The following is a 138344-nucleotide window of genomic DNA, read 5'->3' on the forward strand; positions in this document are numbered from 1 at the left end:
TTTACCTTTGCAGGGAGTTAGTGAAGCAAATTTGAGGATGAGAGTGTTTCCTTACACCTTGAAAGATAGGGCTAAGAGTTGGTTGATGACTCTAACACCAGGTTCCCTCACTACATGGGATGCCGTGGCTAAGAAGTTCTTGGAGAAGTTCTTTTCCACTCAAAAGACAGCCACATTAAGGGGACAAATCTTCAACTTCAAACAAGATGATGGTGAACCTTTCAATGAGTGTTGGGAGCGTTTTAAAGGCCTCTTGATACAATGTCCACACCATGGGTTACCTTTTCACTTACAAATGCAAATTTTCTATGATGGACTAACCCAAAATTGTCAATCAACTGTTGATAATGCAGCAGGTGGAGCATTGAAGAAAAAGAATGCTCAAGAGTCATATAACATTTATGAGATGTTGGGGTCTAATGCTCAACACAAAGATTTAAGGGGTAAGAAAGTTGGAGTCTATGAAACAAGTTCTAATCATGAGCTTTTGTTGCAGGTAGCTAACCTAGAAAGGAAGCTTGAATCCGTGCTCAACATGGTGCCAAAAGCAAATGAAGTGTGTGCCATTTGCAACATATCAAGCCATCCTACTCACCAATGTCCATCTAGGGAGGCTTACCCCGAGTATGTTCAAGAGCAAGTGAACCTCATGAATTCTTACAATCAAAGGCCAAGGAATGATGTGTATTCCAATACTTATAACCCAAGTTGGAGAGACCATCCCAATCTTTCGTGGAAGAGCAACAATTTCCAAAACTTCCAACCAAAACCTGCCACTAGCCTTGAGGACACGGTTAAATTGTTAGCCCAAAACACCTTGCAATTCCAACATTCCACCAATAGCACACTCCAACAACATTCAGCCGCCCTAACCAAAATGGAGACACAATTGGGGCAGATTGCAGATGCCTTGAACCAAAGAGAGGTTGGGAAGTTTCCAAGCCAACCTGTGATACTCCAAAGGAACCAAGAGCAAGCCAAAGCAATCACTACACTTAGAAGTGGTAAGGTTATTGATAATAGAGTTGGCAATGAAGTTACTAATGAATATGATCATGTGAATGCAGGTGGCACTCAAGGAGACAATGAGAAATCAATTGAGGAACCAAGCCATGCCACTTCCTCACTAGAAGCACCAAATCTTCACAGGGCCGAGAAACCATACACTCCACCAATACCATTCCCTGGAAGACTTGCCAAGAGCAAGCAGGATAAGTCATTTAAGGAGATTTTTGATATACTAAGCAAAGTGAATGTTAATTTACCTTTGCTTGATGTCATTAGGAACATGCCGGCATATGGGAAGTTCTTCAAGGAGTTAAATAGCTACAAAAGGAAGTATGGACCACATGAGAAGGTTGTGGTGTCTGAGAACGTGAGTGCAGTTTTGCAAAGAAAACTTCCACCAAAGCTCAAGGATCCAGGAAGTTTCTCTATCAACATCACCATAGGGGACAAGAAAGTAGAGAAAGCAATGCTTGATTTGGGTGCTAGCATCAACTTAATGCCTTATTCAGTGTACCTTCAACTAGGTTTGGGAGATTTGAAAGCCACCACCATTTCATTACAACTTGCAGACAGATCAGTTAAATATCCAAGAGGTATAGTAGAAGATATTCTAGTTCAAGTTGATAAACTAATCTTGCCTGCAGATTTTGTAGTGTTGGACATGGAAGAAGCTCCTATACATGATCGTGAGTTGCCAATATTGCTTGGGAGACCCTTCATGGCCACGGCCAAGACCATCATTGATGTGCAAAATGGACTCCTCACTATGACAGTGTTAGGAGAGACAGTTCAATTCAAAGTGTTTGAATATCTTGCTCATCCTTCTTCATCTCTTGATTGTTATGCCATTGATGTGCTTGATTCACTTGTATTCTCTAAGTTCTTGCAGGCACAATCGAATGAACCCTTACAAACTGTTTTGAGTCAATCTCAAGATGAGTTTGATGAAGAAGATGCACTAATGGAAGAAGTAGCTGCCTTGGAAGCATTGGCATTGTATCCTTTGAATGTTTCACTTATTGTAGAGCCTTTAGAATCATCAATGTCACATTTAACTCCTTCCACTGTTAAGGCACCAAAACTTGAACTTAAACCACTTCCACCACATCTAAAATATGCATATCTAGCTGAATTTGAAACCCTTCCAGTTATCATAGCTTCTGACCTCACCCCAGTTGAAGAAGATAAACTAATTAGGGTGTTAAAAGAGTTCAAATCAGTTTTTGGTTGGTTTATTGCAGATATCAAGGGAATAAGCCCTACCATGTGCATGCATAGGATCCTTTTGGAGGAAGGAGCAAAAACAAGCCGTGAGCCACAAAGAAGGCTCAATCCACACATGAAGGAAGTTGTTAGGAATGAGGTGTTGAAATTGTTAAATGTGGGGATCATATATCCCATTTCTGATAGCAAATGGGTGAGTGCTATTCAGGTGGTGCCTAAGAAAGTGGGAATCACTGTGATGAGGAATGAAAACAATAAGCTTGTGCCTACAAAGCCCACGACCAGTTGGCGTGTTTGCACCGATTACAGGAAGTTGAATTCTAGCACTAGAAAAGATTACTTTCCTATGCCTTTCATAGATCAAATGCTTGAGAGATTGGCAGGTTACTCACATTATTGTTTTCTGGATGGATACTTAGGTTACAATCAAATTGCAATCGCTCCGGAGGATCAAGAGAAAACAACCTTTACTTGCCCCTTTGGCACATTTGCATACAGGAGAATGCCTTTTGGACTTTGCAATGCTCCAGCAACATTCCAAAGATGCATGTTGGCCATCTTTTCTGACATGGTAGAAAGATTCATTGAGGTATTTATGGATGACTTCTCAGTGTTTGGTTCCTCTTTTGATGAATGTCTTAACCATCTATCGTTAGTACTTCAAAGATGTCAGGAAACAAATTTGGTTCTCAATTGGGAAAAGTGCCAATTTATGGTGAAACAAGGAATTGTGTTAGGACATGTAATCTCTAGCAAAGGAATGGAGGTGGATAAAGCCAAAATCGACGTCATCACCAATATGGTAGCCCCCACCACTGTGAAGGGAGTAAGAAGTTTTTTGGGCCATGCGGGTTTTTATCGTCGTTTCATTAAGAACTTTTCAATGATCACTCGTCCATTATGCAATCTGTTAGCTAAAGATGTTGTATTTCATTTTGATAAGGCTTGTATGGATGCATTCAATGCTTTGAAATATGAACTAACCTCAGCCCCTATTATTATGGCACCAGATTGGTCTTTACCTTTTGAATTGATGTGTGATGCCTCTGACTATGCTATTGGTGCAGTTTTAGGGCAAAGGGTGAACAAGCTTCCACATGTGATCTACTATGCAAGCAGGACTCTGCATGATGCCCAACTTAACTATTCCACAACTGAGAAGGAGTTGCTTGCTGTTGTTTTTGCCTTAGAAAAGTTTAGGTCATATCTTGTGGGATCTAAAGTAATTGTGTTTTCTGATCATGCAGCCCTTAGGTACTTAATGACAAAGAAGGATGCTAAACCACGCTTGATTAGATGGATACTCTTACTACAAGAGTTTGACTTGGAAATTCGAGATAAGAAGGGCAGTGATAATGTTGTGGCTGACCATTTGTCCAGGCTTAATGAAAACCATGGAGTTGGACAACCTTTGCCCCTAAATGAATCATTTCCAGATGAACAACTCCTTGTTGTTCAAGAAAAAGAACCATGGTATGCAGATTTTGTTAATTATCTTGCTTGTGGTATAATGAGAAATGACCTTTCTTTTCAGGAAAGAAAGAAGTTCCTTGCCATGGTAAAGCACTACGTTTGGGATGAACCATATTTGTTTAAATATTGTCCTGATCAAATCATTAGGAGATGTGTCCCAGAGAGTGAGCAACAAAGCATCTTAACATTTAGCCACACATTGGCATGTGGAGGCCATTTTGGTGCCAAAAAGACATCGCTAAAGGTTTTACAATCTAGTTTCTTTTGGCCTACTTTATTCAAAGATGCTTTTGATTTTTGCTCTAAGTGTGATAGGTGCCAGAAAATGGGGAACATTAGCCGAAGAAATGAGATGCCATTGAACAACATTTTGGTGGTGGAACTCTTTGATGTTTGGGGAATCGATTTCATGGGACCATTTCCATCCTCTTTTGGCTACTTATACATATTAGTGGCAGTGGATTACGTATCCAAATGGGTTGAAGCCATTGCTACAAGAACTAATGATCATAAGGTTGTGTTGAATTTTCTTAAAGATGTGATTTTTTGTAGGTTTGGAACCCCAAGAGCTATTATTAGTGATGGTGGCAGCCATTTCTGCAACAAACCTTTTGAATCCTTGATGAAGAAGTACAACATCAACACAAAGTGGCAACCCCGTACCACCCTCAAACCTCAGGACAAGTGGAGATTAGCAATAGGGAGATCAAGAACATTTTGATGAAAACTGTGAGCCCTACAAGGAAGGATTGGTCACTAAGGTTAAATGATGCACTATGGGCATATAGAACAGCATACAAGACCCCCATTGGCATGAGTCCTTATCGCCTTGTGTTTGGGAAAGCTTGTCATTTGCCAATGGAGCTTGAACACCATGCATTTTGGGCCATCAAGAAGTTCAACTTTGATTACAAGGATGCTGGAATAGCAAGGAAGCTCCAACTTAATGAATTGGAAGAGCTTAGAAATGAGGCATATGAGAATGCCAAAATCTACAAGGAACGGACTAAGCTCTATCATGACAAGGCCATCCTAAGGAAGGAGTTTCACCAAGGTATGAAAGTACTTTTGTTTGACTCACGTTTGAGACTTTTTCCAGGAAAATTGAAGTCTAGGTGGGTGGGACCATTCAAAGTCTTGCAAACATTTCCCCATGGAGCTGTGGAGATAGAGAACATGAAGAATGGCACCTCTTTTAAAGTCAACGGGCAGCGATTGAAACCATATTTGGATAAAGTGGATGAAGAGCAAGTGTATCAAGTCGTGGATGTTCTTGAATTTTCAACACCATGAACAAGCTACCATGTCTTGCCTAGACATTAAATACATCGCTTGCTAGGAGGCAACCTAGTGTGGTTTGTGTTCTTTCTTTATGTTGTGTTTATTTTGTTACCATTCCATTTTCTTTGCCTACTTGCATTGCATACAATTTTAAACATCGAGGACAATGTTTAGATTAGGTTTGGGGGTGGTTTGAAAGGTTTGTTTTGTGATTGTGTGTGTTTGAGGTGTTAGTTTCGGTTAAGAGTGTTTTGCATGCTAATACGAATGTATATGAGGACTATGTTTGAAAACAAACGATTGGGTTGCTATGGAAAAGAGTTGCATCTTGTTGTCATCTATAAAGCTATAACTCTTGAAATTATGATGATAGAGGTACCATACTCAAATTCTTGAAGAAGAATAGTGGAGACTACCCTAGTGAGTTATTTTGAGCCTAAATGCTTCTTTGAGAGGGTTTAAAGTGTTTCTACTCCTATCTTTTTCTTTCAATTTCACTTTAAATGATCTCATTACGTCTATTTTGATTGGATACTAAGAATTACTCTCTTTGTAGATACCATGTGTTTAGTATCATTCATGAATGAACTCAATGAGATGATGTTAGGCTATGCATGTTTAACTACTAAAAGGCTTAAATCCTATCCCTTTGTGTGCTCCATTCACCCTTGTTGCAGCCAAACACTTTAGCCCAATTCTTTCGTCACCCACACCATACTCTACCATTCTAGCCCATTACAAGCCATACCTTATAGTTTGGGGAATACCAATGTGATGAAGGCTAAAGGTAAATTGAGCTTAGAACAAGATTGTGGCGTGTACCAAGGACACCTATGTTGAAGATGTTTCTAAAAAAAAAAAAAAAAAAGAGTCAAAGTGGATACAAGTTCCAAATCCCCTCATTTTAATGCATAGGACCTGGACGCCAAAAACAAAGAAAAAGAAGACAAATGCAAGTGAATAGCATGATCCTCAAGGACACTTTGGTATGCCCCAAGCTCTAGTGTTTCATATCACTTCTTTCGTAACCTATAACCTAAGCCTTACATTACAATCTTGAGAAAGACCTAGCTGATCATTGAGGATGTATTCATGGGTGATGGTAAGTGTGTGTGTTATCTATATTCTTAGCATTTGATTCATTTCATGAGATCTACTCAGAAACTGTGCTTCCATTTCAGATTTCATATGTGAGAATTTTGATTTCCTTTACATAATTTCACTCATATATGTTGTTGAGAGACTAAATCTTAAGATCTGAGTAAAAACTTGAGTGGAAGCTGTGAGGAGTAGAGTTGAGGCGAATTCTATCTTAAGCATTTGGGTATGGTGACTTTGAAGTCGTAAGACATGGAGAAATATCTTTATACGTTACAATTGATACGATTCTTTGAAGTGGAAATCTTTTGAGTTGAATGAATGACAAAATCTTCATTGGTTCTTATTAGTTTGTTTAAAGCATGTTTTAACCAAGTTGTTTGCAGAGTTTGTAAATGTTTGTGGGTGTCATCACTGTAAACCCTCAGGAGACACAACTCCTCCAACTAGGGACACCTAGGGGTTCAAAGGCTTGTTGCACATGCTCAGTGCAATCGTTTGGCCAGCGAAAGTGGTTTAGTTAGATGTTTGTGTTTTGTGTGTTTTAGTTTTAAGTTTGCTCGAGGACTAGCAAAAACCAGGTTTGGGGGTATTTGATAAGTCACACTTTTCATGCATTTATATCCTCCTTATTTGGCATTTTTTGTGATTGTTTTAGATTGAACTAGTTGCATTTTACATTATTTGGTGTTAGTGTGCAGCCAAGTGTGAATTTGGATCAAAGGGAAAGCAAATGGAGTAAAAACATTCCAGAAATGATGTGAAGTGTTAAGAGATGTAATTCGGCCATATTGGGTGATTTTAAACAAGGCAAAAACATTGAAGTCAATTATGTGGTTCCAACACCAAAACATGCATTCACATGCATGTCACAACCTTGGCCGTGTGTTCCCATATCATCCCATCAGATTATACACTTCTAAACACCAAACATGCAATCACATGCATGATAACATCCATTCCGTGCAGATTCCATGTTTTAACACCCAAAACATCCCTCACATGCATGACTCACAATCTGACCTTACACTCCATTACCTTCCTCATACTTCATCTTTGCAGAAATCCACATGCTTGCACATTTCCCTTTTGTTATTCACCCATTATTCCAGAAAATCACTCATTCCTTGTTCATGCCGTGTGCTTTATTCCCATCTCCAGATTTGTACAAACAATTTCTGGTGCTCCAATTCACTTTTGGCAGATTCCACTCACTTGTTGCAGCAAGGACACATGCATTTTGATTAAACAAAACACATACTTGCAGATCTTGTCCATGCCATGCGTCCACTACCTCAGAAACCCATCATTCCATCACTTATGCACTGCCATCTGAGTTAAACAAATGGTAGATCCAATCTGAATGTTGGGGGACATATTACTTTCTATAAAACAAGTCTCACTTCACCAAGAAGTGGTTCCGCAAGTTTGCTTCTTCAACCAGTTCATTACACATCCATTTCACTCCATTTCACTCCATTCTCTGTCCATTTTCTGTCCCAAGGGCAGAAACCATTCAACCAAGCCATTCTACCTTCATCCGCACCACATTTGGAGAAGCAACACCAAGGAACTCTTCAAGGACTTCAACATCAGTTTTGCTTCAAGGGTTTTTCCTTCTTAATCTTATGTTCACTCATGTTATTTATTTTTATGTTAAACCTTTGTAAACATGAAGTGTAACTAATCTTCCTCTAGGGATTCGATGTAACCTTGCAAAGTTTGCCATGTAATTAAGTTAGAATGCTCATTTTGTCCATCTATTTCTTGTTTCATTTTCTGTTTTAATGGTGACTTTGTGTGTTGATTTTAATGTTTGATCATCATTTGAATTAATCACAAAGTTGTGTAGCCAAGATTAGAACACACATCATGTATAATCTTGGTAGATATGTGAATGAATGAAGGGAGTGTTTAGCACACATCCTGCCGAGTTATTCCCTTTGGTTTTATGAAAGTTTCTTGTACATTACATAATCTTGATTATGAACCAAAGTTGCACATCACAATTAGGTTCATGGTTAGAGACATTTGATCAAATCCACACATCATATGGTTGATCATATCCAAGTGAAACAAACTCAAGAAATAGGTTGATGAATGAGTACAAGCTAACTTGACAAACATGGACTTAGTTGAGCAATGGTGAAACCGAATCCCTAGCTTCATTTCCTTTGTTCCTATCCCATTACATTAGTTGTTGACTCATTTATTTGTGTTTACTTCATTTTCTCATGCTTTCAAGTTACAACAACAAATCTGTCTATTTAGACTAGTTTGATTCATTTCCAAATCTGCCTAGTTTGTTAGTTTGATTCATTTCCAAATCTGCCTAGTTTGTTAGTTTGATTCATTTCTTAGAGTTCTTGCAAAACAAGTAATTACATAGGTCCAATTAGTCCCTGTGGATTCGACACCCTTGCTTATGCCATTATACTAAATATATTCTAGCATTAGGAAGGAAATATACATCAACAGTGGGTTTGGTAGGCTCATCAGGACGACGCCTTAGTAATCAACTAAGTGCGCCATTGTAAGATCTCACATGATGAAGTGCCATGTGGACGTGTCTGTAGTGTCCTTAGTCTTGTACCTTCGGATAACACGTTGTTATCTACAACACATGGGGCATGAATTAAACAAACTCCACGACAAGTAACACGAGATGAGTTTGGAAACTCACTTATAGTGGGAACTTTGTAAAGCAAAGAACAAGGCTTTCATTCTTGCATGTTTACAAAACTCTGCAAAGTAGTCGTTGTATCATGACACGGTTATTCGATGTTGTACTCCGACTATAGTTCAACATTCTAGTTTTCCGGGACTGAATGTAGTTCAAGGTAGCCCGGTTTGGTACCTTTAGTCTAAGATTAGACAAAGAGCAAGGAGATATATATGAAGCTCTGCCGGGTAAACCATGGCTCCCACCGGGTTATTCATGACTCGGCTAATAAAAAGCAGCCTCAAGCAAGGAAACGCAGGATGGAAGGTGGGAAAAGGTTGGCTTTGTTTCACAGAAAAAGGACTAAGGAAATTGAGTAGCTTAACGGCGGGGTCTAAACACGAAGAGTTGCACTCGTCGCGGAACTTAACTATACACTGACGACGGCCCGCACCACTTGTGTCCGCGTTCCCCGAATGCAACCCTCTCTTTCATGCATGCAAGCAGCAATACTGGAAGACCACACTCACATGGAAAGAAAGAAAGAAATATATAATTCATGAGAGCATTGCTATCTTGTGGACATAATAAGAAACTCTGCCAGATTGTTCCAAAATTGGTCAGACTTCCCGGCCTTTTTTATTATCTTTTCAATGTTTGAATTTCTTGAGGGGTACCTTTGGGATGACCGATGTGTAAACAATCATTCAATGCACCCAAACCCTAAATTTCACATCATTATTTGTACCTAGGATTTTCTCAGGACTACTTGAGTTTTTGTTACAGAAGAGTCTTATGGTCGTTATATAGTGGGATATTTTGTTTAGTCAAGTCAAATAGTAGAACTTTTGTTTGACCATATATTTCATTATTCATCTAAAATAAAGATAAATAAGTTTCAACACTAATAGATTCACGAAAGTATCAGTATATGCAATCGCTCTTGCTTTTATTATTGTTATTTGTTAAACATAAAATTGTCCAACGTTCCTTTAGTATTCTCATCGATCACGAGTACTATAAAGAAAAAATGCCTCCAAAATACTGAGGCGTGTAGTTAAGGACAACTACTAATTAAGTGTGGCCTTGGCTTACACTCAACGAGTACTCCTTATAGATCCTCCACGTGCCATTGTCCAAGGAGAGAATAATGAAAGTTCTATGCCTCCATCTACTCACATCACCATGCATTTTCCAAAAATGATATAATATCCATGCTATAAATTAGGCTTTTGGGAAAGTTGCATGAACTAAGAAACTTAAAGAAAGGGCAAAGAAAAAGAAAGCCAAAAGGAAGCAGTCCACCTTCTACGCCATTGGCTAATAGTTTCCAAAAGCTAGAGGGTGAAGAGCATGGTATGAAGAAGAGGCCGTACTAGGAAACAAAAGATTCAAAAGCTAGCTAGCTAGCCAGCCATCCATGGCTACAAAATCTTCCTGGACAAGAAGCACCGCTCCGTTTCTGTCGAAGACGTTCGATTTGCTAGAAGAAAATGACGGAGGAGATGGTGGTGGGAAGAGAAATATTGTGTCATGGAATGTAGAGGGCACTGGATTTATAGTATGGTCTCCTGATGATTTCTCAGAGCTCTTGTTGCCTAAATATTTCAAGCACAGCAATTTCTCCAGCTTCATTCGCCAGCTTAATACCTATGTGAGTCGCCTTTTCTTTCTATCTCAACAATTTCGGTCTGTTAGACTTGAACTCAAAATTTCATCGGCTAGATTTAGCATTCTATCTTTATACAAATAATACATTTATGGAAAATATATGTATCTTATCGAAGGTTTAGAAAGTTAAGAATGTTATCTTTGGTTATTTCTTATCACTTGATTAAGAACCCAGTATTTCATAGATTAGAGAATAAAATCAGGGTTTGAACCATTTACTGGTCTACTCATTAAAAGATTGCTTGGATTGAGGACGATGGTTTTCTATTTGGTTAGAGTAGGTTGTCCTTCGTGTGAAGTCCAACAGACACATGTGCTTCGCATCATCGATTTGTATTGTTTTAAACTTGAAAATTCGCCACACATGAGAATAAGTATTGAGAGGAACCTTGCTGGTGCTTATAAGAAATTGAACTATTTCTTATATTGCCAATTAGTTCTATAATTGTAACCTAACTTTTCTCCAACTTATACCTCTCCCGGTACAACAGTAGTCAGACAACAAGAAAATATAATTATTGGATAATAAACCAAAAACTTATACCCACTATGAGAAATACCTGGTGTAACTGCAGATTTATCTCATCTTAACATGTTTTCTATAATTCTCATGTTACTTAATTTGACGTAACGTGAGAGAGAAAAAAAAGAGAATTTCTCAGTTTCACACTAGAATTTCCAAAATAAATCCATTTTTACCCATTTTCCTTTTGATCACAGTATTTCCCTGGACCCTTCAACTATTTTAGCTAAGGTAAAATCTTATTGTCCCTTATCTTAATTATTTTCAATCAATTATTTTCAAATCCATGCGCACCCGTCTGTTTGTAGTCTAATTAGCAATCATTAGCAGTTCAATGGCTAAATTTGGTTTTGGAATAAACAAGTCTAATCGTAGTAGGTACCCTTTTATCCTTTTGCAGGAATTTGGCCTCTTCAATTTTGTCTAATACCATCCTCCCAAAACAAAATTGTTTTCTTAGTCCAACGACAAGAATTTTAGGTAAAAGATGTGTATGCTTGGTTTGTGAGCGCTTTTAAAATAGTTAAAAACGTCTTTATTTTTTTTTTTACAATATTTGGTAAAAATAATTAAGCTTTTTCAATTACAATACTATTTTTTAGTACTTTTTGAAGTCTTAAAGAAGCACTTGCGTTCTTGGTGAAAATTTGGTTGTGCTTCTAGTAAAAGAGCTTATGATCATGAACGATGAGCTACATATATCCTAGGTTATTTTTTTATCCCATAATTCGAATGGGTTACAACACACTCAAACCATAGGCTTGGTTTGTGCTTGCTTATGAGCAAAAGTGCTTCCTATAAAAGCAGCCCCAACATTAGTCAGAAGTTTAGCTATTTTAACTTGTGATCCTAACCCTCAAACCCTAAAGCAGGGATTCAAAAAAACATCACGAAAAGAGTGGGAATTTAAGCATGAGAAATTCCAGAAGGGCTGCAGGGAGATGCTAGTGGAGATCACCAGGAAGAAATGCGAACCAAGTGCTTTTCCAGTGTATCTAAAGGCTTCAGAAGAGAGTGGGAGCACAAGCACTGCAGTGGCAGCAGCAGAAGAAAACAACTGCCTGCTATTAATGGAGGAGAATAAGAACCTGAGAAAGCAGAAGTTGGAGCTGCAGGTGCAAATAGCTCAGTTCAAAACACTTGAAAGTAAGCTGTTGGACTGCGTTGCTCAGTGCATGGACGACCATCAGAACAATGTACGATGCTGATGGCACACTACAAATTAGTTTGGGTTTATGGAATCTATGCTGCCCTTCTGCATGCTCTTCTTGGTTTTGGTATCAAGGTTTTGTCAAATTATGAAATAACCATCGAGCTAAGCCGAATTCACGAGAAACTTTTGGGTGTGACCGTGACAATGTTATGTAAAATTACCAACCTAATCATACAACTGTTATTGGACTAACGCGACATTATTTCACTGGACATGTGTCATAATTGAAACGATATCTCTAAACAATTTCATTCGAGTGGACGACCGTTTTAGCCATTTGTATGAATAAAAGAAATTGGCAATTCATCACGAGAATACTAATTGTTGGTGGACAAGTTAAATAACTAAACGGACTTCAAATCAACTTGAGTTAAATAAAAAAACAAATGGTTCTGATTATTTTTATTGTTCGATTAAATAAAGAAAGTTTATCATAATGGGATTCAAAATCAATCTAGAGGGTGGATGTAAGTATTACAGTAAAGAGGATGGATCCATAACACCACATTTTTAACACCATTAAATTCACCCACTATTGAACCTCACATGGTTATTTCTCATAAATATATTTAACTTTTTCTAGGAAAATTATTTACCTTTTCTGCATAAACCCACTAGCCCATATTTAACTAGACCAGCCCAACTACGAGGCCCAATTTCTGAAACATTTTAGCCTTTTTTCTCTAAAAGCCCCCTTCATTTTCATTACTCTGGTTCTTCTCCCCCAACTCCAAAAACCCTAAACTCTAAACCATGGATCCGAAGCTCTTCGCCAAAACCCTAATCCGAAATGCGATGGCGAGCAGGTCCTACTACACGAGCAGGACCAAGAAGCCGACCCAATACAACAAAATCAGTCCGCTCGGAAACCCTAGCCTGAACGTGGTTCCGGAGCTCGACGACTGGGTCTTCAATGGCAACAAGGTCCGAGTTTCGGAGCTTCAGCGCATCATTCACGGCCTCCGCAAGCGGAAACGCTTCTCACAAGCCCTCCAGGTTTTCTCTCTTCCCTTGCAATTTGCGTTATCCCCTGTTTGGTTGCTCAGAAAATGGAAGAAAATTGGAACAAGCATCAAAGTAACTAATATTAGTTAAAGAAAGTGAGTGAGAGTGGGAATTAGGATTTTGGTTGGATAATGTGTTTGTTTGTATTAAAAGTAATTGGAAAGTCCTCTGCTTTTGTAGTAATGTGTTATAGGTTGCAGATTTCGGAGTGGCTGAATCAGAAGGGGATATGCATATTTTCGCCGGTTGAGCATGCCGTGCAGCTGGATTAGATTGGGAAGGTGCGCGGGTTTGTTTCCGCGAAGAATATTTCGATAAGTTGAGGGAGGAAGATAAGAACTTCAAGACTTATGGTGCTCTTTTGAATTGCTATGTCTGGCAGCGCCAAGTGGATAAGTCCCTTGCTCATTTGCGCAAAATGAAGGAGATGGGATTTGTTTCTTCACCTCGAACCTACAACGACATCATGTGTTTGTATACGAATGTTGGCCAGCATGAGAAGGTCCCGTGCGTTCTAGCTGAGATGAAGGAGAACAATATCCCTCCCCGACAACTTCAGCTATAGATTCTGCATCAATTCGTATGGTGTGAGGTCTGATCTTGAAGGAATGGAGAAGGTTTTTAAAGTGATGGAAAGCCAGCCTCACATCGTTGTGGACTGGAACACATATGCTGTCGTTGCCAATTTCTATATAAAAGAAGGCCAAACCGGCAAGGCAATGGATGCTTTAAAGAAGTCAGAAGAGAGGCTGGAAAGCAAAGACGGACTTGGCTACAATCATCTGATTTCGCTCGCGAGTATGGGGAATAAGGGTGAAGTTTTGAGATTATGGGGTGTTGGGAATAGTGCTTGTAAGAGAAGGTGATGGAGGAGTGGGAATTGTCCGGAAACTGTTATGATTTTCGGCTGCCACAAACTCTCGTTATAGGCTACACGGTAAAGGGATTGTATGGGAGAGAAGAAGCTCTGCTTGAAGACTTGATGGAGAAGGGAAAAGCAACCACCGCGAGAAGTTGGGAAATAGTGGCTGCCGGGAATGCAAATAGGAGTGAGACGGAGAAGGCTTTCGAGTGCATGAAGGCGGCTCTCTGTCTGTTTTCCGAGAAACGGTGGAAACCTAACCTTCGAGTTGTGACAACCGTATTGAGTTGGCTTGGTGATGAAGGCAGTGCCGAAGATACGGAAGCTTTTGTTGGGGCGTTGAGTAATGTCATCCCAGTGAACAAGCACATGTATCATGCTTAGGCATGTGTCAGAGAGGGTAAAGAAGTAAGTAGTGTTACGGATCGTATGGAAGCTGATGAAATTGATGTTGATGACGAAGAAACAGAGAACTTCTTTGCCACTAGAGAAAACAAATAACACATCTCCGCAGATTAGAACATCTGTGGAATCTTAGGGCGTGGCGAAAGTTCTGCGAAAACAGATTTTAAGACGGTTTTTGTGGAGTTTCGCGATTAAAAACCCTAACAATTTATGTGAAAAATGCGATTGTTGAGATTTCGTAAGATTTTGCCGAGTGCTGTGAGAAAAATGTTATATGCCATAAAAGCATTCTTACCATTCATCGGACCCTATCAGTTCTTTTAGAATTTTCAAGCTGAGAAACAGAAAATCTATCACACAAGACAACTATTTAGAGCTCCTTCAGAAAATGTTATTAAAATGATTGAAAAGCGTGTTTACTTGTAGAAAAAAATGTTTCTCGATTTCAAAGTATTTTCAGTTTATGCTTCTTGCAGGAAGCATTTAAGTGTTTTTTTTCAAAATTTCCTTGCATGTTTACTAAAAATTGATTCCAAAAGTGTTTTCACAAAAGCCTTTCTAGCGATTTAAAAAGCAATTCCAAACGATCTCTAAATCATTTAAGAAATCTCATTTCCTCCACGGTCTTTTAGTTTTAGCAATTAGATGAACAAATCAACATAAAATTATGGGACAAAATTCAGCCGAAGCATGCAAAACGTCCAAAGGTACCATATGGCAACAACTAAAATTTGAGCAAAAAGCAAAAGCAGCAACCGATAAACTTGATGATCTTGCTTAGAACTATGCCAAATAACCCCAAATTTGCAATCGTCGATTACACAGGAAAACATATGAAAGCGTTTAATAAGACAGCATCTCAAGCAAACTTTTGGAATGTGTACAATGTCAGCAGACACTGCATAACATCAGAATAAAAATTGCTTTGTCGGGATTATTTGATAAAACGAGACAGCGCTTCACTCTGTCAGAGTAGCTTTAAGCTCTCCGTTGCTTTTCAGCTCCATCACGATATCACAACCTCCGATCAGCTCACCTTTGTAATATAGCTGAGGATACGTTGGCCAGTTGGAGAAGACTTTGAGCCCCTGCCTCACATCCTCGTTGGATAAAATATCAAAGGACCCAAAACTCACACCCTCTTCTCTAAGGGCATTCACGACCTTGGAACTAAAACCGCATCTGGGTGCATCGGGTGTGCCCTTGATGAAGACCATCACTGGTGAAGAAGTAATCAATTTCTTTAAACGATCTTCAAGTGTATCTTTCGGAACAATCCCTTTCTCTGCCAAAACCTTCTTGAGCTCACCACTCTTTTGCATCTCCAACACAATATCTGATCCACCAATTAGTTCACCTTTGATGTACAGTTGAGGATAACTGGACCAGTTTGAATAAACCTTAAGCCCTTGACGGACTTCTTCATCAGAGAGAATATCAAAACTCTCAAAGTCCACCTTTTCTTGCACAAGGATATCGACCACCTTTCGGCTGAAACCACACTTGGGTTCATCTGGTTTTCCCTTCATAAACAGCACAACAGGGCTTTTATTAATCAGGCTTTCGAGTCGAGAGTTAAGAGTTTCACTCACACCAGTAGATGCTGAGATTCCACCCTTTCCGCTTCCAGCTTCAGTTACTTTTGCCCCAGTAGAATCAGTAGTATCAATTCCATGGTCTCTGAAAACTTCCTTTAATTCACCACTCTCATGCATTGAAATTGCTATGTCACACCCACCAAGAAGCTCCCCTTTGCAGTAAAGCTGCGGAAATGTTGGCCAGTTAGAATACTTCTTCAATCCCTCCCTGACTTCACTGTCCGAAAGAATATCAAAACTTCCATATTTGACATTCTCTTCCTTCAAAATGTTAACAACTTTTTGGCTGAATCCACATTGGGGCGCCTCAGGGCTACCTTTCATGAAAAGCATGACTGGATTGGAGTCAATCAGCTGCTGCAACCGCCTTTTCAAGGCATCAGCAGGGCCATTTTGCACTTGAGTTTTCACCTGGGAAGAACCATTTTCTCTTGCTAACTCTTGGACTGTTTCGAGTATGGTCGGTCCAGCAGCCATCCCAAGGCTTGCAGGAGCAGCAGGTTCTCCAGGGTTAATTGATCCCGCAATCCTAGCAACTTTATTGGCCAAACTGGATGGATCTGCGCCTTCTAATGTATCGGCAACCTTTCCATCCTGACAAATGAAAACACAAACAGAAAATGACCATGAGAAGAAAAACACACAGAATTAATTACTAAAGCTCATTAACAGCATTCATATGGGATTATCTCAGTAAATTCAAACTTTACACGCTTTATCACTTATCCAATTAGAAGTATCACTATATTGCATGTGACAACTAAGTTTGCACTACTTCATCTTCCAAACTCATGAGTCATAAATCATCCTGCGACAAATAACTTGAAAGTAGTAGGCCTGGTTATCTTGACAGAGCACGGCTCACGTCGAAGTATAACAAACCAAATCACCATCCAAAATTCTCTCACATCTAGTAATTCTTCGGGGCGGATAGCCATTCAAATTGATAAGGTGTAACATAAGGCTTCTTTTAATATCTGATATTCACATCGCAATCCATGTTACCATCCTCAGATCCTAGTCCTTCTCCAGTCACACACACTAACAAAGTGTTCCAATTGAACTTCTACCACCCTCTCTCAAATTTTGAGTTTGGCATCATAAACGGAGCGTATTAATACTTAATTCTATTTAGAAACAATCATACCGCCGCTATTATCCTATAATTAACAATAACAATAAACCCCTAACTCAATTGTAAACCACCTGCCACCAGATGCAAATTAAATACCCCACCACATTCACACAACCTGATTAACCAAATGTAAAACCTGTTTTCGCATTCGAAATTGAACAACCTAATCATGCTTATTCAAAAATCACACAGGCAGCATCACAATCACCAAGAAAACACGTATAAACCAATAAGCATACCTTCACAAAGGCGAAAAACGGCACAGCAGAAACCGAATAGGCCTCGGATATCTCCGGCTGTTCCTCAGCTTCAACCTACAAGTTTACAACCAAAAGTAGATTAAAATTTAAATTAAGAAATACACACACACACACACACACACAAAGCAGAAAAAGCAAAAACCTTTAGAGCAGAGGATAAAACGTTACCCTTAAGAAATGGGCGTGAGGGAAATCGGTGGACAGATGGGCGAAAACCTCGTCCATGTGCTTGGAAGCTTCACACCACGACGCCCAGAAGTGCAGAACCACCGGCGCGCCGCCGTGAACCAAGCTATCGAGCTCCTTCTTCGACTGCACATCCTTCACTGAGCCACCCATCGAGAATGGAGTCTGCTGAATTCGGAAACCCCAAAACCAAAAGCGCGAGAGAGAGAGTGTGTGTGAGGGTTTTGAAGCTGCTTATTATATCAGAGCAGAATGACCATGGGCTTTTGCGAGCGTATTCTTTCAGCTGACGAATCGTGGAGGTATGCGATGGATCATCTCTCGCCGTTGATTTCTCTTGGGATTGATTCCTCTATCGTGTAGGTGTGAGTCCTATCCTCACGATATTGCTTGGTGAGTTTGGAAAAGGGAATTGGATCCTCTCCTCAGCAGGAGATTAGGATCCTCCTGACTCGTTAACACAGGTTGTTAGATTTTGATCCAACGGCTACAAACAGAGAGTTTCTCTAAAAGTTTTAATAATTGTAGTTGTTGGATCAAAATCCAACGGTCCATGTTAGTGGGTCAGGAGGATCCTGATCTTCTGCTCAGGAGAGGATCCAATTCTTGGAAAAGGATCCTCTCCAGATCCTCTTTGTGGGGATTCAGATGATCAATCAATCGCGTTCGTTTATCTTATATCGTACGGTTATAAATTATTTTGAATTTAAAATTAAATATAAATATTACTTAACAAAAACTGATCGCACATTGTACAATAAACGGACACGGTTGATTGATCTCCAGATTCCACAAAGAGGATCCAGAGAGTATCCTCATCCAGTGAGTTTTAGTTGGGCATGTGCCTCCGCTAACTCTACTGTAGGGGTGCAACCTAAGTTGGATCAACTTGAATTCGATTGTGTCTAACTCAATTTAATAACCCTCTTAAACTCAACCCGACCTCAATTAAATCTTTTATTAGGTTGAGTTGTGTTGATTTAATGTCTTGCCCATCCATGTCAATCTAAATCTAACTCAATTTCGAGCAAAATTTGCCCATGCACATACTACCAATCTCACTTCATATTATTATATCATATATATATTTTGGAATAACTATACTTGAAGCTTGTTATCGGGTTTTTATGGATAAAGAATGATAGCGTTATTTTTACTTTTTTTATTTTTTGTTGTTGTTGAAGTTTTGGTATACGTTTTGTAATTTAATTTCAACTTTGCAAGTTTGAACATTAGAAATAATCTCTAAGTTGTTTGCTTTTAACTTTTGTATGGATGGATGTATAAATGAAATTTTAATTAATTTTAAATTATTTTTAGAGCGTCTGATAGGTGACGATAGAAAACATTTTCTTGCAATGCTTGAATCTTGACACGTTATGTTATCGAATTGTAAATATAAACGATGCATTTGGTTAATTATTACTTTAATGCATGGCTTAAATTCACAATCTAACAAGATAAAAGAACATTACCCGTGTGAGTAAATCTGAAACATTCAATCCAAGATTTCAAACAAAAGATAAAATAAAAGTTTAGTCCCAAGCCAATACATTGCAAATGCCTCTTCTTTTTTCTTTGGTAATTGGAGATTTTCACTGCTCAAAAGAAAGTATACATCATCAGTTCCAGCTCCTTTCAAAATCTTAATCACATTTCGCAAAATTTTGTTACTTTCTCCTCCAACGATTTGGTCGTCGATCATCCCTAAATCTCAATCTCATAAGCACCTTTTCGAGAAAGCACTTGAATTCATTTCTTTGTGAGAAATGTTAATTGCTTTCGATTAACACTGTCTAATTGGATTAGTATTGTTCCAGCATTTTCTCCTTCGGTCCACTTAATCGATTCTTCCTCCAGTAGCTTCAGAACCTGTGTCAATTCGAAATACAAAAGTCAAATAATGAAGCATTTGCTAAACAGATGCAGCAAATAATTATGAATCAGTCTTACCAATGATCGTCTTCGAGATCCTTTTGAGATATCTTCCTCTTTTGTATCGCATATGACCTTAAGATGCTTGATTGCTGACTCGAAGATAAGAGACGATTTCAAAAAACATAAAAAGAAGCTAAAAGAAAAATAGGAACACAAGAACAATTACTTACATGAGATACCAGAAAATGAGGAAATTTGACACTTCAAAAGACGTATTGCCTCCTTGGCACTGCGTTCTTGCAAGTCAAGCACTATTTCACCTTGAGTCTCAACATTTCTGACAAGTAACAAAATAAACGAAAAAAAGAAGATAATAATTAGCATTTCTGACAAGGAATACAAAGCAACAGATGACAGAACTTTTGAGAAAATGGATTCTAACCTAGTTTTCAGAATCACTTCATTCGACTCATCCTCTGCTTCACGCGCCTTTTTGAGGAAAAAATGTCCCTGCGGTAGCACAATAGAAGTCATAAATTAATTTTCTCGACGCAAAAAAAATTACTAATGAGGGGGTTGTTCTACACTTGAAAATTTGATATCTTATACTTTTAGCTTAGATGCATGAGCAGGTCAGGTTCTGTATCAAACTACGCCTCGTTCAATTTTTGAAGCACAGTCACAAGATGCTGTCATTCTTTGTTACAGAATCTAGTTCTTTTTCTTTTATTTGTATGAAAAAAATACAAATCATATCCAATCACTTCATAACATAAAGATGGAAACCTTACTTGTTCTAGAAGTTTGTAAGCTCGATCATGATCCTCCTTAGCAAACGCGGCTACAGCCTAACAAACGAAATGATATCCTTACTCAATAGTGTGTAAAAATTTAAGGCTACTAAGAGACACCACCCTCCATGTTTTATATATCAAACAATTGCACATAAGATAAGCCATAAAAAGATACATACAGCCTGGTAATAGTCCTTCATTGTACTCCGATACTCCTTCACAGATCTACGGAGAACCTGGTAGCTATCTTCGTCATCTGCATCTGTAGTTCTAGCACACTTTAATTATAAAGGAAAATACAAGCATAAAATGAATTTGACAGACAAATTGACACGAGCAACACACATGGAAATTAGCTACGGCCTCAATATGTCTTTTGGATTAATCTGGATTTCATAGGAATTGAATAAATTCTTAAGGGCACCATTCCCTCCACAAAGGATATTAGGGAAATGAAGTTTCTCCCATATATAGAAAAGGGTGCATACCATCCTCGCCATGATGATGTTGATACACAACAGCTGACTTGTACTCTGAAATGAAATCGTTCGGAGGTTCAGCAACTAGTTGTCCATATGCTCCATATCCACTCCCTGACTTTATTGTTCTTCTTGGTCTCTCCACTGGTCTCTCCTCGGTTCTCTCGGAAGCACAAAACAGAGAAGCCAGAATATCCTTCTCGAGATCATTTCTCTCCTTTTGCTGTCCAGTAAATTCTGCTCCGTTTGTATTTGAAGCACTATCTCTGTTACTGCATGAGACGAGTACAGACAAATCAGAGTGGTTGTTATAATGAACTAGGAACTAATGAACTATAACTAAAGTATTGAAAATGCATACACTTCGGTGGAGTTTTTGGAATTTCTGTCGGATGATACTTCATATTTCAGTGACAAATCTGCAGACTGGACAATAATCTCAAATAAGACGGAAAGGGAGATAAATACCAAAGTACAATTTACTAAGCATGCTGAACCGATTTCATGGACTAGATCTTACAGTACCTAAAACCTAAATGCTACACAAAATGAGCCACCCTGTCCATCAAAACTATGACAAAGCAATAAAGACATTTTTACTTTCAAATATTGATTACAACAGCTGCACAAAACTGCATGAGTACATCCACTTACATGAAGTGTGAGCTCTCTTCGTCTTTACCTCCTTATATGAAGTTAAGAAATCCAAAAGCTTAAACAAATTATATTATAATTGAATTAACTTTTCTGAAGAACTGATTGGAATGTACATTAGTGATGCAGCTTGACATGTTATTGTTTAGAAATCAGAAGGCACACAAATCCCGTTTTGGAAGTGTTACTAACCTTCTCACTGGATTTTCTGACAAGTTCGTTCCTTTTCTCGGAAGTTGATGCTGGCAGATTAATCAGTTTTTCCATGCTCTGAATGGTATTAAAAGGAATTGTATAACATCAGCAAATGGGAAAATTATTTTACACATACATCATATAGTAACGAAAAGGCTACGACAGTTGTAAAGAAACTGCCCTTCAGGTTTCGAGAAGTAAAAAGCGTTTAGTGTACCTTTTCCATATCATATCTACAACTATCTGCATATTCCAAATAAACCAGGATTAGCGTTCATACATTAAGGTCATTGAACAACCAACGCTTAAATACAACACTAACATCCATCAATTGGATCCAAAGTAGTCATCTTAAATCTACAACCATCAAACAGATTGCAATCAAAACTTTCAACACTCAGTTCATGCAGTAAGTCTTTCTTTTAATTACGGTATAAGGATCATACATTGCCCCAACTTAATCATTTTCTTACTTTTACTCTCGTCTTCCTTCTCTAAACCAACTCACTCTTGCCCTCTACACTTCAATGTTCTTTCTTCCCACTCTTCACTCCCAACTCCGATAACCATGAGTGTGTACGATACTTCAAGTGAGTGAGTGAGAGCGTTTAACTGTAAAAGCATTATATCATCTCCATTCGAGAAATCCAACACAAGCGAATTCATCAAAACTAATAAACCACATTATGCTAGAGAAAATCCAAATCATCCTTAACAATTTCAACAACCATGTCATACTCGTAAAGACTAACCTTCATGTAAATTTACAAACCAAAGAACAAGACAAACTGAAAATCTCAAAACAGAACAATAAGGATCGAACTTTACCAAGAACTTGCCGAATCTGATCCCTCTCTAGCTTGAACCCAACTCCAAGCATACTGAACAGAAAATCCTCGATGCCCTGGTGGAGCCGTTCATCCCTTGAGGAACTAGACTCATCGTTTTCGACCCAAATTCCCGACATCGGCAACACACTGGAGTCCAGCTTCATGGGCTTGGTTGCTTCATTAGACCCATTTGCCGGCGCCGGAGCCGTTTCCTTCACATACTGCTTCCCAATAATGCTCGAAACGCTACCAACCGAAACCGGCCGATATTTCGGCTTTGAAGCTCTGGGATTCCCATTCCCGTTCCTATTCCCATTCCCATTTTCTTGATACGGCGGCTTCTTATAGATACTATTGACAGGTAATCCGGAAGTTTCTCCGCCATTGGGTGCAGAGGTAGCCAGAGCTTCGGCGGCGTTGTCAGCATTCTTCCCCGCCTTGCAATACGCAGAAGTGATTTGATCGAGAGAAAACGCAGCCCCAAACACCTCCAGCAAACCCCTCAGCGCCATATCGTCAGCCAGACTCGACGCGCCGTTCGAACCAGAGGCCTCCATTTTCCCAGAAACTCGACGTAACACAAAAATGGATTCTGGGGAAGACGAAGAGACTGATTAGAACAACAGAGGTGGATTCTTCCCTAAACAAAATTCTGGGTTTGAATCAGGAATGCGAAACAATCAACCCCATTTGAACGAAATTTTAAAATTCATAAGAATTAATCGGAATTTCGGACTCGTAGACTCAAAGTTTGAAGCTTTTGGTACTCAAAGACGCTGTTGTTTTCTTCTTTTTTCAAAAATCCAACAGCAGTGATAATATTGAATTGAATGGTTTGAACAAAATCTGAATGCGAGTGAAGTTATGAGGGTGAGTGGATTGAGAATATTTTGTATAAAATAAAAAAAATAGAGAATAAAGTAAACGAGAAAAACAAAAACAAAGAAACAGAAGAAAGCAGCATGCTTTTGGCGCCTTCGCTGTTTGCTTACTCGCTTTCTCCCTTCCAAAGCACGTTCCTTCCGATGGAAGTTGTTGAGGAACTCCCAAAGACACTGAATTTTTTGGCCCACTGAGTGATTGAGATTGAGTGGTCAAGTCTCAGAGTTTAAGTACTGATTGGTGATTGCCTACCTGGTTAATTACCAACCAAATATACATGGATTTGATCGTCTAAATTGTGTGATATTAGGGTGAGTCGTTCATGCACGCGTAAGTGATGTGGCCGTTGATATATATGGATTTACATGCATCAATGGGTGAAAGTGACTTAATGGAGACTATACCAAACTGTTTTGATAAATTAGTTTCTTGTTTGATATTAAATTGAGAGAATGTTTGGTATGTTTATTAATTTTTTATATCTAAGTTGATACCTGATACCAAATCAAGAAATATAAGAAGATTTATATGTATGTTATGTCATTTGGTTGACGAGAGATTTTTTAATATTTTTGGAACACAACGTAGTACACCACGTGTCATAATATTATAACACGTGGTATACCGTATTATGTTTCAAGTACACATAAAAGTTTATACCGCGGATGTTTTCTTTGAAGACTATATTAGTTATGACTCATTCTAGTATCTAATGCAGCAATAGTATTAGTATTATAGAAATAAAACATGCATTAAAATATCATTAGACTAGAATAAAAAGGTGAGTACCTAGAGTACTCACTAGTAAGTACTTAAATACTATATGTATAATGGGCCCCACACAAGGGTAGCTGCCCTAAGAAAATCAACTATGCATTGTATTCGAAGAAGGCATTGCAACACAAAAATTTCAAACCCGCAACAAGAGAACAACTTCAACCAGATTTCTACCATGAAAACACCGCATCGGAAGAGAATCACCAGATCCAAACCACAATCACAAACCCAAGCAAAAAAAAAATTAAAAATTAAAAAATAAAAACCAAACTCACAAATAATGAAGAAGAGATGGGGCTAAGGGGCATCTAAAACACCCTCCTAATTTGCTAAAAAACTGTCGACGCGACCAAATTTTCTTTTCTTTTGATTTCAATTCTCCTTTAACGGTCATTAAATGGATGGCTCATATCGATTCATTCATGCAATCGGTTTGAATTAGTGCAAAGATAGGTGAAACAGTGTGAATTACTCCATCATTCCCTGTTAATTCTTCTACTCATTAGATAATTTAACTACCTACTGAATTATTTGATTGGTAATTATCAATGTAAGCAGCTCGTTAATTTCAATTAGGTTTTAATTAGGCCATTTCTAGGCTTTCTTACTTCCACTGTTACGCATAAACCCTACTTGCATGCAGAAATTATCAAATAAATTCGGTTTTTTTTTCTTTATTCCAACATATTCTAATTTACTCTAAACAATAAAAAAGTAAATTTGAACTTGAGTATAGAAAAAAATAACACCGTTCTAGCCAACTTAATCGTCGTACTCAGATTTGCAGTTTTTATTTTATTTTTATTGTTAAATATTATGGGTAATGCTAGGGAGATTAAATTTGTAGACAAAGTTTTGAAAACTAAAGGATATGGAAGTTGATAATTGGTTTATTACTTAAACGTTGATAAACGTACTTACTCCTATTGATGACATATCATTTAGTTTGCAAATTTAGTCCAAACTTAGTCTTTCTAGCATTACCTAAATATTATTAGTTCAAAACAGTTACAAATTCTCTGATCTGCCCTGGTTTGCCTAACCAAATACATCTTCATTTGCTTGCTTCCCGTAGCTTTGCTCAACAAACTGCTTTTTTATGCCATTTTCACAGAGACATACTGATCTGCATGCAGACTTGACTATATATAAACCCTAAACAAGAAGAACTGAAGATCATAGGCAAAAGAAAATAAGTTGCTAAAGATGACAACACCAAAAAAAAGGGCATCCGTAGCTTATTTTCTGTTACTTAGCTGGGGAGTGAACTCTGCTCACAGGGCAATTAATATTGGCAAGGATAAAGCTTTACTAGTTGATAAACCAGATTCCCTTGGCTTCTGACAAATTGGAGGAGGGCTTGGCGGACAAATGGGCGGGGGGCTTGATGGGCAGATGGGAGGGGGGCTCGGCGGACAGATGGGAGGAGGGCTTGGAGGGCAAATAGGAGGAGGGCTTGGCGGACAAATGGGAGGAGGGCTTGGCGGACTAATGAGGGGAGGGCTTGGAGGACAAATTGGAGGAGGCATTGGTGGAGGACAGATGGGAGGAGGGGTTGGCGGACAAATGGAAGGAGGGCTGGGTGGACAAATCGGGGGAGGGCTTGGAGGAATAATTGGAGGAGGACTTGGTGGACAGATACGAGGTGGGATTATTGGAGGTGGTATTAGTTTCAATCCAGGTTTTGGTGGCGGAGGTGAGGGGAATTGTGGTGGCCGTGGATATAGTGGTGGTGAAGGCGGTGGTAGTTGCGGTGGCCAAGATGGTGTATATGGATGCGGAGAAGGTGGTGGTAGTTGTGTTGACCAGGGCGGTGGATATGGATCCAGAGACGGTGGTGGTAGCTGTGGTTACCAAGGCAGTGGATGTGGTGGAAGCTATGGAGGTGGCAATTGTGGCGGCGAAGGTGGTGAAAGTGACGGGGGGGAAGGCGGTGGTCATTATGGCAGCCAAGGCAGTGATGCTAATTCCACTGTTCACCATAACAATCTCAAAACGGTATCCAGGGACGCAACCAAAAGCCATGAACAAAATGGCAACCATATGAAATTGAAGACGGACATGAACAATGGAAGACGCCAACAGATGAAAGTAACCGCAATTCTGAATCGCGTCAAGCGCATGCTATCGATGCCATACCTCCACAAGTTCTGGACGCCATTGCCATGGCCCCACAATCAGGCTAGGTAGACCAGGATCTTCTATAAATATATTATCTCTGGTGTAATACTGTGTTTCACAGAAGTTCAATAAAGACCCCCCAAAACTTGCGACTAAAAATGTGTTTTGCCCTAAGGCCTCTTAGAAATTGGACTGAGATTGCACACGGAGTTCAAAAGTGACTGAAAATGCATATACATGAATTTTGAGATCTATATTCTCTCATTTACATTCATTAATTAGGAGAACAACTTACATGACACGAGTACATCGTGACGGTATACTCATGTTATATAAGTCTTTCTCATCGGTTAGAGCAACATCAACATTTACATTTCCTATTATGTAAGTGTTTGCATAACATTTACATCTAAAAACGCTCTAAGAACGAGACTACTTGTGCAAGGGCGGAACTGTATACAAAGCTACCATGGACTATTGGGATAGACAAATTTAAAGATACTATAAACAATTTTGGTTATTTTTCAAGTGTTTGAACTTGGTGGCTCAAATTAAACCATGTAGCCACGAGAAGAAACCTAGCAACACTAGATTCAAATATATGAAGTCCAGTCTATAGAAGTAGTGAAAGGCATTCAGATCAACTATCCCCCTAATTTCAAGCATTGGATTATGGATTTTAAGGTGGAAATCGCACCTTCTTCAATTTCATTTGTATTAGTAAATGCATAAAAATAAAGAATCCAAATGATTCCAATTCTCGTTCTTGTTGTTGGTACGTACTACGTAGGAGGAGGAGGAGAAGGAGGAGGAGGAGGAGGAGAAGGAGGAGGTACGTACTACATAGGCAAAAGAAAGTAGTAGGCGGCAAAAACACAAAAAAAATGGGGATGCATATGCATAGCCTATTTGTATTTGCTATTACTTGGCTTGGGCTGGGGAGTAAGTTCTGCCCATACTCATAGGGTCATGATTGGCAAGGACAGAGCACTAGTTGAAAAACCAGATACCCTTGCCCGGCTTCGGACAAACAGGAGGAGAACGCCTTGGCGGACCAATCTGAAGGACTAGAAGGTTGGGTGGTGAACAGGAACAGGATCGCCGAGGAGCTAGTTGCCTTCGTATAAGGAAGGGATGCTGGAAGGGGTGATGGTTTTCCATTCGTTGATTTCGTTTTAGGTGGTGATAATGGAGGTCAATTATACCCACAAGTTCATCGCCCTACATGCAGCCACCTTCAAAAAGGAGTTGGCTGATTCTTAGATCCCGTCCACTCCTGATTCCAATGTCCACAGTTACAACCTCAAATATGTACATGGAGGCAAGCAAAAGCCATGAACAAAATGACAACCATGAAATTGAGGACAAACACAAACAATGGAAGACGCTAACTGATAAAAGCAACCACAATTCCAAATCTTCTCAAGTGCAAGTTCTGGACGCCATGGCCATGGCGCCACAAGTTATGGATGCCATTGCCATGGCTCCACAATCAGGCTAGGCAGACCAGGATCTTCAACTATATATATAATATGCTCTGTGTGTGTACATATATATATATATATATATATATATATATATATCTGGTGTATATAAGCATCATTGTGTACTATGTTTCACAAAAGCTCAATATAACAACCCCCAAAACTTGTGACGAAAAATGTGTTTTGCCCTACAGATGTAAGGCCTTGAACCGCGAATTCTATTGACGCCTTGACGGAACTTAGAAATTGGACTGAAATTTCAGAGTGAAACAAAGTGATCAAATGTGATCTGCGTCTACGCATAGTGACGAACAATGCATTTGACCTTAAAAATAGAAGCATTCAAGACCTCTAAAGGGCAATAGGACCACATAATGGCACAGCCACTAAACTTGTTCTATATTTATTATACAGTCTAGTTTAAAACTCACCGGTTAATTAGAAAATACAACTTATTGTAGCTAGCAGGCAGAGTCTCAGGGATGAATGTTATTCTCCTCCTCGACAAGAGTTATGTCGGCCCAATTTGAAGCACTACCAGTGCGAGGAATGCTGGGAATTCGCGTGTACAGATCCACCTGAAACGTTACTCCACGAACTTGTCCATTGTCGTCTTCGAGCCTAATTGCCCTTACCTTGTGCATTGGATGAACAAAGCTCATCAACCCACTTCCACTTGTGAATATGCAACCTGTTAGACCATTTAAAACCATTTACTTAGCTTCAGGTCAAGTTACCGCAAATTCGGGCAGGGAAATGTAAACGAGGGTCCCCAATTCGGATTTTGGGACTAACCTGGAGGGAAAGGTGAACAAAATTTTCCACAAGCCTCGATGATAATGTCAAGATTGTGTGAGCAGACTAGGGATCCATCACCTCCCATTCCCCAGTGAAGCTCCACGCTTCCATCTCGGTCCTAACATTTGCAAAAGTTGCATTGTGGAAGAAACAACGTTAAAGTTTTCCTTAGCATGTCAAACGATCGAATCATACGTTTCAATACTACGTAATTTCGGAAACAACTCACCCTGGCAGCAAAAAGTGCATCAGTTCTAGTATCGAAGAGAATAAATGCGAATTTTCCTTGTAGATCTTTGATGACTTGATCCGGAGGGTAGGGTGCGCGATCTCTTAGGACTTTATAGGCTTCAACAACGACCATAGCTTCTGTTGCTTGTCTTGGAAGGCCGTAGTGTCGTCTCAGGTCAGAAGTGTTTTCCAAAGTGCCTATAAAAATGCAGAAGACATCGTCTAGGACAACAATGCATCTGCAAATACAGAAAAAAGTAACACAAACTGATCAAGTAGCGAAATTCGAGCTTCAATATTGCGTGCAGACCTTGGTGCAAGAAAAGATCTAGACGACTGGATCATATGATGTGAGAACTCGGACATTTCCTGCAGATCTTGATCAAAATCCATGTGGAAGCTAAACAAGTGCAAAAAACGATACCATAAATGCTTTTAGTTGTCAAAAAAGTGCTTTTAATCATACCAAACAAGCCCTTAATACCTTGGGTGTGGCTGAACACTCTCATTGTCCTGTGACAAAGCCATGAAACTTCCATTAGAAAGGTGGTAAACAGTGGACTCGGGACACGACGACTGGAAAATCTCCAAAATCTCCTCTCTGGTCTTTGCCTTCTCCACCACATTCGAAGGAACCCTCAGCTCCTCGGGCGGTTTTCCGACCGCTTTCTCAAAAACCGTCAACATTTTTCCGGCTAAACCTCCAACGACACAGAGCTATATATGAATCTTAGTTTATTTTTCCCAAATGCTTATCTGAAATTCTGAAGAAAGCAAGTTTGCTAGCTTCCAAGATTGGTGCGTGTGTTGTGTGGGAGTATGTATGTGGCAGCTTTAAGGGTTTAGACGTGGAGGATGCTGCAGAAGGCAAGTCATATTATTGCCAAAAATATTTTGGCATCTACTTAAAGGTGGTGGACGACGTTACAATCTTTCATGGTTAAATTGCAAATTCCTATAAAAATTAATAGAAAATGATTTATGCTTTCAGGCTCCAGCATCTTCTGCATGGACTTTGAGATTTGCATCAAATTAAATTTTTAATTTTTTTCTCTTGTTCACCAAAGCAGTGATTCTTGTGGTCGACCATGTGAATTGTTGGATCTCTTTGCCAAAAAAATAAAAAAAAGAGTTTTCTGTGTGGAAATGCTAAAGAGAATTTTTCAAAATGAGACTCTGACACCTAACAGTTTAACGTTAACTTTCCACCAACCTTATAAAATATTATGCTAAAAACATGAGATGACAGATAATTCATGAAAAATCTTACTCTTTTGTGAGTGGGTCAGAAACATGGTCCGACTGTCAAACACAAAAATTCTTCGTACTAAATAAACGACTTGATTAAGGTCCATAATGTTTTGCAATCATAAAGATGGATCGATTTAAAATGAGAACTTAAACCAAAACAAATCAAAATGGTTATTAAACGTCCCTTAACTTGCGTGCTTTTTGTGTTTTATGGTTGAAGATTGTGGGAAAGAGTCGACCAACAGAAATGAATCAAATCCCCCACGAACCGACCGGAAAATATAAGCCGGAGTCTCATGTTCAAGATGATGCTTCTGCAATCATCTTGATCTGACAAAATTGTGAGAGCACTTCAACCCGGTATGAAACATTGACCGTCATTTTTACTTGATGTAAGCAACCGTACAACCGTAATTCGTTGAGCTCTCCGGTTCGTACTTAGCAACTCGGGGATGTTTTTTCAAAATCTCAAGTGCTCTCTCTTTAACAACCCCTGTGCCCATTCCATGTATGACAAAGATAACTGATTGGGACTCTCTAGCAGAGAGGACCATGTCCAGGAGGTAAGAAGCTTCCTCCGCCCTCATGCCGCGGAGATCCACTGTGTTCTTTGACGTTTGTACCGCTGGACCATAGGATAGCTCCCCACTTCCGGTTTCCCCATTACGACTCCGCCCAACCTACAACGTCAAATCAAAATGATCAGATTCTATCAGTGGGTTTGATGGTATCCCTCAGAAGCGCAGTAATAGACATTCGTCTGCGCTAAAATAGCATCTCACATCTGTTATGTCCAAGTACAGTTTTGTACAGGAGTATACATTTGTGTATGCACAAGCAAATATTACCAATTCATAACAAATAATTTGTCTAGAACTTGTGTGAGGAGTCAAAACAGATACAGGCAGGGACGAGTTGTAATCATGCATGTGGAACAATTAGAAGGGATATATACCTGCTGCTTCAAACGTGGGACAGAACTAGGCGTGGCATTCTTATCAGCGCTAGGGATAGCTCTAATGTCGCTCTTCTTCAAGCGAACCTTTATTTTACCATATTGTACAAGGACTGTCCCATCATCTCCAGGTGCTTCAACTACAGTAGCTATCTTATCTCCCAGTCGCTTCAAATAAACTTGCTCTCCAAATTGGGGTGTGTATGAAGTAGCAGATGTCTCACTAACCAACAGATCATCCTCAGGGGAGTGAGCTTCAACGACTGATGCAATTGCAGCTTCTGATTTCCTAATCAGCAAATTCAATTGATCAGCAGCAGCAATTTTGAGTCGGTTATCAAACTCCTTCAGTACAGTCTCCATTTGGGATTTTGCAGCCTGCACTTCTTGCTGAACCTGTAGCGTTTCCTTTGCCATAAGAGCTCTCTTGCGCAACTCAAGATCTTCTGCCTCATCGTGGATCTTCAATTTAACAAAAGCAAATAAGGACATAAAGAGCCATGCAGAAACAAGAAAACAAGAAAACAAAAAAAAAAAAAGGTAGCAGCAGGAAAATTGCAAGAAAATAAGGAGCCTCATCATGGATCTTTAATTTACCTCACGATAAATATCCATGATATCTGAATGAAGAGATGCAGCCATTTTGGCCTGAGCTTCCAGTCTGTTCCTTTCCTCTACTAACGACCGATATAGCAAACCTTTTCGCTCTTGTTGCTTTTCAGGCATTAACCTCTCCACCCATTTCTGTGCATGTTCAATTACGTGTTGATTGAAACCAATGGATTTAGCAATGCTCAATGCATTTGAATCACCGGTACTTCCCCAGAGGATCCGGTAAGTAGGTTGTAAGGTTTCTGGAGAAAATTCCATGGCTGCATTTTCAAATTGATTATCCTTTTCTTTCAGGCGACTTAAATCCGCATAATGAGTAGTCACAACGGCTAAGTCAACACGATCTTTGAGATATAGCAAGATGCTGGCGGAAAGAGCCACACCTTCTGAAGGATCGGTTCCACTGCCAATTTCGTCAATGAGGACAAGTGATTCTTTTGAGGCCACTTCCAATATATTACGAATCCGCGAAATGTGCCCACTAAAAGTTGAGAGATTTTGCTCCAGAGACTTCAATCGAAAAAACCATAGTCAGACAAATGAAAACTTAAAGAACCTAGGAGTTTCTGCCATAATTAAGGTAAACAACTACCTGATGATCTCCAATGTCAGCCAGAACAAGATCAAACCACGGAAGCTTTGGGTGGTTTTTAGCAGGCAGATACATGCCAGCCTTCGACATGAGAGATGCCAAGCCCAAAGTTTTCATGGAAGCTGTTTTCCCCCCAGTATTAGGTCCTGAGATTACAACCACTCTGGTTCCACATCCAATTTTGATATCAATTGGCACTGGAAAATCAGATGCATGACCAGATAAACTTCCAGAATTCATTTTTATACCATTTCCGTTGTTGGAGGAAAGTGGATTTCTCGATGCAAAAGCATCAGACAATTTTTTTAAGGATGACTCGAGGAGCAATGGATGTTGCAGCCCTTCTATATCTACAGCTGCCACAAAACTGGTTCCACCAGAATACAAGTCGTTGGAACTAAAAATTGGACACACCCCATTCATCCGCAGAGCATAAGCAGCTCTAGCAAAAGCAAGATCCACTTCCAAAACTTTATCTAACAAACACATTATCGGTACTTCTGATTTCGCAATTTCAGATGTAAGGAAGCTCAAAATGCCGATTTCCTCAGCTCTCTCAGCATTCGAAAGCCTCACTTCCATGTTGTTCAACTCCACCGCCTCTTTAGGTTCCACAAAGTATGTTGCACCGGAACTACTAGCATCCAAAACTATGCAACCCGGAAGCAAATGTTTGTGCGTGGCCCTAACACCGACGCACATCCTAGCCCTCCGCATAGTCACCAAAGGGCTATCAATGCCGCCCGATTTAAAAATCTGGGTTGACACTTCCTTCAGCAAAGAATCCAGATTTTCCATGTTCCTCTTCCTCTCTGACCTAATGATCTCTAAGTCTTCGCTAGCTGTGTCAAGTATTATCGAAAGCTTGCAATCTATACATACTCCTATCGTTTTCTCTAACTCTACTAGGAAATCACAATCCTTGAGTATTTCAATCAGGGGCAAGTACCTGTTCAAGTACAACTTAACAAAAAATAAATCATAAAAATTTGAGTTGTCTTAACATTTTTATCAATTTATCACTAAAATTAAGTACTTCACTAAACCCAATGTAATCAGTGTTCAAAATTCAACCCAAATATATTCATAAAAACGAAAATAAAATAATTAATTACTTTAAATAATAAACAAGGAAAGCTCAATAGAACCGATACCTGTCCGTACAATCTGCACCCAAATCCAAGCCCTTCACTTTTTCGAACAATCCCTTCGCGGCAGTCAGCGTCCTGCGCACAGCGCAGAGCTCGTTAATGGTAAGCAATTTGCCTGAGACGGCGGAGCTCACGATATCCGAGACGTTCTCGACGGCCGAGAAATCCGAGGGTGGAGAACCGATGGCCGCGATGGCATCCACCGCGGCAGCCGTCTGATCAAGAAGCTTCTGGCTCTCCTCCTTGGACCGGCCAAGTGGAACCCGGGCCTTCTGCGCGGTCGAGAACCCCATGGCTGTGGACGCCAGCGCCGAGAGCTGCTTGCAGACCGAGGCCCATTCTAGGGTTTCTAGGGTTTCGGATTGGAGGGAATGCGCGAGGCTGAGTCGGCTGTAGTGCGACTCGGCCGAGTTGGAGAGCGAGAAGGAGGTAGTGGCGGCGGCGGCGGTGGGTTTGAGGGCTCGGGCCAGGAAGAGGTTGGCGGTGAGTTGCAGTGGAGGAGCGAGCGAGGGAACGAGTTGACTCAGTGAGTTGAACATGGCGGAATTGGTGGGTTTGAGGCGATGGGTTTTTGCATTTTATCCGCTCAGAATAAAACTGTGGAGGGAAAGAAACGGTATCATTCAGACTCTTCTGGCAGCGGCGTGGCGCCAGTTTTTAAGCACGTCGCTTGGTCGTTCCGCCTTTCCCAACTACATGTCGTTTTTCCCTCTTCATTTTTGGCATTCAACTTGGGGCAAGTTTGATTTTCAAAATGAGTCGTAAGTTTTAATTTTTTCACATTGCATTTTGGGATGAGCAACGGTTATAGTTGATTTATTCATAACCGCTTAAGTTTTTATTAACATCATCATTTACATGTTTGGTAATTACATAAATAATATACTCAGACTCATAACCGATTAACTCATATTCATTAGACTCTTTTTCTTTGTCTTCAATACAGGACATGTTCTGACATGTGAACATAAAGATGAAGAACCAAGATTGGAGCCCGATGCTAGCCTAGTTTTATAATGTCACACACAGCTTTCACCTCCCCCACGAAACTTTTTTTCATCTAATCGGTGCCAAACAATTGAGGTTCTTTTTCTCTTCCTACTAGAGTCTGTTGGAACTTATGAGGGATTATTGTACCACATTGCCCATACACTTTATCTAATTCCCCTTCATAAGTGAGTTCACTCACTTATTGTATAATTGATATTTGATTGGTTCTAACAAAGTTATGCGTGACTTTCTAGCACTGTCAAGAATTTGAATCATTTTGTACATTTTTCTTTTATTTCTCATACCACCACAACAAACTATCATATTCATGTTATTCAAAATATATTTTTTCCGTACATGGAGCCCGACTCGTTTTCTAAGCACCCGAGAGCACGTTCTTTTTGCTTTCATGAAACTCGCATCGTTTTGGCATGCCCCGAGCCAACCTCGTTTTTCGTGCCTAGAGCTCACCTTGTTTTCTGTGCCAGAACGCCGCCCTTTTTGCGTCCACGGAATCCGCGTCGTTTTGGCGTGCCTGGAGCTAGCCTCGTTTTTCATGCGTAGGGTTGACCTCTATTTGTGCGACGTATTCTGTCTCGTTTTCTATTCACGGAGCTCACCCCATTTTGTGTGCCTAAAGCCCGTTCCGTTTTTTCATAAGCAAAACTTCCCTTGTTTTGTGTGCCACGGTTCGCCTCGTTCTGTGTGAACTGAGTCTGCCTCGTTTCGCGTGCATCGAGCCTGCCTAACACTCATGTTTTCTGACAAAAATGCAAATTTTTTATTTTTGCAAAATATTTTTTTCTGACCATTAAGTTAAACTTTATAAGTAATTTGGAAGCAGTTTTATGGTTTATTAAGCAACAAATGTATATTAGTAGAATATTTGAGCCATAAACTAAAGAAATAAAGGGAAATTGAAAAACTATAGTAGTGAGTCCTAGAACATTGTCAAATGGGGTTCTACAATCAAGAATCTCAACAGAAAGTCTTACCTTAATTTTCAAAACTTTACAATAAAGTAAAGGTAAAAATAAGTAGATTGAACGGTGATTTATGTACAAATTTACAAAACCGATTGAAACCTGTGAGGGTGTATATATAGATTTTGCTCATGTTTGTTTATTGTAATCCAAGTCACGAACATATAATAATTAACTACTACTCAGAACATCAAAACAATTAATTTATTGCTGTTCTGAGAAAAAGCATGTTGCAGGAAGGATTTGTTTAATGAAGAGACTGCTGATAAAAATTAAAAGTCAAGTCAAACCTCGCTTCAGCAGTGTTGTCGTTGGTCGAGGAAAGAGATCCTTTCCGGATCGTCTAGGATCAGGTGATTAAAGTTTTTAAAATTTGATCTAACGATAAAAAATTATTATAATATTTAAAAGTTTTTATTAACTTTTCTGTTTTTAATCGTTGAATTAAATTTTAAAGACTCTAAATTTTGAAGAGAGAGATTCGAAAATGATCTCTTTTCATTGATTGATTTGAAGAGAATTTCTTTTCATTGATCGACAGAAGAGCACGCAAAAGCAAAAGAGAGTGAAATAGGTACCCGTTTGCAAACAAAAAGAAGGGTTAAATTGTACCCGCGGGTAATAGTGCCCGTTTATAAACTGCAAATGCCACGAAAACAATGCCGGTTGTATTCCGAAACAAAACTCATTGTTCATTTGAAGGTAAGAACATGATACAGAAGATTTCCGATCGCGGTTGGCCGCCGGCAAACAGAATTCAGTTTCTTGAGACAGGAATTCGAATCGTTTGTTAGTCTGATGTTGTTAGAAAATCCATAAACATATGATTTGACTACAGCAATGGATCAAAAAGGGTATAACTTGAGTTTCATTTCACTTGTTTTCTTTTTTAATCTCTAGCATTGCAAGCAATCAGTCCACCAGAACCAATCTCTGATACTCTTCACCGGAGATGGCTGCTTCCATGATGCGATCCGGGCGGATTTCCCCATCATTATCCATGAACATCTTGATCAAGTTCTTGGAGAATCCGCTCAAGAATGCCACCCCAGGTTGGTTCGAAGGCGCAGGCGTAGCCTCCGAGTGCCTCAGATTCCAAAACACTATCTGTGGCACCGCGTTCCCATACCCTTTCTCTTCAAACTTCCTTTTAATTGCCTCGTAATCGGTCTCCCAATCGTTCCCTGTAGCCGAGGATTCATCAAACTCCATGTCGCTGAACACAAACACCCTTTTTATCATGTCCTCCGGCTTCAAGTTCCCCTTCACGGCCACCTCGAGAAGCAAATCAAACACCCTTTGGAAATTGGTGTTGTCCCCCCAATCCATGTCTCTCATGAACGCACACTTGGCCCGGAGATCATCGCCTTCGATCAAATGCAGCTTAGGCGACACGCTGAAAGTGATAACCTTTCCTTTCCATGGATCTGCACTCAATTCCGACAACAGAAGCCCCAAAGCCACAGACACGTCCATCGGGTCTCCATTCATGCTTCCGGAGACATCACAAACCGCCAAGGAATCCCTCAACTTCCCCTGCTTCAACAAGTCATCCACCATCCTCTTCCACTGAAGCTCAGCCACTTGACACCCCCCATCGTCTTGAACCCGATCCTCATCATCGCTATCCATGTATCTATACACCATATAACTGTCAATATTCAGAGAGGCGATGATCTCGTGCGGAAGCAGAGCACCCGCCGCAATGGTGGACTTACCAGCTTTCACATCGGCCAAATACTTTCCGAACCGCTCGTGATCATGCTTCAAGAACTTGTCCTTGTAAAGCTTCATGGCCACGGAAGCCACCCGATTGTAGGGAATCAACCCCCATTGAGTGGCGGACATATAAACCTCCGGCAACTCCAACGCCTTCCTCAAGGGCACCAACACCTCCTTTCTCAGCCTATCACGAACCCTGTACGCGTAATGCTCCTCCTCCAATTCCTGATACTCAACGTAAGATTCTCGCGGGAAAACCTTCTTCGCGATGCATTCGCAGATAAGAGTTGCCCGATCGAACGAGGAGTCAATTGAAGGGCACCACTTCGCGGCAAGGCTGATCTTCTTGGGCTGTTTATCCGAATTCAAGTGCTCAATGTCGGATTTCAAGCACTCCGCGAAGAGATCCGAAACCCTTTCGTGCAAGAATTGGTAATCTGGGTCGAGCTGGTACCTCTCAACCGCCTTCTTCGCCATGGCCAGAAACTTCTTCTTCCTCGAAGCCCTCACATTCTCCTTTTCCAATTGTGCCCTCTCCGCTCCGGTCAATTTTTTCACTTTCGGTACCCGAGGCTCCTTGGTCTTTGTGCGCTTAAACCTCCCCCTGCTCAGTACACCCACCACGCTGCTCTTCCTCTCCAACCACTGGCTCTTCTGGATCGCCCTCACGTTCGGACCTTCTAGAAGCTGGTAAAGAATCTCCGGGAGGTCCTTAAAGTACCCAAACTCCGCGAAAGAGAAGAGATTGCAAGCCAGGGTTCTGGGGTGGTGGTTGTGGAGCCAAATCGCAGCCATGTAGAAGTTCTGCTTGTCGGACTTTCCGGTGCCGCGCACGCCTCGGAGGTTGCAGATTAGTTTGAGGGTGGTTAGGGCGTCGTGGGACCAAGCCAGCGGGAGCTGTTGATTGAGGTAGGATGCCGGGGTGTCGGGCACAACGTGGAAGAAGAGATCGAGGCAGGGGTTGCCTGAGGAGACGAAGGTGGGTGCGCCGTTCTCGGTGAAGCCCATCGGGGGTCTGCCAGTGGTGGCTTCGCCGCCGTAGTAATCGGCATCCACTGGATAGCTGGAATCGGATTTGAGGGAATTTTTGAGCTCCGGAGGACCAAGAAGAAGACTTGGAGGAGCCATTGACTTGGTGATCAGGAATTTGTTACTTAGGCACGAAGTTAGGGTTTTTGATATGCCCTTTTTTTTTTATAGGGAAATTGTTACTTAGGCACCAAGTAATTTCTTAGGTGTTTGGGATACAGTAATATTGCCAGCTGGGTTTTAGAAAGAATTGCAAAAAAATCATTTGAGATTGACAAAAAAGATCATTTGAGATTTTGTTTCGTTTTCATAAAGTTGTTTTTTAAACTACTTTAATCTATGAAAATAAAATTATTGATTGATGTCACGTTTGGAAAGTGTGTAGTTCGTTGAAGGCTAAAGTCTATTATCCACGACATGCGGCAAATTGATTTGTATTTGCATCACTTGGAATCATGTCTCTATTTGGATGAAGAAACCAAACTTGAAATTACTCAGACAATGAGCCGAAAATTTTGAGCCGTATATACAATCGAACTCGCATAAACTATTGTGGAAATCCTCAGTAGTTACATTGACATGTCTTGCAAATTGTAATATTACAGATCTGGGAAGCAACTGGCTATGTACACTTAAACCCTAGAGATGAATGCCATGAACAGTGCTTAACTGTGGCAGAGCCATACGTGAATGAGATTTGATCATACAAGCATATATACATGAGAGAGTGTGCGATTTTGCTCGTCAATCGGCAGTTCTTTTTCCGTTCTCAGTTCGCCAGAATTGGAATGCCGCAGAGCGCAGGAGCATGCTTCCCGTCTTTGAAGACAAGGTTTCCTCTTACAAATGTGGCTGCAACTCTTCCAGATAACTTGGTCCCCAAGTATGCTGAGATGCCCTATACATGGAAAAGGTAACACGAGAGAGTAAAATACTTGCTCAACGCAATGAACTCCGATAACAGACATAACTGGTTTGATAGATTAAGTTGAATGCATAGAGGTGTAAGAGCAAACATATAAGCTCTATAACAAACTAGCCAAGAACATAAGATTTAACTAACTAAATCACAATCATCACTCCAAATATTCTATATATGCAAATACTGAAGTAATATCTGCAACACATACCAGCAAAACTGTTTGCCGAAGTCTTTCCCGTGTGTTCTATCATAATAGTCCTTCATAGTTTGTTGTATGATCTCCCTATCCCACACATGGTGAAGATTGGATTTGCTTCTGTACCAACGCAAGGCTATCGTGTTTCCTCCCTCATCTGTCCTGAGCGCGACATGCATCGGCAGCAACACACATGTTCTTTACGGCATTGATCAAAGGAAAGAATAGTGCTAGACACCATATCATAACTATGTTCAACAAATTAGGATTAAGAGCCATTAGAGAAATCTACACACAACCTTCTCCTCTCTGCAAAATTCAATGCTCTCCAATTTATAGGTAATTGGAACAATAAGAGCGTATTTTTGTGAGAGCAGGGGCTTGTGGTTTTTATACTACAAAATTTGGATTACCCTATAATAATCCTACAAGAAATACAAGACCAAATCCTTGTACAAGTATGAGTTCTATTCTCAAGCCAACAGTAGAGTTTCAATTCAAACCAAAGTTGAATTAACTCTTATAAACACATTAAGACCTCTTTATACCAATCTGAAATAACAATGATTATTACTAAACTGTGAGAATCACACTCATACTCTAACATTCTCCCACTTGAGTATGATTCACAATAGTAAATAATCATCTCAAATTCAATATAAAGGTGATCACATAAGTCATTCATCAACACACTAGTACATAGACACAACCAGCTTACATAAACCAAAACAATGAATTTATAATTGCCTCTGCAACACAAAATACAGATTTAACTTACAAATCACAATGTCCAGTTCATGTTCATAGCAATGTATCTAAGCTCAAGAGTAAACCAAGGCGTCTACTCCCACTCATATAGCCCAAAAAAAAAAAAATACCAAACATTCTTGACAGTAGGCTGTCAACTTAAAATTATTCATAATTGTATGAATAACATAGTTATGATCCAATCAACAGCTTTATCATATTCATAGAAGCGATCACCAAATCTTTTGGATAACAAAAGCTTAACCTTACATACAACTTACCTATGCATTTTAAAGTATTGAACTTAAGAATCTTTTTTGTTACATCACAGAATTAACTCAAAAGTCACAACATAATTAATTTGCACTTTGTAATTATGTGAACCAATATAACAAAACCAAACCAATTTGCTCCCACTTAACCAATATAGCAAAACCAAACCAATTTGCTCCCACTTATCTAGGCCATACTTAACACAAACAAGTTAAGTATAAGTTAATATCAACTGTATTAACTATCAGTCATTGCAATACACTGAATGTCTTATCAATGTGATCAATTGCCGTAACCAATATGCAAACAGATTCCATGATCACATTCATCCAATTTGTATTTACAACAATGTGATTTTACTTGACTAGAACAAACACATAAATTGGTTTGCTCCCACTATATCAAGTTAAGTTTAGTTCCAGCAAATAGCACTAAACTTCTCATTACTTGAACAAATTAAGTAACATAAATAATTCAACCAATTGCTTCAATAAAACCATAAACTGGTTTGCAAGCATCCAAATGAATTATAATGGCCCGCCTAAATAGCCTTATGCTTACATTTGAACATATGATTCTCCCACTTAAGTATAAGCAGAATGTACTGCACAACCAATAAAGAAACCGGAGATATGAACCAATTGATTCCCGATTCCTTACCAATTGCATAATCTCAGTTTAGTCAAATACACCTAAACCATTAGGCAAACAGTCTATGTATCAAAAGATAGTCACAATCCATTCGGAAAAACTTATCTCACATAAACCCAAAATCACCAGTTTCAACAATGATCTAAATCAGAATAGCAAACACAATATTCTTGCATTCAATTTGATCCTAACTAGTTCAATATCCATCGAGCAAGATCAACCAAATTTTGATAATGTCTGGATATATATCACAACAATATGTCTTGATTAAAACGAGATAATCAAGACCACTATTTCTTCTGGAAAACTCAAAGTTCATCTTCCTCACTATTTGTGATTTCAACCAAAGCATAATAGCGGAAGCATGCATCATATATGAAATCACAAATATATATATATATATATATATATATATATATATAATAAGCATGCATCGTAAACTATGATTTTCACAATACAATAAGCACATGCTCTCTTATGAATTCATAAATTAAATCAATATGCATTCGGCAATGTCAATTTGTGTTGTACAAAAATATAGACAATAGCTCACATAAGCAATTTGTTTATCATCCCTGTATATGGATGAGACAAGCTAATTCTCAAAATTTATAGCTTGACCTATATAATCATACCAGTAAATTTTTTAAGGTTAAGGTCAATGCCAAAACAACTAATTAAATTTTCAATGCCATGCATTTAAGTTCAAATGATGCCATTCATCTCCCGATCAATTTTTAGGTCTTAAAACTATATATACAAAATACCTAATAAGAGTTGGCAACAGAACATTTCGCATTGAAGTCTCACGCAATGCCATTGCTTCTCAAAGATCAGTTTCAAGTCTTCAAGCCACAAAATCTAATTTGGGTCAACTAATGAAAATAAGATCATTACAAAATAAAACCCAAATTACACTGTATACTGATCCGTCATATATGCACAATAACGATTCTACCCAAAACATATTTCACATATATATGCTCATTCATCTGTTCATATATTTTCTTGTATGCATGCATCAATATGCAGAGAAACTTATGCAAGTTCTATTTGATATAGATAAAACTGTATGCCCATAATTACAACGTCTGTGCACGAATGCTATCTCCATATGGGTACAGATTTCATTCATATATGCTATTATATATATATCACAAAACAATTGGCATCCACTTCGTATATGCATTTGTATTTATTGCTTTATAATACCTGCCGACTTGCATATTATATACAATCAAATCCATTCCAACCCAAACTTGATCTAAATCAAACTAATTGAAAATCAAGAATTGACACTAAGATGTGCATGTGTAGCTCCCCGCAATTTAAATGTATCGAGATTCATACATGAAACAATGCATACGCATGGACTCTTTAATGAAAAATAGAAGAGTATATCTAGACATACACTAATTTATTTATACAGCAAAGGATGATTCCAGACATCTCACATAAATCACAAGTTGGCATCTATAGGGATTTCGAGTTTAATCATGTCTTCACAATATATATATATATATATATATATATATATAAACAAACAAGCATACTCGAAATAGCAAAAGCCCTAATTCATTATGCTCCAACTCTTCGTACTATAATCACGCATATAGGAGAACAATTAATCATGCATGAAACAGTGAACTGAGTTACCTGAATGCATCATTGGACCCATGTTCGTCAACCCGATTGCAATTCCTTGGTTCCAAATCAACGAAACAAATTATTCATCAATGCTTGAGACCCATCCATGCGGATTGCCATCACTCCCAATTCTGATGAACCTCGTACCATTGCAAATTATCGAAGTAAATCGCCATTGTTACAGACGCGCCGACCCAAAATCATCATCAAAGTGACGGCCATAATCCATCGACACAAATTCCCATAAAAAGACAAACCATGAACGTTAATATCTCTTAGACAAACAAAAACTTATTAATGTCATCAAACCAAGATTTCATCTTTCTTTTATCTTACTAATATTTGGTCTGTACAAGGCATATTTTATGCACATCTTTATTCATATAAAGGATTAAGAAACCACAATTACCTCAATCTTCAGACATCATAATGAACACAGCGGAAGCAATAATTCTCAAAATTAGAACTATGATGTTTAAGATAAATGTGTTTTACTAAATCTCTTTATTGATCTCCAAAGAAGCAAGCAAGAATAAGTTCACCCTTTCCCAGATTGAAGAACACGAGTTTCTCCCCTATTGGATCGATAATGGTAAAAAAATTTAAATAATAAATCCCTAGTTTTTCTTTTACGTTGCCAGGGTCAGAAATAAAAACAAAAGGGTATTACTAAAACGACGTCGTATTATCATCGTTCTATAAAACCAATAAACAAACTTATTCTTTAACTTAATTCGCAATTAGTTTTGCAGATTGAAGGACCAGTGATTGAACTTAATTGAAAAATCCATTGGCTCTGATACCACATGTAAGAGCAAACATATAAGCTCTATAACAAACTAGCCAAGAACATAAGATTTAACTAACTAAATCACAATCATCACTCCAAATATTCTATATATGCAAATACTGAAGTAATATCTGCAACACATACCAGCAAAACTGTTTGCCGAAGTCTTTCCCGTGTGTTCTATCATAATAGTCCTTCATAGTTTGTTGTATGATCTCCCTATCCCACACATGGTGAAGATTGGATTTGTTTCTGTACCAACGCAAGGCTATCGTGTTTCCTCCCTCATCTGTCCTGAGCGCGACATGCATCGGCAGCAACACACATGTTCTTTACGGCATTGATCAAAGGAAAGAATAGTACTAGACACCATATCATAACTATGTTCAACAAATTAGGATTAAGAGCCATTAGAGAAATCTACGCACAACCTTCTCCTCTCTGCAAAATTCAATGCTCTCCAATTTATAGGTAATTGGAACAATAAGAGCGTATTTTTGTGAGAGCAGGGGCTTGTGGTTTTTATACTACAAAATCTGGATTACCCTATAATAATCCTACAAGAAATACAAGACCAAATCCTTGTACAAGTATGAGTTCTATTCTCAAGCCAACAGTAGAGTTTCAATTCAAACCAAAGTTGAATTAACTCTTATAAACACATTAAGACCTCTTTATACCAATCTGAAATAACAATGATTATTACTAAACTGTGAGAATCACACTCATACTCTAACAAGAGGTTCTTAAAAATGTGATCAAGGAAAATTGTATGTACCGGATGTTTAACATGGGTGGGAAATTCATCATCGAGGTCAAACTCCACATCCGGATCCCATACTGCGATATCTGCATGGTTCCCGACTGCAATTGCCCCCTGAAAATTGGAATTCAATTGGTAACGAGACATAAATCAGCTTTGAAATTCTAGTTTTTCTTGATGCATATATGAAAATACACGCGTCTGCACGAAAGTTGGCTAAAACAAAGCAATTTTTCCTATGCTGTAAAACCAAACTTCAGATTTGAGCAGGAAAAACTGATGGTAATTTCACCTTCAATTTTTGTCCAGCAAGCCTGGCCGGCCTTTCGCTCCACCATAAAGCTAACTGTTGTAATGTCACTCCATATTTTCTTGCCGTATGACCATGTCACAGGAAGAACAAACTCCAGGTGTCCCCCCAAAAACAATGTCAGTTAGTTCTGAAACAATGTAACTTGTTACATTTAAGGCAAAAATATGCTAACCTGCAAAGATGATATGCCACCCCAAGCCCTCAAAAAGTCTCCGTCGTTGAGAAGCTTAAGTTCTGGCACAGTTGGTGAGTGATCAGAGCTTAGCATGTCAACGTGTCCGTCCTGAAACAAAACATTGAAAACCAAATCAAATCAATTTGACGGTAGATAGCAATCTGCTTGCTTAAATTAGAGTAGTTTGGAAAATCGCTTTGTAAGGGGGCAGGGAAACAGAACATGATTACATACCAACAAAGCCTCCCACAATTTTTCCTTGTTGGCTGCATCACGGATGGGTGGAGAACACTTGAAACGTGTATCTCCATCGCGAATCTCTTCTGCTGAGAAAGCTAAGTAGTGGGGGCACGTCTCAATAGTTAGACTACCGCCACCACTTTTCGCTTCCTGTGATAATGCAGAAAAAGGCAGTTGCATTGCTTAACCTAGAGAGGATTAAGACACTAGATAACCACACTTGGAAAAGACTATACCTTAATAAGATCTAACGAAAAGCGTGAGTCTGACAAGTGAACAATATGAAGATGAGCTCCTTCTGCCGGGCCACCAATTCTCGTGTCCTTTGTCAAGGTCAAGAGATCCCTAATTGCTGCCTCTTCCCTGATTCCAAAACAGAGGAAAAAGAACAATTTTAGTGAGAACTGTAATATAAATAAGGATTTGGAATTTGAAATTCAAGCCATTGGAGCAACCGATATCTTACCAAGAAGGTGGCCTGGTCTTGAGATATGTTAGATAAGAACGAGGATCGTTACTACCACCTTCAACTCCCAAGTCGCTTTCGAGATCTTGTACTTTCTCTGCATGTACAAGTAAAGGCCTTCTGTATTTCGCTAGTACAGATAGTCCCTCCTAAGGAACAAGTAATTGAAAAGAACGCAGATTTTTTAAAAAGACATTAGAACTGCGCAAACAACATTTCATCTCATGAAGCCAACAGATGCAGCGATACAATAAACAAATAACACGACAATTATTTGATTTTAATTTAACTGCAAGGTAAATTAGATGTTTTATGTGATAGTGGAAGGGATGAATCTCATGGAACAAACCTTAATGTGAGTGGCATTTGTCATAGGAAAGTCATTAATCCCGGATGGACACATGAAAGACTACAAGAACAGACATCGAAAAATTCATCAGACGAGACAATTTACGGATAGAACACTGTTTTCTAATGCAGGAAAACAGAAAAACTGTCCACATTCGATCGACAGAAACCAATTATCAAACTCAGAAATTTCTTAACACCTAAAGACACAAGAGTCTGAATTAGTTGCTAAGACCCTTACTTGCAACACAAGAAATATAATGGAACAGATATCTCTCTACGCACAGATTTCACTACTTGAACAGTTACCTTTAGACCAAGAACACCGGCATCTAAGAGATCCTCGAGAGCAGATGCGTTGAAAGCATTTTCAGGAACAAGACCTCCCCAAAAACCTGTTCACAATGTATGTAAATTTATACCAGTTCTAAAAAAATTTAGTATAATTGTATCCCCAACATATAGCTTCAAGTTCTTACCAACATCAACGTAAATTCTGCCCTTCGCTGCCTTAATCTTGAGTTCCAAAGTCTCTCTAGAGACGGTTGATGGCTCACTATTTAGAGGCATGTCAACCAATGTTGTTATCCCGCCTGCAAGAAAAGTAATCTATTATCGATTTCAAACAATCCACGAAAACACAACGGAGCAGAGTTATAAAGGCATACCAGCAGCAGCAGCTTTTGTTCCTGATGGAAATCCTTCCCATTCAGCTCTTCCAGGATCGTCGAGATGTGCGTGCCTGAATCAATGCAATCGACGCGTTTAAGCTCCAATCAAAAACCCTAATTAACCTTTGCGACGATGAAGAAATAGATCGAGAAGACGAAATTAATTGTATCATAACTTACACATCAATCAAGCCAGGCATGACAACAGCCTCTCCATAATCCATCACATTCTCCAGCTTGATTTTCCCATGATTTTCGTCTTCTTTAACAATGGAGGCAATCTTCCCATCCTTCATCTCAACTGTTCATTCACACATTTCGTAAACGAAAACTAAATTATAATTTGGTGTCATATTGCGTGCTCGCCTCCTTCCACACGAGTTGAATTCCCTTCCCCGTAAATTAGTATAATTTAGAATATCGTCTTACCTGCTCCGGAAATGACCCCTTGAGGTGTCACAATGCGCTTGCTGGCGATCCAATAATGTTGGAAAGGAAGCAGGCTGCAACTTTTCCGATATTGCTGTAAAATAGAAAGAACGATCGAACTCCATTAGCATGGCATTTAACTTCTCACTCGATTGCGGCACTAAAAGTTCAATGCATAACCAAAGATGAAATATTTTGTGTCACGCGACTCAAAAAACGAGATCGTTTATAATTGCTTTTAAAATGATTGAAAAAACCGTTTTCAGTTAAAATGTTTTTAAACAAATCCTTACTAAAAGTGCAAGTAAACTTTTAAAAATAAACCCTTAAAAGTGTTTTTGGAATTCAAAAACATGTTATTTAAAAGCTCTTTTAATCAATTTAAAAACAATTAAAAACGAGTCCGTATACATACTTGACACTGTTCAACTAATTTTACATCACGAACATGATAATTTTTCTCATTTATACGATGAACAGTATGACACGAACATAACATAAATATAAGAGCTCGTTTGGATGTGCTTTTGAAATAACTGAAAATGCTTTTGGTTAAAATATTTTTAGAACCAATCATTAATAAAGATGCAAGTAAATTCTGAAAAAGTCCTTAAAATGTTTCCTGGAAGAAGCACATAACTGGTGCTTCTTGCAGAAAACACTTTTAAGTGTTTTTGAAATCCAAAAATATTTTTTCTAAAAACACTTTCAATCATATTAAAAGTACATCCAAACAAACCTAAATAAATAAACCCAAACACCACCATCGCCACCCATAGCTTTCAATATCATATATCACGTCTATATTTCTACCTAACCACTGTGATGGATGAATGTGAAAATTCGTATTGTCTATATCGTTTTCATGTCCAAAAAAGGAAGTGATGTCAGCAAAATTTCTTAGTGGAATATTCTAAGTGGTTATAATGTGGGAGAGCATAACGTCCCTTCATCTATTATTTGATAAATTAAAACGGGTTAATTTCGGTTTATTATGCTGAAATTTTATGATTTTTAACATTTAGTATATAAAATTTTTTTCATCTCAATGTGGTACTTAAAGTAATCATAATCTTGAACACTTTTATACATCCGTTAAGATTGCTATTAAATCAATCATTAAGTGGTACTTACGTAGACAATCATTGAGATATTAAAAAAATATTTATATAAAAAAAAAAAAAAAAACCCCTAGAAATACACTCCAATCCGCAGCCACCCTTTCGATCCCCATCCACACATCCTGCAATCTACCCTCACCGCCAGCAACCCTCCAATCCAACCCCATCGCCACCCACTATTTACTTGAACCAAACTCCACGTCGTCATCGGGTCCTGAGAATCACTCAACCTTTCTCCTCTACAACCTCTCAGTCCTCAAAGAAGGAACCATAGTAGCAATGGGTTTTGCTCAGCGCCGAACCCTCCCTCCCTTCGACTCTGACTTCTTCTGTATGTGAGTTCGAAGCCGATTTCCTCCCTTCTCTCTTCTGAAAAGGACTTCGACTTCGATTTCCTCAGCGGCACCACGACCTGCTTCTGCTGCCTTACGAATTCGAAGTCTTTTTGTGCTTTCATTCTGTGTTTGACGAAATCGAAGTCGAATTCAAACGGGTCGGAAAGATTTTGGGGATTAGGGATTTCATGCTGGGTTTGCTCAATTTTTTTGAAAACTCAAAATATTTTGGGAGTTAGGGTTTTTGCAAAGGGTGGAGGAGAGATAATGGAGGGGTGGTGAAGAGGGTGGAGGAGAGGGAGACAGGACGGGTTGGATGGGAGTTAGGGTTTGGCGGGCGTAGAGGAGAGAAGGGAGGAAGGGGTTGGATGGGAGCGGGGGGTGGCGATGGGGTTGGATTAGAGGGTGGCTGGCGATGAGGGTTGTTTGCTTTTTCACTTTTAACTGTTCCATTCTAAATTTTGAATTTTGAAGTTTTGGTTTTTTTTTTCTTTTTGAATTTTTAATTACCACATAAATCCCTTAGTGACACGTGGCATTCAGTTATTATTCATGAATGTCACTTCGTCAATTAAACTAGCAGATGTATAACTGTCTTAAAATTAACAATTTAGGTATGACTCTACGACGTAAACTAAGATTTACCTAATTAAAACAATTTCATATCATCACCCGGTATTTATCAATTATTGGTTAATATTTCATATCAACTTGTCCGCTACCAAAATGAAAGTAAACAACAAACGCCAACTGGAATTATATACCAAACAAGCATAACTCTGAATCAAAACGGATTTCTCTACCGAAAATAGTGTTTGGTTGGTGAGAAAATCCAGAGAAAACGAGCAAGGAAAAACGGAAAATTCAAGTCCCTAGCTTGGATTTTTCCAGTTTCCGAAGAAAGCAAATGATGTAAGATATATATACCATCTTATTCGATGCCACGAAGGTTGCAAAAACCATATAAATCATAAATTAAAAAATTAGTCTAGATAGATAAATAATATAAACCCAAGAAAATAATAAACAATAAAACAAAGTATCTACATAAAAATAGTGTTTGGTTGGCGAGAAAATGCAGAGAAAAGGAAGAAAAATTAATCTGATTCGAACTTTTCCAGTATTAACAGAAAACCAATAACTTAATAAGATTTTTACACAATTAGAATCGGCAAAAAAATACATAAATACAACCCAACGAAATAAACAAATGAAAAATGGGAAAAAAAATTGAAATAAACTACATGAAAAAGGAGGTTAATTTTGTCATCAGACCTGGGAGGGATACTGGAAATGGAAAAATAGTAGGAAAGAAGCGATTAATGTCAGCAGCGGCAGAATCCTCCATTGCACCACCTCCATTTTTATCTCTCACTCCACTGACTCTGATTGCAAAACTCTCTCTCTCTCTCTCTCTCTCCTTTCTCTGTTCTTTCTCTCTCTCTCTCTCTCTCTAGTGGGATTTGTCCGCGTGGAGAGTTGGAATACAAAAAGAGCGAGCGCACTTTAGGGCTGTCCGTGTGATGGGTGATGTTATCGATTCCCTGTAAGGTTCAAGAACCCGGGAAAGATTCCTGAATCTTTGATTCCTTTCCAACAAGTGGGCTTTGTCGTAGCACGCGTGGGGTACCCGTATCCTTTGATTGCTCTGATTTTTCAATTCGGGCTGCGTTTTTTTTATTTATTTTTAAATGAGGATAATTAGTGGTAAACCGTAATTATCCATCATTTCTAGATGTTTTTAATTAATTCGGTTAATTTGCTCTCATACCGTGGAGATTCTTTGGAAAACAAAATTAATTTGGTCAATTTAGTTAGATGAATTTTTATTCATTATCGTTTAAGTTAAATATTAATAAGAGAAATGCTTAGTAGGCTTTTTAAAAAATATATCTTTTTACAAATTCTTTATTGCTTTATGTTTTTTCACATAATATTTTATAATTTTAACTTCCTCCAAGTGGTAGAGAGTTTAACCTCACTTTTAACGAATTTTCTTACCATTTATCTATTAATAATGTTTGTTGACGGCATATACAAAGTATTATACATTATAGTTAACATCAAATTAGTCTAATCAGGCAAATAAGATAAAAGTTGTTAATTAACCTATTAATAAAAAGGTATTATATCTTTATCTTCATTTTCGTCCACATAAATATACACTATATTAACTAGGGCAAGAGATGTCAAAAATTACAATAAAAGCCCACCACGAGGCAAACAACCAACAAACAGACAGGAAGTACAAGGGGTAGAAGACCCGACACTGGAAGCAAAGCTCTGAGCATCCCCCTTGCACAACCATCTCAAAATTAAGACAGGCAAGGTAAACCATCTTTGTTCAGTACATGCACAAGTGAAGATGGGGGTCGATCAACCCTAGACAAATCACACATCTCCACATATCTATGCAATGCCAAATGATCAAACGCCATATTGGCTGATATTGGAATCCAAGACCAACGACAATCCTGAAAGGCTACCCTAAACTTCAAACACCTCGCTAAAATTGGAAAAGCCTCCCATTTACCATTCTCTATGTTTCCCTTCATACAAGAAATGGATTTCTTAGAATCAGATTCGATAACAACATGGGTCAGACCCAACGATAAACCCAACTCACATCCACGCCACAAAGCCATCGCTTCAGCACCGGCAACGCAAGGCGCACTGATCCTGGTTCTTCTAGCAGCAATGAAATTGCCAAAAGAATCCCGAACCACTGCCCCTGCAAAACCTTCTCCCATGGCAGCATCCTAACTCGCATCAACGTTAATTTTTACAAAGGAAAGAACCGGTGACATCCAACTAACCTGCCCAGCACCACCAAGTCCATGCTGCACCATGTGCACAAAGGCACTATATTTCTCTCTCTTTCTCACTTCATGATAATTTGCGTTTTCACATTACATTATGCATGGCATGCGTACGTGAGGATTTGTATTTTGTAATATGTGACATTTCATTGAAATAAAAATAAGTTAAGTTTTGTTTGGAAGTACTTTTAAAATTACTAAAAACGCTTTAAAAAAAATATGTTTTTGGGTTCCACAAGCACTTGAAGTGTTTTCTCTGCAAGAATAACCAGTGAAATGCTTCTTATATGAAGCACTTTAAGCGTTTTTCCAGAATTTACTTACATTTTTACTAAAAATTATTTTAAAAGTATTTACACCAAAAGTGTTTTTAGTCATTTTAAAAGTATTTTTAGACAAACTCTTAGTATTTGTGACGTATTGTTAGTTAACTTTGTGTTAAAATAGAATGGAATCATCTTTTAAGATTAGTAGTAAAATGTGGCTTTCGATCTAATTGTGGCATTTTTGGTTCTTACACAAGTTCAATTTGGATTGCGATTACTTGAGCTTTTTGTCTGCAATGGCATTTGCCATATTGACTAATATATGAACATTTTCACATTTAAAGAATGTACATATTGGCACGCACAAACCAAATTCAGCTAAGATTTCATTATGTATTGGAAGAAATCCTAAAGAGAAATGATACAATGCTGAATAAGTTAAAAGGAAATGTTATTGATATGCTAAGAAAACATCATTTGAAACAACGAATGTCATCTACGTTGGATGACTTGATTCAATTATGGTTCATGACGATATACATTGGTTGCTCAAACAATTCTGCTAGTAGGGGTCAAATTTTCTACGCTCCATTCGTTGTCTTTTGATTCGCAACTTTCAATAGAAAAAACTCTCGTACAATTGAGATATATAAAAAAAGTCTTCATACACTTCTCCAGTACAAAAATATAAGAGAAAAATTATATCTTAAAAAGCGCGTGATGATTTCATCGAAATGTCAATAACTATCTTTTTAAAAACTTTATTTCATTAATCGAGGATTTTAGGTTTAACAACCAACTATTAACAAAAGATCAATTATGTTTGAATTTGACATCACCTTTTCTCATATTTTAAATCTGACATATGAAAACTTATATGTCAATCGACATAAGATTGATATATCGGTTGGATCTTACTTTTACCTTCAAATTTGATTACATGACATTCCACTTAAGATTTGACATCTCATTTGAAGATGATTTTACACATCTTTTATTCGTTTTAGTTTATTCACTTGGCATCGCTACGTAAGCATCTTAGGTGCATGTAAGTTCTTATCCATTTAGACACCGTACCTGAGTCCTAGCCACTTTTTGAGCCGGTTCAGCGGTTCACGCCCTTTCGGTCTAAGTCAAACAACAATATCACCCTCGAATACCTTTCAAATTACAAAATCGCCCTCGATTACTTTTCCCCATTTTCCCACCGCTCCATTTCCACCGAGCAAGGTTCTGTTCAGAGACCGAGAGAAAAAAGAAGAAGATGATACCGCATCAATGGGGGTCTCCGTGCGGCAACCAATGCACGCACAAGTACGCAGCTCTTATGCAGATTCCATGTAAACCCATTTTCCTCCTCACTCTCTCTGACATTTTGCTTCCTCCTGGATCTTTGATTTCCTTAGTTTCTTTTGATTTTCGTTTTCGTTTACTAATTTTATTTTTTTGCTCTAATTTTGGACATTTCGCTTGTTTTCACGCTCGAAATGATACTGATACCAAAATTATCGCGCTGTTTATGTTAAATCTGGTGTTGGGTAATTCACGTCGTTGATGGATTGCAGAATTTTTCAACCCCTACTTTTGATTTCTGTATTTTGTACGATCAATTTTGACGAATATTTCGTTTTTTTATTACGGAATTTTCCCGGTAAATTAGGGTTTGATTAATGATTGCTTTAGGTACACGCAAGCACCGGCATTCCAGTTTGAATAGTGATCAAATATTGATTATTCTTTAAAAACAAAACTAATGAAAAGGACTTGAAAACTTTGAGTTTAATCAAAATGATAAAAATGTGTTGTAAGTGAATACTACCAGACTTTTTAGAGTAAAAATGTCATTTTCGTTAAAAATGAATAGTACCACCAGTGTTTCATTAAAACTCAATTCTTTAAAACCTTGATTTATTACCCTGATCATTGTATGGTTTTCTTGTAGGGAGAGTATTTTGCAAAAAAGGGTGCGATGCGGATGGAGAAACTTGGGAAGAATGTGAGTATTAACTTGTTCTTCACTTCAGTTTTCGTATGAACATACATCGATGAGAATTTATGTTCGGTTTTGTTCTTTCTCCATTATGAATTTCCCTTTTGTCACCTTGATGTTTACGGACACATTACGAAAATGGTGTTTCTAAGAACCCTTTGGCTACCCATAGAGTACTGACTTCGATTATGCTGTGGGAAGTTTCCCATCTGCATTGACTTCGCTCTTCTGATATCTGTATCTGAAACTTGACATGGAAGTAGACTATTGGTTTAAAGAGTTAGTACGCTACTAGATACGAGTATGGTTTCGAACATAAGTAATTCAAGTGATATAGTGAGTAGATATAATACAGGCTTGGAAGAGTGCAGTGAGATATGCTATAAGGATCCTGTCTTAAAGGACCAACAATGGAGTGCTTGCATTGACCGTTCTCCCGGAGTTGACAGGTACTCAGAGGTATATATCCCTCTACAGCTTCTTCTTAGCATGCTAATGCATACGTTGAGCAGCAAGTAACATTTTGTGAAAATATAAACACATGATCATGTTTGTTAAATCTATATGGCCTCTTGCATCAAATCAAGTCCAAAGGTTGCGGGTGGTAGTGTCAGTGTCATTCACTATAGTAGCCTCTGGACTCTCAAAATTTTGACTTAATATGTTATAACTGACATTTTTAATAATTCCGATTGATCGAGTATTATAGTTGCATTTAAGGTGAAAAGTAGGAGAGTGTAAACTTAACTTATGTTTATATTCACACCCTTCATTGAACAGTCTCTGTATGTCGAAAGATTCATATGGTTGCATATCATCCTCGTCCTAAAGCATGGTTCTGATTCGATGCACATTTTTTCAGATGAGTTATTGCTGATCCGATTCTATGCGCAGGAGTGTTTTCATGCTTGTGTATCTGGTTGCAGTTTCAAGGTTAGTCCGTTCTCAACCCGGTGAAGTTCTGGTTACATTTTATCTAGGATGAATATTTAGAAAGTTATAACGTTCCTCGATCTTGCAGTTTGATAAAAATCCAGACATAGCTGATAAAGTTCGTCCAAACAGGCCGGCTAAGCCTCCCCCTGTTGAAAAGCCCGCCGCACCACCTGCTGAATCCACGGCAACAGCCGAAGACATATCAACAGCCGAAGACATTCTTGGCACTTCTGCATAGTGAGAGAAAGAATGAGGATCCTCTAGGATCCTGGGATCCTCGAATCGTATTCGTTCATCGTACATCATGCGGTTAGAAATTATTTTAAATACTTTTATTTAAAATTAAATATAAATAATATTTTTCGAAAATTGACCGTACAATATACGATGAACGGTCTCGATTTAAGGATCCGGAGAGGATCCTCCTAGAGAGAAAAACCTAACTATACTACAAAATGGATAACTTTAGTTAGTTGCAGGATTTCTTGTTCTTTTTCCTATTTATAGTCCTTACGCGTAGACTAACATCCGGGTTTCCCGATTCTTTGACAGTAAAAACACGTTGGAAATGTTATTTGTAGACTGGATTCTTATTCTGTTGAACTGGAGTTGGAGATGATTTAATTGTTATCGATACATTTGCAAGTTCAGTGCTCGGAAAAATGTTTGAGAAAATAAATTAGTCATGAAGGAAATTTCTCCCTTCTTTAACGTTCTACTTCTAACTTGGATCTCTATTTCTTGCTTCAAATTAGATGTAGCAAGTTATTCACTCTAATTAAATCCTAGGCTAGTAGCAACCAACGAGGCGTTAAGGCATATTAATAACGTGGTGTGGTTAGCGGTGTCACACTGAAAAAAAAAATGAAGCATTGGGTTTGCACATAAAGTAGCGTTCCCTTTTGGTTGAGCATAATTGTATTGGTTAAAACGGGCTCTCATTTGACCCGTCACTACACTTTAAAACTAAACTAATTTTTTTGGCAATTGACCTTTTTAGTTTTTTTTTTTTTTTTAATTTTAAAATACTTTTATTTTATTTAAATTTGATTTACACTTTTTTAATAAATATTTTTTTAAATAATAATATTTTGGTATTATGAAAGCTTCGCCATTTTCTTTTATTAATATTTTCACTAAATTTTGGTGAAAACAAAAAAAGAAAAAGAAAAATGAGTTTAGCCTCCCTCCATAAAAAAACGTACCAGACTCACGAACACGTCGGAAAAACTAGACTAAACGTACAAGAAAGTGATCCAAGACGGTCTCCGGCGCTCTTCAGTCATCAGAGAAAATCACAAATACGACGTCACTTTGTCGACCTCCAGCACTCACACTGATCACACAGAAGAGTCCAAGAAACGCAATCTGCAAATTTGTACCCTTGAATTTTATTTCAACATTTTCAAAACTCCGATTTATTTGAATTTTGTGTATTTGGGAGGGGATTGATTCTTGAAGCTCAGAGAAACCCTAGCATCTCAGAGCGGAGAAGAACAAAGATGCCTCAGGTGAGGATCATAGCGAAGAATTTCATGGACATGGTGGCTGCCTTGCCCTCCATGAAGCTCGACAAGCTCTACGAAAATGCTTTCATCTGCGAGGCAATTATCAGGTCTCCACCTTTTCCGCTTTTCTTACTTCAATCTTTCTTCGCTTTCGCAATGTCGAGTATTAGCTTTATTTGTTCACCGATTTTCGGGTTGATTTTTTGTTTTTGTTTGTTGATTGAGTGCATATGGAACCAGCCTGTAGTCTTTGATGAGTGAGTGAGTGAATAATCATCTAGCTGCAATTTTCGGGTTTCGGTTTTTTTCGCATTGTGGCACAATAGCTTTGATTACTGATTTGTTTTTGGGTTATTTTGCGTTTGTGTTATGTGATCAGTGCATATGAACGAGCCGAGCCTGTAATATTTAGTGATAATCATACAGGTTGAATTTTCAGGTTTCGGGTTGCTTTCGCAATGTCACGTATTAGCCTTGTTTACTTGGGTTGTTTTTGAGTTTATGTTTGTCGATTAAGTGCATATGAACCAGCTTAGTGCTAATCATAGAACTGCAATCTACAGGTCACTGCCACCGCTAGCCAAGAAATATGTCTTGCAAATGCTATCCATTGAAGTTCCGGTGACTGCCAAGTCAATGGAGGAGTGGGTGCTTCCTGATGGGGTCTCAAAGCATAGAGTTACAATTGATCGCCTGATTCAATTGAGAATATTTACAGAAACCGTGGGCAGGTGGTCCGAGCTTTCTTTTATGGTTTTCCAGAACACGTTTTGATGCTGGGTGATGTCATCTTTTTTAAATTGTTTTCATTTTTGACTTTATGACAGGAAGAGGGAAGCAACTTACACCTTAAATCCTATATTTCAGATTAATCTCAAGAAGCTTTTGGTACATGGGTGAGTATTGTGTCCTCTACTTGCTACTATTTGTGTGTATATGAGGTTTGGGGATCAAAATAATTACAAGATAGTGGTTTATGCATTATTTATAGGGTTCAGTCATGCAAAGGTTCAGGGTCTCTGTTCATTAGTTCACTTTAGCTACAATTTCTTATTGTCTAAGCTGTGATCGAAACAGAGAGTGAGTTTTAGGATTATAACTCCATACTTTTGGATACTGCAGTGTAGTTTTGCCAAGAGAATCAATGCCTTCAACTATCACAGTGAGGCTCCCTAGCTTGGAGGATCTTGAGGCTTTTGCCCTAGAACAATGGGAGGTGCAGGATTCATCCTTGCATCTATTACCTTTTTGAATTTATGATTGTGTTTTCAGATCTTTTGTCTGCCTTTTGTGTACTGCGGTGACTATGATATAGTTGCATATATTATCATTTTTTTCGTATTGTGAAGTTTATAATTTAGGTTTGCCCTTCTTTATGACTTGCTGTCATGTAATGCCAGTGTTTCTTGCTGCAACTTATCAACTCATCTCAAATTGAAAGGCCATCGAACATCAGTTCGTCTATGATGAAAACATTCCAGCGAGGTCTTTTGAGTCAAAGGTCCTTACTTTTGTTATTACTTTTTCCTGCTACACAAGCCTGTCTTTCTTTTGCACATATGAAAAGTTTAACATTGTATCTCATATCTGATGTCAGGGTTTTCCATTATCTGTTTGTACAGGGATAGAGAAGCTCCGAGATTAACTGAAAGTGGTTTCCAGTTCTTGGTATACACCAAACCGCTTCAACTGCTTGCACACAGTATGTTTGATTTTTCTTAATTCTTACTGGATTTTATTTCTATATGTGAACACCACAGTTGATGGATACAAATGCGCAACTATGGTACATCATTAGAGAGTATATCTCTAACTCGGAGGTATGGATTCATGAAATTGTTGGTTGTTGGTTCCTTTCCAGACCATTAACCTGATATTTTTTGCTTGTAACTCTGTACGCTGACCTTCTATCAAGGTTCCAAGTAGTTTATCAAGTACTAGAAAAGCTAAATTTAGAACTGATTTGTGATCGAATGTTGCAGAATTGGTTTGCAGGTTTATCTTTCCAGGGCTTAGATTCATATTGAAAACCAAATTTCTTTAGTATTTTTATTTTATTCTGTTTGTGTTCCTATGATGAAATAAGGAAAATTTTACCTAATGTGTTTCATTGCACACTTGAGTTAGAAGTTGAACATACATTGTCACTGTTGTCTGTGATGTTGACAGTTATCCTACACTAATTTATTGAGATGAAATGAAAGTGCAACTTAAGTTTTTCTTCACACTAGCTGTGTTGTTGAGTTTCATCTTATATCTGGTCTCTCCCCACCTTTTTTCTTTGGTGCAGGAACGTGGGTTAGATTCTGCAGATTTGATTTCATTCCTGCTGGAACTTAGTTTTCATGTTACAGGCGAGGTATTAGTTATATGCTCTTTATACATGACTACTCTCTTGCAGTAACAGATGCTTTATTGAATTTCCACATTTTTTTTTTCTGGCTACTAGTTTTTTTCCGACTGGAATATAAATAGTGCTGCAGTAAGGAAGAACTTTTCATAGTTTTCAATTCATTATTTCTTTGTAGAAAAGTGTTTTCTTCCACATGGGAAGTTTCTACCTGGAATTTATCTCTCACCTCTTGATTCTATTCTCCTTTTTGTGTGTTAGGCATATAACATAAATACATTGAATGAGAGGCAGAAGAATATAGTCAAGGATCTTGCAGATTTGGGGCTGATCAAACTTCAGCAGGTTATACTTATGTTATTTATTTTTGGTATTACATTTTGCTAATAATTTCCCAGATGATAGTTTAACCATGTCCTAACCTCAAGTTTTACATTGCTGTCTTTTTGTGTACTTATCCAGGGAAGGAAAGACAGTTGGTTTATACCTACTAAATTAGCTACTAATCTTTCAGTTAGCTTGACAGACTCATCATCAAGGAAACAGGTAGGTTATTTGTACTCATTCTAGCTTTGTCTTTAATTGGTTATTCTGCAACTGATTCCTAATCACCAAGAAAACCGATGTGCATGTCATGTGCTACTTACGAATTTTTTACTCACTTTTTTGTTCAGGGATTTGTTGTTGTAGAAACAAACTTCAGACTCTATGCTTACTCAACATCTAAATTACATTGTGAAATTTTACGTCTTTTCTCAAGGTATGCTGACCAATTTGTCGATCAACTGTCTTGTACAGTTTGCAGTTTCTGTTTTCTTTTACTCATGAGACATGTGAAAGAATCATTGCATGCTGTTCAGATATTATTTTCTATCCGTTTAATTATGGCCTAGGCATTGCTGAAAGCACAAAGAGATGTATATTTTATTTTCTGATACATATAAGAAAGATGGCAGAAGAAAATCAAGACAAGCTTGTGTGTATATATATAAGGTTTTAATAATAGGCATCTATAAAACACTTCCATGGTTGCATTTTTTGCAAAGAACAAAGACTTATAAATTCAGTTTTGGATCTCCTGCCTCTGAATTTTCTCATCCTAGGGTCAGGCTGGACCTTTCCGTTATTAAGGGGGAGTGGTAGCATTTGGCTACAATGGGTGGTGTCGTTGTTTTGGTTGTGTTGGTATCTGAGTACTTCTTGTTCTTGTTAATTGCTGACTTCTGAGTTAAGTTTTTATTTATTTTCTTACTAGAATTTCTTCTTCTACTCTGTGCAGGGTAGAATATCAACTTCCAAACCTTATTGTTGGAGCAATAACAAAAGAAAGTTTGTATAGTGCTTTTGAAAATGGCATTACTGCAGATCAGGCAAATATTGGCTTTTCGTTACTCTACTTTTAGTTTTCAGTACAAGTCTAAGTACTTTTGGCTATGCTTTGTCCTTCTCCTCAAGTTGTCTGAGAGCTGTGGAAAAACGATTGTGTACTTAGTTGAGATAACTGCCCAGGTGATAACTGCCTCAATTCTTGTACGACAAATGAGTAAAACGATGGAGCCTCTCTAGGGATGTTCTGCTTCACAAGCTTAAGAATTAAGATGTTCTTCTTAAATAGTCTTTCATGGTTTTTTTCTCCGTTTTATCTCTTATTCTTCCTTACGCAGAAAGATTTTAGATGACCTTCATTTTAGTTGCTAAGTTATCTTTGCTGTTTAGGGTTATTCAAGCTTTCAATGTTCTTGGTTTAATTAGCGTATATTCCCCGTGTGCTTATGGAAAAGACTTCAATTGCTAGCACCTTTCTTTCTGTATGCACACACATGCACATCCTCCCAAGTCACATGGGAGAAAAGGGTTGCTGAAGCTGTTTCTGGAGTGCTGGAAGTCTAATATTTTTTTAATTTTTTGGCAGATAATTTCTTTTCTTCAGCAAAATGCACATCCACGTGTTGCGGAGAGAGTACCATCTGTACCTGAGAATGTCACAGATCAGGTTTGATCCTTCTCTATCTTCATGTTTGAATTCAGCAAGATATTCGAGAGTTCAATTTGCTTGACTTCGATCAAGAAAAATGTCCAATATCAAGCTCGGCTATGCTCTTATATAAACATAACGAGCTCTTTGAATTGGATAGTTATTATTATGTTATGTTGTAAGGGACTTCCATGCATGTTGGTATTCTGACATTTTCAAATTCACTTGCATCTGACAGATTAGGCTGTGGGAAACAGATCTGAATAGGGTTGAGATGACTCTAGCTTATTGTTACGATGAATTTCCAACCAGGGTGACAATCCGCTTACCAAAATCGATGTCTGTATTTTTTTATTTTTATGTGTTCTATGATTTTTCTAAGATTTCTCTGTTAAAACTGCCAGGATCTTCTTGAGGGTACTTCTGACTTCGCGCGAGGCTATAATGCTCTGCTATGGGAGGAGCCAGATTCGAAGAAGATGCGTTTAGTGGTCAAGGCAGAAAACCACACGCACATGAAAGAATATCTTAGCCGTCAAAGGCGGTAGGTCCGTTATCAGTTCTGCACAGCTCAATACGATCATATCCTCGAGAACCTTGCTTGCACGGTCATACCTTCGGAAGTATTAACATTATCAGAAAACGAGGCGGAGATCTTTTCTGTTGCAATCGGATGGTTGGCATGTTGCAGCGAACAATCGCAAGATGAATGCGGAATTCTGGTAATTTTGGCTGAATATATCTAAACACTAGGAGATGGAATATGCCGTGGGCAAAACGGATGAGGAAATTTGAAAAATTGGAAGAGAAAAGAAGTAATTTCCCTGCTTGTATTAACAGACAGATTATGATCATTCAATTTTGCTTTCCAGTCATTTCCAAATCATGTGTTATTTATTGGGAAGGTTTTAACGTTGTGTATTGAATTTCGCCGGCAAATATTTTTTTGATATTGCAATGTACATGGTTCGGCTGAATATACAGTTGACGTGATTTCCGAACCATTTTGTGGGAAGTCCGAGGCTCGATTCTTCTCAACACGAGGTCTTCCAATATCCTTGTATTAATGACATGATTTGTAGCCAGGTTTAGTTGCCGAATGCATGCAATGTTCAATGTTCTCGTCCTGCGCACCTAAACATTAAATTCATCTATCCGTAATGTGATTGTTTATTTAATAAGGCGATACTCAAAACTACTTTAATATACAGGAGGAGGTTTGGACTTGTGTGCAAGCCTGCAAGGGACATACATTGTCTTGACTGAATGAGAATCCTCTTCGGATCCTCTAATTACATATGTTCATCATATATCATGCGATCAGTCCTCGTTTGTCTTGACCAATCATCTTAAAAAATTAAAAAAATTAAAAAAAAAAGAAAAAAAAAGAAGGAAAATTAAAAAAAAAGTTGATATTTGTTGCTGCCCAGGATCGAACTGGAGACCTTTAGTGTGTAAGACTAACGTGATAACCACTACACCACAGCAACTTATTAATTGTATATCCGAAGTGTATAATATAACTTAAATTACTCTAGTCCTACTAGTGTGTGACATTTCTTCAATGATCGGTATTCCCATAGAAATTTTGAAAAAATCAGAAAAAGATATGGAAAGAGGGTTTGAATTCTAAGCATCACCACATATCGTAGAAACTCTTAAATTTCGGCTAAAATTAACAAATTCCGTCGATATTTTTGACATATTTGTTAAATATCGACAAACTGCCGTATGATATTACCTAAAGTTTCATTTTAAATTTCCACGCTTAAGGAGCAAATTTCCATCATTTATATCGAAGACAACTGATATCAGTATTGATATATTTATCGATAATCCATCAATTTGTACATCAATATTTTTACCGATACCGACTGATTCTTGCCACCTCACGATAGACATTATAACATGCAGCGTAGGATTGGAACAGACCAACATATCAGTATCACATGACAAAATCTACACACACAAAATCATAATAAAAAGACACATTACTCACTTTCTTAGAAATTTCCTACTCGGCACTTCTCACAAAGTTTCTTCAACATAATTAAAGTTGTACCTCTACCTCTTAATCATTAACATCAATTCGGGAACCAAAAACATCGAACTTAAACGTTGCACGCTTGCAAGTTTTCTTACTTTGAAGCGCTTTTATTTGTCAGAAAACATTTTCAGAAGCCGAGATTTGATTGGTGGGATTAATCTTGCTTTGTCCAAGTTGAAGAAGCTTTGGAAGTCATTAGCTACTACAATGGCGGCAACAGTTGCAAGAATCTGCCTGCAGTCAGTGCTGAAAGCAGTGAACTCACTTTTTGGAATGGTTGGAATTGCAATGATTTTGTATGGTCTTTGGATGGTTAGGGTTTGGCTGAGGGACTTTGACGGTTCACCCTTTGATCATCATAATGTTTTTCCTCCATGGTAAGAACCCTGCCAATTGTTAATATGGTGTCGCAGCTGCGACTGTGCCAAATCCCCCTTACGAAGGGTTATGCATAAATATTTTCGAAAAAGCAAATTTTATAGTTTTTCACACGTTGCTGACATATTTTCGTATACTATTAATGGTAGTAATCCGTTTTGTTGGCGACCATGATATCGACGCATTGCTGATGGCAGGTTTATATGCACTTCTCTTGGCGCTGGATTTACCTTTTGCATAGTAACATGCATTGGTCTTGTTGCTGCAAAGTATGCAAATGGTTGTTGCCTCTCTTTTGTATCCTTCTCTCATTTTGTACAAAGATTGTTGCAAACTTGATTTTATCTTATGTTCGATAGATTCTAACGTGTGACAGGGTGTAAATCGCCCTATTAGTATTTATGCGTCACGTGATACGGGAGATACTAATGGAGCCGTGTATACACCCGGTTGTCCCCAAAAACGTTATTTATGTTGACCTTGAACAAGTTTTAGTACATGTTGATCATCTTTTTGGTGATTCTATTGGAGTTTGCAGTGGCTGCAGATATACTTTTAAATTCAGAATGGGAGAAGGTAAACATCTTGGGAACCACACTTGCATTATTCGAGGTGGGTTAAGCTAGTAGGTTAAAGCAATGTGATCGCCTTTTTACACTCTTTTTCGGATCTTTTTTAATATATTATAGCAATTTAGAATATCGTTTTGTTTTTGCTCTAGCTTAATTTGTTCTTCAATTTTCAGGATTTACCATATGACCCGACGGGAAAGTTCAATGATTTCAAAGATTTTGTCGAGTCAAACTTAGACATATTTCAGTGGATAGGTTTGTTCATCGTTTTAGCACAGGTAACTTCCAAAGTGTTTTTTATGATGACTTCAATATCAAATTAGGTTGTTCATCATGTAATTTAGCCGAACTCCTCCTCTCATTAGTGTAAAAATATCGATTTATTAAAAAAAAAAATTCCAAGTGTTTTTCACAAGTGAGCCCTTTGAGTGTTGCTCACTAATATTATCAGTTGTCATCGAGACTAAATAGATAATCTGCAGGGGTTGTCAATCGTACTAGCCACAGCTCTAAGGTCTGCAGGGCCAAACCGAAGATCCAGCTACGACGGCGATGAAGAGTGTCCCCCGGAAAGACTCCCGCTCATAAACCCTAATGGTCACCGGCCGGAATACATTATCGCTGCCAAAAATGGTAATTGGAATGTAAGAATTCACTCCTAAACTTGCAATCTCACTGCCTCGATTTCTTTTATTTCATGAGACCCTTGATGCATCAGTTTCTGAAAATCTTTCTTAGTCAAGCAAGTAATGTAGAACAAAAGGCTGGGTGGATTGAGAGGAGAATGGATTGACGGAAGTCTAAAAGACGCAGCGAGAATTTGCATATTTGGCATTCGAGCTCCGATTTAGACCCATGATACCTTTGTGGAAAGAGATTGACGTCCATTTCAAACTTGTAGCTTTGTTATCACGTATGATGTATTTTGATCATCCGAGGTTGTTTAGACTTCCAAAATTGCATTTCAAATTATGTAATAAAAATCAAACTTTTCTTTTGTCGTCTGATTAATGTCGTTTTGCTTCTATTTAATTTGTTAAGGCCTTTGAGTTATCCCAGGGTGTTGTAATCAAGTTATTTAAACAATTGACTGTCTCCTATTGTAATCATCTTTCAATCACTAATAAATCAAACCCTTCGGAATTTCTCTCCAAACTTGGTGGACTCCAAAACTCGTCCTTCAAGGGCTTACGTTGGTATCCCAGTTTACGTATATATAATTAGGGTTCATAGCTTAAACAAAATGTCTTTTCCAATTGCTAATTAATGAATAAAGAACTTCCTTTTCATCGGCCTATACTACAGCGTAAACAAATAACCCTTTTAAGAACCAGGAAAGAATACAAAAAAATGGAACAAATTGATGCGGAAGAGAGAATCTATTCAGATTTTGTTGCCTTTCTCTTCATTCGACTGAACGGTCCAACTGTTCGATCCGCTATGTACATGTAGATCACTTGGCTCCAAGATTTATACGACTCCAAACCCTCGTAGTATTCCGGTGCAATGTCCTTCACCTTATGAAGCTTGCTCCCGGGAATTCTGGGGAAATCATGGTGCTCGTTGTGGTAGCCTACGTGCCAAGCTAGAAGATTGAGAGGGCCATAGTAAGAATACGTCTCTTGATCAGGGTTGAAGACATAATGCTCCGAAATGAAGTGACCCGCCATTGGGTGCATCCCACCGCCGACAAATGTAGAGAGGATCAAGTAAGCAAAAGATTTCCAGCCCCAAAAGCAGACCATTGCAACATCGAGGGCTATCTGAATGAAGAGGTTGAGGAACTCCCAACAACCAGGGGGTTTCGGTTTGAGAAACACAGGACGAAGGGCATAGAAGAAGAGTTGAAGGAGAACCCAAATGGATTTCGTGACCACATTTGTCACCACATGAGCCTCAACCTTGCTCGGGATGTCCATATCAATGCCGTCTACTCCCTGGAAGCGGTGGTGCTCAAGGTGATATTTTTGAAAGGTGACAGACATGGGAACACCAATCGGGAGGTTAGCAAAAATACCAAGCCAACGGTTGTAGACTGGGGTCGAGAAGGCGAGATTGTGACTGAGCTCATGGATGGCCAAGAAGAGGTTGTGGTTGAGAAATGAGCCAAAAAAGTAGGCTATCGCTAGTATCTTCAGCCAGCCTGCATTGTGGAGGGCTGTAGCAGTCCCGAGCTGAAGTAACACAACCACCGCAATCTGCAGCACCATGATTCAATACAAGGTCATCACTCGAAAATATAATACAGCTGATCAAAACATATAAGTTTCAGTTCATCTCAAACCAGACAACTAAAAATACTCAAGACAAAATCCGCAAATTGACAAGTTAAATTAGGTTCTAGAAACTGAATTCGAAAGACCAAACTCGAACTAGTACATTAACAATAGCAACACGTTACACAAGTCATCATCACTAATTGCAGAGCTCCACAAACTAATAGGTTAAACTATGTTCTCAAAGATCGAATTGTAATGTCTTTGATTAAGGTTGTTCTTTCATTCTAAGATTCGATTCACACGAAAAATAATGAATGATATATCAAGTGAGGAAGCACATTCACAACAATATAAATCCCCAATAGCATGTGCCCAATTGTTCAAAACATCTTAAATCACGATATTTCGCTGCGAAAACTAACATCTGAGAAAGCAGTGCAGTTCTACATACTTGAAATAAACAATAACAGCTGAAAAATGGATCCGGGGATTCAAAAGTCGAAACTCAACTCTTATATTAAGGTTTTGGACAACACAAAGATGCTTCGCATCCAAATTTCGCAACAAAATTCCGAAAAGCGGAAAGCTTTCGATACCCAATTGCAGAAACGAATCAAAATCACATTCAAACCATGTTCTTGGAATCACCCGCATTGTCACAGATCTAAAAACCAGCAGAAACACGCAAACCACAGAAAACCCAACAAAAATGGCGGACTGAATTTCTGGAAAGACAATGTGTGGAGGGAAATACCTTGAGGAAAGCCCAAGGGTCGGGACCGAAGAGCTCCTTAATCTGAGGGTACTGAGAGAGGATCTGACGGCGCCTAGAAGCGTGAGGCTCATCCGTGTAGGACCAGAAGAAGTCTGTAGCCATTACTCCCTCCTCTTCTGCTGCCTCTCTCTCACCCCCTCTTCCCATCTCTCTCTCTCCTCCTCCTCTCTCTCTCGAAAGACCCTTTCTTTCCTTCTCTCTTGTTTTCCTGGCTCTCTCTCTCTCTCTCTGCTTCTCTTTGAATGTGAGCTGTTTTCAATTTGTTTAAAATTATTAGAATTAATTGGGTAAATCGCTGGATTTTGTTCAAATTTGGCAAAGCCGTGCAAGGGGAGTGGCTAAAATTATGGGGCCCCAGATATTCTGTGGTATGTGGACTTGTTTGCCAACCGGAAAGTAATTGTGTCCTTTTCACCTTTTGAAGCTTTTAGTTTAGTTATGTGTTTTTCCCTTGTATATATGACAAGGACACCAAAAGCCACATACGTTTACAGCTCTTCTTGTATTAAAATTGTTGTATAACTAAGAAGCTGACCATGTCGCATGTCTGACTATTTAACGTTGAATTATTGATCGGCATGGCATTATGTTAACAGTTATCAGCTTGTCGTTTGATTTATTACTTCAATTACGTAGCTGCTGATATGCTCGCTAGTGAAAGTTTACGCGGAAAAGTGGCCTGGGCATCCAAAAAACAAAAATGGGCTGGGATAAAAAGAAAAAAAAAAAACCTAAGCCCTAAATCTTAAAATGGGTTGGGCAAATGGGAAAGAACAAAAAAACAAAATGAAATTGGGCTAGCTGGCTGAAGATGACCAGCCAATTGGCCCCTTCGGCCATTTTTTATCCAATAGGGCCATAGGCCCTTTGGCCTTTTTCTTGTCCAATAGGACCCATAAACCCTTCGGCCTGACCTTTAGTTGGAGACGATTTTCAGGTTATTTTCAACCCTCTGGACCATTCGGTTGAAGATAACCTCATATAACCTCATACATGGTCAAGAGATAGGATACTCGCTGGATCCTCTGTGTGAGGATTCAAAGAATCCTTTACTCATGTATGTGCATCGTACATCTTACAATCAGTTTTCATCAAGCACTGTTTATGTTCAATTTTAAATAATATAATTAAAATGTACAACCACATTATGTACAACGAAATTACATAATTAAAAGATCCCCGGAATCCTCACAAACAAGATCATATCTCCATGGTCAATCACTCATACTACCCAGGTTGGCAGAAGGGTCCCACCCATGTGTACATTAGCAATGCTTTTATAGATAGTACTCTTGTCTATAAAACCTTCAATTCATAAACGCTTATCGAAGCACAACAAGATTCTTATTTGAAATCGAAATGCCCCTTGAAAATAGACGCTTTTCCAAAAGAGCGACAAACACGGCTAAAACTGCTTCTAGTTATCTGAAAGCACTTTTAGTTGTTTCAAAGCATGCACTAATGAATATATGCTAACAAACCAAAATGATGAGAACAATAGGCCCATACGCGCCCATGAAAACAACAGTCTACTTACCAGTTCAGTTGTCCATTATTTCAGGAACAATAAACACAGTTGAAGCCCATCCATCTCCAAAGTGTCAGGTATATCGGTCGCAACTTGGTACGAAGAAACATGAACTCAGTATCAACTCGAAATTCTCACCACATTCCTCCATCCGTTCCTCCGTCCATACCACTCAATTCGAAACAAGGAAAGGACTTGTATGTAAAAAACTAAGCCAACTTCAAAGCTGTACAAGCATGTACAAATTTACCCCACACAATTTATAAACTCCTCAACTTCACCCGCCAGCCTACAATAACTCAGGCTGGGTCTTCCGAACAGAAGTGGGAAGATCTTACACCCGCCGAATGAATTTTCGGTCCTTATGTAATCAAAAGAAAGGAAACTAGTCCATTAAATTGCCACGGGGGACTGTTTTGGACCGCATTGATCACCTTAGGTGGGAATCATACGAGTCAAAAGGGTTATCCGGTGTAATAAGGGGCAACTTATCTATATACGTGAAAAGCCTCCTGAGATTCTCCCTCATCACTGTTTCCATGTCAATTATGTCCCTGCTGTCGGTGTAGACCCAGAGATCGCCCGAGTTCACTCTTTTAAGATTGTCACGACAGAAAGGGCACGACTGAGATCTTGTACGCCTGCAAATATGTCAACATAGCGTTAGTCTCGCTCGTATTCATGTATACAGAAAAATGAACCAGAAAAAAGAAATACTCATCTGGTCAGCGAACAAATCAATTTAAGAGTACAAGCTAGAACCATAGAAAATACACCATATGAAGTTTAAGACTTGGGCGACGACAACTGGCTCAACTTTTAATGGCAAACCCGTGGTACAAGGTTTCTCATTCTTTCTCGATTCAATTGCCAACAAAACAACCATGATGGGTGTAAGTGAGTCTTAACAAATGACGAAGTATAGAGCAACAGTGAGAGGTCTAGAAAAGTTCTTATCCCACACCCACAGGAAAATAGTTGGGGAGATGCTTCTGCAACCTATCTACTGAACCAAGTAGCCGCAAGTCGACATTACAATCATTCCTACATTCAATTTCCAATTACCATAACTTAATACCAATAAGCTCATGATGCCATAGCTCAAAGTGCAATTCAAATTTGGGCAAAGTTACCCATGCATTGCATCGCATACATTTTAAGATTGGGAACACTTAGTTTCATTAGTCTTAGCACATTCACAACCCATTTTAATCTAAATGCAGGGCTCAGAGTCTTATCAACTTTTGATACTCAAAGCAACATAATTTATGTGCAAGATTCAAAACATTCCGAAAAAAATTACCAGAAATATAGAGGAGCAGGCAAACTTTAATGTTTAAATAAGGTCAGAGAGAGAGAGAGTACCAATCACGGTAACATTTCAGGCACAAAACATGGTTGCAGTTGGGCAATACAATTTTACTATTTGTCTCCATGCATATACCGCATTCCTCTTCTCTTTCAATGTCTATATCTGAACACTGTCGACTTTCCTCATCATCTCTTTTGCGATACCTTTCCAGGCACACTGCCTTCTGCCTTTTATCTTCACTATCGGTGACACCTCCTTGAAGTTGCAATAAAGATGGATAAATAACAGCTGCCCACAAAATGAGGCATCAGTAGGAAAATAAACCCTTTACCTGCTCAACAAGAACCAAAAAGTAAAAGTTGTGAAATCAGAAATTTACCATAGAACTCTCTGATGCTTGCTTTCCTTTCCTTGGTAGACATGGTGGTCGAGCCATCCACATAAACCTGTGGCATAAGCAAAAATGAGGCGGTCGCCCACATCCATGATTGGAATCTAACTCAAAGAAACAGAAGCTAATCAAGCTACAAGCTTCAACCTTGTAAATTAGAATTCTTAACAGCCCAAGGGCTCCTGCGAGGTTGCAGTCAGTCCATTGCACCAGAAAAAGGAAGAGATGAGCGGCTGGACTGTATGACATTCTCATCTGAACACAGGCACCATCATACTCCCTCGGAAAATCTGAGGCCCTGCACTTCACATTTCCACATAAGGAATTCAAATAGAAACAGAAAACTAATTATTGGATTAAGCTACCAAGATCACAGAATTTATCATCAAGTCATAAAAGATAGGCTTAATTGGATTAATAGTCTCCGTGGTGATAGGCTAGTTGGAAAATAGCTCATGTGGTAAAAAACTAGGATTTAAGCCTCTTTGGTAAAGTTTGTTAGGATTTATGCCCAATATTGAAAATTCTGTCTACTTTTTGTTAATTATTAGCACGTGGGGTAGGCTCACGCGCTACTCATTATCAAAAAATTGACGGAATTTTCAATTTTGGGCATAAATCCTTACAGACTTCACCACTGGGGCTTAAATCCTAGTCTTTTTGGCACAGGGACTATCTTCCAATTATCCAATCACCACAGGACTAATAATCCAATTAGGCCTAAAAGATACCAATCCAACTAGTCTCTATCGATAAAACCATCTTTTGAATCGAGCTTATCATTGCAGCATTCTATTAAGAACTATGATTAAGCACGTTTTTCACAAATCATCTATTTGCCAGTGTAACCACCCAAGTTCTCAAAACAACGTAAAACACGAAAAACTGCACAGATTAAAACGATCATACAGTACCAAGCATATATAGCATTCAAAACAATGACACTAAACATTACATTCCAATAATAATGCACAAATAATTAAATGCAGCAGCCAGCAGGTGGAACCCATTGGCCACGTGAACTTATTTAATCGCTGACAATTTTGGTTAGGTTGCTAATGCTCACTCACAATTCATCAAGATAAGGATAATGCACCAATAAATATCTACTTAAACAATTGCTTTCCCAGAATCATATTGTCAGTGCAAACTAATTGTCAACTATTTATTTATTTATTTATTTTTATGAAAAAGACCCAGAAATTACAAATGAAAGAGAAGAAACTTAATTTTTTTTATAAAAATAGAAAAAAATTAAAGCTTTGTGATTCTGCCATTGTTTCCAGAAAAATAAATAATAATAACTAAACAGAGCAAAAATTTGATCTTTAAGCAGTTTAGTAACTAAAACATAAATAAATTGACGATCAAAAAGTAAATAAATCAAAATAAACAAACTGAAAGGTAAAAAATCTTACATTTCCAACATGAAATAAGAATAAAAATGGAGTTAAAGTTTAAACCTTTAACATTCGAATTCAAGAACAATATTACCCAAAATTAATAATAATAATTAAATAAAAGCAATTTTTCAGAAGAAAACATCAAAACTAGAAAAACCCGTTAAAAAAAAACAGAGAGACGATTACTTACAGAGTATTTGCATGCTGAATATCAGCTTCAAGAACTTTCAGAGAGTCCTTGAACGACTTTCGCATTGAGGCTATGTACATCTCCGAATTTTCCAAATTTCTTTTAAAAATTTGAAATAATTACAAACCCAAAGAGATAGAGAAATGTTCAATCAGCCCCTACAAGAAGAACCCTAATTTTTTTCCCTTCCCACTCCCAAAAACCCTCGCTTTCTCTCTCCACCCTCTCTCTCTCTCCCCCTCCCTCTCTCCCCCTTTTCTTTTGCAGTCGCCTCAGCCTTCGTGTTGCTTCTATGGTGTTCTTGAAAACGAAGACGAGACCGCGCCTGGACACGTGTCCGCCCAACTCAATATTTATTTAAAAGTAATCGTAATAAAAGAATTATATATAATTTATTTTTTATGAAAAAAAAAAAAAAAAGGAGGGAATAGCGTCGAAAATTTCACGGGTGTTATGTCCACTCCCTTTGGCCTTTGTCTGCCACTTTTCCCCTTCCCTTTCTACTCGTTAGCTTTTCCTCCACGCACCGATGTGATGATCGTTACACCCGCCTTCTCCTCTACTTTTGCCCCTCCCACTTCATCTATTTTCAAAATTACCCTTTTTAATTTTATCTTTTATCTTTCTTTTTTTTTAACCTCTTAGGGTTGGTAAAATTAGGTGAAGTTTTTGATACAGTTGTCACACTATTATGTATTGTTAGTGACGTGTGATTCAAGTGATATTATTTAGAGAAACAAAATCGAAACACATGCTAACAATCTGTAATACAAAGGTTTCACATAAGAGAAATTTTTTAATGTATTGGAAACACGGGGCGGTACAACATATGTGGTTCAATTTTGTTTTTAGTGAGAATTGAACCTAAAACCTTTCACTTAGATGAAGAAGAATATCACTAGACCGTAGTATTAAATGACAATAATATATGGTTGTTAATAATAAAAAAAATGTGTTATTATAGAATTGTAACATCACATGATACAGTTATAATATGATAGTCGCGTTAAAACTCTCTCGTTATGTACAATATACTAACAATTTTTCCGTTCATAAATATCTAAACTTCAAATGATTTAAGACTTTATGCATTAAATTAATCTAACCTACATATAAATGGTTCAATTCAAGTGGATAAACGGAGTCCACCAATGTAGTTATGCTTATGTATCTCTCAAACTATATCTTTATATATAAAGCCAACTTCTTCTTTTTTGGTGTTACAAGCTTCACTAAAAAGTTTTGGACAAAAAGACCCCCAAAACAAAAAATTTAAGAAGTAACCCAAAACAATGCACCAAATAATGTAGGGGTATTTTTGTCATTTTAATAGTGTTTTTTTAATAATTCTTTTTGTAGATTTTTTTAATTAGTACCTAACAATAGACTAGTAATAATGTGATTCAATCAATTGTTCATTAAATATTATTCTCTCTATTTTTAAACACGTTCAATACATTAAGAGACGTGTAATGCCGGTTATAAAAAAGGTATTTCGCACGCTCATAATAATGTAGTTAAATTAGTTATCAAATGTTTTTTTTAATAAACGATATTATCTATACTAAGGAGGATGAGGGTGGGTGTGACATCCCACATCGCCCAAGGGAGTGATCCTTAAATGTATATTCTCATCTCTACCTAGCACGAGACCTTTTGGGAGCTCACTGGCTTCGGGTTCCGTAGGAACTCCGAAGTTAAGTGAGAAGGGAGCTAGAGCAATCTCATGATGGGTGACCCACTGGGAAGTTGCTCGTGAGTTCCCAAAAATAAAACCGTAAGGGAATGGTAAGCCCAAAGCGGACAATATTGTGTTACGGTAAGTGATCTGCCCCAGCGGGGATGTAACATTTGGTATCAGAGCCTAACCCTGGTCGTGGTGTTCCGACGAGGACGTCGGGCCCTAAGGGGGGTGGATTTTGACATCCCACATCGGCCAGGGGAGTGATCCTTAAATGTATATTCTCGTCTTTATCTAGCACGAGGCCTTTTGGGAGCTCACTGGCTTCGGGTTCCGTAGGAACTCCGAAGTTAAGCGAGAAGGGAGTTAGAGCAATCTCATGATGAATGACTCACGGGGAAGTTGCTCGTGAGTTCCCAAAAACAAAACCGTGAGGGAATGGTAAGCCCAAAGCGGACAATATCGTACTACGGTAAGTGATTTGCCCTGGGCCGGGATGTGACAGTGGGCTTAGCCTCACAATGAGCTAGCAATAATATAATTCAATCAGTTATTTATTAAATATTATTTTCTCTATTCTTAACGTAAATTCAGTAGAATGTAGATGAAAATTGAAAGGTCGATTTTATTATGCGAATTAAGCTGCTTTGATTGGTTTGTATGTGGTTTTTTTTTTCTAATATGATCTAAGATTATTTATTTACTTCAAATATTTGACTTTCCTTTTATCAATTCACGCATATAAATACATTTAAAATATGTAAGTCGCACGTAGCACATGGTGATTCGAAAAAATGTCTTATGCACGCGCGTGAGTGCATGCATGAAGGTTAGTGAGTTTTAAACCTAACAATATTTAAGGTTAGACTTTAGTCGTATTTCTCTACTCATTCATTGTGATTGAGTCTTTGCTCTATCAACTCAAGTTTTAGGACGTGCTTAATGCAATCTCATTAACAAGTACGAGGTAATCAATACCGATTACAAATATAATCCACCTAACCTAGTCTCTTTTATACTTTTTTTTTCATGAAAATTTTGTTATTATTAAAAAGAGATAAGAGAGTTCGAAACTATAATTGAGGGGAGAGAGTTTTGATCCATAAGAATATCAGACCACATACAGCCTTTCTCGTACTTGATTTGATGTATTTACTAATACTATTACTTGAATTGTATTGAAAAGACCTGCCATATTATGATGGGTGCATGTGTGTTTTCCACATCATGTTCCAAATTTGTGGTTTGGGAGAAGATTGAGATTGAGCGTAATTAGACACCAAACTAAAAAAGTTTGGCGACGGATAATAAATAAATATATATATACACACATGAATAAAGTAAGTTTAGGTTTGGCGATCATCTTCTATATCATAGCCCTCATATTACCCATTTGTGTGCTAACAGTTGAGTTTGTCGTTACATCAGATTTCTTATGATTTTTTGTGTCTTTGTGTCTTTTCGGAGCAAGATTCTCTTCCATTTAAAGTTTTATTTTATTCAGTCTTCTCCTATTTGAATTATTACGATTAAATTATGTTAATATTTTATATTAATTTATTTATAAAAAGAAAAGACAAAGAGAAAAGTGAGAAAGGAGATGAGAGAAGGAAATTTAAAAAGGAGAGAATCCGATATTTTTTTTCTCGTGCAATATCTTTATGTTAGTCAAATTAGTATTCCCTTTGCAAGTATTGTATTTTGATTCTTAATATATAAGCTCCATTTATAATTTGATGAGTCTCAGTTTGTCAATTAATGGGTTTATTATATGTTTATAGTCTCTTTTTATTGAAGGTTTGTTTGGTCGGCTGCATAGGATTGAGGGATAAAAATGGATTGACAATGGTATATAAAACATGATTTATAACTTGTGTATAAAGATGGATTAGATAACTCATTTTATTGTAAATTCAAAACTCATATTGTTCAGTCATGTCAATCGAACATTTTGACACAACAAACAACGAACAGGACTCAAATTCATTTCAATTACTCGGCAGTTGCAAAAACTTTAATACTAGATATAACTCGTTGCAATGATCTATATGTTCCAAGTTCCAACAAAGCGAAAATGGATCAATTTGGATGTTAACAGATGATAACATAATTAGCATCATTGCTGCCAATTCAAGTTTTAATTTGGTGGTTGGGAAATCATTCCCGTTAACTTCGGCTTATGAAATCCATGGAAAGACAATCATTGCTTTTAGATTTGGAACATCACTTTTGTTAAAAATCATTCACATATCTGAGAAGAGAAACGCTAAGAAAATTATTTTAAAGTGTGATTCTCTATAAATTCTCTATTATCTCATAATTTAATGTTAATTATAAAATATTATGCAAAAAATATAAAGTGACAGAAAGTCAGAGAGTCCTACTTTTGAGAGAGTCTCCTTAGTATTTCTCGAGATGGCAGACAGTCCATAAAGAATCCCCTTAGTATTTCTCTTTTGAAAAAAAAAAAAAAAAATTACCTCTATTCAAGTTTAAGACACGATACTAACTAAAATTTGGTCTAATGAGAAATGGTAAAGAGCTTCTGTTAAAATGAGACTTTTTATGAACTTTTTATCATCTCATATTTTAACGTTAATTATCGTGCAAACATTATAAAATATTATGTCAAAAATATGAAATTACAAATTAATGCTTCTTTGTGTCCGGTTTCGCTGTCCCCTAAAAAAGAAAGCGACTTAGTTACAAATCGGAAAAGCCAAAAGCCAAACGCCGATGAAATGAACCAAGTCGTGAGAAACTAAAACTAAGAGTACCGAACTGACAAAACTGCCCACCACCATCTGTGTATTCACAAAATGCCCATATAATTTCAATCGCATCAATTTACTGTGCACTCACTCAGCTCAGGACTGCGGGAGCTGAAGAAGCTCAGCCGTTGTTGCCGTGCAAGATAGCAGCGCGGTCGTCCGTACAGCCCGTACCCCTCCTCGGAATTCCCAATGAAAACCCTGATTTCCCACTTCACCATCAATTTTTTGAATCCTCAATCCTCGCCGTCGGCTTTCATCTTCCATTTTCCGTCACCTTCTCGGGAAAACCAGAACTTTCTTCACATATCTCGCAGAAAATGGTCTTGCAATCCCGGAACGGTCAGAGCTCGGTGTGCTTCTGACTCTTACGGCGGGTGGGATGACTTCACACTCGCCGGCGACCCGGGTCCCTCTGGTGAGTCCGATCAGTTTCGTCAATTTCTGAACTCTATCGGAATCGACGATCAAAAGCATGTTTCCGTGTTTCTGTTAGGCCTTGTGTGTGCTTTCGCCATTTCTAGGGTTAGGGTTTCTTCTATTGTTGTGTTTCCCGCTTTGATTTTAGTTTTCGCAGTTGGGTTTTCATTTGGATTTGTTCGTAGTGAAGGTGTTGGTGAAGTGAGCTTAATTGGAGATAAGAGAAGGGGAAAGGAAGAAAATTTAATTGCTAATTCTGATAAATTGAGGAAATTGGTGGAAATTTTCGACGATTTCCACGTTGAAGTTGGTAATTTGAAGTATGATATACAGAAAGCTATTGATTCGAGAGAAATTACAGTTACTGATTTGGGAAGATATGTAAAGGTCATTGAAAGTATTAGTTTGTCGGTGTCGAATGCTAGGAATGTTATTGATGAGTCTGTTAAAAATTTGGGCAAGTTCAGTGCTGAGTTAGCTGAGAGCAAAAAGGCGAGTAAAAGAAAGAAAGAGCCCGTTGGGATTGGATACGAGTTGTTCCAGTACATCGGAGGTTTATTCAAAGACAAATTGGCTGATTCGAAGTCTGGTAGAGTGAAAAACAATGTTAAGCGAGAGACTACGGAGAAAGTGATGGATGATCAAGCTCGAGGGAATGATCCAGTGCCTTCTGTTAAAGGAGTGGTTCTCGGTTCTGTTCATTCTCAAGAAGTGTTTAATGAGTCTGGTTTTGATGAGGCTGGATATGGAAGAATCAAAGTTGCTTTTGAAAATAATACGTTGAGTTCAGAGGAGGTGGATGGGGGTCCTAACAGATATACATCTGGGAAAAAGTTTAATTACCAGAATAATGGATTGCAATTCACGAGCAACAGTCACGTGTCTTTGAAGATGGATCATAATAATCACACTGAAACGTGGGAATCCCCTGAAAGTCTACTTGATTCTGTAGATTTCGGTGTCAGAACGAAACAGATGGACAATAAAGCTTCCCTTGTACAAGAACAAATGCTGAAGCAATCTAATGGGGTTTACAGACCACCTAATATCAGGGGGAAAAATGTGAATGAAACTTATGAGTCTCATAGTAGAGAAGGGCATGTAAATCGCAATGACGATTCTCATTTGGCTGATCACCTGTCTGGACATGAGAGTGAACTACCTTCCCTTTCATCTTCGTTGGTTTCGGATGATATATTGTTTGATAGGTATGTTACGGAAGCTAATGATCTTCTAAAACAAGCCAAGGAATTTGTAAGGGTCGGACACAATGAAGAGCGTGCAGAGATAGTATTGTACAGGTCAGCCAAGTTGCTGTCCAAAGCCATATCTATGAAGCCCATGAGTTTGCTGGCAGTGGGCCAGTTGGGCAACACTTACCTTCTTCATGGAGAATTAAAATTAAGGATTAGTCGCGAGTTGAGAATGCACCTTTCGAGAAGTGACCCCTTATCTGTTGAGAAATGGATTAGAATTCGGGATAAAGTCACCAGTAAAGATGACATTGCATCACTCCTCATTATTGTGTGTGAAGAGTGTGAGGAACTTCTTGTGGAAGCAGGCAGAAGGTATAGAATGGCGTTATCAATTGACGGGAATGATATGAGAGCCCTATATAATTGGGGTCTTGCTCTCACCTTCCGTGCGCAGTTGATTGCAGATATTGGGCCGGTAAGAACTTGTTAATAATTTTTTTTTTCATTTATCTTGAAAAAGAATTGTTCTTCAATGAGGGTTGAGGAACTGTTTAAAATTGCTCAGTTGAGTAAGCCAGATTATCGTCGGTTGAATTAGGCTTTAAACCCCTTCTTCTGTGGATTTCAGGAAGCAGCTTTTGATGCTGACGAACTGTTCTTGGCTGCAATCGATAAGTTCAATGCCATGATGTCAAAGGGAAATGTTTATGCACCAAATGGTATGTTTCTGGTCTCTCTCTCCTCATTGTCATAATTTTTTGGAAGATAGTCATAAAATATTTGATTCTATTTGGATTTCGAAAACCTGTAATTGCAGCTCTGCTTCGATGGGGTGTGGCACTACAGCAAAGATCCCGCCTACGGCCTAGCAATGGTAAAGAGAAGGTGAAGTTACTACAGCAGGCAAAGAGGCTGTATGAAGATGCACTCAAGATGGATTCGAACAATGTCCACGTGAGAGAAGCCTTATCGTCGTGTGCGTCGGAGCTTGGCAGTAGGCGACTTTACTCTTAACTAAACCTGAAACAATACGTTGTTGCATCGGTTTCTCCATTTCGTTTTCCAAATTGTGTCCCTGTAGGCTCTCCATGCGCGAAATTATGCAGACGGTGCTTCTTTGATGTATGTGTATAGATAATAAGAAAAAAAGGTGATGGACAAGTGAAGATGGAAGAAAGTTTTATCACATTGGAGAATTACATATGTAATAGGTTGATCGTGAGGATGTTACTTTTTTTTATGTAAAATAGTTTGAAGGAGCATGGTAAATTTACAATGATTAATCAGGTGGTCGGATCAACATCTGGGTCACACGAAGAAAAACATCGTCATCCTTATTTTCTTTATCGATTGCATACATCAAGGCATCTGTGACAACATTGGAAGAATTATTACAACCACAACTTTAGGAGTGTGAGTCAAGGAAATTATCACCACCACCAATTGCAGGATCGGCATCGCGATCACCATGAATTTGAGGGCCACCATGAACATCACCGCCACCAAATGCAGGATGAGCAACACGAACGCCAGCACCACCAATTGCAGGATCAGCACCATGATCACCATGAAAGTCACCACCACCAATTTGAGGGCCACCATGAACATCTTCGCCACCAAATGGAGGAGGGGGAGGAGGAGGAGGGCCACCTTCACCATGAACGGCCACATCTGTACATTCTATTTTTCTACAACTCATAATAAGAGTTCGCCATACGTTGATGGCGAACTCTTGTTACGAGGATTCCCATGCTGAAAGCAAATGTACCGAAATGCATACGCCACTGTCAGAGGAGGCAACTCCAAATTATCGACAGCATAGACCTGCGGAAGCAAATCTTGCTCAAATGCAGGACACTATTATACAGTCTAAGATCAATCCATCCTCTCTATCGTACCGAACCCTTTCAACAGTGATCCGCCAGACTTTCACAATCCGTGGGTTATCAAAATCACGAACGAGCACCTTACGGATGATCACAAAAGCAAGTATTCCATTGCATCCCCGCGCGCCGTCAGCTGAAGGTTGATCACAGCATCCATTGCATTTGTAGTGTATTGAAATATGAAATCATCAGGAAGCATAAGACCCCGCTGATTCTAATTCGGCATACTTCCATGCAACCGAAGATCCGCAACCATTGCATCACCGCCTTCAGCTAATTCAGCCCGTATCAAATGTGTTTTCCTTCCTCAGCCATTCATTCAAACAAGAACCAACTATCTTGCATTCAATTAGCCGGATATATTAACCGTGTTCGAATCTGAACTTGTGCGTAGGTGATTGCCGAGAATGATGCAAGGAGTAACATTCCTGATATTGATGCGAAGAAGTTCGTTTCCATTCCATTTTCCTTTACTTATCTTGATTTGGATTGCTATAGTGGAATAAGATAGTTCCCCTTCACGTATTTTTGTTGTCTATAATGTTTTAATTTCCGTGTGTCGTTCTCAATATGTTGTAGCGATATTCTAGCTCATCACTAATAAGCGAGATATACAAATGTTGTGAAGGGGAATATCATTCCTTTGAGTTGGTCCATGTGTACTTGAAAATTGTTTGGACACAAGAAACTCCAGGCCCGCAGTCTTGCACATCTTAAAAATTGTTTGGACACAAGAACTCCAGGTCCACAAGAACTCTAGGTCCACAAGAACTCTAGGTCCACAGTCTTGCACGTATTATTGTTATTTTCTATGGATTCTTGTGAACATTCCTAGCATTTTATCATCCAAATATACAATATTTTTGAATCCCAAGCGTACTAATTTAACTTTTATAGAGATTTTTTTTTTACCGCCACTTAATTATTATTATAATATTAGGTCAAATTTTATGAATGACGAATGCACATACCGCAAAAAATGTGCAAAAAGAAAAACTTGATCCAGGGTTATGCCAAAGACCTCAGACTTTCCCGGAAGACTTTGAACATGCTTGCAAAGGTAACAGTGCCGAACAAAGTTGCATCCTCTTCTACAACCCACACGTAACTCACGCGATGCGAAAGCGCCTGAACCATCACCGCCACCAAGGAGCTCCACGGATAGCACACAATCGCCTCCGACCTCCTTACTAACCGTGCCGAATAACCTCCCCCGGATCTCCTTCCCCACCCAAACTCTTCATCCGAAGACGTTGAACAGAAAGAAGAAGAATATGACATTGACTCTTCTTCCATTAGCTCCAAAAACGCCCCGTACTTCTTCTCCTCCAATCTCTCTTTCACCAACTGCACCAGCTCATCTGGCGGGCCACCGCAGTCAATGTACGCCATCAGGTCACCCGCGGAAAGCGTGGCAATGGCAGCGGCCACGGACTCGTGGCAGGTGTTGAGGGTGTACGGGGAGATCTCTCCGATCACCCTGCCGTCCACGTCAAGAATGGCAACGGAAGTTTGCTGGACGAGGGATTGAGAAATGAGGGGCAATACAGCAGAGGCAGGGTCGTCGTAATGGACGGCTAGGAAGTTTTCGCTGTCGATGACTTGGAGGGAGTTGATGGGGGTGTTTGAGGTGGGGCTGAAGACTCCTATGTAGTTGAGGAGGTAGCGGATGATGTCTTCTTGTGTGAGCCAGCAGTATTCACGGTGGTTGTGGAGGGTGTTGAAGGAGCGGTTGGGGAGGAGCTTTTTTCTTGCCGCTGTGGTCCGGCGGCTTTGAATCGGAATCACTAGGTTTTGTGCACCTTCTAGAATTCGATCAATGGCATCCACCAAGCTGAAAATTACAAAAACAATCCAAATTAAACCAAATATAAAACATAAAATCCTAAAAGAACAATTTTCAAAGCCTTTTTCTTGCATTAAAAAAAAAAAAATCAAAAAATCAAAAGCCTTACGAATTAACACAAAGCAATAAAAATAGCACAGGATCAAGAAACAAACCTATCGTGTGGTTCCAAGTGCCTAACAAGGCCAGACCCTTTTGGAATCAAAACCTCCAGCGGTGCCTCGAGCGCCGTAGCCGGAGACGTCAAGTTCTCTTCTTTCCCCAAGAAGCATATAACGTCCACCATGCAAACCTTTCCTACGCATCGGCAGTCCTCCGCGGAGTCAGAGCTGCAGATGATATCGACGTTGCTCTTTTCCGAGTGGTCACAGCTCCAGACGCTGAGGCTGCCCTCGCCGAACCGCTTTAGGGCCGACAATGCCTCTCCGACCGTGGCGGAGATCGACACGGACTTTAGCGGAGGCTTCCCGAGGCAAAGATCGGACACTTCTTGCAAAAGCAGACGCGGTGCCATGCACGAACAAAGTCGAAAACTGAAGATCAAAAACCGAAATCCAATCAACCGATCAAACGTGAGAAGATTGAGAGCTTGAGGTTCAGAAATTGTTAAGGAAAATGAGCATTAAATTTGAGAATTAAAAGAGATTTAATTGTTTGTGAATTTGGGAGGTTGGAACTTGGAAGGCTATTTAAAGGCGGCTGTTACGTAGTAGACACGGATTTGGACTCTCGCTTAGAATATGCCAACTCATCTCCGTACTCTTATTTGTCACGGATTCTTCTGTTTTGTTGCGATCAGCCACTGGAGTCCGGATCCTCACCGGATCCTTGTGAGGATCTCAGGAATTCATAAATCGTGTTCATTCATCGTATATCATGTGGCCATAAATCATTTTAAATATTTTTATTTAAAAATAAATATAAACAGTACTTGACAAAAACTGACCGTACGATGTACGATGAATAAACACGATTAACGGATTCTTAACAAAAAGATCTGGACGGGATCCTGTTGGCAGCCACTGAATTACAGATCACAAAAAACTAACAAAAAAAAAAAAAAATAGAAGTGTCTAGAAAAGATATTATCTTAGAAATAATATTTGGCTTTTCTTGACTAAGTAAACGTGTGAAAACTGTTTGACAAATGTGGTATTATATAAACAAGGGATGTTTTATTCACATCTCATATTTTGTTGACTACACCACACATATTTAATAAACTCTAGTTTTACTTTTTGAATTAAAATTTATATTAATGCACCCCACATTTTTTTCAATACTACTCTCACACCCACACTCTCAATATACACCTAACATTCAAACTCTTTATCAACATCTATTTTTATGTCAATTGAGTGTTTAATTTTCTATCAATTAGGGAGTTTAAATTTCATATTTGAAGAAATTGGATCAAAAGCATCAAATGCAAACCAAGTTTTGCAAAAAATAGACTAAAGCCCTTGCAATCTTAGCAAGTGAATTCAAAAGATTGTTCTAGAGAATTTTGGAAGTGTCCATCATCATCAAGCCATCACATTGAAGACTATTAGTTCTATTTGCTTGAGTAAGGAGCAATAATGTGAGGATTATGACAAGTTGCCCTAAGTTGCATCATGAGGTTTTCAATATTTATTTTCTGTATATGCCCAACAGGCAATAGCATATTAAAAACAAACCCGTTCAACTCTCTCTATAAATTTTAGCCAATTGAATGAAATATTATAAACACAAATTGATATGTGATAAATGACATTGCATTAAATTGTGTCGTTGAATTCAATAGCGGGTGAGAGTGACTTCGAGAGCTTGAAGAAAATAATACACACTAAAAATGATTTGGAGGTGTATTCATAATCTTATGGGGCCTAAATAGTCTTTTTGTATTAGAGTATATAAGTAATATTTTATGTGGGGTGCATTCAATAATATGTGGGGTGTTAATAGAAAAACTCTAAAAACAAAGGAAAACTAATGTCAAAGGCTTGAAAACTTTGAGTTTTAATCAAAATGACAAAAAATTGTAAGTGAATAGTACCATAAGTGACTTTTTAGAGTAAAAATATCATTTTCGTTAAAAGTGAACAATATCGGGTAAACAATTAAATATCGTTTAATAATATTTTTTTCACATTTTTAGATTTTATCATCACGCTGGAGTGTAGTATTATTGATCGGAGTGTAGTATTATTGATCAGTGTGATACAATATCGGAGAATCTTAACATTGATAATGTCACTAAAGAACTAAGCAAGCAAACCATCACGAGGTGACTTAGTGGTTGGAGATGAATTCAAGGCTTGTATTCCATACATCATGTTCAAGGTTCGATTTCTCTCATCGTTGAATGATTAGGAAGAAGTTGAAATACCTATATGAGTCTTTTCAACCCTTAAAAATGTGAACTAAGGTGACAAAATCACCGACCAGTCCGCTTTTAAAGAAAAAAAAATATCAAAGCAAGCATGTTCTCTATTGATGTGGCAAGCCACTCCAAAGTTTATGGCTACAAATTCTACATACCTTAACCACATATATAGAATCTTTGCATGGTCCACGTTCTAATTATTTTTCAGCCAAATATCTTTAATGTGTAGGTGCAATTAATATGAAATATGACACCACGAGAGAGACATCAATAAGAAAATATATTTTGATCATACGTTATAATTTGACGAGAGTACAAATTAGACGTGAGAGTATTGATATTATTACAGTAATAGTTTAAATACTATGTGAAGCTCCTAAACTGTTACCAAAATTTAAGAATAAATGAAAAAAGATAAACAATTGTATAAATCTTTTATCAAGTCTTAAGTCAATACGACTACGCGGTTATTCTGCGCCAAAGAAAATCACATAAAACCCTTCAAATTCATGGTCAATTCAAGGCCGGCATTCATGCACGTTAGCACCAAAATATGTAATTCACAAGTTGACAAAAAAAAAAAAAAATATTTGCAAATAAAACATTTTATTAATCAAAATATCCCCCTTCCCATTCCTTGACTATTTATTTTCAATAAATGTAACTCGTTAGAAGTGTTTTTAAAATGGCTGAAAATATTTTTAGGGAAAATACTTTCGAAATCAATTCTTAATTAATGACAAGTGAATATGCTAAGCACTTTATTGCTTCATGCAAAAAACATATAACTGGTGTGGATAACGTTGGGATACCAAATTTTTAAACCAAATTTGCAAACTAAATGATGTGTCATCAATATAAAATAAGCACATCAATCGACACTTAATTAATAATCCAATTATCAACAACCATATCATTTGTTTTACACAAGTTGGTTTAAAATTTTAGTTTCTTAGCATTACCCTAATTGATGCTTCGTGTAGTACTTTAGTGCTTTTGGAACCTAAAAACGTATTTTTTAAAAGCATTTTTAGTCATTTTAAAAACAGTTCTAAAACTTGAATTTCAAAAACAAAGTTCCAAATAAGATCATAACTACATTAACTAAGAAGAATGTATCACATTGTGGCTACGAGTTTAAATTTTTACTTTTACGGTTTAAATTAATTTACAATAAAATATCACTTGTATTAAAAAAACCATTTGTAAACATGAACCTTCCAATATCCAAATCGTTTTTCCCTCAACAGCCGAAATAGAAACAACCCCAGAAAAAGAGGGTGAATTTTCGAAGGATCTTTCCAAATTCGCGGCAAGATTTTTTATGTTTTGTTTGTTATCAACATGGGGACATGAATTTCCATGGTTCACACATCGCACACGTGGTCGTGAATATACCTTGATGATTGAGACACATCCAAAACCATAAAATATCGATATAATAGCAGATTATTGGCTTGAAAGTTTGATCTAATCCTCTTAAACGATAAGATTAAGCTTGTTTAAAAATACCTTTAAAATAGTTAAAAGCGTTTTTTATGAAAATATTTTTAGAAAAATGGTAAGTGAAATATGAAAAAAAGTTTATTATTTTATGCAAGAAGCACATAATTCGTGTTTTTTTTTGCATGAAGCACTTTAAGTGTTTTCAGTCATTTTAAAAACAGTTTTAAACATGTACGTATTAACATCACGCACACTTACTACATTTTTAGCGCTCACTAGTATTTTTACGCACTTTTTATTTTTGTTTGCTAATGAATAAATCTCATCAGGCACAAAGCTCTAGAATAAACTCGCACAACACGTTATTTTGTTAAATCATACTTCTTTTGGTCATGTTCATGTCTTTTTATCACTCTCTTGTTGTCACTTAATTCAACTTGGTCCAAAATTAGAGGTTAAATCATCAAAATGATTGTCGGCCTCACATCAAATTACCTGGGACGACGGTCCAAAATCAGACCATGATTTTCGGAGGCCATTTTCAATCTTTTAATTTAGTCCCAGCCAATCCTGATAATGTTCATGTGTTGGTGCGTCAGCGCTCACGTATGTGGTTTGTACAGCATCCTCTGAACTTGGTTAAGGGGAATAGATCCCTCCAAATCGTTTTCATCCAGATTATGGAGATCTTTCAATCTTGGACAGATCATATTCTAATTAAGGGTTGCATTACCTTAGTTTGGTTTGGTTCATTTTTGGAATGGATAACTCATTTTATGTTTGTAATTTGGCAATTAAAATGAGAGGTGTTAGATTAACGGAGAGTCGGAATCTGAGTTTTTATTAAAAGATGCGTACTAATTATTTTTGTTGTTTACCAAGTGACCAAAGTGGAAACTAGTTTATTACTAAAATGACATTATTTTATATGCTAGTCAGAGCAATTCCACTCGTTAAGTAGTAATTACTCTAATAGAAATTGTTTTTGTGCAACTGCACTCGTTGAACGAGGGCAATAGTAATTTTTTTTGCTCAAGAAATTAAATTTATAACAAAAAATCTCGAACGCAACTAAGTCCAGTGCAATCAAAGAAGAGAGCATAACAAGCATTCATCGAATGGGCTTTTTTGTTAATGCGGCAACTGGTGGGAGTTCACTGTATGATTTAGGCCCGTTTAATATAGCGGGATTATCTGAACAACCGCTGTTTTTTACATGGGGCCTGGATTTAAAATCATCGAGTCGGAGCCGTCCAATCAGGCCCAATAGCGATCGCGTCCAATGGTAACTCACATCGCCAGATCGGAAGAGCCTGCAAATCGCGAGCTTCTGGTTTCAGCGAATTTCCAAAATTAGGGTTCTTCTCGTTTGAAATTCGGACTGCTACGATGTCAGATTACGAAGGCGTCAGCAAGGTTCTTTTCTAATTTCCGTTCTGTTAATTTGTTAAGCCAATTTCTGAAACTATGCTTGCTCGTTTCATATGTCAATTTGTTCATTATCGATATCTTAATTTGTCGAATCGGATTAGATTTGGGTAAATAGTTGTAATTTATGGTTTTCCAGAGTATGGTGTTATTGTTTCTGTTTGTTAAACACTTAGGGCATGAAATTAGGCAGTAATTTGGTATATTTGAGTATGAACCCCTTTTCCCTAGAGGAAGCGATGAATTTGATATGAATTACTTGATTTGAATGCGAAGTATTTGTAAAGAGTGATGCATACATAGTTTCGGATCGCCATTTTCTGTTGTGTATGTTTGTGTGACGATTATCGAATGGCTGAGTGATGTTTTAATTGCCTCAGTACAATTCTCGTGGATCAGAACGTGAGAGCTCGTGGAGAGATCGAGAGCGAGACCGAGGTCAAGATAGAGAAAAAGATGGTGACCGTTATACACGAGAGTATAAGGATAGAAGTGGAAGATTTGACAGAGGGAGGAACTCGTACGATGGCTATCGCCGTGGTAGAAACCAATATTTCGACAGGTTAAACATGTGCTTCTTAATGAAATAAACTTATCCAAGTTGTTCGCATTATCTCAATTGCATTGTGGAGTTAGCAAGTGAAATTGTTCTTCGACTTTAGGTTTGCTTATATTGTATGTTTATCTTGTAGGCATCGTGATTATGATCAAGATAGAGAAAGGAGGAATAGACATAGATCACCATCACATTCTCGTTCTCACTCAAGGGACAGATCTCCTTCTCATTCCCGTTCGAAGAGGTTCGGGAAACTTTTACATAAACATTCACTTTCATATTGTTATCTTGATCATGACACATCTGATTGTCTTTTTAGTTGATGAGAAATATATCTTTCTTGCTCCTTTAGGTTATGCATTTAGTGTTGAGTAATGTTGTTTAAACATTATTTCCTATTTCAAAAGTTTTAGCTGGTTAAAACATAAATGGATGCTGTTAGTATTTTGTCATGAAAGCCGCTTTGCTCCATTGTAATCTTGCTGAGATCTTGGTCTACAGCAAGCGTACAAGTGGTTTTGACATGGCACCACCTGCTGGGTCAGTGCTGCCTAATGCTTCCGTTTCAGGTTTGGATCTAACTACTCGATCACCAAATTCTTGTCAAAGTATATGTAGCACTTTCCATTCGAGAATAGCTTCCTGACCTCCTGTTATTTATATGAGCATGCTAGAAGTTATCTTTCTTATTGTTTTACTCTGGAAACTGAGAGCCATTGTTGTGTTGTTTGGTTGTTGCTGTGTTGTTGTTTGTATGTGTTTGCTTTTATGGTTTGGGTAAGAAGGCGATGTTGAGTTGGCATGACTACATCAATTGATGTTCAAGGGAGAACCAATGGAACGCTTAGCTGGACATTCTTCTCCTTCGACTGATACAGTTGACATTTGGTAGACTTAGAGATATTTCCCTACCATCCGCAATGATGGAATTTGTTTCTTCATTATTTCATGGTATATCTTAGGTATGAAATATTAGCTTTTTCAATGTAAAAGATACTTCTGGGCTTTCAGATGGATTTCATTACTAGTGTAGTTGTGACATATTTTTTCCATAAAGCTATACTACTTATCCTTCTGTTATCACTTCAATAATAATAATGCAGGACAACTGTCAGGTATTCCCCAAATGATGCCTGGAGTGGTACAAAATTCATTACCTTTTGGGGCGTTGCATGTACGTTTCACCATTATAAGCTTCTATGGGATCTTGAGTTCGATTTTTCTTTTGTGTTCTTTGTGAATAACTTCATATGCTTTTGCTTGTTACAGATGGCTCTTCCATTGATGCCAGCTCAAGCCATGACTCAGCAGGTAAATTTATTATATTTATGTTCATATATATAAATTTGCACAATTTATTTTTCTCATAAATACATGAACGGCATCTTTTTCATTGGCCGATGAGCGGTGTGTATATATTTCTCTCTTGCAGGCTACAAGGCATGCATGTCGGGTATACGTTGGTCGGCTTCCTCCCTTGGCTAATGAGCAGGTTATAGTTCTGGATTTTGTTTTGGATTCTTTCCCAAGTAATAGCAAGTGTTTTGACTCTATATTGGAGTGGAGATGAACGGGGAATCTAGGCTATAGTTTGATGCCATTTGTGTCATCACTCTAGAATCCAGGGATTTACTTTGTATATAAGGTAGCTTATAAGGTAGCTTTCTGTAGGTTGTTACAGGGCCAACTGCAATGGGTTACAAATAAGCCAAAATTTTGATTAAATGTTTTTCAATTTTTGAAATTCTTGTTTGCCTCTTTCTTGTTCAAAGTATTTTTCTTGTGTTCTTTAAAAGACTTTGATGGAATGTTATATTTTTGTCAGACAATTGCCACATTCTTTGGCCAAGTCATGGCTGCCATTGGAGGAAATTCTGTTGGTTCAAGTATGTGTAATCCACCTTAACTAGGTTCAACATGCGCCTTAATGTATTACATGATTCAGGATCCCATGGGTTTTATCTGAGAGCAATGTGTTTTCCAGTATCTGAACTTGCAGGTCATGCGGTTGTAAATGTCTATATTAATCTTGAGAAGAAGTTTGCATTTGTGGAGATGAGAACGGTTGAAGAAGCAAGTAATGCAATGGCATTAGACGGGATTATATTTGAGGCATGTCAATTACAAGTTATCATTATAGTTTTGTTTTTTGTTTGATCTGTTTATAATCGTCATAGGGGAAGGTGTCAATGGTAAAGTACCGTAAAAAGAAGAATGTGAGGGTAAAATAAGAAGCATAACTAGTGTAGAACTGAAATGTTATCATGTCTATTGGATTAAAGCTTTTCTAATTTCAGTTTTATCAAATTCGTTAAGTTGGTTAACTCTCTTGGGTAAGGAACCCTATCAATTTTATAGAGAATTATCATAAATATGCCAAAAAAAAGATAACATATTGAGATTTGTATTTGTTGGTTATGATGGGGATTAGGTCTGAATCTTTGGATAATGTTTTAATCATTCTTTCTGTGTGCTCTGTGGGGTATGGAGGAAATATTTATTTGTTGACATGCTCCTTTTGATTATCAGGGGGTTGCTGTGAGGGTAAGAAGGCCTAGCTGCAACACTTGGTCCTAGCCAACCAAGTCCTTACCTTAACTTGGCTGCCGTTGGTCTCACACAAAGGTAGGTCGATTTCGGTTTTTCAATTTGAAGACTACTTTAGTTTCATACTCACTATAATTACTTTTGAAGTTTTTGGATTTGAGTTGTAAAAGTCTTCTGTTGTACTAATTTTGCATTTGTTTGGCAGTGCCGTTGGTGGAGCCGAGGGACCTGACCGTATCTTTGCGGGTCGGTTACCGTACTATCACTGAAGCTCAGATTAGAGAATTGCTTCAATCCTTTGGGTATGGGCATAAATTGCCAGCAATCTTGACATTCCTCATTTATGATAAAACCGTAGTTGCATATTCTAACTTCATATTGATCACTGCAGACCTCTCCGTGGTTTTGACCTCGTGAAGGATAAAGATACAGGAAACTCTAAAGGATATGGATTCTGTGTTTATCAGGTACATACTCAAAAGCCTGGCTTTGATTTTGATTGTTACTTTTTCAATTGTTTGTTTCTTCTCAGTGATTGATTTTAGGCCGTCTCCTTTCTCTTTTATACCTATATACTGTTTTATGATTCTTGGAGGTCACTCCTAAAAATCTGGTCGACTGATGTTCTAGAACTTGAGGATCCAACTGTGACAGACATTGCCTGCGGTGCTCTCAACGGCTTAAAAATGGGTGATAAAACTTTAACTGTCCGGCATGCTACTGCCAGGTTGTTATTCTTTCAAACTGAAGGGCAAGCCTGATTTTTTTATTATTCAAGCCAAGTTAGATAATTTGGAACCTTTTTGCAACGATTTTACAGCAACGGGCAGTCTAAAACAGAGCAAGAAAACATCTTGGTACAGGCACAACAGCATATAGCCATGCAGGTAAGGAATACACATCATTGGTTCGTTGTATATGTTTTTCGAATGCACTGTTGACTTATGTCTTTCGTTGTAGAAAATGGCCGTGCAGGTTGTTGACTTGAATCTTCTAGGAGCTGGAATGGCAACTATGGCGAGTGGTGAGACACCCACTAAAGTCCTATGCTTGACTGAGGTAGTTGACATTTATTCAATACTATGGTCAATCGTATTCAAGCTAAAAATTAACAAAACGAGGTTAAGAAGATTAACAACTTCAGGTCGTGAAGATCGAAAATCACACTCGGTTTTATCCTAATCTCACACAATTCACAAGCTTTGCTACACATAAAATAGCCGTACCTACACGTGGATTGAAGACCAGCCCATATGAAAAATTTAGGATCCATCTTAGTACTATGATCTAACGGTATTCTTCTTTACTTGTAAATGTGAGGTTATAAGTTTGATTCTGGCCAAAGACGAATTTAAACCATATTATTGTGAACTTATTGTGAGGCTAAAGTTACCCACTCCACTTTAGTGGAGATGATATTGTTTTGTTTTTTTTTTTTTTGTTTTTTTTTTTAAAGAAAAAGAAAAAAACGGACCCATCTGGGATTGGCTACCATAGCATCTCTGTAAAACTTGACTTGTACATTTTTGTATTCTGGCATCTTTTGTCTTGAGCTGTGTCTGGGCTCACTCTCTAGTCCTGAAAAAACAAAATCCAAATGCAAATGTGTTTTGTGTTTTGAATTCGTAAAATTGAAAGGAAGAAGACGATAGAAATATATAAGTGTTACGAAATTCAAACTTTAAATATGAAAATTAAAATTTCACGATACTGAGAGTAATATAGTAAAAAATATATAGTATTATTATTAAGAATACATTCGTTGTCAATCATGACGTGGAAATTACCATTTCATACTTATTCTCTCGCAAACTTCCATCTCTTGGAACAGATGTTTTTTAATTTCTTTTATTTTTCAATTTAAATGTATGATATTTCTGTTCTTTCTTTTTTCAAGTGACTACAATTAAATAAAACAGAAGCCTGTGGTCCTTTTGCCAGAAAATATTGTTGTTTGTTTGAGGCTTGTCGGTACTAATTGATAAATTTTTAGTTGTGACAGGAACACGGATGGTACACCACGTGTTTTTATGCAAGTGGTGAAATTTTTTATTTTTTAAGTTATTAACTTTTTAACACACATATCTCACAATTTATATGGAAACACGTGGTGTACCGCATCATGTGAAGGTCACACTGAAAAATCTCTCGTGCTAATTGGTACCTCTATATAAAGAGGGCATGCATGTTCATTGTTGCAAGCAACCTACCATACCATTTATGCAAGCCATGAACACTCATCTGCTTCTTTCACCCCCTACCACAGTTATTGACCGTCGACCTAATGATTTGTTCCCAAAGAAGCTGTCCTCCCAAAGTAGCTGTGTAAATCGGAAGGGAAGGCGGAGCTGCTCTGTAGGCCACAGAGGAGCAAATGGTGCTCACAATATTAACCCTACCTGCAGTATCAAGCCGGAGGCCGACGAGGACAGGAGAAATAAAATGGACAGGAGAAATGTGTTAATTGGTCTTGGAGGAGCAGGTCTTGGTCTTGGTCTTGACACCAATCCATTGGCCTCTGGTGCACCAATTCCCCCTCCGGACTTTAGCACGTGCGGCAAGACTACGGACGAAGTAACAGGACTTGATTGTTGTCCGCCAACAAGTGAAGTCAAAACTCCCACTCCCTTCAAGCCAGTAGCGCCCCCAAAAAGCTCAGTCCGCACTCGGCTAGCAGCTCAGAATGCTGTCAAGGATCCTGACTACATAAAGAAGTACAGAAGAGCCACTGAGCTCATGAAGGGCCTTGACGTTGACGACCCGCGTAATTTCTGGAACCAAGCTAATGTTCATTGCAGCTATTGCGATGGTGCGTTTAATCAAAACTTAGCCGGGTACAAATGTCTGGAGATACAAGTTCATAATTCGTGGCTCTTCTTTCCCTTCCACCGCTGGTTCCTCTTCTTCTACGAGAGAATCCTCGGTAGCCTTATTGACGACCCGACTTTCGCTCTGCCATTTTGGAATTGGGACAGTCCTGATGGCATGTACTTGCCTGAATTGTTTGAGCTCGAAAACGGCGCCTCCCCTCTGTACGACCACTACCGCAACACCAAGCACCGGCAGAAGGATTTCTTGCTGGACCTCAACTACAGTGGTACAGACGTCCACCAAGACGCAAAAACGCTAATAGATAATAACCTCAAAACCATGAACCGGCAGATGAATACCAAGGACCAGTGCCTATTCTTTGGGCAACCTTATAGGGCTGGCGACTGTCCAAACCCCGGTGGAGGAAACATTGAGCTTATACCCCACAATACGGTCCACAACTGGACCGGTGACCCCAAGTGGCTTGCGGAGGACATGGGAAAGTTCTACTCTTCCGCTCGAGATCCAATCTTTTTTGCACACCACTCCAACGTGGACCGCATGTGGCACCTGTGGCTCGAGAAAATAGGAGGCAAGAATTTGGAACAAGATGACTGGCTTAACGCCGAGTTTTATTTCTATAACGAGAAGAAGGAACTGGTGAGTGTTACCGTCCAGGACTCGATCGACATTGGAATACTCGGCTATGCTTACGAAAATGTTGACATTCCGTGGCTCCAGACCAAGCCAACTGCACGTAAACCAGCGAATAAGGCGAAACCTGATGGTTTAGGACTCCAAGATCAGTCCTCTGCAGCTAAAGGTGGATTCTCTTTGGACTCCAAGATCAGCATTGCGGTGCCGAGACCAAAGCAGGGCGTGGAGAAGGCGGAACGAGAGGAGATATTGATCTTGCGAGACATTAAATTTCCGAGCGACCAGGGTTTGAAGTTCGATGTATACGTGAATGATGATGCCGACACGCCAAGTCAGCCCAGCCAGAGTGAGTTTGCGGGGAGCTTTGTGCATGTCCCGCACAAGCACGGCATGACTTTTAAGACCAGCCTGTATTTGGGAATCAAGACGTTGTTGAAGGACGTGGGAGCCGATAAGGCCGCTAGTGTGGTGGTCACTTTGGTGCCAAGGTACCGGAATGGGCCTGTCACCATTGGGGGCATCAGCATCGAGCAATCTTCTTGTGACTGATTTCCGTAATGATTCTTAACGACAGAATCCTGGGAGTTAACTGTTAAAACCCACGCTATAGTATACACGTATGAATAAACATGATCTGTCGTCTCGGTCAATGCATGCATGCATGCATCCCTGTTTACCTCTGTATCCCGCTGCTATTCCATCTCCCATCTCTGCTGGCTTTAATAAATTCTCTAAACTTTTTATTACTCTGCTTTTATCTTGGTTAGTGATTTTTTCGAGTTTTCTTCTCCGTCAATTTCAAATCCCGAGTCTCTACATGTACCATCTCTTCGCCCTACCAGATACCTTTATAATTCCTCTTCTTTCGAGACTTTGTTCGATATCAAACATATCAAACCCACAATCAGATTGCAGAAAGGAAAATAATTGTAAGTTTGATTGATGGGAAATTTGGATTAGAGGTTATGAATCGTATGATGCTGGCTAAGAAAGTTAATATTAATAATTTTGTTTTCTCATTGTATTTGGTTTAGAAAACAACAGGTAGGTGGCTAGGAAGGGGAGCCTGCCATGGAAGACAGGAAGAGTGGCAACGATAAGATGCAAAGTAGTCTAATACAATATTCTCACGTGGCCTTATTACATTTGTCAGATTAGTCTAGCGGTCCAGATTGTTTTAAATGCGTGTTATTATATCGCATCCAAATGAGAGGTTTTTTTGTGCATAATTTGTCACCTGATGTTATTATTCAAAATATTAATTGTGTATGTTATAGACTTAGGGTAGATAATAAATAATAAATACAATGTTTTTTTTTTAAATTTTTTTTAACAAACAGTATTATCTACAGGAGGGGGTAGACTTAGCCTTACAATGGGCCAACAATAATGTAATTCAAATTCGCCTTTAACGAGAATCGAACATGTAACGATCCGTCCCCAATTTTAACGGGTTTATGAATCCCAAAGATGTTTTTTTTATTAAATCACTATTTTATATTATTTTTATTTTATTTTAAATGTTTAATCAGATATTTTAAATATAATATTAATATTTATGGTCCGTGGGGCCCACACCTCATCCAAAGTCTCCACGCTCACTGCTCCACGTGTCCCCTTCCTAAGCTCTATGGAATCTCTCCCGAGCTCTCTCTGGAGCTCATCTCTCTCGACTCACTCCCTCTCTCTCGAAGACTCTCGAACTCTCTATTCGTGCCTCCTTCAACTCTCTTAGCTATCTCTTCACTCTGTCTGTCCTGCATCTCCCTCTCACACTTTTTTTTTTCTCTTAGTTTTCTCCCGTATCTCTCTCTCTAACTCTCTCCTCCCCCTACATCACCGACGTCCAGGACCACCACCACTCATCATCTACTCCGGCGAGCACTGCCACCACAACCCAACCTTCCACCTTGTCCTATCTCTATCCATGAACCCATAACTAAGGACAAAAATGTGGAAAATCCTCCTATCGAATAGCTCCGACATCGAACGGGATGTTTGACGAATTCACAATGTTACCCCAACTTGGGTAAGGATCGAGAATGCTCAAAACCCCTTTTTTAATGACTTTTTGGTGCGAGTTATGAGTTCCTTGTGTGTTTTGACAATGAAATGGTACAGAGATAACTTGGAGAAGTTATTTCTCAAATTCCCGCGAAGCCCAAGATGTTTGGAAGCTATTTTCAATTGACTCCGGCCACATCGGGGGACCATAATGGTATATTCTTGTTCCTGGCATTCTTAATATCATTTTTGCCTTTTTGACTCGTAGAAAATGGTTAAGTTTTGAAGCTAATTAGAGCTCGGGAATTTTTCGACCAAAATCCGGCCTTTTCATTAATTGGGTCCGGCAACTCGCGAGCTCAATCGGGTTATCCCGACCCACAACCCAAAACAGAACCGAACCCAACATCTGGCCCAACCCAGCCCAACCCAGCACCCAGTCCAACCTAGCAAACCCAGCCCAAACCAGATGCAATCCAACCTGGCCTAACCCAGATGCAATCTGACCCGAAACCTAGTGACCCGACCCAATGGAATATTCTTCGAAATATTCTTTGGAATATTCTGAGTTGATCGGCTCGGCGTCTCGGTTGACTTTTTAGGGTCAATTGTTGACTTCTTGTGATATTTACCTAGACCCCTCTTAGGGTAATTTGACGCCTGATTCTAAATCCGTGCTCCGTTATCCCAAAATCGATCGTTATAGAAGGGTTTTACTAATTGGTCCATCACTTATGCTTAGGTACGATTACTATTGGAGACTCCGATTTTCCTAACTCACGGTTGCAACCTCGCAAGTATCTGTGAGCAGACCCCTTCTTAAATTGCATGATTTTTATTAAATCCTAGGCTTGCATTCACAAAAAGCATGATTTCATGATTTTATGTTTTATGCATTATTTATGCTTTATCGAATGTACGTTTTATGAAACGTCTAGAATTATTGGATTTTCGTTTATGAAATACTATGAATTTTTGAATATGATTTATTATGGATTTATGGGATGAGGCTTGAGCTTTTGAGCTCCAGTGATTTGATATGAGTTTTTGAGATACGTTTTCTACGCTTATCTAGTGGGTAATCATACAACACATACACGGAATCTGTGTATGTATACATCTATGGCCATATGACACAGCTGAGGATATTTATGACATACTCCTAGCTTCACTGGCGAAACCAGTGTCCAACAGCTTCACTAGCCACGGCTAGTACGGGTTATGTAGATATATTTCTACTCTAGCATAACCCAGAGTCGGACAGCTTGACCTTCGGGTTATAGGGCTTACCATATGTCTTCACTGGCGTAACCTAGTGTCGTACAGCTTCACCTTCAGGTGATGGATATGCCTTCGGGCGATTATGATATCCCTAATTGAGTATATCGCTGAGTTGTTTTACAAGATTCTTTATATTTGCCTTTGGGCGTTTTGATAAGACTTTGAAGAGATGGTTTTATTGCTATGAAGAATTCTTTTGGGCATGTTAGAGTTTTCAGAAAAACCTACTATGTAGTATTATATGAGTTTTCAAAACAGGAGGTTAGTATGTTCAGAAAGAAAATGATTTTCTTATTATTATTATTATAAACTATGGTCCACTCACCTTTCGTTTTTGCGCCTCCTCTAGGATTTAGAATCGAGGTGTACGATCCCGGCGTCAGGGCACTTCCACATAGGTATCTTCAAGTCTTCTTAGTGTAGTACCCATTCCTTGGTTCGTACCTTCTTATAATAATTCTTCCACGTTATTCTTGATTAATTGTATACTCTGAACATGTTTCCACATTTGCGTATTTCTTTTTATTTACATATTTTATTTACTTTTGTTTACTGATACCACTTGCATGCATGTTAAAATGGCTTCGTCACCCTCGGATGTCGGCCAACACATGTCTATCTTGGTATCTGAGGACTGAGGATATCGAGGTTGGAGCGTGTCAGAACCTATATAATAAATACAATGTTATAAGTGTATCGACAACATCGTTTTTATTTCAATTGCAGTGTATTGGTAACATGACGTTATAGTGGTCACAAAAAATTATTCCCATCCCTGCGTATGAATTATGTTTGGTGGCTGTAATAATATGCTTTTGGACTGCTATTTCACATGACGACTGCACTTCATGTGCTTATTTTTGGGATTTAGCTTGCTCCTTCTATTGATATGGTTGTTGACGTTCAAAATTGGAAGGTTAATTCTTCATGGGTGTGGATGCTCGTCAATACTATATTGGGAGATCAATTTTTTGAAGCTTCTACCTGTCCATGGCCTTGCGGGTAACAGGGAGTGGAGGTAAGTTGACAAATGCCAAGCTCCTTGTACCAGTCTGCAACTTCGGAACTAGTGAATTGTAGCCTGTTATCTGTAAGTATGTCATGGAGAATACCAAAACGGCATATAATGTTTTGGCAGTTTTCTTTAAAAATAAAATAAAATAAAAAATAAAAAACTGATGGTTTATTAGGTTTGAAAGTCTGTTGAGGAGGAGAATTCTTGGCAGAATCCTTTTTGGCGACATCTGCGTTCGAGGGTTTGGAATTGTTAATGCAACTCTGAGAAAAGTTAACAGACTCAGCTTTCTCTTTTTCATCCCCACTTCCTCACTCACACAGGTAGCAATCAATTCATTGACATCTCATTTTTCACGCAGTGCATTATAAGAAAATAACTTTGAGTTGAGTGTAGCTATCGGGCAGTGAATTCATAATATCATGCACCGGAAAAGTTTCAGATATGGGCACCTCTAATGCTTTAAGCTTTCCAGCAATATCAATCATTTTGAGAGCATATCCACGGACACTTTGAACACCATCATATCTCATGGTTGTCAAGGAGTTCATCAAGTTACTAGTTTCAGTCTTCTCCGACTCCTTGTAATCTTCCTTGATTGACTTCAGAAACTCCTTAACATTTGTTGCATCAGGAAAACCTCGACGCACAACATCAGTCGTGGTCCTCTTGATGGTCATCAGAGAGATCCTTTTTTACTTTTGCCATTTCTCATACTTCGATCTCTGACTTGTACGTGGTACTTCCATCAGCAGGCAGGCACTGGTGGTTCATCAACTCTCAGCGCCAAGTCTATATCCATGACGCACAACACTATTTTCAGATCCTGCTTCATTTGTTGTAGTTGATCCAGTGAGAGGTCGGCCGTGTTGAGATTCATGGAGGTTCACAACTGAACACATAATATGTAAAGAATTAGTCTTTAGTCCCCAAAACCATATGTTATAGATTCAACATCTTTAGGTCGAAGAAGAGTGAACAATTTCTCTTGATCTTAATACGGTCATAACCATATATGTTTGAATTTTCTGTAACCATGTAGCACACCTTTGTGGTTAGAAAACATGGTTGAATTATTTTGCCACTTAAAATTCGAAACATGAATGATAAACCTTCTTTAGATGATTAGTATTCATGTTTTAAATTTTAGTGCAAGTACTGATGTTCAGATCGTTGTAAAATACATGCATGAACAAGAAAAGGTTTAGGTAATACATGTCCATAGATGACTTCCCTGATGATCTGAAATCAGTCCGTAATCTGCATACAATGGAAATTGTTCTTGATGCTTCCGACATTAGGTTAAAAGGTATGTAAAAGCTCTAATACCAAATGTTAGAGTATGTGATGCTGAAACCAAATCACGATACAACACTCACTGTATGCACTACTCAATCGATAGGGCTTGAGACTTCCTGTATTGCGCAAAGAATATGAGAGCAGGGACCCTGCTTTATACTGGAGATGGTGGTGTTCAGCGGGATACTTCCCATTATGTAATCCTTATCAAACTGATCCTTATTACTGTAAAACTACAGTATCCATATCACATTAGACAAACTATTCACATTAGGACTCCTCTAGCTACATTATATGTCTACGTACATTCCTTAATAGCTTACAAGTATAGCTAACCACCCTAACTCTCTTATCCCAAGACTTTAAGCACATGCAAAACAAGTGTGCAGCTCTAATAAGAATTACATACTCAAGTATGCCATTTAAAATAGAGTAATGCTAAGTTTCCACAAAAAAAAAAAAAAAAATAGAGTAATGCTAGAGAGTAGTGAGACCACAATTTTGTACCGTATAAATAAAATAAAAAAATATTAGGGAGGCTATTTTTTTGAACCACATTGGTCTACCATTTGAAGTGGCATCATTAGCATTCCTCTAATAAACCATTTGATGTGGCAACCCACTAGATGTATGAAGTGCCTTGGCATAAATGACCCACGTAATTTCTGGAGCCAAGCTAATGTTCACTGTGCCTATTGCTAGGCCTCATATCATCGTTTAGAATAATAGATCCGCGGGCCGATTGATTTAACATATAGATACGGAGATAAAAAGTTCCTCTATCAAAAAAAAGGTAAGGGGAGAGTTGAATATCAGAGGGCGAGACAATTAAGATTACAAAATAATAAGAATATTATTAAATAAATAAGAATGTCAAAATGGCTACAAAATTTCAAGAGACTATATCGTGACTAACTTACTCTCAATTGAATAGCAAGCATGCTATTCATAATAAACACCTAATCCTAATAGGTAAGAAACCAAAATCCTAATATTAACGGGCTAAACCTAAAAATCGAACATTAAAGTAAATACTAATATTTTCCAACATCCCCTGTCAAATTCATAGCAGTATACAACATGGGTTTGCAAACAAGCAGATGCAGACTGGCTTCGATAGGCAAATAGGCAGGCAGGCGAACTTGACTTAACTGGCGAACTAGCAAACTTAACTTGACTTGACTTGATTGGCAAACTAATTCTTGCTGGCAGGCTGATTTTGGCTAGCAAACTGATTCTGATTCTGATTGGCTAGTATTGAGAGTATGGAAGAACTCGTGACTCGTCACTGAATAGATAAGATTTCCATATCTCAATTGTAGCAATGAATAAACAAAAACAAAGTACTATCACTCGAGTGGTCACATATTTAAGCACTTGAGTGGTTACAGGACCATCCTAAACAAGCCGACAACTAGTGAGCCTCCTACTTTAAACCAAAAATGGCCTAACATCCCATTCCCATGTGGGCCTCAAAACCGCCAACCTTTTCTCTTCCTTTATCTTGTTTCTTCCTCTTTTTTTTCTTTTTATTTTTTGTTTTTTCCTCTTTTCTCCTTCTTCCTCTTTTTCCTTTCGGTTTGTTCTTTTTTTCTTGTTTTCTTTGAACAAGTGCAACCATGGACGGATCCATATAGGAACCCGGAGGTCCTAAGACTCTCCGGAAGTTTGAAAAAACACTTATGATCGACCTTCGGGACCTTCTAACAATTTAGACAGGTGCAACGGAGAGACTTGTTGCCTCCATGAATTTGCGTGTAGCAGTTCTTATAACGAAAAAGAAGAGGTTTCTAATTTTTGTTTTAATCCTCCAAATCGTCGCAACCTCCCAACTTTAAACTCAAGTTACCCCATCCGCTAGCACCATTTGCCGTTGCACCACCTCTAGTTGCCTAATTTTATTTCTTCCAAATTCATTTAAGTTTTTTTAATCCTAGACTCTAGTCTCAACTCCCAATTGTAATATATATGTTACATTAACAAATTTCATCTTTGTAGATTCATTATTTTTTTTTAACAGTGGGACAACTAGTGACAAGCCACGGTTATCCACCCCTTCTAGGGGTCTGGAAGACTCACAGAGGCATTTCAGCTTTCTCCTGGCCACAGTCAAGCAGACTCACTAGCTTGGAGCCTCGAACCTGAGACCTCCCTGTTTTTTGTATTTTGAGAGCCGAAATCCATATCCTTACCACTGGGGCACTTGATGTGGTTGATTAATTTTGATTATTCAATGAACCAAATTCAATAAAAAATAATGATTTGGAACCAAACTAGTCTAATTTAAAAATAAAAAAAATAAAAAATAAAAAATAAAAACTTTTATCTTGGGACCCCCCTGTGGATCTTGAAATTCTGGATCCGTCACTGAGTGCAACAATCCTCAAGACTGCATTGGAACTCTATTATTAAGTAAACGTGTGAAAACTATTTGACAAATGTAATATTATAAATAATTCTTCTTCAAAAAAAAATGTAATATTATAAATAATTAAATATTGTTTATTAATATTTTGGGTTAATCTCTATTTACTACCTTTAAGTTTCGTGGTTTTCAACATTTAGTACATGAAGTTTTTTTTGTCCCAGAGTCATACCTAAATTGTTAATTTTGGGACAATCTCATACATCTGTTAAGTTTTATGTTAGAACTTTTGTTAATTGATAATGTGGCGCCCACTTGGACAATTATTAGGCGCCACGTGTCAATATGGATCCACTTCAATATTAAAAAATTATAAAAAAAAAATTAAAAAAACACAAAAATAAAAAAAAATAAAACGTCCATACCCATCTTCTTCCACGCACCCTTTCCCTCCCTTCCCTCTTATGCAACCCCACTCATTCCCTCCATTCTTTCTTCTGCACCTGCAGCACCACCACCACCCTCCATTCTCTCCTCTGCAACCCATACCCACCCTTCCCGCACACCCAACCCAACAAAACCTAGTTGACCCAAATCCCTAATTTGGATAAATTCCCAAATCCCTAATGAGGACCTCCACCATCTCACTCTTGGCAAAGTAGTTCTTAACGATTTTCATCTTCATTAGACGGTCCTGAATCAGCAACTTCAGCCCAACACCCTAACTATACCCATCATCTTCATTTTTAGATTTTATCGTCACGCTGGAGTTTAGTAGTGTTGATCAGTGTGATACATTATCAGAGAATCCTAACATTGATAATGTCACTGAAGAACTAAGTAAACAAACCATCACGAGGCGATTCAGTTGTTGAAGATGAATTCAAGGCTTATATTCCATACATCATGTTTGAGGTTCGATTCCTTGCACTGTTGAATGGTTAAGGAGATGTTAAAATACCTATGTGAGTCTTTTTAATCCCTGAAAATGTGGACTAACGTGATAAAATTACTGCTTTTAAAGAAAAAAAAAAATATCTAAGCAATCATATGCTCTATTGATGTGGCAGGCCAATCCAAAGTTTATGGCTACAAATTCTACATGCCTTAACCACATATATAGAATCTTTGCATGATCCACGTTCTAAATATTTTTCAGCCGAATATCTTGGTGTAGGTGCAATTAATATGAAATATGACGTGATGAGAGAGACATCAATAAGAAAGGGTTCTTTTACTAACACTCCACATTTTATTGATTACACCCTATAGATTTAATACATCTCATATTTATTTTTTAGATTAAAATTTATCTTAATACACCTCACTTATGTTCCGATACTCTTCACACCTCACATCTTATACACCCCACAATCATCAACTAACCACACATCAAACTCTTCATCTTTTTCAAACATAAGAATAATTCACATTTTAAAGATATCCAAGTACTCTTTCAAAATTTCTTAAACAATCATTTTAGATTCTAAAAAAACCTTATGGACAAATGGCAGGAATTGTTCTTATAAGATCATATCTATTTGTGTAAATAGCTTTTCCCGTTTGTGTTTTCAGATTTTAAAAAGGAACACATTTATTTGTTTAAAAACTGCCAACCGCCATACATTATTTTATGAAAGATTATAACCCAATTCCAAATTCCTTTGAAAGGTTATATGTCTAATGGCACTGCTCCAGTTCCTACCAGCAAGAAACATTGAATTTCCTCATCATCAAACAACTACAATAATATTACATTTAGTTACATCCTAAAATTTTACTACATTCTCCACTTTTCTTCCTATTTCTTGGATTTCAATTAGAGCAGGGCTTTGCAAAATGTCAATTTTATATTCCATTGTTTAAATATTTCTTAAATGTGAAAACCAACGAATGAACGAGGAGCAAAACTTGATTTTATGTTCCGTTCATCAAAAGTAATTTCATCAACGTGGTTGTGTTTTTAGGGTTTTGTTCTACAATAGAGAGTAAGAGTGCTGTAAGGGCTTGAACAATCATTTCATATTAGAGTTATAAGTTGTTTAGTATTAAAGTTTTTATGTAAAGTGTATTTAACAACATGTGGGATGTTAATAAAAAAACCATAAAAAAATATACTTTGATCGTACGTTATAATTTGGCGAGAGTACAAATTAGACGTGAGTATTGATATTATTACAGTAATAGTTTAAATATATGTGAAGCTCCTAAACTGTTACCAAAATTTAAGAATAAATGAAGAAAAGATAAACAATTGTATAAATCTTTCATCAAGTCTTAAGTCAATACGAGTACGCGTTCATTATGCGCCAAAGAAAATCACACACAACCCTACAAATTCATGGTAAATTCAAGGCCGGCATTCATGTACGTTAGCACCAAAATATGTAATTTACAAGTTGATAACAAAAAAATTGCAAATAAAACATTTTCTTAATCAAAAATCCCCTTCCCCATTCCTTGACTATTTATTTTCGACAAATGTAATGTGTTTAGAAGTGTTCTTAAAATGATTAAATATGCTGAAAGAAACACCAGCTATGTACTTTTTAGAACCCAAAAACATATTTTTTAAAAACGTTTTCAATTATTTTAAAAACAATTTCAAATAAGCCCATAACTACACTAATTAAAGAGTGTTTAGATCTATTGGCTCTTTTCCAGTTTAGCGGTTTTGGTTGGGGCTTTTTCCTTATTGCATGTTGATTTGTTTTGCGCTACAACACCTTCGTCAAATTCAAGACGAAGTTAATTTTCTTCGGGCGACTACTTATGTGGTCACTGGCGAGGTGATGGCAGCGGTGATGTCGAGCTATGCGGGATGAGGATTAGGTTTTTTTTATTTTCTGCATTTTTTGTTGATTGGCCCTTTGATATTCCCACCTTATTCGGCTAATTTGATGTACTTGTACTGGGCCTTTCCCTTTCAATGAAATTGCTTGCTTTGTTTTCGACAAAAAATTTTTTAAAAAAGAATGTATCACGTTACAGTATGAGTTTAAATTTTTACTTTTACAATGTTAATTTACAATAAAATATCACGTGTATTTAAAAGGCTTTGTATACAGAACCTCCCAATATCTAAATCATTTTCCCTCAACCACCGAAAAAGAAACAACCCCAGAAAAAAGAGTGAATTTTCCAAGGATCTTTCCAAATACGCGGCAAGATTTTTTATGTTTTGTTTTTATCAACATGGGGACATGAATCACGTGGTCGTGAATATACACATGGCTCATAGAATGGTCCAGTTGATTTTAGATTTTTCATCTACTTTCATTGGGTTTGAGAATTCTCCGAATTTAATTTAAAAATTTTTATTAGATAATTGCGTGTAGATTTCCTAATAAAATTAATTCGTTATCGGTCCAACTCCAAGAAAAAACAAAAAAAATATCGATATAGTAGCAGATTATTGGGGAGGGTCCAACTTTGTCCAAAAAGTAGAGGTTAAATCATCAAAAGTATTGTCAGAGTCACATAAAGTTAGCTGACCATGACTTTCGGAGGCCATTTTTCAGGCTTTAATTTAATCACAGTCAATCCTGAAATGTTTCATGCGTGAGCGCTCACGTACGTGGTTTGTACGGTATCCTGAACCTAGTTAAGGGGAATAGATCTTAAGGGTGGACACTTGAAACCGAAAACTGAAACACAAATCAAATCAAACTACACTGAATGATTTGGTTTTGTAGTTTTGAAACGGTTGCAGTTTTGAAACCAAACCGCAAAGTAGGAAATTGTTTGGTTTCGATTTTGGTTTTTGAAAACCGCAGCGAAATCGAAACCGCACATCAAATTAAATGTCATCTTTTATATGGTTGTTTGTTAGAGTCCATATATTTAGTATTGGACTCAACTACACTAGTAAGTCATTCTTTTCCACTCCTATTCTATTCGACAATTATCACTTATCAATGCAGTCTTTCGAAGAGGAAGAGCTATCTTGCATTTCTTTAGTAAACTAAATAATAGATTAACAAAATCATCCCCAGCTTCTCCATAACAAACCATGTTCTTGGATTTGATAACCATAAGCTTATCAGTAGATGGTGCAAATTAACACTTGCATTAGGATTAACATGTCATTTTATTGGTGCAAATTTACAAAAAACGTTTTTGGTATTTTACCATTTTAGTATTAACATTTAAAGGTGGAAAAACAGGCGTGTGTGTGTGTGTGTGTGTGTGTGGAGTTTGAATATTTGTCAATTGTTGCAAGCAAATATGGTGTGTTGACTTATAAACAGTTCTCCTATCCTCCTCATTTACATGTTCAATGTAGGCTTTATTATGCTAATCAGCCTCTACTGCAAAATACAAATCTCCTTCGTGGCCAAGTGAAAATATGCAGACGATCCTATTTTATTAATTTTCAGCATAAGTTAACACTTGCGTTAGATAGGTGTAAACATGTATTGTTTGGAAAATGAGACCGTCTTATGCAAATGACAAAACAAAGGTGTAAATGAATAGTACCAGGTGTGATTTTTCAAGGTAAAAAATATACTTAACGTTAAAAGTGAATAATAAGGAGATTGTTTAAATATGATTCCTTATTTTATATGCTAGTCAAAGCAATTCCACTCGTTAAAGGGGCAAGGGCAGCTGAATGACAATGTACTATTACTCTTTTACTCGTTGAACAAGGGCAATGGTGATTATTTTTGCTTAAAAAATTAAATTTATAACGAAAATTTCGGACACAACTAAATCCAGTACAATAAAAGAAGAAAGCATAACAAGCATTCATCGAATGGGCTTTTTTGTATAAATCTTTTATCAAGTCTTAAGTCAATACAAGTACGCGGTCATTATGCGCCAAAGAAAATCACCACAGCCCTACAAATTCATGGTAAATTCAAGGCCGGCATTCATATACGTTAGCACCAAAATATGTAATTTACAAGTTGATAACAAAAAAATTGCAAATAAAACATTTTCTTAATCAAAATATCCCCCTCCCCATTCCTTGACTATTTATTTTCGACAAATGTAACGCGTTTAGAAGTGTTCTTAAAATGGTTAAATGTGCTACAAGAAACACCAGCTATGTACTTTTTAGAACCCAAAAACATATTTTTTAAAAACGTTTTCAATTATTTTAAAAACAATTTCAAATAAGCCCATAACTACACTAATTAAAGAGTGTTCAGATCTATTAGCTCTTTTCCAGTTTAGCGGTTTTGGTTGGGGCTTTTTCCTTGTTGCATGTTGATTTGTTTTGCGCTAGACACCTTCGTCAAATTAAGATAAAGTTAGTTTTCTTCGGACGACTACTTATGCGGTCGCTGGCAAGGTGATGGCAGCGGTGGTGTCGAGCTATGCGGGATGGGGATTAGGTTTTTTTTATTTTCTGCATTTTTTGCTGATTGGGCTTTTGATATCCCCACCTTATTCGGCTAATTTGATGTACTTGTACTGGGCCTTTCCCTTTCAATGAAATTGCTTGCTTTGTTTTCGACAAAAAAAAAAAAAATAAAAAAAAATAAAAAGAATGTATCACGTTACAGTATGAGTTTAAATTTTTACTTTTACAATGTTAATTTACAATAAAATATCTAAATCTTTAAATTTTTACTTGTATTTAAAAAGCTTTGTATACATAACCTCCCAATATCTAAATCGTTTTCCCTCAACCACCAAAAAAGAAACAACCCCAGAAAAAAGAGTAAATTTTCCAAGGATCTTTCCAAATACGCGGCAAGACTTTTTATGTTTTGTTTTTATCAACATGGGGACATGAATTTCCATGGCTCACACATCGCGCACATGGTCGTGAATATACACATGGCTCGTAGAATGGACAAGTTGATTGTAGATTTTTCATCTACCTTTCATTGGTTTGAGAATCCTCCAAATTTAATCTAGAATTTTTTATTGGATAATTGTATTTGGATTTCCTAATAAAATAAAATCGTTATCTTTCCATCTTCAAGAAAAAACAAAAAAATATCGATATAGTAGCAGATTATTGGGGATGGTCCAACTTTGTCCAAAAAGTAGAGGTTAAATCATCAAAAGTATTGTTAGACTCACATCAAATCAAGTTAGCTGACCATGACTTTCGGAGGCCATTTTTCAGGCTTTAATTTAATCACAGTCATTCCTGAAATGTTTCATGCGTTGGTGTGTCAGCGCTCACATACGTGGTTTGTACGGTATCCTGAACCTAGTTAAGGAGAATAGATCTTAAGCGTGGGCACTTGAAATCGAAAACCGAAACACGAATCAAATCGAACTGCACCAAATGGTTTGGTTTTGTGGTTTTGAAATGGTTACAGTTTTGAAACCAAACCGCAAAGTAGGAAATGGTTTGGTTTTTATTTTGGCTTTTGAAAACCGCACCGAAACCGAAACTGCACATCAAATTAAATGTCATCTTTTATATGATTGTTTGTTAGAATCCATACATTTAGTATTGGACTCAACTACACTAGTATGTCATTCTTTTCCACCCCTAAGCTATTCGACAATTATCACTTATCAATGCAGTCTTTCGAAGAGGAAGAGCTATCTTGCATTTCTTTAGGAAACCAAATAATAGATTAACAAAATCATCCCCAGCTTCTCCATAACAAACCATGTTCTTGGATTTGATAACCATAAGCTTATCAGTAGATGGTGCAAATTAACACTTGCATTAGGATTAACATGTCATTTTATTGGTGCAAATTTACAAAAAAACGTTTTTGGTATTTTACCATGTTAGTATTAACATTTAAAGGTGCAAAAACAGGTGTGTGTATGTGTGTGTGGAGTTTGAATATTTGTCAATTGTTACAAGCAAATATGGTGTGTTGACTTATAAACAATTCTCCTATCCTCATCATTTACATGTTCAATGTAGGCTTTATCACGCTAATCAGCCTCTACTGCAAAATACAAATCTCCTTCGTGGCCAAATGAAAACATGCAGACGATCCTATTTTATTAATTTTCAGCATAAATTAACACTTGCATTAGATAGGTGTAAACATGTATTGTTTGGAAAATGAGACCGTCTTATGCAAATGACAAAACAAAGGTGTAAGTGAATAGTACCAGGTATGATTTTTCAAGGTAAAAAATATTCTTAACGTTAAAAATGAATAGTAAAGAGATTGTTTAAATAAGATTCCTTATTTTATATGCTAGTCAAAGCAATTCCACTGGTTAAAGGGGCAAGGGCAGCTCAATGACAATGTACTATTACTCTTTTACTCGTTGAACAAGGGAAATAGTGATTATTTTTGCTTAAAAAATTAAATTTATAACGAAAATCTCGGACGTAACTAAATCCAGTACAATAAAAGAAGAAAGCATAACAAGCATTCATCGAATGGGCTTTTTTGTTAATGTGGCAGCTGGTGGGAGTTCACTGGCTGAGTTAGGCCCGTTTAATATAGCGGGCTAATCTGAACAAACGCTGTTTTTTACATGTGGGCCTGGATTAAAATTACCGAGTCGGCGTCGTCCAATCAGGCCCAATAGCGATCGCGTCCAATGGTACTGGCATCGCCAGATCGAAAGAGCCTGCAAATCGCGAGCTTCTGGTTTCAGCGAATTTCCAAAATTAGGGCTCTTCTTGTTTGAAATTCGGACTGCTACGATGTCAGATTACGAAGGCGTCAGCAAGGTTCTTTTCTAAATTCCCTTCTGTTAATTTGTTAAGCCAATTTCTGAAACTATGCTTTCTCGTTTAATTTGTCAATTTGTTCATTTTCGATATGTTAATTTGTCGAATCGGATTAGATTTGGGTAAATAATTTATTTATGGTTTTCCAGAGTAAGATGTTATTGTTTCTGTTTGTTAAATCACTTAGGGCATGAAATTAGGCAGTAATTTGGTATATTTGAGTATGAATCCCTTTTCCTTAGAGGAAACGATGAATTTGAAATGAATTACTTGATTTGAATGCGAAGTAGTTGTAAAGAGTGATGCATACGTAGTTTCGGATCGCGATTTTCTGTTGTGTATGTTTGTGTGACGATTATCGAATTGCTGAGTGATGTTTTAATTGCCTCTGCCTCAGCACAATTCTCGTGGATCAGAACGTGAGAGCTCGTGGAGAGATCGAGAGCGAGACCGAGGTCAAGATAGAGCAAAAGATGGTGACCGTTATACACGGGAGTATAAGGATAAAAGTGGAAGATTTGACAGAGGGAGAAACTCGTACGATGGCCATCGCCGCGGTAGAAACCAAGATTTCGACAGGTTAAACATGTGCTTCTTAATGAAATAAACTTATCCAAGTTGTTCGCATAATCTCAATTGCATTGTGGAGTTATCAAGTGAAGTTGTTTTTTCAACTTTAGGTTTGCTTACGTTGTATGTTTATCTTGTAGGCATCGTCATTATGATCAAGATAGAGAAAGGATGCATAGACATAGATCACGGTCACGTTCTCCTTCTCGCTCAATGGACAGATCTCCTTCTTGTTCCCGTTCAAAGAGGTTCGGGAAACTTTTACATAAACATTCACTTTCATATTGTTATCTTGATCATGACACATCTGATTGTCTTTTTAGTTGATGAGAAATATATCTTTCTTGCTCCTTTAGGTTATGCATTTCGTGTTGAGTAATGTTGTTCAAACATTATTTCCTATTTCAAAAGCTTTAGCTGGTTAAAACATAATATGGATGCTGTTAGTATTTTGTCATGAAAGCCGCATTGCTCCATTGTAATCTTGCTGAAATCCTTGTCTATAGCAAGCGTACAAGTGGTTTTGACATGGCACCACCTGCTTGGTCAGTGCTGCCTAATGCTTCCGTTTCAGGTTTGGATCTGACTACTCGATCACCAAATTCTTGTCAAAGTATATTTAGCACTTTCCATTCGAGAATAGCTTCCTGACCTCCTGTTATTTATATGAGCATGCTAGAAGTTATCTTTCTTATTGTTTTACTCTGGAAACTGAGAGCCATTGTTGTGTTGTTTGATTGTTGTTGTGTTGTTGTTTGTATGTGTTTGCTTTTATGGTTTGGGTAAGAAGGCGATTGGCATGACTACATCAATTGATGTTCAAGGGAGAACCAATGGAATGATTAGCTGGACATTCTTCTCCTTCGACTGATACAGTTGACATTTGGTTGACCTACAGATATTTCCCTACCATCCGCAATGATGGAATTTGTTTCTTTATTATTTCATGGTATATCTTAGGTATGAAATTTTAGCTTTTTCAATGTAAAAGATACTTCTGGGCTTTCAGATGGCTTTCATTACTAGTGTAGTTGTGACATATTTTTTCTGTATAGCTATACTACTGATCCTTCTGTTATTGCTTCAATAATAATAATGCAGGACAACTGTCAGGTATTCCACAAACAATGCCTGGAGTGGTACAAAATTCATTACCTTTTGGGGCATTGCATGTACGTTTCACCAGTATAAGCTTCTATGGGATCTTGAGTTCTATTTTTCTTTTGTGTTCTTTGTGAATAACTCATATGCTTTTGCTTGTTACAGATGGCTCTTCCATTGATGCCAGCTCAAGCCATGACTCAGCAGGTAAATTTATTGTATTTATGTTCATATATATAAATTTGCAATTTATTTTTCTCATAAATACATGAACGGTGTCTTTGTCATTGGCCGATGAGCAGTATATATATATTTCTCTCTAGCAGGCTACAAGGCATGCACGTCGGGTATACGTTGGTGGGCTTCCTCCCTTGGCTAATGAGCAGGTTATAGTTCTGGATTCTTTCCCAAGTCATAGCAAGTGTTTTGACTCTATACTGGAGTGGAGATGAACTGGGAATATAGGCTAAAGTTTGATGCCATTTGTGTCATCACTCTAGAATCTAGGGATTTACTTTGTATATAAGGAAGCTTATAAGGTAGCTTTCTGTAGGTTGTTACAGGGCCATCTGCAATGGGTTACAAATAAGCCAAAATTTTGATTAACCTGTTTTTCAATTTTTGAAATTCTTGTTTGCCTCTTTCTTGTATTCTTTAAAAGACTTTGATGGAATGTTATCTTTTTGTCAGACAATTGCCACATTCTTTAGCCAAGTCATGGCTGCCATTGGAAGAAATTCTGTTGGTTCAAGTATGTGTAATCATAGTCTCACTTTAACTAGGTTCAGCATGTGCCTTAATGTATTACATGATTCAGGATCTCATGGGTTTTATCTGAGAGCAATGTGTTTTCTAGTATCTGAACTTGCAGGTGATGCGGTTGTAAATGTCTATATTAATCATGAGAAGAAGTTTGCATTTGTGGAGATGAGAACAGTTGAAGAAGCAAGTAATGCAATGGCATTAGACGGGATTCTATTTGAGGCATGTCAATTACAAGTTATCATTACAGTTTTGTTTTTTGTTTGATCTGTTTATAATCATCATAGGGGAAGGTGTCAATGGTAAAGTACCGTAAAAGAAGAATTTGAGGGCAAAATAAGAAGCATAACTAGTGTAGAACTGAAATGTTATCATGTCTATCGGATCCAAACTTTTCTAATTTCAGTATTATCAAACTCATTAAGTTGGTTAACTCTCTTGGGTAAGGAACCCTATCAACCATTCTTCTGTGTGCTCTGTGGGTATGGAGGAAATATTTCTTTGTTGACATGCTCCTTTTGATTATCAGGGGGTTGCTGTGAGGGTAAGAAGGCCAACAGACTACAATCCTACTTTAGCTGCAACACTTGGTCCCAGCCAACCAAGTCCTCAGCTTAACTTGGCTGCCGTTGGTCTCACACAAGGGTAGGTCAATTTCGGTTTTTCAATTTGAAGACTACTTTAGTTTCGTACTCTCTATAATTACTTTTGAAGTTTTTGGATTTGAGTTGTAAAAGTCTTCTGTTGTACTAATTTTGCATTTGTTTGGCAGTGCCGTTGGTGGAGCTGAGGGACCTGACCGTATCTTTGTGGGTGGGTTACCTTACTACTTCACTGAAGCTCAGATTAGAGAATTGCTTCAATCCTTTGGGCATGGGCTTAAATTTCCAGCAATCTTGACATTCCTCATTTGTGATAAAACCATAGTTGCATATTCTAACTTCGTATTGATCACTGCAGGCCTCTCCATGGTTTTGACCTCGTGAAGGATAAAGATACAGGAAACTCTAAAGGATATGGATTCTGTGTTTATCAGGTACATACTCAAAAGCCTGGCTTTGATTTTGATTGTTACTTTTTCAATTGTTTGTTTCTTCTCAGTGATTGATTTTAGGCCGTCTCCTTTCTCTTTTATACCTATATACTGTTTTATGATTCTTGGAGGTCACTCCTAAAAATCTGGTCGACTGATGTTCTAGAACTTGAGGATCCAACTGTGACAGACATTGCCTGCGGTGCTCTCAACGGCTTAAAAATGGGTGATAAAACTTTAACTGTCCGGCGTGCTACTGCCAGGTTGTTATTCTTTCAAACTGAAGGGCAAGCCTGATTTTTTTATTATTCAAGCCAAGTTAGATAATTTGGAACCTTTTTGCAACGATTTTACAGCAACGGGCAGTCTAAAACAGAGCAAGAAAACATCTTGGTACAGGCACAACAGCATATAGCCATGCAGGTAAGGAATACACATCATTGGTTCGTTGTATATGTTTTTCGAATGCACTGTTGACTTATGTCTTTCGTTGTAGAAAATGGCCGTGCAGGTTGTTGACTTGAATCTTCTAGGAGCTGGAATGGCAACTATGGCGAGTGGTGAGACACCCACTAAAGTCCTATGCTTGACTGAGGTACTTGACATTTATTCAATACTATGGTCAATCCTATTCAAGCTAAAAATTAACAAAACGAGGTTAAGAACATTAACAACTTCAGGTCGTGAAGATCGAAAATCACACTCGGTTTTATCCTAATCTCACACAATTCACAAGCTTTGCTACACATAAAATAGCCGTACCTACAAGTCGATTGAAGACCAGCCCATATGAAAAATTTAGGATCCATCTTAGTACTACTACTAAGGTCTAATGATATTCTTCTTTTCTTGTAAATGTGAGGTTATAAGTTCGATTCTGGCCAAAGACGAATTTAAACCATATTATTGTGAACTTTAGTGGAGATGATATTGTTTTTTTTTTTTTTTTTTTTTTTTTTTTTTTTTTGTAAAGAAAAAGAAAAAAACAGACCCATCTGGGATTGGCTACCATAGCATCTCTGTAAAACTTGACTTATACATTTTTGTATTCTTGCATCTTTTGTCTTGAGCTGTGTCTGGGCTCACTCTCTAGTCCTGAAAAAACAAAATCCAAATGCAAATGTTTCTCTCGCAAACTTCCATCTCTTGGAACAGATGTTTTTTAATTTCTTTTATTTTTCAATTTAAATGTATGATATTTCTGTTCTTTCTTTTTTCAAGTGACTACAATTAAATAAAACAGAAGCCTGTGGTCCTTTTGCCAGAAAATATTGTTGTTTGTTTGAGGCTTGTCGGTACTAATTGATAAATTTTTAGTTGTGAGTCTTGTGACGGGAACACGGATGGTACGCCATGTGTTTTTATGCAAGTGGTGAAAAATTTTATTTTTTAAGTTATTAACTTTTTAACACACATATCACACAATTTATATGGAAACACGTGGTGTACCGCATCATGTGAAGGTCACATTGAAAAATCTCTCGTGCTAATTGGTACCTCTATATAAAGAGGGCATGCATGTTCATTGTTGCAAGCAACCTACCATACCATTTATGCAAGCCATGAACACTCATCTGCTTCTTTCACCCCCTACTACAGTTATTGACCGTCGACCTAATGATTTGTTCCCAAAGAAGCTGTCCTCCCAAAGTAGCTGTGTAAATCGGAAGGGAAGGCGGAGCTGCTCTGTAGGCCACAAAGGAGCAAATGGTGCTCACAATATTAACCCTACCTGCCGTATCAAGCCGGAGGCCGACGAGGACAGGAGAAATAAAATGGACAGGAGAAATGTGTTAATTGGTCTTGGAGGAGCAGGTCTTGGTCTTGGTCTTGACACCAATCCATTGGCCTCTGGTGCACCAATTCCCCCTCCGGACTTTACCATGTGCGGCAAGACTACGGGCGAAGTAACAGGACTTGATTGTTGTCCGCCAACAAGTGAAGTCAAAACTCCCACTCCCTTCAAGCCAGTAGCGCCCCCAAAAAGCACAGTCCGCACTCGGCTAGCAGCTCAGAATGCTGTCAAGGATCCTGACTACATAAAGAGGTACAGAAGAGCCACTGAGCTCATGAAGGGCCTTGACATTGACGACCCGCGTAATTTCTGGAACCAAGCTAATGTTCATTGCAGCTATTGCGATGGTGCGTTTAATCAAAACTTAGCTGGGTACAAATGTCTGGAGATACAAGTTCATAATTCGTGGCTCTTCTTTCCCTTCCACCGCTGGTACCTCTTCTTCTACGAGAGAATCCTCGGTAGCCTTATTGACGACCCGACTTTCGCTCTGCCATTTTGGAATTGGGACAGTCCTGATGGCATGTACTTGCCTGAATTGTTTGAGCTCGACAACGGCGCCTCCCCTCTGTACGACCACTACCGCAACACCAAGCACCGGCAGAAGGATTTCTTGCTGGACCTCAACTACAGTGGTACAGACGTCGCCCAAGACCCAAAAACGCTAATAGATAATAACCTCAAAACCATGAACCGGCAGATGAATACCAAGGACCGGTGCCTATTCTTTGGGCAACCTTATAGGGCTGGCGACTGTCCAAACCCCGGTGCAGGAAACATTGAGCTTGTACCCCACAATACGGTCCACAACTGGACCGGTGACCCCAAGTGGCGTGCGGAGGACATGGGAAACTTTTACTCTGCCGGTCGAGATCCAATCTTTTTTTCACACCACTCCAACGTGGACCGCATGTGGCACCTGTGGATCGAGAAAATAGGAGGCAAGAATTTGGAACAAGATGACTGGCGTAACGCCGAGTTTTTATTCTATAACGAGAAGAAGGAACTGGTGAGTGTTAACGTCCAGGACTCTCTCGACATTGGAAAACTCGGCTATGCTTACGAAAATGTTGACATTCCGTGGCTCCAGACCAAGCCAACTGCACGTAAACCAGCGAATAAGGCGAAACCTGATGGTTTAGGACTCCAAGATCAGTCCTCTGCAGCTAAAGGTGGATTCTCTTTGGACTCCAAGATCAGCATTGCGGTGCCGAGACCAAAGCAGGGCGTGGAGAAGGCGGAACGAGAGGAGATATTGATCTTGCGAGACATTAAATTTCCGAGCGACCAGGGTTTGAAGTTCGATGTATACGTGAATGATGATGCCGACACGCCAAGTCAGCCCAGCCAGAGTGAATTTGCGGGGAGCTTTGTGCATGTCCCGCACAAGCACAGCATGACTTTTAAGACCAACCTGTATTTGGGAATCACGACGTTGTTGAAGGACGTGGGAGCCGATAAGGCCGCTAGTGTGGTGGTCACTTTGGTGCCAAGGTACCGGAATGGGCCGGTCACCATTGGGGGCATCAGCATCGAGCAATCTTCTTGTGACTGATTTTCGTAATGATTCTTAACGACAGAATCCTGGGAGTTAACTATTAAAACCCACGCTATAGTATATACGTATGAATAAACCATGATCTGTCGTCTCGGTCAATGCATGCATGCATCCCTATTTACCTATGGATCCTGCTGCTATTCCATCTCCCATCTCTGCCGGCTTTAATAAATTCTCTGAACTTTTTATTACTCTGCTTTTATCTTGGTTAGTGATTTTTTCGAGTTTCTTCTCCGTCAATTTCAAATCCCGAGTCTCTACATGTACCATCTCTTCACCCTACCAGATACCTTTATAATTCCTCTTTTTTCGAGACTTTGTTCGATATCAAACATATCAAACCCACGATCAGATTGCAGAAAGCAAAATAAAAATTAACCCAAACCCACAATTAAAACATTATAAAATCAAGAACAAGAAAATTGATTATGCAAATGGCCCCTGAGGAAAATAATTGTAAGTTTGATTGATGGGAAATTTGGATTAGAGGGTATGAATCGTATGATGCTGGCTAAGAAAGTTAATATTAATAATTTTGTTTTCTCATTGTATTTGGTTTAGAAAACAACAGGTAGGTGGCTAGGAAGGGGAGCCTGCCATGGAAGACAGGAAGAGTGGCAACGATAAGATGCAAAGTAGTCTAATACAATATTCTCACGTGGCCTTATTAAATTTGTCAGATTAGTCTAGCGGTCCAGATTGTTTTAAATGCGTGTAATATATCGCATCCAAATGAGAGGTTTTTTTGTGCATAATTTGTCACCTGATGTTATTATTCAATATATTAATTGTGTATATTATAGGCTTCGGGTAGATAATAAATAATAAATACAATGTTTTTTTTTTTTGTTTTAATTTTTTTTTTTAACAAACAGTATTATCTACAAAAAGGGGTGGGCTTAGCCTCACAATGGGCCAGCAATAATGTAGTTCAAATTCGCCTTTAACGAGAATCGAACCTGTAACGACCCGTCCTCAAATTTAACGGGTTTATGAATCCAAAAGATGTTTTTTTTTAAATCACTATTTTATATTTTTATTATTATTATATTTTATTTTAAACGTTTAATCAGATATTTTAAATATAATATTAATATTTATGGTGCGTGGGGCCACACCTCATCCAAAGTCTCCACGCTCACTGCTCCACGTGTCCCCTTCCTAAGCTCTATGGAATCTCTCCTAAGCTCTATGGAATCTCTCCCGAGCTCTCTCTGGAGCTCATCTCTCTCGGCTCATTCCCTCTCTCTCGAAGACTCTCGAACTCTCTATTCGTGCCTCCCTCAACTCTCTCAGCTATCTCTTCACTCTGTCTCTCCTGCATCTCCTCCTCACACTCTTTTTTTTCTCTTAGTCTTCTCCCGCATCTCTTTCTAACTCTCTATTCCCCTTACATCACCGACGTCGAGGACCACCACCACTCATCGTCTACTCCGGCGAGCATTGCCACCACAACCCAACCTTCCACCTTGTCCTATCTCTATCCCTGAACCCATAACTAAGGACAAAACTGTGGAAAATCCTCGTATCGAATAGCTCCGGCATCGAACGGGATGTTTGACGAATTCACAATGTTACTCCAACTTGGGTAAGGATCGAGAATGCTTAAAACCCCTTTTTTAATAACTTTTTGGTGCGAGTTATGAGTTCCTTGTCTGTTTTGACAATGAAATTGTACAGAGATAACTTGGAGAAGTTATTTCCCAAATTCCCGCGAAGCCCAAGATGTTTGGAAGCTATTTTCGACTGACTCCGGCCACATCGGGGGACCATAATGGTATATTCTTGTTCCTAGCATTCTTAATATCATTTTTGCCTTTTTGACTCGTAGAAAATGGTTAAGTTTTGAAGCTAATCAAAGCTCGGGAATGTTTTGACCAAAATCCGGCCTTCTCATCCATTGGGTCCGGCAACCCGTGAGCCCAATCGGGTTAACCCGACCCACAACCCAAAACAGAACCGAACCCAACATCTGGCCCAACCCGGCCCAACCCGGCACCCAGTCCAACCCAACAAACCCGGCCCAAACCAGATGCAATCCAACCTGGCCTAACCCAGATGCAATCTGACCCGAAACCTAGTGACCCGACCCAATGGAATATTCTTCGAAATATTCTCTGGAATATTCTGAGTTGATCGGCTCGGCATCTCGGTTGACTTTTTAGGGTCAATTGTTGACTTCTTATGAAATTTACCTAGACCCCACTTAGGGTAATTCGACGCCTTGATTCTAAATATGTGCTCCGTTATCCCAGAATCAATCGTTATAGAAGGGTTTTACTAATTGGTCCTTCACTTATGCTTAGGTACGATTACTATCAGAGACTCCAATTTTCCTAACTCACGGTTGCGACCTCGCAAGTATCTGTGAGCGAACCCCTTCTTAAATTGCATGATTTTTATTAAATGCTAGGCTTGCATTCACAAAAAGCATGATTTCATGATTTTACGTTTTATACATTATTTATGCTTTATCGAATTTACGTTTTACGAAACGTCTAGAATTATTGGATTTTCGTTTATGAAATACTACGAATTTGTGAATATGATTTATTATGGATTTATGGGATGAGGCTTTGAGCTTTTGAGCTCCAGTGATTTGATATGAGTTTTTGAGATACGTTTTCTATGCTTATCTAGTGGGTAATCATACAACACATACACACAACCTGAGTATGTATACGTCTATGGCCATATGACACAGCTGAGGATATTTATGACATACTCCCAGCTTCACTGGCGAAACCAGTGTCGAACAGTTTCACTAGCCACGGCTAGTACAGTGTGTTATGTAGATATACTCTAGCATAACCCAGAGTCGGACAGCTTGACCTTCGGGTGATGGGGCCTACCATATTTCTTCACTGGCGTAACCTAGTGTCGTACAGCTTCACCTTCAGGTGATGGATATGCCTTCGGGCGATTATGATATCCCTAGTTGAGTATATCGCTGAGTTATTTTACGAGATTCTTTATATTTGCCTTTGGGCGTTTCGATAAGACTTTGAAGAGATGGTTTTATTGCTACAAAGAATTCTTTTGGGCATGCTAGAGTTTTCAGAAAAACCTACTATGTAGTATTATATGAGTTTTCAAAACAGGAGGTTAGTATGTTCATAAAGAAAATGGTTTTCTTATTATTATTATTATAAACTATGGTCCACTCACCTTTTGTTTTTGCGCCTCCTTTAGGATTTAGAATCGAGATGTACGATCCCGGCGTCAGGGCACTTCCACATGGGTATCTTCGAGTCTTCTCAGTGTAGTACCCATTCCTTGATTCGTACCTTCTTATAATAATTCTTCCACATTATTCTTGATTAGTTGTATACTCTGAACATGTTTCCACATTTGCGTATTTCTTTTTATTTACATATTTTATTTACTTTTGTTTACTGATACCACTTGCATGCATGTTAAAATGGCTTCGTCACCCTCGGATGTCGGCCAACACATGCCTATCCTGGTATCTAAGGATATCGAGGTCGGAGTGTGTCAAAACCTATATAATAAATACAATGTTATAAGTGTATCGTCAACATCGTTTTTATTTCAATTGCAGTGTATTGGTAACATGACGTTATAGTGGTCACAAAAAATATTCCCATCCCTGCGTATGAATTATGTTTGGTGGCTGTAATAATATGCTTTTGGACTGCTATTTCACATGACAACTGCACTTCATGTGCTTATTTTTGGGATTTAGCTTGCTCCTTCTATTGATATGGTTGTTTGACGTTCAAAATTGGAAGGTTAATTCTTCATGGGTGTGGATGCTCATCAATACTATATTGGGAGATCAATTTTTTGAAGCTTCTGCCTGTCCATGGCCTTGCGGGTAACAGGGAGTGGAGGTAAGTTGACAAATGCCAAGCTCCTTGTACCAGTCTGCAACTTCGGAACTAGTGAATTGTAGCCAGTTATCTGTAAGTATGGCATGGAGAATACCAAAACGGCATATAATGTTTTGGCAGCTTTCTTTAAAAAAAATTAAAAAATTAAAAATTAAAAACTGATTGTTTATTATGTTTTAAAGTCTGTTGAGGAGAAGTATTCTTGGCAGAATCCTTTTTGGCGACATCTGTGTTCGAGGGTTTGGAATTGTTAATGCGACTCTGAATAAAGTTAACAGACTCAACTTTCTCTTTTTCATCTCCACTTCCTCACTCACACAGGTAGCAATCAATTCATTGACATCTCATTTTTCACGCAGTGCATTATAAGAAAATAACTTCGAGTTGAGTGTAGCTATCGGGCAGTGAATTCATAATAACATGCACCGGAAAAGTTTCAGATATGGGCGCCTCTAATGCTTTAAGCTTTCCAGCAATATCAATCATTTTGAGAGCATATCCACGGACACTTTGAACACCATCATATCTCATGGTTGTCAAGGAGTTCATCAAGTTACTAGTTTCAGTCTTCCCCGACTCCTTGTACCCTTCCTTGATTGACTTCAGAAACTCCTTAACATTTGTTGCATCAGGAAAACCTCGACGCACAACATCAGTCATGGTCCTCTTGATGGTCATCAGAGAGATCCTTTTTTACTTTTGCCATTTCTCATACTTCGATCTCTGACTTGTACGTGGTACTTCCATCAGCAGGCAGGCGCTGGTGGTTCATCAACTCTCAGCGCCAAGTCTATATCCATGACGCACAACACTATTTTCAGATCCTGCTTCATTTCTTGTAGTTGATCCAGTGAGAGGTCGGCCGTGTTGAGATTCATGGAGGTTCACAACTGAACACATAATATGTAAAGAATTAATCTTTAGTCCCCAAAACCATATGTTATAGATTCAACATCTTTAGGTCGAAGAAGAGTGAATAATTTCTCTTGATCTTAATACGGTCATAACCATATATGTTTGAATTTTCTGTAACCATGTAGCACACCTTTGTGGTTAGAAAACATGGTTGAATTATTATGCCACTTAAAATTCGAAACATGAATAATAAACCTTCTTTAGATGATTAGTATTCATGTTTTAAATTTTAGTGCAAGTACTGATGTTCAGATCGTTGTAAAAAATACATGCATGAACAAGAAAAGGTTTAGGTAATACATGTCCATGGATGACTTCCCTGATGATCTGAAATCAGTCCGTAATCTGCATACAATGGAAATTGTTCTTGATGCTTTCGACATTAGGTTAAAAGGTATGTAAAAGCTCTAATACCAAATGTTAGAGTATGTGATGCTGAAACCAAATCACGATACAACACTCACTGTATGCACTACTCAATCGATAGGGCTTGAGACTTCCTGTATTGCACAAAGAATATGAGAGCAGGGACCTGCTTTATACTGGAGATGGTGGTGTTCAGCGGGATACTTCCCATTATGTAATCCTTATCAAACTGATCCTTATTACTGTAAAACTACAGTATCCATATCACATTAGACAAACTATTCACATTTGGACTCCTCTAGCTACATTATATGTCTACGTACATTCCTTAATAGCTTACTAGTATAGCTAACCCTAACTTTCTTATCCCAAGACTTTAAGCACATGCAAAACAAGTGTGCAGCTCTAATAAGACTTACATACTCAAGCATGCCATTTAAAATAGAGTAATGCTAAGTTTCCAAAAAAAAAAAAAAAAAAATAGAGTAATGCTAAAGATTAGTGAGACCACAATTTTGTACCGTGTTAACAAAATAAAAAATATTAGGGAAGCTACTTTTTTGAACCACATTGGTCTACCATTTGAAGTGGCATCCTTAGCATTACTCTAATAAACCATTTGATGCGGCAACCCACTAGATGTATGAAGTGCCTTGGCATAAATGACCCACGTAATTTCTGGAGCCAAGCTAATGTTCACTGTGCCTATTGCTAGGCCTCATATCATCGTTTAGAATAATAGATCCGCGGGCCGATTGATTTAATATATAGATACGGAGATAAAAAGTTCCTCTATCAAAAAAAAGGTAAGGAGAGAGTTGAATATCAGAGGGCGAAATAATTAAGATTACAAAATAATAAGAATATTATTAAATAAACAAGAATGTCAAAATGGCTACAAAATTTCAAGAGACTATATCGTGACTAACTTAATTTCAATTGAATAGCAAGCATGCTATTTATAATAAACACCTAACCCTAATAGGTAAGAAACCAAAATCCTAATATTAACGGGCTAAGCCTAAAAATCGAACATTAAAATAAATACTAATATTTTCCAACATCCCCTATCAAACTCATAGCAGTATACAGCATGGGTTTGCAAACAAGCAGATGCAGACTGGCTTCGATAGGCGGACAGGCAGGCAGGCGAACTTGACTTGACTTAACTTGACTGGCGAACTAGCAAACTTAACTTGACTTAACTTGATTGGCAAACTAATTCTTGCTGGCAGACTGATTCTAACTAGCAAACTAATTCTGATTGGCTAGTATTGAGAGTAAGGAAGAACTCGTGACTCATCACTGAACAGATAAGATTTCCATATCTCAATTGTAGCAATGAATGAACAAAAACAAAGTATTATCACTCGAGTAGTCACATATTTAAGTACTTGAGTGGTTACAGAATAATCCTACAGGCCAACAACTAGTGGCCCTCCTATTTTAAACCAAAAATGCCAAAACATCCCATTCCCATGTGGGCCTCAAAACCGCCAACTTTTTCTCTTTCCTTTTTCTTGTTCTTCCTTCTTTTTTTTTTTTTTTTTCCTCCTCTTTTCTCCTTCTTCCTCTTTTTCCTTTCGGTTTGTTCTTTTTTTATTGTTTTCTCCTAACAAGTGCAACCATGGGCGGATTCATATAGGGACCTGGAAGGTCCCGGGACCCTCCGAAAACCTGAAGAAACACTTGTGATTGACCTTTGGAACCTCCAACAATTTGGGCAGGTGCAGCGGAGAGACTTGTTGCCTTCATGGATGTGCATGCAGCAGTGCTTATAACGAAGAAGAACAGGTTTCTAATTTTTGTTTTAATCCTCCAAATCGTCGCAACCTCCCAACTTTAAACTCAAGTTACCCTATCCCCTAGCACCATTTGCCGTTGCACCACCTCTAGCTGCCTAATTTTATTTCTTCCAAATTCATTTAAGTTTTTTAATCCTAGACTTTAGTCTCAACTCTCAATTGTAATATATATGTTACATTAACAAATTTCATCTTTGTAGAATCATTAATTGATGCGTTATGTTGCTAAGGAGAATTTGTTGGTTTTATTACCTTTGAAATTAATCTTGATTATTATTATTTTTTTAAAAGCGAGATAACTAGTGATAAGCCACGGTTATCCACCTCTTATAAGGGTCTAGAAGACTCACAGAGGCATTTCAGCTTTCTCCTGGCCACGGTCAAGCAGACTCACCAGCTTGGAGCCTCGAAACCGGGACCTCCCTGTCTTTTGTATTTTGAGAGCCGAAATTCGCGGCCTTACCATTGGATCACTTTATGCGGTTGATTAATTTTCATTATTCAATGAACCAAATTCAATAAAAATAGTGATATAGAACCAAACTAGTCTAATTTTTTTTTTTTTTTTTTTTTTATCTTGGGACCCCCCGATCTTGAAATACTGAATCCACCACCAAGTGCAATAATCCTCATACTGCATTGGAACTCTATTACAATCGTCATATCAATAACAAAAACAGCAAGGACAAAAAATTACCGACAGCAGTTGCAAACAGTTAAATTGGCGTGACTTTTGGTTGCAGGCGGCAGGGTGACAACATCGTGCGATGGCGATGAGATTCTGGTGTAGCACTGGTTCAAACTGACGCAGATGCAGCAAGTGCAAGTTGAGGGGTTTCTGGGTAGGATCTGGTGTGTGCGGTGGCTTCGGTTACCTGCTTTAGGTTCCGGCTTGGCTCCAATGCGGCGGGGCTCTGGTGGCTTAGCGCGATGACATTTTTTTTTTCTTTTTCAAACTAAACTGACGACAATTTAAACAACGAACAAGGCAGAGAAACAAACTGATACGAAATAAGGGCAGATTAAATTTCAAATGATCAAATCTGCTCTGGTCAAGTTGAATATCAAATGCGTGACAATCAAGAATACAAAAATAATAAGAATATTATTAAGTAAACGTGTGAAAACTGTTTGACAAATGTAATATTATAAATAATTAAATATCATTTATTAATATTTTTTTCACATTTTAAAATTTTATCTTCACGCTGGAGTGTAGTATTGTTGATCAGTGTGATACAATATCGGAGAATCGTAACATTAATAATGTCACTAAAGAACTAAGCAAGCAAACCATCACGAGGCGATTCGGTGGTTGAAGATGAATTCAATACTTGTATTCCACACATCATGTTCGAGGTTCGATTCATCGCACCGTTAAATGGTTAGGAAGAAGTTAAAATACCTATGTGAGTCTTTTTAATCCCTAAAAATATGGATTAACGTGATAAAATCACCTCTTTTAAAGAAAAAAAATATATATATAAACAAGCATGTGCTGTATTGATGTGGCAAGCCAATCCAAAGTTTATGGCTACAAATTCTACATACCCTAACCACATGTATACTCTTTGCATGGTCCACGTTCTAAATATTTTTCAGCCGAATATCTTCGTGTAGGTGCAATTAATATGAAATATGATGTCACGAGAGTGACGTCAATAAGAAAGGGCCGTTTTACTAATACCCCACATTTTATGACTACGCCCTACATATTTAATATATCTCATATTTATTTTTTAGATTAAAATTTATCTTAACACACTTCACTTATTTTCCAATACTACCTTCACACCTCACATCTCATACACCCCACAATCATCAACTAACCACACATCAAACTCTTCATCTTTTTCAAACAAAAGAATAATCCACATTTTAAAGATATCCAAGTACTCTTTCAAATTTTCTTAAACAATCATGTTAGATTCTAAAAAACCTGATGGACAAATGGCAGGAACTGTTCTTATAAGGTCATGTTTATTTGTGTAAATGGCTTTTCCCGTTTGTGTTTTCAGATTTAAAAAAGGAACACATTTGTTTGTTTAAAAACTGCCAACCGCCATACATTATTTTATGAAAGATTATAACCCAATTCCAAATTCCTTTGAAAGGTTATATGTCTAATGGCACTGCTCCAGTTTCTACCAGCCAAGAAACATTGAATTTCCTCATCATCAAACAACGACAAGAATATTACATTTAGTTACATCCTAAAATTTTACAACATTCTCCATTAGAATTTACACAATCACATTCCTAATCTAATAGGACTGCAACAATAAGAATATTATTAAGTAAACGTGTGAAAACTATTTGACAAATGTAATATTATAAATAATTAAATATTGTTTATTAATATTTTGGGTTAATCTCTATTTAGTATCCTTAAGTTTCGTGGTTTTCAACATTTAGTACATGAAGTTTTTTTTCGTCTCAGAGTCATACCTAAAGTGTTAATTTTGGGACAGTCTCATACATCTGTTAAGTTTCATGTTAGAACTTTTGTTAATTGATAACGTGGCGCCCACTTGGACAATTATTGGACGCCACGTGTCAATATGGACCCACTTCAATATTAAAAAATTATAAAAAAAAATTAAAAAAACACAAAAATAAAAATAAAAAAATAAAAAATAAAACGTTCGTACCCATCTTCTTCCACACACCCTCTCGCTCCCTTCCCTCTTATGCAACCCCAATCCTTCCCTCCCTTCTCTCTTCTGCACCTGCACCACCACCCTTCATTCTCTCCTCTGCAACCTATACCCACCCTTCCTGCACACCCAACCTAACAAAACCCAATTGACCCAAATCCCTAATTTGGATAAATTCCCAAATCCCTAATGAGGACCTCCACCATCTCACTCCTGGCGAAGCAGTTCTTAACGATTTTCATCTTCATCAGACGGTCCTGAATCGGCAACTTCAGCCGCAACACCCTAACTATACCCATCATCTTCATTTTTAGATTTTATCCCACGCTGGAGTGTAGTATTGTTGATCAGTGTGATACAATATTAGAGAATCCTTACATTGATAATGTCACTGAAGAACTAAGCAAACAAACCATCACGAGGCGATTCAGTTGTTGAAGATGAATTCAAGGCTTGTATTCCATACATCATGTTCGAGGTTCAATTCCTTGCACTGTTGAACGGTTAGGGAGATGTTAAAATACCTATGTGAGTCTTTTTAATCCCTGAAAATGTGGACTAACATGATAAAATTACCGCTGTTAAAGAAAAAAAATATATATCTAAGCAATCATATGCTCTATTGATGTGGCAGGCCAATCCAAAGTTTATGGCTACAAATTCTACATGCCTTAACCACATATATAGAATCTTTGCATGATCCACGTTCTAAATATTTTTCAGCCGAATATCTTGGTGTATGTGCAATTAATATGAAATATGACGTGATGAGAGAGACATCAATAAGAAAGGGTTGTTTTACTAACACTCCACATTTTATTGACTACACCTTACAGATTTAATACATCTTATGTTTACTTTTTAGATTAAAATTATCTTAATACATCCCACTTATTTTCCGATACTCTTCACATCTCACATCTTATATACCCCACAATCATCAACTAACCACACATCAAACTCTTCATCTTTTTCAAACATAAGAATAATCCACATTTTAAAGATATCCAAGTACTCTTTCAAATTTTCTTAAACAATCATGTTAGATTCTAAAAACCCTGATGGACAAATGATAGGAACTGTTCTTATAAGGTCATATCTATTTGTGTAAATGGCTTTTCCCGTTTGTGTTTTTAGATTCTAAAAAGGAACACATTTGTTTGTTTAAAAACTGCCAACCGCCATACATTATTTTATGAAAGATTATAACCCAATTCCAAATTCCTTTGAAAGGTTATATGTCAAATGACACTGCTCCAGTTCCCACCAGCCAAGAAACATTGAATTTCCTCATCATCAAACAATGGCAAGAATATTATATTTAGTTACATCCTAAAATTTTACAACATTCTCCACTAGAATTTACACAATCACATTCCTAATCTAATAGGACTGCAACAATAAGAATATTATTAAGTAAACGTGTGAAAACTATTTGACAAATGTAATATTATAAATAATTAAATATTGTTGTGAACACGAAAGATTTCTTGAAACAAGAAACCAGAATAACGTGGCACAAAATAATATTTTTGTGTTTATGATTTTTGGGGTTACGATCTCTCTTAAATTTGGTCCTCTGATTCTATCTCCGTAAGATCTAGATTTGTTGATCCAAGGGCCGTCGAGGCTTGATCTTGGATGAACAGTTGTAAGTTTCTTCAAGGGCCTTCGGGGCTTGATCTTGAATGTTGATGGATGAGCGGATCTTCAAGGGCTTTTGGGCTTGATCTTGAAGAACGGTTGGTTTTCTTCAAGGGCCGTCGAGGCTTGATCTTGAATGAACAGTTGGTTTTCTTCAAGGGCTTTTGGGCTTGATCTTGAAGAATAGATGTGTGGATTTGTTTGTTGATCCAAGGACCGTCAGGGCTTGATCTTGGATGAACAGTTGTTGAACGGATCTTCAAGGGGCGTTGGGCTTAATCTTGAAGAATGGGTGTATGGGTTTGTTGAGGTTGTTGACCCAAAGAGCCGTTGGGGCTTGATCTTAAGATGAACGGATGATGAATGATGAACACTTTCTTCAAGGGGCCGTCGGGGCTTGATCTTGAATAATGGGTGTGTGGATTTCTTCAAGGGCTTTTGGGCTTGATCTTGAAGGTTGATGGAAGTTCTTCAAGGGCCGTTGGGGCTTGATCTTGAAGGAGGATTTGACGAAGAACGAAGAGTGTTTTCTTGATCCTTCGGAATTCTTGGGAATTTGGATGCTTGAGAGCTTTGGAGTTTCAAAGCTTCAAGGATTTGGGGAATTCTCTTCCAATTTGGGAGTAGAGAAATGTATTTGTGAATTCCTTGATGCTTGATACCTTGATGGAGAAGCCTATTTATAGGCTTTGAGAATGAATCACCACCACAAAATATTTTTTTCCTTTCCAAGCACCATTGCCTAATTTTCCCACTTAATGCAATATTGAAATTGAAGTGGTGTAACTTATGGCCTAATTTCCCACTTAATACCATTTTAAACTTGAAATGTGTATGCTTTGTCATTGCCCAAATGAGAAAAACTTTCTTTGATCCGTAATGGATTGAAGTGTGCTTACCTTGTCATTGCCCAACATGAGAAGAAAAACTTGTTTTGATCCTCAATGGATTGAAATGTGCTTGCCTTGTCATTGCCCAAAATGAGAAGAAAAAACTTGTTTAATCCTTCAAGGGTATTTCTTCCTATTTTGTTGAGTCACACGCCCTGTGTACAATTTGTACAACACGTGGCGTATGCCATGTATGCCTTGACACGTCAAAACTTTAATGCATTGGTGAACATTTGTTTTAACTGAAATTTTGATGTCTACAAATGCCCCCACTTCAAGGCGCGTCGTAGACATGTGCTTGTCACGTGTAGAAGATGCGTTTTGAAGTCCCTTAATGTAGATGTCAACCCAAGGGCCGTCGAGGCTTGATCTTGAATTAGGCTGGAAATTTCTTCAAGGACCATTGAGGCTTGATCTTGAGTTCGACTGGAAGATTTTCTGGTTTCCTCCAATCGTTGATTTTCCTTTGTGTTACTCTTGAACTGGGCAGCAGGAAATTTCTTCAAGGGCCATCGAGGCTTGATCTTGAGTTCGACTGGAAGATTTTCTGGTTTCCTCCAATCGTTGATTTTCCTTTGTGCTACTCTTGAACTGGGCAGCAGGAAATTTCTTCAAGGGCCATCGAGGCTTGATCTTGAGTTCGACTGGAAGATTTTCTGGTTTCCTCCAATCGTTGATTTTCCTTTGTGCTACTCTTGAACTGGGCAGCAGGATTCTTTTGGTCTCCCCCGAAGGTCTGAGCTTTACTCCTTTTTTCTGTTTCTTTGTTCAATCTCTCCAATTCGTATTGAAGAGGGTTAGAAGATAGCTCAGCATATGCAGTTGTTGCTTGTCTCCACATGCTTTAATGTATCATTTTCACTTGCCTTACTTGCTCCCCTTTGCAGAAGTAGTCCCTTCTCTGGAAGTGTATCAACCGTTGAAGATGACTACTCGAGAGCAACGCTAGGTAAGCAACCAGGGAATAGATTCCAGGCAGTCGGTTCCAGATCGGAAGACTGACTCCAAGTGCCGGCTGATTGCTTCTTTCACTTTGCCATGCGAGTAAGAACAAGGACAAAGGAAAGGACATGGAGAAGGCATGATATGAGATACCTTTGCTTTTGAAGAAGCAGCGAATGAATCAGCACATATATTTGTTGTGCTTGTCTCCACATGCTTCGATGTATCATTTTTACTTGCCTTACTTGCTCCCTTTGCAGAAGTGGTATTTCCTTATGCAGGTGTGGCATCTTCTCTTGTAGTATTTGTCCTCTGATGCAGGAGTTGAATGCAAACCTTGCATTTGAATGGACCTTCACTTCTTGGTGGCAGCGCAAGTTTGAGCGGAGGTTCCGACATATTGCTTTCTCTGTCCTTGTCTTGGCAGGTGAGAACAAGGGCAAAGGAAAAGACAGGGAAAAAGCATGATATGAGATACCTTTGCTTTCGCCCTTGATGATATGAGATACTTTTGCTTTTCAAGAAGCAGCGAATGAATCAGCACATATATTTGTTGTGCTTGTCTCCACATGCTTCGATTTACCGTTTCCTCCTGCCTCATCTGTACTCCAGTCATCTGGTATCTTCTTTGGGGGTACATCAATAGATGGGTATTTGAGAGCAGGGTTGGATAAGCAATTAGGGAAGGGATTTCGGGAAGAAGAAGACTGAGCATGTTGAGAGGTTTGGTCGCAGCTACATTCTCGGCTGAGAAGAAAAGTCATGTGTTTCTGGATGTATGCCTTGCCATGAATGTTGATGTATATAGGAATTGTAATGGCAAGTAGTAGTGCGGATGCGGCTCTGTCAGAGATCTTTTGACAAAGTTGCATCCATTTTCTGAAAAGCCGAGATTGCGGCTTTTTTTCACCCACGCTTGTCGGCAAAGTGTGTAGTTGCGATGATGACCTCCACATGATCTTTTGACAAAGTTGCACTCGTGTTCTGAAAAGTCGAGAAAGCGTCGCCGACTTCCACGTGTTTTCAACTTTGTCAGAGATCTTTTGACAAAGTTGAACGCGTTTTCTGAAAAGCCGAGAAAACGTCGCCTAACTTACGCCTTTTATCTGGCTTTTGAGATTTTGAAGAGTGGTGTCTCTTCCATTTTTGAATCGGTGGTCGTGTCGCCTCTCCTCTTTATAGAGGTATCGATTACCTCCAACATGCACATCTTGAAGGTTGCTCATTCCTGAAAATCATCTCCGGTGTATTTTGTTTTAACAGCCCCTTGAGATTTTTCTCCATCCGACCCTTCTCTTTTAACACCTTTGAAAAATGGCCGACCCATCTAACATTTGCTTAGATTTGAGTCTCAGCAGTGCGCCGCGTCAGGGTAAGGTATGGTGCCCGTCTTTTTTATCTTCTAATGGCCCTCTTACAGGTGAAGACTCCATGATGACGGATGCAACAACAGCTACGATAGTAGCTAGGAACCTCATTACTCCCAAAGATAGTAGGCTGCTTTCAGGACGGTCCGATGAGTTGGCCGTTCAAGAGTCTCTAGCTCTCAGCGTTCAGTGTGCGGGCTCTGTGTCCAACATGGGCCAACGCCTACTTGCTCGCTCCCGTCAAGTTGAATCGTTGATGGCAGAGGTGGAAAATCTCAAGCAAGAGATCAAACAGCTTAAGCACGAGAATAGAAGTTTGCACGTGCTTGCAAATAACTATTCGACGGGCATGAAGAGGAAGCTTGATGAGCTGCAAGAATCTGAAGGTCAAATTCAAAGTGACCGTCAAAGGCTTGCGACTTATCTCCAGAGGCACCTTTTTCCTGGGTCATCTAGCGTTCCACCCAGTATTGAGGCCTCGAATGCTCTATCTTCAATGCCTCCCGCTCCGATGCCTTCTGCTCCAATGCCTTCCGCTTCTAGAGTTTTGCCACGTAGTGGGGCTTCACGTGAACAACCTTTGTGAAAGCTCCATCTTTTTTTTTTTTTTTTTTTTTTTTTTTTTTTTTTTTTTTGATGATGTAATAAAATTGACTTTCTTTAATGAAACATTTATTTATTTATTTTGATGTGACTGTACTTGAAGTTTTGAAGTTTCAAGTTGCCTACGTACCCTTGGTTGAGGAGGGATCAAGTCATGACGTAGTTCAAATGAGTGATGGTTTTGATGATGATTTTGCCGTACACAGTTTATGCTCTTGCGGGCCAGGAGCGTTTGTTGTCACCTTTTAGGCTCGTGCGAACGAGGAGCTTTGGTTGTTGTTTGCAGTTTCAACTCGTGCAGACAAGGAGCTTTTGGTGCCGTTTGCAGTTTCAGCTCGTGCAGGCAAGGAGCGTTTGTTGTCGCCTTTTAGGCTCGTGCAGACCAGGAGCTTTTGGTGCCGTTTGCAGTTTCAGCTCATGCAGGCAAGGAGCATTTGTTGTCGCCTTTTATGCTCGTGCGGACAAGGAGCTTTGGTTGTCGCCTTTTAGGCTCGTGCGAACGAGGAGCGTTTGTTGTCGCCTTTTAGGCTCGTGCAGACCAGGAGCTTTTGGTGCCGTTTGCAGTTTCAGCTCATGCAGGCAAGGAGCATTTGGTGCCGTTTGCAGTTTCAGCTCGTGCAGGCAAGGAGCGTTTTGGTGTCACCTTTTAGGCTCGTGCGAACGAGGAGCTTGTGGTGTCGTATGCAGTTTCAACTCGTGCAGACAAGGAGCTTTTGGTGTCACCTTTTAGGCTCGTGCGAACGAGGAGCTTGTGGTGTCGTTTACAGTTTCAACTCGTGCAGACAAGGAGCTTTTGGTGTCACCTTTTAGGCTCGTGCGAACGAGGAGCTTTTAGTTGTCGCCTTTTAGGCTCGTGCGAACGAGGAGCTTTGGTTGTCGCCTTTTATGCTCGTGCGAACGAGGAGCTTTGGTTGTCGCCTTTTAGGCTCATGCGAACGAGGAGCTTTGGTTGTCGCCTTTTATGCTCGTGCGAATGAGGAGCGTTGGTTGTCGCCTTTTAGGCTCGTGCGAACGAGGAGCGTTTGGTTGTCGCCTTTTAGGCTCGTGCGAACGAGGAGCGTCTTTGAATTTGTCAAACGATCTTAGAGAGGCATTCCTTGCAATCTTCATAGCAAGGAGTCTTGACTGAGTGATTGAAGAAGTCTTTGGGGAAGAAATCGCGCATTGTGATGGCAACGGACGATCTTTGTGTCATAACTTCCTCATCCTCAACACTTTCATGTAGCTTTGAAGGTTGACGGTAGCTGCTTTGCCCCCTTTCCGATTGGTGAACTTGTGGAGGAGACCTATGTTTCTTGTGCATTTTCTTTGGAGTGACATAAGTCCATCCTTCAACTTCACTTGACGTGACTGACATGGTTTTGGAGCATGCCCCTAGCGGTTGAGGTGAAGATTTTGAGTTCAAAGAGCCAGAAGTGACGGTGGTATAGTTTGACTTCACCACATCATTAAGATCTAGCTCGATGATCCCTTTCTGAGCTAACTTCATGATGAGATCTTTTAGCACAAAGCACTTTTCCGTCGGATGACCAATGAAGCGGTGGAATTTACAGTACCTTGGACTGTCAGTACGGTTCATCTCTTCCGGCCGTTTGCACTCAGGTAGGTCGATCACCTTTTTGTCAAGCAAGTCTTTCAACATGGCAACCACGTCAGAGTCGGGGAATGGATATGTCTTCTCCTCAAGCTCCTTCAAAGTGCGTCTACGTATCTCTTGATCACGAAAAGCTTCGGTTTGAATCGCCTTGCCTCGTGTATGGGTTTTGACTGGAGTTGTGTTGACCGTCATTGCTTCCTTGGTGGGTTTCCACGCAGCCTTATCCACCTTGGGCCCCAAAACTTTGTCATTCTTGTAGTCGGCGATCTGTTCTTTCTTCTCATGACGGGTGATGCTTAACTCCATATCATGGGCGCGGGTGGCTAACTCCTCAAATGTTCGTGGTTTAATGCCTTGAAGGATGTAGTGTAGTCCCCACTGCATGCCTTGAACGCACATCTCAATGGCAGAGATTTCAGAAAGCCGATCTTTACAATCCAGACTTAAGGAGCGCCATCTATTTATGTAGTTGATGACAGGTTCATCTCTCCACTGTTTCGTACTGGTCAGCTCTAGCATGCTTACAGTACGACGAGTGCTGTAGAAACGGTTGAGGAATTCCCTTTCTAGCTGGTCCCAACTGTTGATAGACTCGGGTTCGAGGTCGGTGTACCAGTCAAAAGCGTTACTTTTCAGTGAACGTACGAACTGTTTGACAAGGTAGTCTCCCTCTGTCCCAGCATTGTTGCAAGTTTCAATGAAATGGGCGACATGTTGCTTCGGGTTGCCTTTTCCATCGAACTGCATGAATTTTGGGGGCTGATAACCCCTTGGCATCTTCAAAGCATCAATCTTCTTGGAGTAAGGCTTTGAGTACAGTACGGAGTCATGCGAGCTTCCTTCGTACTGTGTCTTGACAGTGCTTGCGATCATCTCCTGTAGCTGCTGGATAGAGAGAGATTCCATGAACGCCGTTGCTTGGTCTAGCTTCAGCTTCTCTTCGACTTTCTCCACTGGAGGCTCCTCTTCTTCGTCGACTTCTTTCTTTAATAGGCCAACATTTGGGTCGACTTTCACGTCGGGCAGCGCATCTAGTTGGTTGACAAGTGCGGCAATTTGCAAGTCCTTCTCTTCCACAGTCTGTGTAAGCTTTGCAATTGCTTCGCTCATTTGAGCCAATTGTTCTTCAACAGAGGTGACGCCGATGGTCATGACTTGTGCAACCAATAGACATGACTTTCCTTCAGACATCCATAGTGCTGATGAAGAACCCCATTGGCCATTTTGGGGTGTCATCTTGTGTGCCTCAATAGCATGCTTTGGTGCCCCCATCAAGGTCAGGTGGATGACCGACTCGCGCCTTTGATGCTGCTCTTGCTTGCTTAGCAGTACCAACTTTGCAGCGGCATGTTGAGAAGTGGTTGTGGCACCAATGGATGCTCCATTTGCGGCGGAAGTGCTTATGCTTCTTCCCTTGGTGGTTGCAAGAACGGCTTGTCCCTTGCTTGATGCCATTGATTTTGGAGGTGTGCTTTGGTTGTTGTCAACTCCGTAACCATGCTCCTTCAACTTCTTTTGAGTTTTGGTGAGGTCACGATCTTTGTCGTTGACGGTGTTTGAAACCTTCTTTCCAAGATTTGAAGAGGAAGCAAAGTCATGCCTAGCCTTTGACATGAGTTCGTAGGCATTTGGGTTAAAGCCTTCTTCGGTCTTCTTAGTTGGAAGAGAGCTTGGTTTCACTTTGACGCCATGTTGCGCCTCCAGACGGTTGATGAGTCCGGCGGTTTGCAAGTTTTTCTCCTCTGCAGTCTTTAGCAGCCTTGCAATTGTTTCCTTCATCTGAACCAACTGTTTTTCAATGGAGGTAGTGCCGATAGTCATGACTTGTTCTTTGTTTGAAGTCATGGACTGTGCTTAAATATCTTGAACGGAGACAGAGATGAGAGGTAGAGATGGTCCCACTGGGCGTGCCAAATTTGTGAACACGAAAGATTTCTTGAAACAAGAAACCAGAATAACGTGGCACAAAATAATATTTTTGTGTTTATGATTTTTGGGGTTACGATCTCTCTTAAATTTGGTCCTCTGATTCTATCTCCGTAAGATCTAGATTTGTTGATCCAAGGGCCGTCGAGGCTTGATCTTGGATGAACAGTTGTAAGTTTCTTCAAGGGCCTTCGGGGCTTGATCTTGAATGTTGATGGATGAGCGGATCTTCAAGGGCTTTTGGGCTTGATCTTGAAGAACGGTTGGTTTTCTTCAAGGGCCGTCGAGGCTTGATCTTGAATGAACAGTTGGTTTTCTTCAAGGGCTTTTGGGCTTGATCTTGAAGAATAGATGTGTGGATTTGTTTGTTGATCCAAGGACCGTCGGGGCTTGATCTTGGATGAACAGTTGTTGAACGGATCTTCAAGGGGCGTTGGGCTTGATCTTGAAGAATGGGTGTATGGGTTTGTTGAGGTTGTTGATCCAAAGAGCCGTTGGGGCTTGATCTTAAGATGAACGGATGATGAATGATGAACACTTTCTTCAAGGGGCCGTCGGGGCTTGATCTTGAATAATGGGTGTGTGGATTTCTTCAAGGGCTTTTGGGCTTGATCTTGAAGGTTGATGGAAGTTCTTCAAGGGCCGTTGGGGCTTGATCTTGAAGGAGGATTTGACGAAGAACGAAGAGTGTTTTCTTGATCCTTCGGAATTCTTGGGAATTTGGATGCTTGAGAGCTTTGGAGTTTCAAAGCTTCAAGGATTTGGGGAATTCTCTTCCAATTTGGGAGTAGAGAAATGTATTTGTGAATTCCTTGATGCTTGATACCTTGATGGAGAAGCCTATTTATAGGCTTTGAGAATGAATCACCACCACAAAATATTTTTTTCCTTTCCAAGCACCATTGCCTAATTTTCCCACTTAATGCAATATTGAAATTGAAGTGGTGTAACTTATGGCCTAATTTCCCACTTAATACCATTTTAAACTTGAAATGTGTATGCTTTGTCATTGCCCAAATGAGAAAAACTTTCTTTGATCCGTAATGGATTGAAGTGTGCTTACCTTGTCATTGCCCAACATGAGAAGAAAAACTTGTTTTGATCCTCAATGGATTGAAATGTGCTTGCCTTGTCATTGCCCAAAATGAGAAGAAAAAACTTGTTTAATCCTTCAAGGGTATTTCTTCCTATTTTGTTGAGTCACACGCCCTGTGTACAATTTGTACAACACGTGGCGTATGCCATGTATGCCTTGACACGTCAAAACTTTAATGCATTGGTGAACATTTGTTTTAACTGAAATTTTGATGTCTACAATTGTTTATTAATATTTTGGGTTAATCTCTATTTACTATCCTTAAGTTTCGTGGTTTTCAACATTTAGTACATGAAGTTTTTTTCGTCTCAGAGTCATATCTAAAGTGTTAATTTTGGGACGGTCTCATACATCTGTTAAGTTTTATGTTAGAACTTTTGTTAATTGATAACGTGGCGCCCACTTGGACAATTATTGGGCGCCACATGTCAATATGGACCCACTTCAATATTAAAAAAAAATAAAAAATAAAAAATAAAAAAATAAAAAATAAAACGTCCGTACCCATCTTCTTCCACGCACCATCTCACTCCCTTCCCTCTTATGCAACCCCAATCCTTCCCTCCCTTCTCTCTTCTGCACCTGCACCACCACCCTCCATTCTCTCCTCTACAACCCGTACCCACCCTTCCTGCACACCCAACCTAACAAAACCCAGTTGATCCAAATCCCTAATTTGCATAAATTCCCAAATCCCTAATGAGGACCTCCACCATCTCACTCCTGGCGAAGCAGTTCTTAATGATTTTCATCTTCATCAGACAGTCCTGAATCGGCAACTTTAGCCGCAACACCCTAACTATACCCATCATCTTCATTTTTAGATTTTATCACACGCTGGAGTGTAGTATTGTTGATTAGTGTGATACAATATTAGAGAATCCTTACATTGATAATGTCACTGAAGAACTAAGCAAACAAACCATCACGAGGCGATTCAGTTGTTGAAGATGAATTCAAGGCTTGTATTCCATACATCATGTTCGAGGTTCAATTCCTTGCACTGTTGAATGGTTAGGGAGATGTTAAAATACCTATGTGAGTCTTTTTAATCCCTGAAAATGTGGACTAACGTGATAAAAATACCGCTTTTAAAGAAAAAAAAAAAATATCTAAGCAATCATATGCTCTATTGATGTGGCAGGCCAATCCAAAGTTTATGGCTACAAATTCTACATGCCTTAACCACATATATAGAATCTTTGCATGATCCACGTTCTAAATATTTTTCAGCCGAATATCTTGGTGTAGGTGCATTTAATATGAAATATGACGTGATGAGAGAGACATCAATAAGAAATGGTTGTTTTACTAACACTCCAAATTTATTGACTACACCTTACATATTTAATACATCTCATGTTTACTTTTTAGATTAAAATTTATCTTAATACATTCCACTTATTTTCCGATACTCTTCACATCTCACATCTTATATACCCCACAATCATCAACTAACCACACATCAAACTCTTCATCTTTTTCAAACATAAGAATAATCCACATTTTAAAGATATCCAAGTACTCTTTCAAATTTTCTTAAACAATCATGTTAGATTCTAAAAACCCTGATGGACAAATGATAGGAACTGTTCTTATAAGGTCATATCTATTTGTGTAAATGGCTTTTCCCGTTTGTGTTTTTAGATTCTAAAAAGGAACACATTTGTTTGTTTAAAAACTGCCAACCGCCATACATTATTTTATGAAAGATTATAACCCAAATTCCAAATTCCTTTGAAAGGTTATATGTCTAATGGCACTGCTCCAGTTCCCACCAGCCAAGAAACATTGAATTTCCTCATCATCAAACAACGACAAGAATATTACATTTAGTTACATCCTAAAATTTTACAACATTCTCCACTTTTCTTCCTATTTCTTGGATTTCAATTAGAGCAGGGCTTTGCAAAATGTCAATTTTATATTCCATTGTTTAAATATTTCTTAAATGTGAAAACCAACGAATGAACGAGGAGCAAAACTTGATTTTATGTTCCGTTCATCAAAAGTAATTTTCATCAACGTAGTTGTGTTTTTAGGGTTTTGTTCTACAATAGAGAGTAAGAGTGCTGTAAGGGCTTGAACAATCATTTCATATTAGAGTTATAAGTTGTTTAGTATTAAAGTTTTTATGTAAAGTGTATTTAACAACATGTGGAATGTTAATAAAAAAACCATAAAAAAATATACTTTGATCGTACGTTATAATTTGGCGAGAGTACAAATTAGACGTGAGTATTGATATTATTACAGTAATAGTTTAAATACTATGTGAAGCTCCTAAACTGTTACCAAAATTTAAGAATAAATGAAAAAAAGATAAACAATTGTATAAATCTTTTATCAAGTCTTAAGTCAATACAAGTACGCGGTCATTCTGCGCCAACGAAAATCACCACAGCCCTACAAATTCATGGTAAATTCAAGGCCGGCATTCATGTACGTTAGCACCAAAATATGTAATTTACAAGTTGATAACAAAAAAAATTGCAAATAAAACATTTTCTTAATCAAAATATCCCCCTCCCCATTCCTTGACTATTTATTTTCGACAAATGTAACTCGTTTATAAGTGTTTTTAAAATGGTTAAACGTGCTGTAAGAAACACCAACTATGTACTTTTTAGAACACAAAAATATTTTTTTAAAAAACGTTTTCAATTATTTTAAAAACAATTTCAAATAAGCCCATAACTACACTAATTAAAGAGTGTTCAGATCTATTGGCTCTTTTCCAATTTAGCGGTTTTGGTTGGGGCTTTTTCTTTGTTGCATGTTGATTTGTTTTGCTCTACGACACCTTCATCAAATTCAAGACGAAGTTAGTTTTCTTCGGGCGACTACTTATGTGGTCGTTGACGAGGTGATGGCAACGGTGGTGTCGAGCTATGAGGGATGAGGATTAGGTTTTTTTTTATTTTCTGCATTTTTTGCTGATTGGCCTTTTGATATCCCCACCTTATTCGGCTAATTTGATGTACGTGTACTGGGCCTTTCCCTTTTAATGAAGTTGCTTGCTTTGTTTTCGGCAAAAAAAAATTTAAAAAGAATGTATCGCGTTAGAGTATGAGTTTAATTTTTTACTTTTACAATGTTAATTTTAAATAAAATATCACTTGTATTAAAAAAAAAAACATTTGTAAACATGAACCTTCCAATATCCAAATCGTTTTCCCTCAACCGCCGAAATAGAAACAACCTCAGAAAAGAGAGTGAATTTTCCAAGGATCCTTCCAAATACGCGGCAAGACTTTTTATTTTTTGTTTTTATCAATATGGGGACATGAATTTCCATGGCTCACACATCGCACACGGGGTCGTGAATATACACATGGCTCATTGAATAGTCAAGTTGGCCTTAGATTTTTCATCTATCTTTCATTGGTTCGAGAAATCTCCTAGACTAATTTAGGATTTTCTATCAGATAATTATATGTCAATTTCCTAATAAAATAAAATCATTATCATTTCAACTCAAAAAAAAAGCAAAAAAAAAGCAGATTATTGGGGATGGTCCAACTTTATCCAAAAAGTAGAGGTTAAATCAGCAAAAGTATTGTCAGACTCGCATCAAATTAGCTGGGACGATGGTCCACAAACTGACCATGATTTTCAGAGGCCATTTTTCAGGCTTTAACTTAGTCACAGTCAATCCTGAAATGTTTCATGCGTTGATGCATCAGCGCTCGGGGAATAGATCTCAAGGGTGGGCACTTGAAATAAAAAACTGAAACACGAATCAAATCGAAATGTATTGAATGGTTTGGTTTTGTGGTTTTGAAACGGTTGCAGTTTTGAAACCAAACCGCAAAGTAGGAAACGGTTTGGTTTCGATTTTGGCTTTTGAAAACCGCACCGAAATCGAAACCGCACATCAAATTAAATGTCATCTTTTAAATGGTCGTTT

General features: G+C 38.3%; 17 protein-coding genes, 1 long non-coding RNA gene, 2 other non-coding genes and 3 pseudogenes across 24 annotated transcripts; 12 read left to right on the forward strand and 11 right to left on the reverse strand.

Moving 5' to 3' along the window:
- Positions 1-168: 168 nt before the first annotated feature.
- LOC137730372 (small nucleolar RNA R71) lies at positions 169-279 on the reverse strand. The gene has a single exon (XR_011068133.1). It is a non-coding gene; the product is annotated as a small nucleolar RNA R71 (small nucleolar RNA).
- Positions 280-10028: 9749 nt separating this feature from the next.
- LOC137727512 (heat stress transcription factor B-2a-like) lies at positions 10029-12322 on the forward strand. Its single transcript, XM_068466361.1, has 2 exons — positions 10029-10400; positions 11813-12322. The coding sequence occupies exons 1-2, from the start codon at positions 10167-10169 to the stop codon at positions 12146-12148; spliced, it is 570 nt and encodes a 189-aa protein (XP_068322462.1). The 5' UTR covers positions 10029-10166; the 3' UTR covers positions 12149-12322.
- Positions 12323-12890: 568 nt separating this feature from the next.
- LOC137730182 (pentatricopeptide repeat-containing protein At4g21705, mitochondrial-like) lies at positions 12891-14726 on the forward strand (annotated as a pseudogene).
- Positions 14727-15189: 463 nt separating this feature from the next.
- LOC137727785 (monothiol glutaredoxin-S17-like) lies at positions 15190-17963 on the reverse strand. Its single transcript, XM_068466600.1, has 3 exons — positions 17587-17963; positions 17398-17472; positions 15190-16617 (listed from the first exon to the last, which is right to left on the reverse strand). The coding sequence occupies exons 1-3, from the start codon at positions 17755-17757 to the stop codon at positions 15385-15387; spliced, it is 1479 nt and encodes a 492-aa protein (XP_068322701.1). The 5' UTR covers positions 17758-17963; the 3' UTR covers positions 15190-15384.
- A 1094-nt stretch (positions 17964-19057) lies between these two features.
- On the reverse strand, positions 19058-23419 carry LOC137729846 (putative nuclear RNA export factor SDE5). Its single transcript, XM_068468890.1, has 11 exons — positions 22433-23419; positions 21822-21847; positions 21602-21679; positions 21117-21181; positions 20765-21027; positions 20456-20538; positions 20274-20330; positions 19925-19992; positions 19713-19819; positions 19558-19631; positions 19058-19476 (listed from the first exon to the last, which is right to left on the reverse strand). The coding sequence occupies exons 1-11, from the start codon at positions 22989-22991 to the stop codon at positions 19357-19359; spliced, it is 1500 nt and encodes a 499-aa protein (XP_068324991.1). The 5' UTR covers positions 22992-23419; the 3' UTR covers positions 19058-19356.
- A 2045-nt stretch (positions 23420-25464) lies between these two features.
- On the forward strand, positions 25465-26283 carry LOC137728555 (uncharacterized). Its single transcript, XM_068467310.1, has one exon. The coding sequence runs from the start codon at positions 25465-25467 to the stop codon at positions 26281-26283; it is 819 nt and encodes a 272-aa protein (XP_068323411.1).
- Positions 26284-27933: 1650 nt separating this feature from the next.
- LOC137727247 (stem-specific protein TSJT1-like) lies at positions 27934-29526 on the reverse strand. Its single transcript, XM_068466103.1, has 4 exons — positions 29212-29526; positions 28726-28966; positions 28494-28614; positions 27934-28389 (listed from the first exon to the last, which is right to left on the reverse strand). The coding sequence occupies exons 1-4, from the start codon at positions 29412-29414 to the stop codon at positions 28175-28177; spliced, it is 780 nt and encodes a 259-aa protein (XP_068322204.1). The 5' UTR covers positions 29415-29526; the 3' UTR covers positions 27934-28174.
- Positions 29527-30329: 803 nt separating this feature from the next.
- On the reverse strand, positions 30330-33902 carry LOC137729504 (uncharacterized). The gene is made up of 5 exons (XM_068468467.1): positions 33292-33902; positions 32138-33086; positions 31531-32055; positions 30934-31395; positions 30330-30658 (listed from the first exon to the last, which is right to left on the reverse strand). Exons 1-5 carry the CDS (start codon positions 33825-33827, stop codon positions 30362-30364), a joined length of 2769 nt encoding a protein of 922 aa, XP_068324568.1. The 5' UTR covers positions 33828-33902; the 3' UTR covers positions 30330-30361.
- Positions 33903-36006: 2104 nt separating this feature from the next.
- On the reverse strand, positions 36007-38111 carry LOC137728557 (uncharacterized). The gene has a single exon (XM_068467311.1). It carries the CDS (start codon positions 38109-38111, stop codon positions 36174-36176), a length of 1938 nt encoding a protein of 645 aa, XP_068323412.1. The 3' UTR covers positions 36007-36173.
- Positions 38112-38555: 444 nt separating this feature from the next.
- Positions 38556-50849, reverse strand: LOC137728558 (allantoinase-like; annotated as a pseudogene).
- A 1449-nt stretch (positions 50850-52298) lies between these two features.
- LOC137730302 (uncharacterized) lies at positions 52299-54996 on the forward strand. Its single transcript, XM_068469368.1, has 5 exons — positions 52299-52524; positions 53127-53180; positions 53530-53633; positions 54069-54107; positions 54196-54996. The coding sequence occupies exons 1-5, from the start codon at positions 52449-52451 to the stop codon at positions 54346-54348; spliced, it is 426 nt and encodes a 141-aa protein (XP_068325469.1). The 5' UTR covers positions 52299-52448; the 3' UTR covers positions 54349-54996.
- Positions 54997-55222: 226 nt separating this feature from the next.
- LOC137729431 (general transcription and DNA repair factor IIH subunit TFB2-like) lies at positions 55223-60855 on the forward strand. Its single transcript, XM_068468377.1, has 15 exons — positions 55223-55725; positions 56182-56349; positions 56446-56514; positions 56741-56834; positions 57019-57119; positions 57241-57286; positions 57379-57438; positions 57909-57977; positions 58230-58313; positions 58431-58514; positions 58643-58728; positions 59248-59338; positions 59881-59961; positions 60182-60256; positions 60348-60855. The coding sequence occupies exons 1-15, from the start codon at positions 55613-55615 to the stop codon at positions 60489-60491; spliced, it is 1365 nt and encodes a 454-aa protein (XP_068324478.1). The 5' UTR covers positions 55223-55612; the 3' UTR covers positions 60492-60855.
- Positions 60856-61360: 505 nt separating this feature from the next.
- On the reverse strand, positions 61361-61433 carry TRNAV-UAC (transfer RNA valine (anticodon UAC)). Its single transcript has one exon. It is a non-coding gene; the product is annotated as a tRNA-Val (tRNA).
- A 549-nt stretch (positions 61434-61982) lies between these two features.
- LOC137727304 (tetraspanin-19-like) lies at positions 61983-63817 on the forward strand. Of its 2 annotated transcripts, XM_068466168.1 has the most exons (6): positions 61983-62367; positions 62566-62665; positions 62864-62980; positions 63114-63218; positions 63423-63584; positions 63679-63795. In XM_068466168.1, exons 1-6 carry the CDS (start codon positions 62198-62200, stop codon positions 63688-63690), a joined length of 666 nt encoding a protein of 221 aa, XP_068322269.1. In that variant the 5' UTR covers positions 61983-62197; the 3' UTR covers positions 63691-63795. The 2 variants fall into 2 exon arrangements, with proteins under 2 accessions (XP_068322269.1, XP_068322270.1); XM_068466169.1 differs by having other exon boundaries at positions 62864-62944; positions 63423-63817.
- Positions 63818-64151: 334 nt separating this feature from the next.
- Positions 64152-66186, reverse strand: LOC137729701 (sphingolipid delta(4)-desaturase DES1-like). Its single transcript, XM_068468709.1, has 2 exons — positions 65914-66186; positions 64152-65138 (listed from the first exon to the last, which is right to left on the reverse strand). Exons 1-2 carry the CDS (start codon positions 66079-66081, stop codon positions 64320-64322), a joined length of 987 nt encoding a protein of 328 aa, XP_068324810.1. The 5' UTR covers positions 66082-66186; the 3' UTR covers positions 64152-64319.
- Positions 66187-67011: 825 nt separating this feature from the next.
- LOC137728961 (E3 ubiquitin-protein ligase AIRP2-like) lies at positions 67012-71022 on the reverse strand. Of its 3 annotated transcripts, XR_011067949.1 has the most exons (6): positions 70759-71020; positions 69313-69463; positions 69154-69220; positions 68828-69062; positions 67472-68103; positions 67012-67359 (listed from the first exon to the last, which is right to left on the reverse strand). XR_011067949.1 is itself a non-coding variant. In XM_068467776.1 (5 exons), the coding sequence occupies exons 1-5, from the start codon at positions 70836-70838 to the stop codon at positions 67893-67895; spliced, it is 711 nt and encodes a 236-aa protein (XP_068323877.1). In that variant the 5' UTR covers positions 70839-71022; the 3' UTR covers positions 67012-67892. The 3 variants fall into 3 exon arrangements, 2 of the variants coding, with proteins under 2 accessions (XP_068323877.1, XP_068323876.1); XM_068467776.1 differs by having other exon boundaries at positions 67012-68103; positions 68828-69029; positions 70759-71022; XM_068467775.1 differs by having other exon boundaries at positions 67012-68103.
- Positions 71023-75209: 4187 nt separating this feature from the next.
- On the forward strand, positions 75210-78168 carry LOC137728893 (uncharacterized). 2 transcript variants are annotated; one of them, XM_068467686.1, is made up of 4 exons: positions 75210-75628; positions 75821-77301; positions 77455-77545; positions 77644-78168. In XM_068467686.1, the coding sequence occupies exons 1-4, from the start codon at positions 75403-75405 to the stop codon at positions 77838-77840; spliced, it is 1995 nt and encodes a 664-aa protein (XP_068323787.1). In that variant the 5' UTR covers positions 75210-75402; the 3' UTR covers positions 77841-78168. The 2 variants fall into 2 exon arrangements, with proteins under 2 accessions (XP_068323787.1, XP_068323786.1); XM_068467685.1 differs by having other exon boundaries at positions 75210-77301.
- Positions 78169-79634: 1466 nt separating this feature from the next.
- On the reverse strand, positions 79635-81149 carry LOC137729369 (CBS domain-containing protein CBSX5-like). The gene is made up of 2 exons (XM_068468308.1): positions 80714-81149; positions 79635-80546 (listed from the first exon to the last, which is right to left on the reverse strand). The coding sequence occupies exons 1-2, from the start codon at positions 81070-81072 to the stop codon at positions 79721-79723; spliced, it is 1185 nt and encodes a 394-aa protein (XP_068324409.1). The 5' UTR covers positions 81073-81149; the 3' UTR covers positions 79635-79720.
- Positions 81150-85655: 4506 nt separating this feature from the next.
- LOC137728814 (splicing factor U2af large subunit B-like) lies at positions 85656-90336 on the forward strand (annotated as a pseudogene).
- A 598-nt stretch (positions 90337-90934) lies between these two features.
- Positions 90935-93114, forward strand: LOC137728813 (polyphenol oxidase, chloroplastic-like). Its single transcript, XM_068467585.1, has one exon. It carries the CDS (start codon positions 91085-91087, stop codon positions 92918-92920), a length of 1836 nt encoding a protein of 611 aa, XP_068323686.1. The 5' UTR covers positions 90935-91084; the 3' UTR covers positions 92921-93114.
- A 3269-nt stretch (positions 93115-96383) lies between these two features.
- Positions 96384-97878, forward strand: LOC137727341 (uncharacterized). The gene is made up of 2 exons (XR_011067785.1): positions 96384-96746; positions 96847-97878. It is a non-coding gene; the product is annotated as an uncharacterized lncRNA (long non-coding RNA).
- A 9949-nt stretch (positions 97879-107827) lies between these two features.
- Positions 107828-112773, forward strand: LOC137728816 (splicing factor U2af large subunit B-like). Its single transcript, XM_068467588.1, has 16 exons — positions 107828-107953; positions 108351-108532; positions 108664-108771; positions 109030-109097; positions 109625-109695; positions 109790-109831; positions 109951-110010; positions 110315-110375; positions 110496-110608; positions 110916-111031; positions 111159-111257; positions 111347-111422; positions 111594-111682; positions 111776-111842; positions 111916-112014; positions 112100-112773. Exons 1-16 carry the CDS (start codon positions 107927-107929, stop codon positions 112250-112252), a joined length of 1431 nt encoding a protein of 476 aa, XP_068323689.1. The 5' UTR covers positions 107828-107926; the 3' UTR covers positions 112253-112773.
- A 145-nt stretch (positions 112774-112918) lies between these two features.
- Positions 112919-114960, forward strand: LOC137728812 (polyphenol oxidase, chloroplastic-like). Its single transcript, XM_068467584.1, has one exon. It carries the CDS (start codon positions 112934-112936, stop codon positions 114767-114769), a length of 1836 nt encoding a protein of 611 aa, XP_068323685.1. The 5' UTR covers positions 112919-112933; the 3' UTR covers positions 114770-114960.
- The last annotated feature ends 23384 nt before the right edge of the window (positions 114961-138344 follow it).

The sequence above is a fragment of the Pyrus communis genome, chromosome 3, assembly GCF_963583255.1.
Source record: "Pyrus communis chromosome 3, drPyrComm1.1, whole genome shotgun sequence".
Classification (NCBI taxonomy): domain Eukaryota; kingdom Viridiplantae; phylum Streptophyta; class Magnoliopsida; order Rosales; family Rosaceae; genus Pyrus; species Pyrus communis.

What these genes read in the sequence shown, in the direction of transcription:
- LOC137727512 (XM_068466361.1), top strand. Translation starts at nt 10,167, where the DNA reads ATGGCTACAAAATCTTCCTGGACAAGAAGCACCGCTCCGTTTCTGTCG. An exon ending in TTCGCCAGCTTAATACCTAT is followed by an intron (nt 10,401 to 11,812) that starts GTGAGTCGCCTT and finishes ACCCTAAAGCAG; the next exon opens with GGATTCAAAAAAACATCACG.
- LOC137727785 (XM_068466600.1), bottom strand. Translation starts at nt 17,757, where the DNA reads ATGGGTGGCTCAGTGAAGGATGTGCAGTCGAAGAAGGAGCTCGATAGC. An exon ending in CTCACGCCCATTTCTTAAGG is followed by an intron (nt 17,473 to 17,586) that starts GTAACGTTTTAT and finishes GTAAACTTGTAG; the next exon opens with GTTGAAGCTGAGGAACAGCC. An exon ending in CGTTTTTCGCCTTTGTGAAG is followed by an intron (nt 16,618 to 17,397) that starts GTATGCTTATTG and finishes TTCATTTGTCAG; the next exon opens with GATGGAAAGGTTGCCGATAC.
- LOC137729846 (XM_068468890.1), bottom strand. Translation starts at nt 22,991, where the DNA reads ATGGAGGCCTCTGGTTCGAACGGCGCGTCGAGTCTGGCTGACGATATG. An exon ending in TCCAAAAACTCCACCGAAGT is followed by an intron (nt 21,028 to 21,116) that starts GTATGCATTTTC and finishes CGTCTCATGCAG; the next exon opens with TAACAGAGATAGTGCTTCAA. An exon ending in CTTACAAACTTCTAGAACAA is followed by an intron (nt 19,993 to 20,273) that starts GTAAGGTTTCCA and finishes GTGCTACCGCAG; the next exon opens with GGACATTTTTTCCTCAAAAA.
- LOC137728555 (XM_068467310.1), top strand. Translation starts at nt 25,465, where the DNA reads ATGGGCGGGGGGCTTGATGGGCAGATGGGAGGGGGGCTCGGCGGACAG.
- LOC137727247 (XM_068466103.1), bottom strand. Translation starts at nt 29,414, where the DNA reads ATGTTGACGGTTTTTGAGAAAGCGGTCGGAAAACCGCCCGAGGAGCTG. An exon ending in ATGCACTTTTTGCTGCCAGG is followed by an intron (nt 28,615 to 28,725) that starts GTGAGTTGTTTC and finishes TGCAAATGTTAG; the next exon opens with GACCGAGATGGAAGCGTGGA. An exon ending in TTGTTCACCTTTCCCTCCAG is followed by an intron (nt 28,390 to 28,493) that starts GTTAGTCCCAAA and finishes ATGGTCTAACAG; the next exon opens with GTTGCATATTCACAAGTGGA.
- LOC137729504 (XM_068468467.1), bottom strand. Translation starts at nt 33,827, where the DNA reads ATGTTCAACTCACTGAGTCAACTCGTTCCCTCGCTCGCTCCTCCACTG. An exon ending in CTGACATTGGAGATCATCAG is followed by an intron (nt 32,056 to 32,137) that starts GTAGTTGTTTAC and finishes TTTCGATTGAAG; the next exon opens with TCTCTGGAGCAAAATCTCTC. An exon ending in TCATGGATATTTATCGTGAG is followed by an intron (nt 31,396 to 31,530) that starts GTAAATTAAAGA and finishes GTTAAATTGAAG; the next exon opens with ATCCACGATGAGGCAGAAGA.
- LOC137728557 (XM_068467311.1), bottom strand. Translation starts at nt 38,111, where the DNA reads ATGGCTCCTCCAAGTCTTCTTCTTGGTCCTCCGGAGCTCAAAAATTCC.
- LOC137730302 (XM_068469368.1), top strand. Translation starts at nt 52,449, where the DNA reads ATGATACCGCATCAATGGGGGTCTCCGTGCGGCAACCAATGCACGCAC. An exon ending in TGGAGAAACTTGGGAAGAAT is followed by an intron (nt 53,181 to 53,529) that starts GTGAGTATTAAC and finishes GATATAATACAG; the next exon opens with GCTTGGAAGAGTGCAGTGAG. An exon ending in GAGTTGACAGGTACTCAGAG is followed by an intron (nt 53,634 to 54,068) that starts GTATATATCCCT and finishes TTCTATGCGCAG; the next exon opens with GAGTGTTTTCATGCTTGTGT.
- LOC137729431 (XM_068468377.1), top strand. Translation starts at nt 55,613, where the DNA reads ATGCCTCAGGTGAGGATCATAGCGAAGAATTTCATGGACATGGTGGCT. An exon ending in CTGAGAATGTCACAGATCAG is followed by an intron (nt 59,962 to 60,181) that starts GTTTGATCCTTC and finishes TGCATCTGACAG; the next exon opens with ATTAGGCTGTGGGAAACAGA. An exon ending in ACGATGAATTTCCAACCAGG is followed by an intron (nt 60,257 to 60,347) that starts GTGACAATCCGC and finishes TAAAACTGCCAG; the next exon opens with GATCTTCTTGAGGGTACTTC.
- LOC137727304 (XM_068466168.1), top strand. Translation starts at nt 62,198, where the DNA reads ATGGCGGCAACAGTTGCAAGAATCTGCCTGCAGTCAGTGCTGAAAGCA. An exon ending in ATGGTTGTTGCCTCTCTTTT is followed by an intron (nt 62,666 to 62,863) that starts GTATCCTTCTCT and finishes AACAAGTTTTAG; the next exon opens with TACATGTTGATCATCTTTTT. An exon ending in CCACACTTGCATTATTCGAG is followed by an intron (nt 62,981 to 63,113) that starts GTGGGTTAAGCT and finishes TTCAATTTTCAG; the next exon opens with GATTTACCATATGACCCGAC.
- LOC137729701 (XM_068468709.1), bottom strand. Translation starts at nt 66,081, where the DNA reads ATGGGAAGAGGGGGTGAGAGAGAGGCAGCAGAAGAGGAGGGAGTAATG. An exon ending in ACCCTTGGGCTTTCCTCAAG is followed by an intron (nt 65,139 to 65,913) that starts GTATTTCCCTCC and finishes ATGGTGCTGCAG; the next exon opens with ATTGCGGTGGTTGTGTTACT.
- LOC137728961 (XM_068467775.1), bottom strand. Translation starts at nt 70,838, where the DNA reads ATGTACATAGCCTCAATGCGAAAGTCGTTCAAGGACTCTCTGAAAGTT. An exon ending in TAAGAATTCTAATTTACAAG is followed by an intron (nt 69,221 to 69,312) that starts GTTGAAGCTTGT and finishes CTTATGCCACAG; the next exon opens with GTTTATGTGGATGGCTCGAC. An exon ending in AAGCATCAGAGAGTTCTATG is followed by an intron (nt 69,063 to 69,153) that starts GTAAATTTCTGA and finishes TTTTGTGGGCAG; the next exon opens with CTGTTATTTATCCATCTTTA.
- LOC137728893 (XM_068467685.1), top strand. Translation starts at nt 75,403, where the DNA reads ATGAAAACCCTGATTTCCCACTTCACCATCAATTTTTTGAATCCTCAA. An exon ending in TGATTGCAGATATTGGGCCG is followed by an intron (nt 77,302 to 77,454) that starts GTAAGAACTTGT and finishes TGTGGATTTCAG; the next exon opens with GAAGCAGCTTTTGATGCTGA. An exon ending in AAATGTTTATGCACCAAATG is followed by an intron (nt 77,546 to 77,643) that starts GTATGTTTCTGG and finishes CTGTAATTGCAG; the next exon opens with CTCTGCTTCGATGGGGTGTG.
- LOC137729369 (XM_068468308.1), bottom strand. Translation starts at nt 81,072, where the DNA reads ATGGCACCGCGTCTGCTTTTGCAAGAAGTGTCCGATCTTTGCCTCGGG. An exon ending in CACTTGGAACCACACGATAG is followed by an intron (nt 80,547 to 80,713) that starts GTTTGTTTCTTG and finishes TGTAATTTTCAG; the next exon opens with CTTGGTGGATGCCATTGATC.
- LOC137728813 (XM_068467585.1), top strand. Translation starts at nt 91,085, where the DNA reads ATGCATGTTCATTGTTGCAAGCAACCTACCATACCATTTATGCAAGCC.
- LOC137728816 (XM_068467588.1), top strand. Translation starts at nt 107,927, where the DNA reads ATGTCAGATTACGAAGGCGTCAGCAAG. An exon ending in ATTACGAAGGCGTCAGCAAG is followed by an intron (nt 107,954 to 108,350) that starts GTTCTTTTCTAA and finishes CCTCTGCCTCAG; the next exon opens with CACAATTCTCGTGGATCAGA. An exon ending in CTCAAGCCATGACTCAGCAG is followed by an intron (nt 109,832 to 109,950) that starts GTAAATTTATTG and finishes TCTCTCTAGCAG; the next exon opens with GCTACAAGGCATGCACGTCG.
- LOC137728812 (XM_068467584.1), top strand. Translation starts at nt 112,934, where the DNA reads ATGCATGTTCATTGTTGCAAGCAACCTACCATACCATTTATGCAAGCC.